At 51.8% G+C, this 123,126-nt stretch overlaps 20 protein-coding genes across 20 annotated transcripts; 11 read left to right on the forward strand and 9 right to left on the reverse strand.

Annotated features, from left to right (window-relative positions):
• Positions 1-11,187: 11,187 nt before the first annotated feature.
• On the reverse strand, positions 11,188-11,778 carry CGGC5_v017315 (uncharacterized protein; the record flags this gene model as incomplete). The annotated part of the gene is made up of 1 exon (XM_032026763.1): positions 11,188-11,448. One exon carries the CDS (start codon positions 11,446-11,448, stop codon positions 11,188-11,190), a length of 261 nt encoding a protein of 86 aa, XP_031876776.1.
• A 1,638-nt stretch (positions 11,779-13,416) lies between these two features.
• Positions 13,417-16,499, reverse strand: CGGC5_v017316 (uncharacterized protein; the record flags this gene model as incomplete). Its single annotated transcript, XM_032026765.1, has 3 exons — positions 13,417-13,982; positions 14,926-15,010; positions 15,153-16,499. 3 exons carry the CDS (start codon positions 16,497-16,499, stop codon positions 13,417-13,419), a joined length of 1,998 nt encoding a protein of 665 aa, XP_031876788.1.
• Positions 16,500-17,276: 777 nt separating this feature from the next.
• On the forward strand, positions 17,277-18,572 carry CGGC5_v017317 (uncharacterized protein; the record flags this gene model as incomplete). Its single annotated transcript, XM_032026766.1, has 2 exons — positions 17,277-17,361; positions 17,425-18,572. The coding sequence occupies 2 exons, from the start codon at positions 17,277-17,279 to the stop codon at positions 18,570-18,572; spliced, it is 1,233 nt and encodes a 410-aa protein (XP_031876789.1).
• A 546-nt stretch (positions 18,573-19,118) lies between these two features.
• CGGC5_v017318 (uncharacterized protein) lies at positions 19,119-21,521 on the forward strand (the record flags this gene model as incomplete). Its single annotated transcript, XM_032026767.2, has 1 exon — positions 19,119-21,521. One exon carries the CDS (start codon positions 19,119-19,121, stop codon positions 21,519-21,521), a length of 2,403 nt encoding a protein of 800 aa, XP_031876783.2.
• A 98-nt stretch (positions 21,522-21,619) lies between these two features.
• Positions 21,620-22,124, reverse strand: CGGC5_v017319 (uncharacterized protein; the record flags this gene model as incomplete). The annotated part of the gene is made up of 2 exons (XM_066153893.1): positions 21,620-22,045; positions 22,104-22,124. The coding sequence occupies 2 exons, from the start codon at positions 22,122-22,124 to the stop codon at positions 21,620-21,622; spliced, it is 447 nt and encodes a 148-aa protein (XP_066006739.1).
• Positions 22,125-22,231: 107 nt separating this feature from the next.
• Positions 22,232-22,930, reverse strand: CGGC5_v017320 (uncharacterized protein; the record flags this gene model as incomplete). The annotated part of the gene is made up of 1 exon (XM_032026768.1): positions 22,232-22,930. The coding sequence occupies one exon, from the start codon at positions 22,928-22,930 to the stop codon at positions 22,232-22,234; it is 699 nt and encodes a 232-aa protein (XP_031876784.1).
• A 208-nt stretch (positions 22,931-23,138) lies between these two features.
• CGGC5_v017321 (uncharacterized protein) lies at positions 23,139-23,992 on the reverse strand (the record flags this gene model as incomplete). The annotated part of the gene is made up of 2 exons (XM_032026770.1): positions 23,139-23,779; positions 23,857-23,992. 2 exons carry the CDS (start codon positions 23,990-23,992, stop codon positions 23,139-23,141), a joined length of 777 nt encoding a protein of 258 aa, XP_031876793.1.
• Positions 23,993-27,218: 3,226 nt separating this feature from the next.
• Positions 27,219-27,941, reverse strand: CGGC5_v017322 (uncharacterized protein; the record flags this gene model as incomplete). The annotated part of the gene is made up of 2 exons (XM_032026771.1): positions 27,219-27,857; positions 27,924-27,941. The coding sequence occupies 2 exons, from the start codon at positions 27,939-27,941 to the stop codon at positions 27,219-27,221; spliced, it is 657 nt and encodes a 218-aa protein (XP_031876780.1).
• Positions 27,942-47,786: 19,845 nt separating this feature from the next.
• On the forward strand, positions 47,787-50,348 carry CGGC5_v017323 (putative AC9 transposase; the record flags this gene model as incomplete). Its single annotated transcript, XM_066153894.1, has 4 exons — positions 47,787-47,807; positions 47,846-47,962; positions 48,016-50,296; positions 50,335-50,348. The coding sequence occupies 4 exons, from the start codon at positions 47,787-47,789 to the stop codon at positions 50,346-50,348; spliced, it is 2,433 nt and encodes an 810-aa protein (XP_066006725.1).
• A 4,253-nt stretch (positions 50,349-54,601) lies between these two features.
• CGGC5_v017324 (uncharacterized protein) lies at positions 54,602-56,573 on the reverse strand (the record flags this gene model as incomplete). The annotated part of the gene is made up of 2 exons (XM_032026773.1): positions 54,602-56,029; positions 56,094-56,573. 2 exons carry the CDS (start codon positions 56,571-56,573, stop codon positions 54,602-54,604), a joined length of 1,908 nt encoding a protein of 635 aa, XP_031876794.1.
• A 4,246-nt stretch (positions 56,574-60,819) lies between these two features.
• Positions 60,820-62,292, forward strand: CGGC5_v017325 (uncharacterized protein; the record flags this gene model as incomplete). The annotated part of the gene is made up of 2 exons (XM_032026774.1): positions 60,820-60,864; positions 60,937-62,292. 2 exons carry the CDS (start codon positions 60,820-60,822, stop codon positions 62,290-62,292), a joined length of 1,401 nt encoding a protein of 466 aa, XP_031876792.1.
• A 167-nt stretch (positions 62,293-62,459) lies between these two features.
• ULP1 (Ubiquitin-like-specific protease 1) lies at positions 62,460-64,319 on the reverse strand (the record flags this gene model as incomplete). The annotated part of the gene is made up of 1 exon (XM_032026775.2): positions 62,460-64,319. One exon carries the CDS (start codon positions 64,317-64,319, stop codon positions 62,460-62,462), a length of 1,860 nt encoding a protein of 619 aa, XP_031876791.2.
• A 6,983-nt stretch (positions 64,320-71,302) lies between these two features.
• On the forward strand, positions 71,303-72,645 carry CGGC5_v017327 (uncharacterized protein; the record flags this gene model as incomplete). The annotated part of the gene is made up of 3 exons (XM_032026776.1): positions 71,303-71,502; positions 71,557-71,628; positions 71,682-72,645. 3 exons carry the CDS (start codon positions 71,303-71,305, stop codon positions 72,643-72,645), a joined length of 1,236 nt encoding a protein of 411 aa, XP_031876782.1.
• A 1,523-nt stretch (positions 72,646-74,168) lies between these two features.
• CGGC5_v017328 (uncharacterized protein) lies at positions 74,169-75,323 on the forward strand (the record flags this gene model as incomplete). Its single annotated transcript, XM_032026777.2, has 1 exon — positions 74,169-75,323. The coding sequence occupies one exon, from the start codon at positions 74,169-74,171 to the stop codon at positions 75,321-75,323; it is 1,155 nt and encodes a 384-aa protein (XP_031876781.2).
• A 2,081-nt stretch (positions 75,324-77,404) lies between these two features.
• CGGC5_v017329 (uncharacterized protein) lies at positions 77,405-78,347 on the forward strand (the record flags this gene model as incomplete). The annotated part of the gene is made up of 3 exons (XM_032026778.2): positions 77,405-77,424; positions 77,649-77,715; positions 77,772-78,347. 3 exons carry the CDS (start codon positions 77,405-77,407, stop codon positions 78,345-78,347), a joined length of 663 nt encoding a protein of 220 aa, XP_031876790.2.
• A 1,335-nt stretch (positions 78,348-79,682) lies between these two features.
• On the forward strand, positions 79,683-80,294 carry CGGC5_v017330 (uncharacterized protein; the record flags this gene model as incomplete). The annotated part of the gene is made up of 1 exon (XM_032026779.1): positions 79,683-80,294. One exon carries the CDS (start codon positions 79,683-79,685, stop codon positions 80,292-80,294), a length of 612 nt encoding a protein of 203 aa, XP_031876786.1.
• Positions 80,295-88,837: 8,543 nt separating this feature from the next.
• On the reverse strand, positions 88,838-91,281 carry liz1-9 (Pantothenate transporter liz1; the record flags this gene model as incomplete). The annotated part of the gene is made up of 17 exons (XM_066153895.1): positions 88,838-89,006; positions 89,068-89,142; positions 89,199-89,391; positions 89,448-89,510; positions 89,564-89,661; positions 89,737-89,861; positions 89,942-90,049; positions 90,110-90,223; positions 90,281-90,327; positions 90,381-90,397; positions 90,456-90,530; positions 90,574-90,600; positions 90,660-90,721; positions 90,783-90,821; positions 90,878-90,938; positions 91,000-91,058; positions 91,123-91,281. 17 exons carry the CDS (start codon positions 91,279-91,281, stop codon positions 88,838-88,840), a joined length of 1,491 nt encoding a protein of 496 aa, XP_066006732.1.
• Positions 91,282-91,948: 667 nt separating this feature from the next.
• Positions 91,949-93,356, forward strand: CGGC5_v017332 (Clavaminate synthase-like protein; the record flags this gene model as incomplete). Its single annotated transcript, XM_032026782.1, has 6 exons — positions 91,949-92,168; positions 92,221-92,472; positions 92,532-92,621; positions 92,681-92,733; positions 92,809-93,213; positions 93,276-93,356. 6 exons carry the CDS (start codon positions 91,949-91,951, stop codon positions 93,354-93,356), a joined length of 1,101 nt encoding a protein of 366 aa, XP_031876779.1.
• Positions 93,357-108,369: 15,013 nt separating this feature from the next.
• Positions 108,370-108,826, forward strand: CGGC5_v017333 (uncharacterized protein; the record flags this gene model as incomplete). The annotated part of the gene is made up of 2 exons (XM_032026783.1): positions 108,370-108,711; positions 108,767-108,826. 2 exons carry the CDS (start codon positions 108,370-108,372, stop codon positions 108,824-108,826), a joined length of 402 nt encoding a protein of 133 aa, XP_031876796.1.
• Positions 108,827-114,515: 5,689 nt separating this feature from the next.
• Positions 114,516-115,686, forward strand: CGGC5_v017334 (uncharacterized protein; the record flags this gene model as incomplete). Its single annotated transcript, XM_032026784.2, has 3 exons — positions 114,516-114,626; positions 115,144-115,189; positions 115,238-115,686. 3 exons carry the CDS (start codon positions 114,516-114,518, stop codon positions 115,684-115,686), a joined length of 606 nt encoding a protein of 201 aa, XP_031876797.2.
• Positions 115,687-123,126: the final 7,440 nt, after the last annotated feature.

Below are 123,126 nucleotides of genomic sequence, written 5' to 3' on the forward strand. Positions count from 1 at the left end.
GCAAGAGTGTTAGAACAGACATGTGTCCGAGATGTCATGATCCGGCAACAGCTCGTAGTTCTTGAGCTGCCGGAATGATGAGATTGGGGGGGAAACGCTTGGCGCAGGTGTGAGACTGCCTGCAGAACGCGCGCCTGGCTTAGTGCCCAGTTGATGCCGCCCAAAGAAGTTTTGATCATCCTTTTCAAAAGTTTTCACGCAGTGACATTCGGAACGACAATTCTGACAGCTTGTGGTGCGTAATTTTCAATAGCATTGAGATATTGGTATTGTAAGACGCCGAGCCTTGATTCTTTTTGTGTGATGTTGGGGCATCTTTCTTCCCCTCTAAGTTTTCTTCTTCGCAGTTTGCCGCCTGGAGGCGCACCTTGCTGACCGCCGTATGATGTCGGGGCATCTTCGTGTAGCAGCATCCCACCGGCTTGTAAAATGACGGCTCATGCCACCTCGATGTATTCTCCCTCAGCTTTGCCGCTGCTTGTTCGAGTAGTGACGCGGAGTTCTGTCGGCAACTATGAAGTTGCGCTTGAAGACGAGCGTTACGATTCAGTCATTGTATCTTGGCAAAAGTCGAGAACAAAAAGTCGTGAATCGACTTGTCTCACTGAGGAAAACAGATTCATAGCCAGTAAATGGCGGCAAAAGGCATATCCATGGTCTAATTTCATCGTCATATACACGACCTTGGCCAATTTCTGAACCCCCGTTAGAAATACCGTTTCCACCCACCCCACTCATGTGCTCATCACTCTCCTGTGCTTTCGGCCAAGTAGATGGTGTTTAAGTCAGAATGGTTGGCATAAACAGGGTTGGAGCTTTCTGTATGTCTCCTGGTTAATAGTAAATACTGGTATTACTCCGATTCGGGCGTGAATGTTTCCTCCTGCGAAGCTGTCGATTATTTCATGAGATGCTCCTGGGATCAACACCTTTGCCAAATTACTGTCGTAATAGAGAGTCCAGAATAGGCTAGCTACTTTCTGCGCGATAAAACCAACATCTTGCTGCTCAAACTTCAAGACAAGGAGACGAAGGTGGCTGAAGAAACCATATCTGGCATGTAATTTGATCAGCAAGATTGGAAACCTGGCGCGATGCAGACTGGAATGGGACCTGCGCGGAGAGTGAGCATCTGAGCCGACTAGCAGTGATTCAACACCTTCTGGAAACTCGTATTGCAATGGAAGGGCTGTCGGACCACCCCATGAAATATTGGATAATCTAGGTACAGTTTTTGAAGTACACTTCCTTCCGTAAGATAATCCGCGTTTGGCTTGGTATGTTGTTCAAAGTTGATTGGTGTGCTACGGGCGGGGTCAGGCTTTGACCTGGCCTTCTTCGAAACGTGCCGCCGAGGCGCAGACAAGTGGGGGGGGCAACTTGTTGAGGACGGCTACATCTCTTTAGCTGACAATGATAGTTACTCGCTTCTTCGATTCCAGGCTGACAAGCTGACTCCGGCTCATTCAATCCATACCTAAAGTTCTTCAACTGCGTATCATGGGGTGTAATTCCTGTACTTTGGCCAACATCAGCTGCTCCACATGGGTCTCATTGCTATGCGTTGAGACGGAGATGACCGAAGCTAGCCTGAGTCAGACCTCTACATGTGAGTCTCAACGCCCTCACTTCTGTAGGTACCGGCGAAATGAATGACCTGGGCTGTTTAGAAGCGGGGCTAGGCGAATCAAGGCGGAGACGCCCAACAGGCATGACGTCTTCTTTGGTGAAGAAAGAAGCAATGTGAGCACTCGGGGACAGTAAATATCGGCAAGCCCCCGGATACCGGCACAGAAAACACAAACATCCAGTTCTCGCAAAAGGTTGATCTCCGAGCCAGCTTTCAAGCTCCTACCTCGTTATTGTGGTGAATACAGGGGGTTTGCGGCCTTTGAACGCGTCGAACCAGGCGAGCAACATGTCTGTGTGCACCCATCTAGACTTGATGGTCTCGAAGTTTCGGAAGATGCGGGCCAACATCGTTCAGGGGTCGGTGTCATCGTCGCGTGAGACAATCTTCTCATCTGAGATGGTTTCGAACAACCAAATTCATAGGGCTAGTGAGTGATGGTGACATAACTGAGACGAGAGGCAGAAATCCTCGTATTAATAAGTGGGTAGTCGTTTGGGAGACAAGAAGTGACGGCTCTGGCCTCTAAAAGTCTGAGAGTTCCATTTCTGTTAGTGCGATATGTTGTTCAGCTCGGCCAATCGATTCATCACCCGACATCAATGCAAGACCAAATTTTGAACATTGTCTGGTTTTCTCCAAGTCTCCGAGTTCGCACGGACATCGCATCAAGCCGGTTGCTGGGGCACTCCTGTGCCAGGAGTTTCGGGACTGAAGACGACATTTCAAATGGCCTTGTCCCTACCTTCGTATCCTGTCTTCGTTTCTAGCGTGACCACATCTGAGCAAGTAGCAAGCTTCCGAAAGATAAAGAGAAAGACGGCATTCACGATCTACGTTCTTAGCTGCTTGATGAGTCGCGACAGAATTTGAGTTGCAGGGGCTCCAGGGGAAGACAACGAGGTCCACAAGCGCGGAAATATATATCAGACAGGAGGTAAGTTTTGTTAGTCTAAAAGGCTTCCGGGTTGTCAAACACCATACGGTACAGTAAGGAGAGCAGTGTTGGGCCATGAAATGTGAGAAATGCAAGTCGCAGCCTGCTCAAAAGCCAAAGCAAGCTGCTCCAAAACTGAAGCCACACAAGCATGTCAACTTGCCTCACTTCCAATAACACCGGCAGCAAACCTGAATGATATGCGGAATATATCGCCGATTGGTCTTCAATCTCCAGCAGACGAAATGGTTGGCGGACTTGATATCATGTTGTAATTGAGTGTCAAGAAGTTCTTCTTCCCTCTGACTGCATTGCATGCTATTTGAAGTGAAAGTTCGATGGATGATGTATACGAACGCCTTATTATAAAACTATCTCAGAAACGCAGGTCATTGTCTGATGACACCTTGTCTCAACATATGGTCACAGGGAGCCTCCGATGCACATTTCGTTGTTTGTTAAGCCCGGAATCCAATTGCGAGAATGATGATCATTCAAAAGTCGTTTCCTAATGATCATGAGTATTCAATTGAACGAATGAATCGATGGAAGCAATGGCAGTGAGAAAAGGCCTCTTTTAGTTCATGAGAAGACGATGCATGAGGTTGAATGGAGCAAAGGAATGTGCCTGTGCCAGGGCAGAGACAGCTTCATTTTCCCTTTCAAACCTCGGCGCCTCTTTACTTGGCACACCGATGACAGTGGCCAAGTTTGCCGCCCGCACGGAAGAGAGGCTTGCTTTGGCCCCTCTCGTAACTTTACGTTGCCTTCGAATATTCGGGAAAGTCTTCATTTCTAGACGGACCTTGGATCAGATCTATTAAGCTTTGTGACTAGGGTCAAACTACTTTATCTCAGCATTGGTGTAGGCCTTCGGTTCATGCAGGATCAGTTCCGGTTCCTTAATTGATGCCAAACATGGTACGACATTTTGGCAGGCTCTCAAGCCCAGCGGTCAAAGCCACGCTTACGTTCGAGATGTTTATTCACTTACCCACATGACATCGCAACCTCTCCGGTGGCTACCAGGCCCACGCGTAGAGTTCGGTCGGAATTAGGGAGTTTATCACGGCTCGCGCCAATACGCTATGTGCTACTATTTGCAAGACTAAAAGTACCCCTCAATTGAAGCTCGACATCCAGTCTTGTTAGTATGCTTGGATTGGCAGGGGATGACGGCAGATGTACATCTGTTTGATGTAAGGTTCATGGTATTTGAAAGCCTTCAACCAAGCCGACTGAAGTCGCAACGTAAAACGGCCGGATGTCCTTTTCATCTAAAAAAAAGCTTACTCTTTGCGACCGTCCGCATTGTGGGTATTGAATCGAAAATAGCCTTGCTGCATCTGCTGGTCAATCGAGCATGACGTCTAACTTCTCAGGGGTCGGTCATTCCCAGTTAGGAGGCCAACTTTCTTCTCAATAATATCTCCAGCCCTGTGTCTCGCTTCTACAGCATGATAGTTTCTGCAGCATGATATGCATGCTAGCGGACAATGAAGCCGGCTTCACAGCGCATTCCCTCCGATAATTATTTTTGTCTCGCGAAGGTGGGCGAGTGCGATTGATCTGGCGTTCTCGTAGGGTGCATAGGGAATGCTTTCACTCAAACATTTAATACGCCAGAACATCTATTCCTAACGCGTTTGATGGACCCTTTAGAGGCACAAAAGCCGGCATTTCCTGGCAGAGGGCTCCAGCGTACACTCCAGCCCTACCCTACTTCGAGAACATTGGGTGATCTTTCGTGGCCTCATGGCTTGAAGCTCCCCTCGCTGTCAACTACGTCGACACTGGTCTTGGAACACACGTCACCATGTTGGCTTCATCCACTCCTGCATCAATAGGGATCTAAGTAGGAAATTGAGTCTTTCGGCTTATCTTCCGCGTCCGGGTTTCAGAGAAGCACTCGGGCAGGCTTGACTAGTGAAGTGTCGGATGTCTCATGCTTCCCGGCCCCTCTCAGTTTAGAGGACATTGAATAAAGTGAGCAATACGGGGCAGATAGCCGGTGTTGTGTTAACACCAAAGTTTTACGACTCATCTTATCCAAAATATGCATTAGAGAGGCTTCACCGAGCGCAGAGGCCCTTGGTAAGCATTCAGAAGCTTTCTATTTCGATTCCTGACCGTGAGGTGAACATACACAGAGACCGACAGAAGGCAATCCAACTCTTCTCCAAAAGAGGAAACATCAGACTTATGAATCTCGGATGAGACTTGTTAGCGAGCATCTTGTTTACAGATCTTTCGTTTAATGAGCTTGGGTATGAAAACTTGTGCCCACTCTCCCCATCAGAGGCAGGATTGGTGGCTACGTGTCCCACACTCTGAAAGCTGGTCAATAATCCAAAGCCGTGTTCATCAGCTCATTTGGGACCACTCACGGATGGCCAATCTGGCAGTGATAATAGCAATCCGTTCTGGGGCATATCAGCCCGTGAAAGATGTCCAGAATGGTCGCAGCGGCACCAGGTTGGTTGTTCCCTTGGAGGTAGATGTCGAGCCGCTGGCCGTCACGAACCTGAACGACTCCCGAGAAGACGAAAATGGCCAGGGGATTGGGTATCGACCAGCGATTATCGCCTATATTTGCCGGCATGAAAGCCTCCAACTTCAAAAGATTCTGGTATCGTTCCAAGGTCCTCTGTGTTACGGCATATGTCTCTAAGGTCAGCCGCGAAGGTGAAGATCTCGGGGCTGCCAGTTGAAGCTCTGCCACAACCCAAGCCTATGTTCTCTGCCGATCATTGCGGAGGATTTGGAGTGAATGATGATCCGTTAGACAGTGTACGGTTTGTCTGTTCTCTGACCACGATCAATGCTCTTCGGAATGGGACGTAGGTTCCAGCGGCCTTCCACGCTGTCGTCATGAAAGGCAGTCCTGGGATCTGAGTCAGTTTTCAAACACTGTAAGAGGGAGACTAGATAAGCAGTCATTTGGCACACAATGAACTTCTGGACATGACAGTTGCTTACATGATCCGTAGTGACCGCAATAAACGTTCATTGACAAGTCTTGCTGCCCCATTTTGCAATTTCACGGTCTGCTCCTGTCTGTAATATTTCGAAAACCCGGGTTCGTCGCATTTGCGGCCGTCAGCAGTGGCGCTCCTAGCCTCCCAGAACACAACAACCGTGGTCTCCAGCATCAGGCAGAACATGAAATAGATGCCAAGATCAGTGGAAAGAAACAAGAACATGAACAGGCATCCAACGGAAGCATGCTCCTTGGTGGAGACTTTGGTCGATGCGAGACATGGAAACCGCGGGATTTCGAAATCCTATAGTCGGCGTACCTCTCGAAGAAACCCCGCGATGATAGGCTTTCCAGATCCGCACGAGATGCCGTCTTCGGCGGAGGAGTCCAGCTTCGCGTCGGCTGATTTTCCATATGCTTTCATGCGACTATCGTCGAAGGGAACGTTGAGACACCGGTTACTTTCCGAGAGAGCGCTGGGTCGTGCGAGACGGAATGCATGAAAGGCGGCCGCGGAGGATCGAGTTACAGAATAAAAACGCCAGTGGACGATTGGAAGTGTCAACAATTGAAGTGCTCTGGCATTTGACTTTTTCCCATTGCGATCTCGCCGTTGTGCTAGTTGGCTGGCTGAATGTGCTACGATTCCCGATGACCAAAACGCACTGGAGGCCAGGTACTGGAAGACGCTTCATTCCTTTTCCATTTCTAAAGGACTTTGCAATCAGCCACTTGTGGTTACGACGGTAGCGATCGCATAAGACATGTGTCTCTCTGTGACGGCCTTGAATCGCCGACGACGGCATCCCCTGTACCTTTGGCCTTTCTCAAACGTGTTTGGGGATACTCTCGCGGTACTGGTCTACTTGAGAGAGAGCGACTGTGAGGCTTTGCTGATTTTATGCTGACGGTGATGAGCGCGCAAAACACCCCATGGAAAGCTTCCACTGACTTGGAGGCGTTGCAAGTTATCCTTGGAGCAGTGCACTGTTATTTGTAACACGATGCGGGATTCACACAGGGGATCTCCGGGATTGTTCAATGCAAGCTTCAGATCCATCCGTAGAAAATACCGCGCCTGATCACAAAGCTTGAACGGAACACTGCTACATGTGAACCAATATTCTACAGGTAAACCCAAGCGAGAACTTCAAGCTTTGCTATACTATCATATTATCATGTCCTTCCAGACCTCCCTTCATCTTCACAGCCCTGGCGTCCTCCCCTGATACTGTCCTCGTTCTACCGATCCCTGCACCCTTGGTAGCATTGCTTTTTTAGTGCCATCGACTTCGGACAGCAACTTTCAGCAGACCCGTCTCTTCAAGATATGGTGGGCAGCAGACTTGGCAAGTACAGGTTATCTTACGTCACCCTGCTGGCACACCTCTTTAGTATTAGAGATGGGTTTGACACTAGCATGGTCAAATCTTACTGAAGGTCGGGTTTGGGTATCCCACAAGTTACTATTCAATGAGCATTCGAAATCGTAAGTGAGACAGCACCTCAAAAAGCCAAACCACATCGGAGAAAGTTTGTGCGCTTGCCCAGTCTGACCTTCATCATTTCGGGCTTGTCGCATGCCTTGGTCAGAGTTTGGTATCACAGACAGCTTGCACATTTGTTTCGGCGACCTGAAACTCAAGAACTTTGGCAAACGTTGCAACATTTACAGCATAAGAGGACGCAATCAATTCTCTGCTCGCGAGAGATAGCGCCCTCAATCGTTCGTACCAAGCGCCATGTAGCACCTTCAATACAGCTGCAAGAGCCAGTTTTGAATATGGTCAAGAAGGTGATACACTTCTGGCTTTCTCGGCTTTCTCTCACTCCCTGATCAGACTTTCATATTGAGTCAGCGTGATTTAATTCATCAAGACTACTGCCATTTGGGTTGTTATGGAGATTGATCACATGAACGACTTGAATTCTCAAGATCTTGGGTATTGGCTGTTCCCGGATGACCACTCGTTCTCAGGAAGATAGCTGGAAACCTTCGTGAAATCAAATGACAGCTGTTCACACACCAACTTTGGACATCATCTTAATAATAACTCATTGGCAACAGTTCATCTTTGACCAACTTCATCCCAGAACGCCAGACTGCAAGAGTTAGCGCAGTTGTGAACTCAAGAACGATTAAAAAATGAACTTCTCACCTTCAAAAGCATCGCAATCAAATCTGCATTCCACTATTTCCTCTCCGTCACATATTCCGCGCGGCTGCAGGGCGATCTCCGCTCCGGATAGCCCTGAACATCGTCCGGACGCCCGGACGGTTGATCGAGCGCAAACATTTGTGAACCAGGACATATTACATATTATAGACTAATTCAAGCAGCCGTCGTGAGAAATGCGTTTCAATTAGGTGAGAAATTTTGAAGCCTTATCGCAGGCATTTTTGATGAGCCATGCAGCGAGTTGACTCATCTCGGCCGTGGCCTCACCCGCACAAATGACACCCTTCATCTTTCATCCACGATCTCTTCCGTCTTGTGAAGCCCATCCTGCTTTTACGAGTTATGAGGGCCAAGGTTAGACTCTTCGCCTGCCATACATGGAAGAGCATGAATATCTGCCTAATCCCGCCCCGAGTGATACCACCGTCCACTCTACCCTCGTGCTGGCGCCTTCAAGGGAAGCTTTTGAAGAATCGATCTCCTTCCCTTGCCCCCATACCTGAGATCCTCATGGCATTGTCCGGCTCTGTCCCCACAGGCTCTATTACGCTTCCAGTCTTGCGCAGAATCGTCCGAAGAACTGTGATGAAACGTCCAGCTCCAACCCCTAACATAATCCATGAGACGTCCTGACACATGACTTCATCCACATGTGTCCAGGCCCGACATTCTGGTGTGCAGTACAGCTTGAGCCTGAGAGAACACTGAGGCCAGCATACCACGGTGTGTGATTTCATGGTTGCCTGTCGATGCGTCAAGCGGCTCGAAAACTGATCATCAGAAAGGAAGATTGATCCCCCGGAGCATGCTCCGGACGCAGTCACATCATCCGCTGTCAAAAGTCTCTCCGGGGCGCAGAATCATATGGCAATAAAGCTAGAACGGGGGGTATTCCATAACGAAAACATGCCAGCAGCGTTCGGTTGAAATGGACCACCAGAGACTATTTTGTATCCATTCTCTAAGCAGTTTTTTTTGCTGTTCGATTCCGTCAGCTCATGTAATCTGGATCCAAGTGACAATCAGTCAAGCACGTTGCGCACCCTGATTAAGTTTCTCTTCTCCGCCATCATGTTTCGAACGGCACCGCGACGGCAGTGCCACAAAAAGCTGCCCCGTTCTTGACGCCGTATCTTCCACGTGCTCTAATACCAGGGCAGCAGGTTGATGAATGATGCCATCTTGCCTGACTTCTAGAACGCTAGAGTTCCGTGAAATTTTCACCCAAGTCTCGAACGCTGTGGCCTTCCAAGTCGCCGCGCCATGCAGGTCTCGGAACACCAAGGTAGCCAACATTATTAATGACAACTTTGCAGAACACTTCCTTTTTCCTAACGAGAGTCTCTGCAGCAGTATCTAGGGAGCGCTGGGGGTGGCTGGCTTCCTTCACTCGGCGGTCGTGCCATCATCCGCAATGCCAGTTCCGGCAACCAGGAGGGGCAGACTCAATGGGCTAGCGCCATTATTAACAACCCAGCGCGAGAGAATAGCAGTTCATCATCTTCCACCATGGGGTGTGCTTCATGTTAGCGATTGAACCGAAAGGCCCAACGCTCACGGCGATGCATTTGCGACTCTCCACGGTGACAAGCGACTGATTGAAGATTCAAGAGAAGGCGAAATCATCGAATCAATGGCCTTCATCAGGAACCCTCCTGTAACTTCACGTCTGTGCGACCGCAAGCCAGCAGGCACACTGCCGACTTTTCTTGCTATTCAGGCCAGGGAGAGGTGCCATCTTGGAGTCTGACGGGGAACTTTCATTTCTCCCATCTTTGGGTTTTGGGGTGTTCATTCGCAGCAGTTCCTCAAGCAGGGAAAGGTTTGGACTCATCCTGACGACAGCAACCCAAGCCATCAGTAGCTCTTCCGATTCAGTGATAGTGAAGCCCATGAGCACGCCAGCATCGTTATTATTAGCCCCTGCAGCTCCACAGGATCGCTCTTAAACTAGATATTAGAATCCTTCGCGCATTGAATCTTGATCCAGGCATACATCAGACTTCTTTGTTTCTCATGATTATCGCACAGCTCTTCCAGCTTAAATCTCTCATCCTATCTACTTTCAACGAGAGATCAGCATCGCCTTTGCATTTAGATAGACCATCTCTGAATACCCCGTTGGTGTAGGCGTCTACATCATTAACCAATGTTGCGTGGGCTGGCACCTTGGTCTATCTGTACTCGTGGATAGGAGTGATAATGCACTATCCTTTTTGGCCTGTTATTATTGGTCCATGGATGCATGCCCAGGCTCCTCGCATCCGTCTGGGTCTGCGCAATGTTCCCTAAATGGAGATACGTTCTTGCCGTCATCATCGATGGGGGCCTTCTTGGCTTGGCTGTGGCTGTGGCTCGGTCTGACTTCGTGGTCCTTCGCGATGGTTTGACAAGGTCTCGAGAAGGCAGGTATTGGATCTCGAGGGGTGCCTTGGGGCGGCGTGGCATCGTGGTGTGGTGCTCTTAGCTGGGCGAAGGCACGGGCCGACCCGCCGTCTGGGAAACTTTGACGAAAGTGACGGTTTTTTGGTGGTGGAGCACAGGCTTACACTGATTGGCCGCTGAAGGGACATGTGGGGCTTGGGTTCGGAAATTTCAACTGGATGCTTCGTGCTTACCACAGTCACTGCAGCATCGGCACTTGTGACCAGCCACGCACTGTGACCCGCGCCATCGCCTAAGAACTGGTCACCAGCCACATGCAGTCAAAACACTGCACATGGCATGCTCATCATCGCAAGGTCGCCTTCGAACCATCATGGCCCATCGTAGGAGTGAATATTGCATCTGCAATCCAACAAAACAAGACTTGTTTGCGCCGGACGCAATCATGCGGCGGGCTGTGGATGGTGAGTGGTCGGCGGCTCTTGTCGCAATTTCGGTGTGCATTGTGATGTGCATCGGTGTGTTCGGTGTGCTCGGTGTGCAAGCGAGCAAGATCCATGTGCTCTGAATAGATGCAGTCAAGAATGAATGAGATAATCCCCGCAGCCTGGGTACTCGACTGCAGCGCCCACCCTAAGGCAATCAACCAAGTTTGAACATGATGATTGACTTGTTTGATTGGTTGAACTTGGCAAGTTTACTTGCCTTCGCGTTGAATGCATTCCCAGGATGCGTACCATCCTGGACAGATGGTACGGGCTGGTGCCAGACAGCGGCATTCGCAGCGTTCCTCGCAGGGAAGCTCCTGCTTCAGGGAACTTCGCACTGCACAGCAGGTGGTCACAGTCACAATAATTGCGCGGTACCATATGGTTTGGATGGTATGGGCTGGGATGCCGGGCGGCGAACACACGTTTTCAGGGCTACATATCAACAGCGCTCTGCAGCTGCATGAGTCTGACCAGTCTGCCAAAATCCACAATTCCACGACTCCACAATTCAGTCCCCCACACCCAGAATCCATCATGTGTTGCGTTCCTCCGCTCGAACCCAAGCGCACGCCCAGGTATAGCGGTTAGGCGCCTGGTGGCTTGTAGTCGCTATCATCGTCATCGGCATTGCGGCGTTTGCGCTTCTTGCTTGGGCCGGCGGCGACGCTGCCCAACCGGAACTGGGCCAGCTGGACGCGGAATGTGAAGCGAAGTCGCGCCAACCAAGCGCGCTCAGTCAGGCCGATCCGGGCAGACATTTTCGCCCAGTAGGCAGCGACAACGTCCAGGTCGACTCGCTTTGAGAGCTTCCACTTCTCGACGGCACCAGCCCGCACCTTGTACATGACGATGAGGCCATTCTTGGGGTGCACGCCGGCGCGCGCGTTCGTGATCTCGGCGGCAAGGGCTCTGGGACTGGTGGCGACGACGGCGTGGCTGTCCTCGGTCGGCTTCTAGACGGCTGCGGCGGCGCTGGTCGTGCTGTTCGTGGTCGCAGCCCGGGTCTCGGTCGGGTGCGATTTGTTGCCGGCGGTGAACTTGAGGGTAGTCTGGTGGAGCTTGTTGCCCTCGTACGCTGTGGGATGGAAAAGAATGCGTCAGTTTTCGATCGGACAGGCATTGGGGATTCTGCGGACGGGCTGGTACTCACCGGCGGGCTCAGCGGCAGGAGCCATCGTGGCGATGCTGATGCGACAACGGGGGAAATCTCGACCTCTTGGTAGGTAGGCTCTTGGTAGATAGAGCGACCTGAAGACTCGTCACGTCTCAGAAAGAAGCGCCGACGCGGTTGATTGCTTGGTTGCGATCGGCAGAGACGTGAAAGTGGGAAGTGTGAAGGAAGTAAGGAAGTAAGGAAGGAAGTAAGGAGTGCGAGAATCGAAGTTGACGCGAAGACAAACGGAAAGGACGCAGTCAGCGCGGGTACATGTCCCGGGGACGTCAGGTACCTCACCGCAGGCACCTGCCCTGACCCAATGGATCAGTGTCGAGGGCCAACTGCCAGGTTGAGACCAATTGGGAACAACAGCCGAGTTCTTCAGGGACCACCTGCCAGTTTCTTCAGGGACCTACTGCCAGTTTCTGGACTGGAATCGGCAGTATGTCCCTGAGGAGGTGAGGTGGCTACGGTACGTACCTTATCTGCACAAGGCACCCAGACCAACCTTATCGGCTCGCTTATCTCGCACAGACAATTGCCACCATCTTTTTATTGGCCAAAGTCATTGATGTGGGTACGTGTACATCTCAGGGTGTACATTGGCCCACTTCTGTTTTTCAATCGGCTTTTTCCCATTCACATTGACCTAATCCCAAAAACACCATCGTCTCCACCTCCGTCTGTGAGATCGCCAACTCGACGGTAACTATGCGGCCAACCCTGCCTCTTACAGAATTGACGCCTCGTCGGGCGAGTGGGAGCTCCGATCCAATACTGTCGTTAACTTACCTTCCTACGCGACATCTCTGCGAGTCCAGGTAGACGCGGGATCGAAGTCAAGGAAGAGCTCCAGAAGGACGGACTCTGACTGTAAAACAGCAGCAATTAATTGAGTTCGCAAAGCACACGTAATGCTCAAAGAGCCGCATGTGGCCATATTGACCAAGAGAGCGTCATGGCGTGAGGAATTGCGACCGTCCTACGAGGTCTGGTGTCGCCCGTAATCTTGCTACTTCGCCAAAATCTTGAAAAGGAGTCGTGACTTTTGCTGGGCCTGCTCGCCATCGGGCACGCAAGTCACAACCCAACGACAGTGCGAACAAACTCATCGTCAATGTAACAGTGGGCTTGTCCAAGTAACTCTCCACCTTGGGCTCGGCAACGTTGGTGATCTCACTCTCAGATGACGAAGAAAAAGTCGACCAGGTTGAGGAACTCCGGTAATCGTGTGAGATGGGTTGAAGGGCATGTGGGTTGCCTGCTTGGCGTGAAGGAGTTGTTCGTCTTCGTCTGTATTGCTGATATGATGGCGGCAGATGAACTCGCAAGGCGCTTGGATTGCTGCCTGTACGTTGGCGCCGAGTCTTCAAGGTAGCCAGCGGCTGAGTTGACGTATTCTCAGGACTACAGTAGGTTCCACGCCTGATGAAGAGTCTTGCGCGGGAGAGAGTCCATCGTGGTGGAATGAATACACAGGCCAACCGTGGAGAGACGTGGGTAGCTGCAACGTTCTATCGGATATGCTGCAAAAAGCATAGAAACAAGGAAGAGGTAAAAAACAACCAAAAAATAACTAAAATAATTTCCCCATGAATGGCGCCTCCAGTTTCCACCACGCAACGCTCACTGCGTTATTGCTTCATGTCACCAAACTCTACTTTTGCCCGTCTCCCTCATCCCATCCGCAAACCTCACCCATCTTGGCTCTCCGGTTGTGCACCCATCCCTGCTGAAGGTCCTTCTTGATCTCAGACTTGTAGAGCTGCTCTCCAGGCATAAAATAATGCATGTACGTGCTGCGGAATCCGGGGTCCAGCAAAAGCTGAGCCACCTGGTTATAAAGTCTTCTCAGCGCTTCCGTGTCCGCCGAGAGACGTTCAAGCTTGACTTTCGAACGCACATCCTTGTAGCTGATGAATTGGGTAACTCCAGACTCGGTGCTCTCTCTCGCACCCCGCTCCCCGATGATCTCGACCGAGATGTACGTCTTGTCTACGTCCTCTACAAGTCGCAGCCAAGCCTCCTTGATGAGCTTTTCCGCAGCGGCAGCCTTTGCGGCCCCGGCGGCGCCCCGTTGTGTGCTGGACCCGGGCGGGCTGAAGGGTTGGTTGTAGGGGTCGAGGCCGAGGAGCTCAAAGAAGGTCGGTGGTTGTTCGTGTAAGGGCACGTGAGATACGAGGGCTGTCTCGATGGCGCAGATGTCGGCGATCTTCTTGGGCACTGTTCAGCATATGATTGGTTAGCTGCCGACCGTAGATGTCTGAGTAGACGGTGATCTGTCTTACTCTCCCCCTTGTCGTTCTTCGCAGGCACTGGCACTGGCTTGGGTGACGGAGTCCGAGGCCAGAAGGTAAACGCCAATAGGGCAACGACCACGGCGCCCACAGGGGTCCGCGATTTCTTCATCATTCTTTCCAGGAATGACCCTCCATCGCCAGCTGCACCAGCTCCTCCTAGTGCTGTTGGGTTATGTGCTGACGGTCTTGTTTTGTACCGAGTTCGTACGTCTGGGCCTGCAAAGCTGTCGTTCAAAGAAGGACGGAAAGGTCTCGACATAATCAACTTGTGGTGTGAGTAACCAGAGATAACACTGTCGATGCAGTACGATCAGGCAACTCCTATTCTTATAGACATATCACCTGCAGCTTCAAGTGACTTTTGAAACCAACAACACAATGAGCAAGTCAGATGTGCCCAGCGGTTTCGAGAACATGACAGAACGCACATCCAAATGTTGGAAACAAAGAGAGATTCCTGGACGAAGTGAGGGTGGCCCTGAAACGAAATGTCAGTCACAAGTATAACTACAAGATGACAAAGATGTGTGAAAGCATCAGCGGTTCACACCTAGCCACCCAAAAGTACTGCAGATTCGAACGCGCATCATTTTTTGACCATCCTGTGTGAACTCCATGTATCTAAAACAAAATAAGGAATGTTCCTATTGGGGAAAAGGCTTTAGAGATGACAAAATTTGAGAGATATGACCAATCTGAGTAGAAATGCGAACAAGAGAAGACACCAGAAAACCCCCAAGGAAATAAGCATACTGTATCGCAGCCACCATCGTCCACCGCTCACTTATCCGCGCATTCCCAGGCGGGCATGACTCTGAACCATGACTCCGTCTCTTCCTGAACTTGACGTAGCACAAGCAACATACCTTGTCGCTTTCCATATGCGTCTCGCCCTTTGCCCCGGAGTGTCGGTATTGTCATCTCAATGAGCTCTCCGAGGTGATGTATCTCCTGAGTTTTTCGTCAGTCGGGTCTGAAACCTCAAAGTTTTCTGTCCGAAGACATTGCGACGATAAAAGACCGACAGAAACAAGACAAAACAGAACCCCAGTGAGACAAGAATGAATCGATCGAGTAGAAGCGCCAGACTCACCCTGTCAAGGCTCACAAGAAAGGCCGAGTGCGCCGCGGAGACGTCCAGCATCACCTGACGCACCATGCCAACACCAGCCTCACTCGGATCAGCGGCGGCTCTTCTCTTCTCTACATCTTCATCATCACCATCGTGATCGCCATCCGCACCACCACGGACTGCAAGCGACTTCTTCTCGACAGCAATGTCAGTCGCAAAGCTGCGAAGATCCCCCACAACAGCGTCGAAGTCTCCAGCGTCGAAGTCTCCAGCGTCGAAGTCTCCAGCGCCGAGTCCGCTGGCATGGAGATCATCCCAGTGCGCCTTGCGCTGCGTCCGTGCATCCATCGCGAGGCTCTCAAGCTCGTCCAGGAGGTTCAAGGTCACAGCCTGGTCCCTGCGGCCGGTCCAAAGAACAGCCAGCCAGTCCGGAGTCCAAGCATACCAGCCGCTCACGGGTTCCTCCATCCTTGCAATCTCGATCTTGATTCGCCTGTTGAGACGGTGGAGCGCTCTGTAGGTTGTGGTCCGCTGCTTCTCGTAGGCCTCGTTGGTTCTCCTGAGGTTCCGGTCGATTCGGTGCGTGTCGGTGAAGACGTTCTTCCAGACACCGTCGCCCTTGGCCACGTCGGCGAGCTCCATGTCGCCCAAGACAACGATCTCTCGGGCGATGGCGGCCACGGAGGTTGAGACATGTGAGCCCTTGATGGCGGGGAATGTTCGACAAAAAGGCGGGAACGCGGCGTCTTCTAGAACCGCGGTCGAAGACGGAAGACCCGCGCAGAGGTCGGCGACGCGGGGGATGTTCCGGGCGATGAGGCGGTACTCCTCATTCAGGCACAGCTTGCGGTTGGCCGGAGACAGCAGGCAGAGGAGGACTGCTGAAATAGCCATCCGCCAATGGCGAAGAAGGAAGCCAGCAAAGTCGCCAAGTCTACCGAGCAGGCCGGGACGGCCGGTTGCATCGTCGGCATTGGTGGTGTTGTGTCTCTTACCATCGGCTTGGTAGTTGTGCTGATCTTGTTGGTGGATGTTCATATCTCCGTTTACGTAGTTGTTCGTCACAGCGACTGGCGTGGCAGCTGGGAGGGCACCGTAAGACGTCGGCGGGGAGTGCGCTTCGTGTGAGTAAGTTGGGACAGGCACTTCTGGTTGAGGCCTCCTGATCACAGCGGTATCTAAATCGGGACGTTCCTGAGACTGTGAATGCAGAAGTGGCTCCTTGGACTGAGGTCTCAGGGGAAAATCCGGGGACCGAGGTTGCTGGGGAGTCTCAGCTGCATTATCTTGTTGTGTGTCGCCCCCTGTACGCCTCTGCAGAGCTTTCATGTATCTCGCCATGAGATCTGGATCGGCCTGAAGTGCCATGGTTGCGGGGAATCTATGCCAGGGGCTTGAGAAGACTGGGAGACAAATTTGGAAAGGTTGATTGATAGACCAAGGCAGCGCGAATGTTCTCAAGTGCCCCCCAGAAGTTGCAAAGCACAACAAGTTCTTGGTTCATATAGATGAGCGGTGACCCATGACGCGAGCAAGCCAGAAGAGCTGCACACCCTCTGTCTGATTGTCGTCTGAGCTTCACCATCATTCTATCCCAAATGATGTTCTTCAGATTAGCAACTCCCATCTGGTCTACAAATTTTCAAAGACTGGTATCATGGTCATGGCTCGTGGCTTGCGATGCAATGGGACTTTGGTTTTCAGGGGTTTCCTGGGTAAGGTGACTGGCCCCGTCCTACATGACATGCAGGTGGGGCTGACAGTTTGTGACTGATATGAAATTGGTTCGTCAGGCGAGGGAAGTGAGGCGGGCGAGCAGTGGCTTCAGGCTCTTTCAGAGCAGTTATTGAATCCAAGACAACTTATGCACGGACAAAGGCGTCCCCATGCATCATGTCTCGCCGATTTTGATGCATCACATCTGCTTGGTGACCGTAGAAAATGACAAGGCACAAAGGACGAGACGGAAGACTGGAAGGCAGCACCCGAAGACGATAGAAGGCTCAAATGGATATTCCGCAGAAACCCCGCTCATAAGTCGTCTGTCAGTCCCTTTTCTTTCTTGCGCCTCAGTCTCTCTCTCAACACATCTGACGAACCATCCCACCGATCGCAAGCGCAGAGACAGCATCGCAACCGAGAATCATGGAAGGAAGCTCTCCGTCGCGCCAGACGGTCATCATCGACCGCTCGACCGACGCGAACGTCCAACGCTGCTACCAACTGCAGCGTTTCGCCGCCATCCTACAGCAAACCATCAAGGACAAGGGCGAGGACACGCCGCAGCACTAAGTCAAGACGGCCAACAGCGAATCTTTAAAATTGAACCTCGCCTTCGCCAAGAAGAACCACCTGATCAAGGACGTCAACGACGACAAAGTGCGCGTACCGCAGGAGTGGTTTGAGGAGGGCGATAGGAAGCTGGCCGCGCATCTCGGCCTACTCACCAAGTGGCGCAACTCCCTCGACAAGACGGTCGGAAATGGCGGAGCAGCCGCGGCCCCGGACGTTGAAGAGGTGGCTGATGCGGCGGTCGAGGATGCCTCTGTCCTTCCCGATGTTCACAGCTCTTCGCAGGCAGCTTCTGCGGGACAACAGTCAGGAGCACCAGCCATACCTCCAAGCCAAGAGGCACCTCTTACAACAACCAACTCTGTCTCTATTCTTCCCAATGATCCTGGCCGCTTCTCATCGGTATTAGCGGGACGACGCTCGGAAGCTCCAGCCACAGCTTCAAATCGTGATGCGACGGCCTCCATCGTCTCGGGTATTCGGAGTGTTTTCGGGGGTTATCACGTCGATGGTGGCTTTCCTCCGGCGTCGTCCTCATCTCCAAGCATGTGGCAGACTGGTGCAGCTGCTGGCAAGACCTCCGGTCTTTACACCGTTCCTGGCTATTCCTACTCCAATTTCGCGGGACAACACTCGGAAACGCCAGCCGCGACCGCAGACCGGGCAAAGTTCACTGGCGCGGGGGCTAGCAATACCTTTACCGGAGGTACTATTCCCGGCGGGTTCCCCGCAGAGGATGAGGTGTCGGCGCAACAGCCGGAGGAACTGACCCCGGAGGAGTTGGCTCAGGAGATGGCTGACAACAAGGAGATGAGACGGTGGTATCGACAGTGGTACGCGCGCCACAAACAGAACAAGGCTGCAGCACAACAGCAGAACCACGACAGCGCCATGGCTCAGTTCAACAACAGCGACGAGACACCGGTTACCCTGGCATCATCCGCCCTAGTTGACGACAGCCTCAACAGGCCAGCGACCCAGAAGCATGCCAGGCGCACAAACACCCCAGCGTCATCCGCCATCCCCGCCCAAGTGAACGACCGCCCGAACGAGCCAGAGACTCGGAAAGGGCCTATGTGGAAGAGTAAGCCGGCTCCGGGACCCACGCTTCAGGTGCGGTCGAAGGAAAAGCCGGCTTGGAAGGTGTGATGGGGATGTGAACGCGAGAACAGGGCCCGCGCGGAAGCTTGCACAGCGGAGGATGGCGACTTGGGCGGAAAAGCGGCGGCGCTGGGTTCACATGGTTTGGCGGATGTAAGGCCAAGAAGGCGAGCAAGTTAGATAGATGAGGATGGATTGGAGTGGGTCGTTGCGGTTGAAGTGGTGGTGGAGAGATGGTACGGTACCCGTAGCTGTGTGGCTGAAATTGAACAACGGTGCGCCTCATGTGTGGCTCTTGGCTTGTGGCTCCGGCCTTGTGGCTTCCTACCTGTGGCTTCCCATCTGTGGCTTGAATCGCGAGTGGGTCCGCTGCTGCAATCACAATGCGACCAACAATGACTTCGGATAATGATTGTCTTCTGCTTCTCGCCGCGACAATGAAGACCAACCCTCCCTCGCTCTCGCGTTACACCCCAGCCTCCCACTTAACATGGCACTCTCACCTCTCGTACTCATGGCATCCTCGGTCAACCTCGTCGTCTTCTCTGACCCGGAGGCACTCGACCAGACACCGAACATCTGCTGCTCCTGAAAATGACCACGAACAGCGCCCCAAGCAAACGCGGCAATAGCAACAGCAACAATGACTCTTTCGCCGCCCTTCAATTGTCCATCCAGCGACCAGGCCACGAGCCGCAGACCCTCCGACTCTGCTTCCACTCCGGCTGGCCTTCCCTCTCCGAGACGATCAGCCTACATTTCGACGGCCGAGACGATACCGTACTTCATCGCAATACCTCGCGAGAAGCGAACACAATTGTGAACATTGGACTCGGAGACGCCGCCGGGTGCCAAGGCTCCATCCGCTGCATGCTTCTGTCTCCAGATTCCGAATCTGTCCACAATGGGGGATGCTGCCTGCAAGACTCGCCACCAGCATCCTCGCCAAAAGAGGCGGAGACGCAACATCCCGAGTTGAAGAGACGCCGTCCGGGCACCAGCTATTCGAAAGGATACCAAGCCGATGACTCCCTTGACGATGATGACGATGGCGATGATGGCGAGACATCTGCTTTGCCAGTCAAGAGGCGGCGTTGTTCTTCAGGGTCCTTCGGGAGAAACATAGCCCCCATGTCGGCATCGACAGCTGCTCCAGAGTACAACTGCCTCGTTCACCTTGGTCTCGTCAAGCTTTACCCAACCGAACACGACGTCATTCTCAACCGCCTCCAACCATCCGTCATCCACCGAAGCCGAGCCCAAACCCGGCAGCAGCGCCTTCTCTGGCCTTTGACCTCTTACCTGCGCTGGTTCGGGAACTTGACCCGACTGCGCTCGATACCCCTGCGTGTCGCAGCATGCGCTGCCTTGGTAGTCGGTCTGGCTGCCCTACTTCGTGCTCTCCCACACCTACCACTCGCTCGAGAGCGCCCATCTCAAGGCGGCCACACACACGCCTCTTCACCTCCTCCTATTCGCCACCTCGATCTACTCGCCCTCTACTCCGCAAACCTCGTCCGCTACGCTTCTGTGCCGAGGATCCTGTCTCTCGGCTTTGCCGCCAGGTCGTTGCACGAGCTAGCAGGCCGATATGCCCCGGAACCCCCCGCCTTCGCGTGCAACTCGGCCGGCCACTTTGTACCTGAGGAGTACTTCCTGTCCGACCTGCGACTTGTTCTCCCTGACGTTATCTGGGACCTGAGACGCAACTCAGGTAGCACCGCCAACCCCCGCTCCAGCTCCGCCGATGACAATGTGGAAGATGGCGACAAGACCGCCCCATCCCTCGCCGCCCTTCAGGACCAGGTCTCCAGGGTCCTCTCCCGTCTCACGATTCTCAACGGCAAGATCCGAGCCTTTCCCAAGAACTGGTCTTCGGACGTGTTCCTCGCTTCGAGCTCGCGCCTGCTGGAGCTTGTCGAGGTCCGAAAACGCGAACCCGACGTCACAGTCTCGGCCAAGTACGAATCGCCGGTTACCACACCCGTCACCCTTGTCAGGCCTGACTGGTCCAGACTGGCCCAGGATGCTGACGTTCCGGAATCCTTCAGCTCAGTATGGGCGGCGTACATAATCGCACGAAGCGAGCGGCGGTCGCCTTTGCATACGCCTACACCGCCGCAGCCAAGCCTCTCTTCCTCTACCCCGCCAACCGACTCAAATGGACAAGACAGGATCAACAACACCCATCAGAGCCTCTTAAAAATGGCCAGGAGGCCACTTGTGACGGTCAATCTCGACATTCCCGGAGAGGCCGCGCCCGGCCATCACGACCACGGATACGCCAAGGTCCCTCGGGAACAAGTGCTGGTTCTTTACGCCGCCGTCCTCGACGAAGCTTACGCCCTGCTCTCAGACATCATCGCGCGTGTCAATCAAACCGTCGCCGTCGTGCCCGACCCGATACCCCCGACCGTGGCGCCCGACGAAGGGATGCGCTCACTCCTCGACAACCCCTCTCAATACGGCATCGCACGGATACATCGCGCCGCCCCGTTCCTACGCACCATCGCCCTCGCGCGTCTGGCTGACATGCGGGACCGGGCTCGCTCGGCAGTCCTCGTGCTCCGCGACGTGGTCGCACGCCAGTCGCCGCCCATTGACCTTAGCAGCGGCGGCGGCAGCAGCAGCAGCAGCACCAATAGCACCGTGTCTGGGCCTACAGCAATCTTTCCCGGGTGGCCAATCATCGCCGTCGACATGGAGTTCGTCCACCACTGGATCCGGACGGAGTATGAAGAATGCAACCTGGCGACCAAGATGAGGCAAGTCAACTTTATGGCCGGCATCGACGAAATCGAGAGCGAGGATGAGGGCGGCCGCACACCTGAGGGCCTGGTTTGGAGCAGGTGGAACATGGAAGACGATCGGGAGGATCCCTACATGCGTGAGAGGTTGTTCTGGTGGCAGCGGCGGCGGCGGGAGGTACCCGGGCGGCGGAGCGATGGCGGCGCGCTGGGTAAGGTGCCAGGTGTTACTAGAAACTGGTTTTCCTAGCCAACGAGACTTGTCACATTCCAACTACTTCCCTTCTAGCTTTACAAACACGTTCGGGTCCATCCACGCGCGGTGAAGCACGAGTCCACATACACAGGTCATCCAGCATACTCAACCCCAGAAACACGATACAGATTCCGGATCGCCGTGCTGCCATCCTGAGGCGAAGCAAGCACCAACGAGATGGCCGCCAACCGCCGCTCGATCCCAGCATTGGCCACCGCAAGCATTCTCATGCGCTGCCTGACCTCCTCCACCAGCTGCTCCCTCTTATCCTCGCTCATCCTGCTGCCCGCGACCCCAGCCATCAGCAGGAGCACGACCAGGGCACACCGGTGCATCTTGATGTAGATCTTGGCCTGATCACTGAAGAGGGTGAATGAGGCGGCGCCAACCATGCGCGGACGTGTTTGAGTTCGGGCTTGGTTTTGGGTTCTAGGGGGCGTGAGATCGTCTTGTTGTACTCGGGGCTCCTCGTCTTCTTCTTCGTGGCGGAGCAGCAATTGCTGCTGCTGCTGCTGCTGCTGTGGCGGCGGAGCAGCAGCAGCAGCAGCATCGCCAGCGCCGAGCACTACCACAGACTCCGCCGCGCTCGTCCGCCATCGTGGTGGTAGACAACTCCCCTCCTGCAGTCGTTGCCGCCACCCCCGTCGGCCCCGCCATCGCCCGCGCCGTCACCCCGGCCAGTCCGCTCAGTGACCGGTACGTGGCTATGGTGAGAGCAGCTGAGCAGCGTGAGCGTCACCGAACGCCGTCTCCCCGTCCTCCTCCTTCTCCTTCTCCTCCTCTTCCTCCTCCCAGGTTCGCGGCGGGAGCGGCGGCGGTGGCGAAGCGGGAAGACCGAAAAGAGCAGCGGCAGTCGATGAGGGCATCTCGAACGCGGTCAGGTTCTCCTCCAGCGTGGGCTGGGACCCGAAACCCGCGACGTCAAGCCAGGGCTCGCTGGCGGCTTGCTGGGGGCGGAGGCGCGGAGTCGCAGGCGGGGATGACAGTGTCTGGACAAGGGGCGCGACGACTTCTTCTGCGTCTTCGACAGGGGGGAACGGCATCGGCTCATCCTCATCCTCATCATCAACATCCCGCGGCGGCGTCGGGGGGAGTTGCAGCGGCGCCTGTTTGCAACCATTCCATCCCGGTTTGGCCCAGGAACTAGTGTACGCCTCCCAGCGCGCCGTATGCTGGTTCTGCAGACCGCGGGCGAGCTCCACGTGGCCCTCTTTGGCGAGCTTCTTGAGGCGGTACTGGAGGGAGGACTTCACCTTGGGAGAGATGATGAGGGTGGCCTCGGGGTCGGCTTCGTTGCTCAGGCCTTCGCGAGCGAGGAGCAGGTTGAGGATCTCGAAAAAGTAGAGCGTGCCGTAGTTGCCCAGATGGAGGCGGTGGCGGGCGAGGTGTGCCTCGATGGCCATGATGTCGTGGTGGTGGGAGAGACAAAGGACGGCAGACTGCATCATCACCTTGCATGCATGTCCAATATGGCAACGAACAGCTGGGCCTTGGGATTTCTGCAGCTAAGGTCTTCTCAAATCGCACTACTAACTAGCGCGATGCGATCAACGGCTGCACTATCTGCTGAACGACAACCACGCACACACAGGTCTCGTTCTCATTGTTGCTCTAGAACAGGTTCATCAGGTCATCAATGTCCCGCTCCCTGGTCGCCCGGGCTGTCATCTTGCCCTTGCCCTTGCCCTTGACTGTCTTCTTGGTTGTCTTGGGCTTGGCCTTGGTTGGTGTCGACTTGGCCGGTGAGGACTTGGCTGGTGTTGACTTGGCCGGTGTCGACTTGGTGGCCTGGGGTCGATGGCGGCTGGGGCCGGAGACCATCTCCGGCTCAGAATCAACGTCTTCGACGCCGTGCCGGAGCATTTCGTACAGAGCCAGGCGCATTTCCACCTCCGCACGAGCTGTGCTCTCGGAAGACACGACAAAGTTGCGAATGGCAACGCGCACTCTCTCCTTGTTAACCATGGTCTCGGGGACGTCTTGCTCCAGTTCCTCCTCCTCCTCTTCCTTCTCTTCCAGTATCTCCTCCTCCTGCTCTTCCTCCTGCTCCTCCTCTTCTTCTCCACCCTCTTCCTCCTCGTCAACCAAATCAACATATGTGGTATTTCGTCGTCCGGCGGTTCTCTTGCTCGCGGGGGCAGCGCCGACTGGTCGTCGCGTCGGCGCGGACCGTCTCACTTCTCGGAGGCTTGTCGCTGCGTTCAGGGGCTGACCCGGGAGACATCCACGAGGCTCCGACCGGGTGCTCCTCACTGTGGTATGTCAGCCATGGAAGAGGAAGGGCGAGAGTCGCAGGGGGAGAGGAAGAGGGAGAGGGGCTTGAACGTACAGTCGAAATCATCGCGCGTGAGCAAGAACTTGTTCGTGATAAGCTCCTTGTTTGCGTTGACGAATGATTGGTACTGTTCGTCGCTGATGTTGCTTGGCAGCGAGCTCAGGTGGGAGAGGTCCGTCTGTCGAGGCATTTCTGCGTGTCTCATCCGTCTGGATGAAGCATTGAGAGGCTTCGGTGGCTCTGGGGAGGGAGGAAGAGCGGAAGGTGAAGGCTGCTGGTGGTGGTGTTGTTGGGATTCATGGATGGATGGCGTCCGTTTGTCGTTGCCGCCTTTGACTGGCTGGAACCTTCTCCCGTCTGCTGGGTTCTGTCAGCCCTGCCCTGCGTGGCAGACGGCTCGCGAAGATGCCACAGCATTCGGCTGAGGGCTGCTAGAGGATACGTCAAGTGGTCTGGGCCCTACCCGTCAGTCGGCTTTGTTGTGATGTCTAGCGAAGTTCATCAACGGGACATCGTCGCTGGGCCCACGCAGATGAGAACCCCCACCCGGGCCATATCCTGCAGATCAGTGGGTGGCAGCCCGTATTTCAGGGGGCGGCAGCACTAACCTCAGGGCCTAGTGCTGTCGGGAGGGCCCAGGTCGGCAGCACTTCCCTAGCCAGGTCCCACTTCAGCGCTAAGCATTACTTTATCGCAGCGCCAGAAAACGTGCGTCTGCCCCTAAAGCCAGCCCCGCGGTCCCCTCCCCTGATCCTGCCTGGTGCTCCAACAAACAAAACGGATGCAGGGACTCAGGGAGGGTATTTGACCACAGCTAACCAGCCATCTGCATTTCCTCCCACCTTAGCATCTGAAAGGTCTTTATTCCTGTCGAATTTTCGTATTGAGTGTGTTACGAGCGTATGGGACCACCTGGAGGCGCGCGAGAGCAGTTGCTGGTGGTAGAAGTGCCCATTCGACCGTTCCACCCCCGCACCGCCACAGGGCCGCCTCATCATCCCAAACGCCACACTGTGACCTCATTGTCTGTACCTGCATGCTTCGGCCCAAGCTCCGGCCCATGCTCCGAAACTGCCAAAGAAAGAGGACCTCGAATGGCCACTGTGACCTTGCTGTCCTTGCCTGGGAAGCTGGCAGCCAATCAAAGGGCCGTACCATCCAGGGAAGATGGTACGGGCCCTGACGAGCCAGTCACGGTCAACCAGGGACTTCTGGGGAGACTTCGCTGCATATTCGCTGGTTGGTCCTTCGATCAATCCGGACGGGGGGCCCAAAGGTAGGCTCTTGTGACTTAGGGTCATCGTTGGCACAGGTGCAGTCTCCGTGTGGGGCTGGGATGCCGACGCGCCCGTCGACGCTGATCGAACCAGGCTAATCAGGTCTGGATTTCCCAAGGTGTCGATGGAAGATGTTTGATTGAGTGCTCGGTAGTCATTCAAGGTAGTGAGCACCTGAGGAGTTCATGACGAGATGACACGGCTGAAGGTCAGGCAGGTATAATTAACGGACGACCTTTTGGGCGGGAAGTGGAGGTTGGAGGGAGGGCCGTGGTGGGGGCGGGGTACCATCTTCTGAGGATGGTACAGCTCTCTGGTTGGCCGCAGCACCACAGGTCGGAAGGAACCATCACCGAAGGCTTTAGGTGGGTGCTTTCGCGCGCGGTGCTACAACCGTGGCAGGAATTGGATGACATCGAGGTTACAAAAGGTCCAGGGCAAGTGCAGAACCCTGATGTCTTCCAGACCATGACACGGATAGACTTGAAGGCGTGCACCCCGACCATCATGACTCCCCCCAAGGTGTCCTGGGCAGGCAGGTACCACCCACGCAGGAGTTTCCTATGCTACCTTACCTTAAAGTAAGGAAGTCCCCACGAAATTGGGGACTTTTTCTGTCAGCCACCATCCTCAGCCTCACTATGCACAGGTTTGTCACCAGGGGACTTGACGAGTCGCGCCGTCGAGTTGGCCGCACCATGTTTGCTGAGTCTTGTTGATGTCTCCTGCACAAGACGTTGCCCAGGCAGGCCAGGTTATTGGCTGCAAACTCACAATTTTGGGCCTCACGCGTTCTCGCCCGGTGCAGCGGGCCGTCAGAGCTTCTATCCCATCGCGTCGCGTCTTGGGCTGTCGTCATCATCAATTGGGAGGATGGCGACAAGTTCATGGCTACATAGCCTGCTTCCGGCTTCGATGCAAGCGCAACACAGAATGCCGTGCATCGTCAGATGGCAGCGGTCTTATAAGGTTGACTGCGATTGAGAACATGACATCGGATGCGCGTCAGGTCATGGGCAGCTGTGATTGGCGCTTGAGGGTCTGTACCATCTTCTGGGGATGGTACAGCTCTCTGATTGGGCACACCGCACAGCTGTGGATCCCGCTCAAAGTCTGAGCCAGGCGCATTGGGAAAGCAGACGCGACAGCAGCGGGTGCAGCTACTGCTGACATAAGACAATGACGAATCGGGTACTGTACCCCCTTGCAAGAGCATGGTTTTCGAGTCCTCTAGCTGTCTTTCTGCAGAGGCACTCGACCCTTTAACATTGCTGCCTCTATCACAGGTTGGTCAAACCTGGCATTCACCCATTCTTCCACCCCATCTACGCCCGGGAGTCCTTCCGGTCAGTTTATCTGCCTCGACAGCACATGCTGACTGCTACCCTCGTCTACGACGCTGCCCCCGGCGCCCCGGCGCCCTCTCTCCCCGACGACGATCACGACACCCTTCTGCCACGATACTCTCCTCTTAAAGCTCCAAAATTCATTGTCAATCCAGCACGAGACACCGCCCGGTCAACTCCAAACTCGAAACAAGGCTCATTGATCCCTCCCTCTCGCCAGCGCATCCGCTGCAGCTCAGGAGAATTTACAGCGAGCTGCGCCCTCGCTCGACCCCGATTGTGCGTCAGACCTCCATCACGTACCCTGGAAAACGAATGCATCCTCCACAGGCCCCAAAATGGATGTGCTCGCACTACGAGCCGCATCTCCAGACACATACCCTAGAGCGACGACACGGACCGGTATCTACTTTCGCCCTGGCCCATCATCCTTCGCTGCGGCAACACCGGCGTGTCACAATCCTACCTCCGCCCTGAAACTCCGACAATCCTTGCCATGATCGCACTCCATGTCCAGCCTCGGCCTTGTCGCCGCCTTCTGCTTCGAAACCGTTCTGCATCGGGTTCACGCTGGTCCCAGTTGAGGCTGACTCTAGTTTCAACGAGCCGATGGCTTAGCTGTCTGCCCCGCGAGCAATCATTGGATCCTGCTCTACATGGAACACGAGAACACTGCACAATGGAAGCTGGTGGACACAAGAACCGAGTTGATTAGGCATTGATCTCAGGCAAGGCGCATACATTGAGCGAATCGCCGCGCAGGCGAGACGGCCGAACTTGTCTAGGCTGACGGCTACAGACACATCTTCTCCCAAATGTCGTCAACGAGCGCATCAATCGCATCGTGACGTCCTCGTCTTGCGACCTTCTTCTTCTGCTTTCTCTTCTCCCGAACCTTCAAACCTGTCTCTTCTACCTGTTCGACAAAGCCCTCCTGCGAATCCGAGCTTCGATCCATCGTCATTGCATCAGCGTTGGTGCTCGCTTCGATACTGACGGTAACACTGGTGGCTGCGATGGTGCTGGGCTGGGGCTGCTCGACTGCGGTAGCAGGTCCAGATGGGTAGACGGCAGGAGGAGTGGTGATGCTGCCCTTCTTGACGGCAAGCTTGAGGATCGTCTCGACCTTATTCGCGAACTTGTCTTCGAGGACTTGGTCGATGTACGGAACGTGGACCTTGGTCGTGGGCTCGGCCCCGGCCCTGACCCCGCCACGGGGTTTGTCCTCCGCCGAGAACCGAATGCCGCAACTGGCCGCGAGCTGAAGAATCCAGCGGCGAGAAGGCGGCTCGAGCTTGCCGCGCTGGATGACGGCGTCGATGACTTCGCGCTCTGTCGCGGGGCAGAGTCGGAAGCGGAAGCGGCGGCGGTTCTTGAGGTTATCTTGGTAGTAGGAGATGGGCGTGCCGCAGATGGCGCGTGCGCCGGGACGCTGGCATCAATCAGTCAATCGTCGGTGCCATTTGGAGGATTTTCTTGCTACGTAGGTCATAGGTACCTGGGTATGTTTGCACATGGCACAACGCTTGCGCCTGGAGAGCTTGTGTTTGGAGACGACGGGCTTGCGTGCTCGTGTTTACGGGTGCGAGAGAAGGAGAGACGAGCGTCTCAAACAGTCCGACCTCTCTAGCTTTAAGGCAGACGGCTGTTTGCTCGATGCTTCCTGCGATGCCCTCAATCCAGGTCCCGACTTCCATGGAGCTGGAGCGGTGGGCACACCGCCGGAGGGTTCCTGCATACTGGTTCAAGCCGCATCCCGCGCGCGAACATGTTCGTCGCAAGCATCCATGGCATGAACATGTTCACCGCTGACGTCCGTCAACGGGAAGCTGCGGTAGTGTGATGCCGGCAGACAGCCCGTTCGTCGGGTCCCCACCCTCCCCCCTCCGCCCTTTGCCTTCACCAGATGGAAAACCCCGGATTGTCAGGTTCTGTCTGCACCACAGCTTGCATTGGTAAGGCGCTGGCTTCCACTCTCAATTTTTGTGTATAAGAAGAGTGGCTTGGCTGTCGATGGTCCGTCCTTTCTTTTCCTTTTTCTATCAAGCATCTGGATTCTCTGACTCTGGTGGATGGATTATTGGGTTTCGGTGTCACCGTGTGTAGCAAAGTCCTCTCGCTCTTGGAAGCATCCCTTGCTCCTAGAAGCAACTCGCTCTAGGAAGCATCTCGCTCTTGGAAGCATTTCTCGCTCTTGGAAGCATCTCTCGCTCTTGGAAGCATCTCTCGCTCTTGGAAGCACCCCATCGCTCTTGGAAGCACCGCTCCTAGTAGCATACCTTGCTCATGGTAGCAACTCGCTCTTGGAAGCACCCTCCCGCTCGTGGCAGCATCTCCTAATGGATGATTTGACTGCCGCTGATGCATGCGCATGCAGCAATACAGCGGGTAGGTCCCGATCGCGGGGCATCTTCAACCCCGCAAGTAGGTTCGTACCTCACAACAGGACCTGCGTTTGAGCGTGGATGACTAAGGTGAGTCAGTCTGCCGGGACACGATGCAACCAATCATGTAGAGTACTGAACCATTTACATGCATGAGCCTGCTGCAACATGCGTCCATGCAGCATATCGTGATAAAGAGTGTTAGTAGGCCGGCCCACCAGGACCGTCCTCGCCTGCTGTACATCGCCGACAAACATTACCTGTAAAGTGCATGCATAACGGCCTGTGTGTTAATTTGCAGGTGAAGGCACTCGATGCAACTTCGGCTGCGCGCACTTGCACACCGGCCTTGCATAATATGCACCGTCACGTCCTGCTCGCCTTTTGCTCATGGGACCAATGAGTATATCCTCGGGGAGAAGCCTCGGGGCGGAAGTGGTTGTGGTGACGGGGAGGCGGTAGAGGAACTTTGGACGGACAGGCGATGGTGCGGTCACAGCTCGCGGAGGTTGGCGTCGACTGACGGTGCATCGTGGCGTAGCCTCTTGAACGTGAAGGCAGCGTTTGCATCTGCTTGCACACGATGCACACGATTGCGGTCAGAGTCCACCATCAGAGGCTACGCAAAGGTTCTGGATCGTCGAAGCAATAAATTGGCCTAATGCCGCCGTCGCGGCCCACACGGCGTGTCCGCAGCGGCTCGCTGGTTGATGGAAGTACGATGGTGATCTCAGATGCCTGGCCTGGGCCTGGACCCTAAGCTTGACATCACGCTTGAAGACGGCATTCCTGCACCCTCTCGTCCCGACCTTACCATCTTCTCTAAGTGAATGCGCCGGTCATCGGTGCGTGTCTCGTGGAGCAGGCACCGGCTATGGCGCCGCCAGCTTTCAGTCAAGCTCGTTGGTTCAACTTGTTTTCCCCTGCAACTGCGCTGCTCAAGCCTGGTTGAAGTCACAGGATGTCACCCGTTATCTACGTTGCTGGACCCAATCATCGTCACATACGACCATACCCATTGGAAAACTCGGGATCCCGTCCGCTCTCCCATAGATAAGCCAATGAGGGCTGGAGTAGTAGTCGGGTCGGTGACGACCGGCGAATGCCCGGTGTTGTATGTTCTTTTTGCCGGCTATGGCATTGCTTACACCCAAGGCCAGCCAACTCAACTCAGGACCTTCCAGAGTGTCTGTGCATGGATGTCAGGGCTTGAGAAGACCTCGCGCCCAGCAGTATCTGACTTTGGTTGGGGGTGTTTGATGGAGAAAGAGGCGGGGAACTGTCTCGACCGGTATATGTAGTACAAGTGCATTTTTTCGCGCGCAAGGAGAATTCGTTGGTTCCTGACGAGGAAGGTTTCACGGAAGAGGGTACGTTGCCGACCTATTCTGGTTGAAAGTTAGCCCGTTTGTCCCTTCTCGCACCAGACTATGCTGCAATGGCTTGCTGAACAGAGGGAGCGACTCAGCTTCTTAGTGTTTGCGACGACATTGTTAGAGTTGGGCGGGTTGTTCGATATGAAGGAGACTGTGGCGGGGAAGGCCATCTTTCCAGCGCGGTCCCGCCCAGCGTTATCGGTCCAAGCATGTCAACTCCGGGATCGACATAGGCGGCTGCGCGATTGCGACCATCCCAGTTGCCCCGACAAGGTAGATGATGACTCCAACGTCAACACGGCCGACCGATTCCATCAACCCAGCAAAACGCAGCATCAATCAATTCTGATCAATCCGATTCGCAGTACTCGACAAACCTTCCGACCGTCCGACTCAATTGATCCCAAGGGAGAGGGGGTGCAACACCAACTTGGAGCGAGAGGTTCCTCGTCATGCTCGTCAAGTGGGTACCACAGCCTGCGTCGGAGCTCGGCTTCCAGGGGATCGGCACTCGTGTTGCGGCATGCTCATCAGCCTCGCCGGGTTCGCAATCGGTGGATTCGTGTATCCGGGCGCGATATATTGGGTTGGAGGGCTTTTTGAGCAGCACCAACCAGGAAAGCCGATTGCAAGTGCGTTTAAGTAGTTAAGATGTGGGCAGAAAAGATGCCAGAAGCGCCTCTGCTCCAGCACAGACCATTGCATCCTTGTAGTTTGACGGGAAGCTCATGATTGCCACTGGATGCCAGCTGCGGCACAAAATCTGGTGCGATGCTTCAATTTGACGGTCTGCAAGTGCACTACATGCGTGCAAGTTGATGTGTACGACTTTTCGTTGATCGCACTCATCATGATAACTGCGAGGGTCATCGACAACTTTTGCCTGGCCAAAGCGGCGCGATTGGCTTGGCCGAGCAGCACCGACCAACCATGTGGTAGCGATGACAGACAGTGAAAGCGTGTCCTGTGTGCCAGTGTGTTGTCCTGTGGCCAATCAGAGACCCGTACCATCCTGGGCAGATGGTGTGCCCCGCGACGCGCCAATCACACGCAGCCCGTAACAGTGCTAGCCCGTCCAGCGCATCTTCCCCCTTTGCCAAATCATTCGCACTTTCGCTAGGTACTTTTAGGGCATTGCTGGGGAAAATCCCAAAAGTGGCCTGGGCTTCAGTCTCGGCATTGCGGAGAAGGACTTGCATGAGGCTGAATAACGCCCATGTGTGTCAAAATGCACAGCAACAGCTCGTCTTTGGCACAGATTTTCAGTAGGTCTTTATGTAATATACCTTCTTCATAATAAGATCGCAGCATGCAGACGCGGAGCAACGGGATGGGGACCTGCGGCGCTGTCACCCAGCCACTCCACCCGGAACCGGGTCTCACGGCCAGCCCCAGGATCGGCGAGTAACTCTGAAATCCGCAGCGAGATTGCGTATTAGACCTGAGGTGACTGGCAAGAAGAACCTCTTGTTCTGAATCGCGGCAGTCTCTTCAACGCCAACTGGACGAATAAACCCATCTTCAGGACTGCGTTCGATCAAACAGGAGCTTCGGCCCTCGGACCTGTCTGTTCGACTCTCGAACGGCTTGCACTCGGCTAATTGGCTAGGTTTGATGTGATCTGGTGAATTTTATATGTGATGTATGAGTTGGCGGTATGGCTGCGGGCACCTACGTTTTGCTTGGAAACTTCTTAGGGGTCGAAGGTTCGAAGCTTGGGCTGAGCGCCCTTTTTTCTTGGCCGGGGGCCGGGATATTGTGGGGCATGCGGACCCGTGGCCGGCTTCCGTGTTGGTCCTATCGGCACCCGGCACCCGGCCTCTGGACTGATCTGGATACCCTCGTTCCGATCAACCTACTCAAATCGCGACCCTTGTGGATGTGACTATTTAATACTGGGGATAGTCTCAGTTTGATGGATTAATTATTCCGTTTCGTTGGGTCTATTCTGAGTGGATCGATGCCCATCACACGTCGTTCAGTATCCGCCAGCTTCGTTATAATCAGGGCTTCACATGCTGGTAATGTGACGCTTGACCACTTGTTCGATTCAGTTGAATGCATCAATCCTGCCCCGCCTCGGGTGTCCAAAACTGTCAGTCTCGCCAACCGTTCCGAATCTGGAGCCAACATTCATTCATTCGCCTCGTCATTTGCCAAAACGGCGGAATCGCTGTGTCAGACTACGACTGCCAAGAAGAACAAATCGTTCCGCGACAAGTTCTCAATCCACCAAGGCCACCAAAAGTCGAGACGCAAGCGTCCCTCGTTATGCATTGATAGCACCGATTGTTCGCGCCTTGCATTTGCTCTGACGACGTGTTCTAAGACTTATATTCTTTCAACAGATCTTGGGTGAAGCTGCCCCGACAGGCACCAAAGCCCCCTGAAGTATGTGAGAACGTGAAATCCATCAAAATCAAGAAGAATTACAACCACATATAAGCGGTCGGCGTGTGGTGTAAAATATTTTGGGTTCATATTGAAACCAGACTTTGTGATGGTGAATGGGATCACCACCTTGGGCGGATGTCTGGCACGGACAGGAACAACCCAGGCCGCGTTTGTTACGGGACTTTTGGCCACAATTCAAGCGCTGGCACGCCGTATACGCCATGAAAAAGCGTCATCAACTTGGCCTTTCCCCCACCGAACATGATGCTTCAAGACTCAGTACTGCGATGGCGAACCCTCCAAAAGCCTGCATAACGTCTGTTCTAGAGCCCGGTTTGGACGTTTTCTCGTGCGCTGATTCAGCTTGGTGATATCGGCTCCGTGGGTATTACGTATCAGGAAGTCCCATAGAAGATCCGCCCACCTCGAAGTTGTTGCGGTTGAGGATAACATCGCCTTCGTCAATGCCGTTTTTATGGTTGCGGTCATGCTTGAAGCCTGGACTGAACACTTGCGTGTTCAAAATTGCTCGACGAAAATATAGCATCATTTCGATAAATAACATCGGAATCTATGAGCATATCTAATGCATTGGATCAGCTTTTGGGCATTCACTCCTCCTTCTCGAGACTTTCCTCCTTGCTGGTTCGACAGTGCTCACTTTTCTTGCAAAGGTATGGGAGTCTGAGGGATGCGCCAACCCAAACCACTACTCTACCTTCCAAAATAGCCAACTTCGCTGTATTTGCCGCTGAAGCAGACGGTTCTTTGTCCATGAGGGTCAATGACGAATATCAGATTGCCCCAAATCACTCGTTCAAAGGCTATGTGGTCAAATTTTCCAAAAGCTGGCCATGTCGGTGTCTACTTGGTACACCTAAGTATGTCTGACAACATTGCCATTCGTTTCAAGTGCATCGTCCAATCATTGGCGTGTCACTTTCTTGGAGGTGTCACAGTGTGACTCTGGTTCGTCGCATTGGTCACTAGACTCTGACCATTGGAGCTTCAACCTGACTTTCTCAAATACCTCTTCCTTAGCCATCTTCGTTCTTCCGTTTGAACCACTGATTTCAGGAGATATCAGATTGAAAATAATCCAGACGAGTTTCAATTCTGGAAGTCTTTTCAAGAGTTGTTCCGGCGTCAATCGCGCTTGCGTCGACACACTGTATAAGACCTTGCTTCACCGTCTCTCCATACACATTTGGCTTCTTGATAACATGAATGCGTGCAGTCACCGGCTCAAGACGAGGAGCGAACAACATTGATCTGAGAGAACATCTTGATCATGCTGGTGTTCCTGCAATGGATGGGCTCCAGCGAACTCCTGTCAATCGTTCCTCAAATATGCATCAAATGATAGGCTGGCCAGACTTCGGCGCCCAGAAGCTATAACTACGGTGCGAACATATCGGATTATGTCTTTTAGACTTCTACTAGGTTTCGAGATGCGCGCCACATTATTTGTGCTATCTCATGAGAAAATGAAGAATATGATTTCAGTACAATATTTGTTTGTAGGACAACGCTGACCGTGGGACCACGGACGGGCGGGAAGCCTCATCACGAACGTTCCTCCCGCCAAGTTTACATGCTTATCGTCTTGCGATTTATTGTCAACAAGCAAGGCTGCCTCTGTAGATATTGTCTTTTGGCTTCATCACCCGTCACTTAGCTGCCTCGTGTCTCGGCCTGTGATTGCTGAAGATATCGCAAACTCTGTCATCATATATCACAGTAAAATGAGCAAACCCATAGCGGCTTTGATCTTGCTCCGCCAGGGGCAGTACAACAAGGTTTCCAAATGTCGTCAGCCGATTCTGACAGTTTAGACTTACCCTGGAAGCTCTTTCATGGAGTATCAGCGAATGTCAGTCGTTTCATGAGCTTTGCCAGGCTACAGATACGGGTCTCGTCTAATATAAGCCCTGTTACCTCAGTCTATACTCGTGGACGGTTCCAGTTTGCCTAGAAGTAAGAGAATCTTGCATGCTTGGATGTAGGAGCGAGTCTTTGGTGTTGCTTGTCACGCTTGAAATTGAGGCGTATACTTCAAACATCCTGTCTCCGGCAAAAATAAAAACAAGAAAGCTTCGTGAATGAATTTCCTCATATGAGATGCCGCAAGCACATTGTAAGCTTTGAGATTTTACAGCTCACGCTCTTCGAAATGATGTGAAACTCGACGTCATTTCTCGCCGAATGCTCAAAGTACACCGAGATGAGTTAGTGTCCCTTCCCGATTTACTTTATTTCTTTTTTATGAAAACATTCTCGAAGGCGCCCTTAATGCATATCTTGATGGACATTTGCGCAGCTCATAGTACTCATGGGGCGACTGAGAATCACTCTTCTACCCTGAATCAGTCGATGGACTGATTTTGGACTCTACACATAATTACACAATTATTCAAACAACTATTTTCAAAGGCGGAAAAGACTTGTGCATACGAAATCGGCACCTTTGAAACCATTAGTGAATTGAGGCGCCCTTTGCAGTAAAGGCTCTGATGGTTTCATATGCTCGCATTCCTCATGGGATTTTTGAAGATGTTGACGAGCTTAATGTGCGTTTTGGTGGGAATTGAAATTCAGGGTATGCCTTTGTCAACACTAGTGCCACATGCTTTACTTTGCAGCACCGTTCTCAGCTGTGCAAAGGTTCAGTCCATATCAGAAGCTTGCAACGGCACGGCTGATTCGCTGTCTGAATACAGACAGATCAATTGAGCATCGAAACCGAAAGCTCCGATGACAAAATCTGGCTATACTCGACGTAGGAATAGGCGGAAGTTTGTTGAGGGTCGACTGCGAAAGAAATCACTTCTCATTCGCAACAAAGACAAATGTTGAAATGTTTAGTAAGTTACAGGGGATTGAGCTGGGGAATTGAACACCATACATGTCAAGAAAAAGGCTCGAACAATATCCGCGCCAGCCTAAAGCAAGTACCAGAACCACTGGCTCTTAAGTCGAGTTAACAAAAAAGATGCGGAGTTCACGAGTAAAGCGCCTACTTAATGTCAAGAGAAGCTTCTCGGTTTATGTCAGGTAGAAATTTGAGGTGTGCAAAATCAAACGCAGGTAGAAAATGCTTAGATGGGTCAAGCAAGTTCTATGCGCGATCTCTGAACTGTTGTAGTAGTTTTCCTGGCTAAAGTTAAGATGGGAACCTTGGAAATCCGCGAGCCCTGAGCTTTGGGGACCCATTTCATTGAAGAAAAGGGAAGCATTGAACCGAAGACGCTTTCAGCTCAAGCTTTGTAGGCGTAACCATCGTCGGATGCGTTATTGTCCTATCTCTGCCCATCGTAGCATTCAGACAATTTTCGAGCGTCGGCTGACTATGCAATTCAGCCAAAGGAGGGACCAGCTACCTGCGTCACCACTGCTTCGTACCATTCATCACACCTAGTCATTCAGTCTTAGTTCTTCCGATAATTGAACTAGAATGCGACTTTTCTAGAATGCGCAGTTTGAAACAAACATCAACATGAAGACCAGGGCCACCATTCGTCTGGCGTTAACATCCACCGAACCAACTCACCGCCAGGAGCGTGGCTGGGGTCCAGAGTCAATGCAACATGACGATCGAGACCAAGACGCATGCATGGTATCCGTGGAATTCATGGGTCTGATGGTGTAGTTTTCGACAGAATCAACCATGCGACCTTCCGGGGCGAACTGTAAAACAGCCCACCGCCACCGAACCTTTCGTTATCGGTAGCCTTGATCTTGAGCAACCCCGGATATCAGGACCATGCATGCCCAGAAAGGGGACAAAACACCAGGCCACGCATGCGTATATTACAACATGCTGGGTCCTACATGTCATCTCCCAGCTGAATGCTCGGTTTAACATGCACAGATGATGGGAGAAGACGCTCTCCGTTGCGCAGAATCTGCACCACCACGGCGGGCTAATCCCGTCTCGCGGAAAACTTCATATCGGCCACTACGCTTTTTGCCATCCTTCTGAGGGAACGCTGCGATTTCCCATCATTCATATCGAAACTTTGAACTGACTCAGTTGTTCCTCAGCGTGATACTTTCTGATGCGAGCCGTAGTCATATCACAACAGTGCATCTTTATTCCACAAACCGAGTCGACGATGACAATTTTCTACAGACACGGTGAATTATTTCTACCCCACAGCGCAGGATTAACCGAATCAAACCATTACAACGACACTCCTCTTCAGTTGCTTTCAGTTGAAGTTTTGATTTGACTGCTTCTGGTACGTATTGTTCAAGTGCACCGAGCGAAAGAGAGAGTATGGAGACAATGTGGTAGGTGTCGTCAGGACGGCCTATGTCCAATATTCTACTTATGATATGTGTCTTTGGACAGAGAGAGTGGAATCATGATCAATCATGATGGGTTGGGAAATTTCCAGACAGTTTTTCCAAGCCTCAAGACCAAACTTAAATCGTCATCCCTCGGTTTGGTCGCAAGCTTCACATGTCAAATGACCGAACTCGCTAAAAGGCGGAAAACAATACGGTTGCTTAATCTCAGCACAAAGAATACAAGCACGCAAAGAACAGCCTTCAACTTAGGGTTGGACTGATGTGCCAGTCTAGGCAGATTTCTTTCCCTTAGTATAGTCAGCGATAGGCGCATGATTTAGCTTGAGCTTTGAGGATATTGAATGTCTAATAGTTTCCCTAGTAACAGAGGAAATTTTCTTACCGTCTGGCAAAAGCGATTTCGACAAAACTTCTCTTCATTTGGGTCTTAGTATATACCATAGAATGCCAAAAAGCTTTCTGCTCAAAAGCAACGGTCAAGCGGTCCAAAAGGGAGTACGATTTGCGGAGTTCTATTCAATTCAAAAGTTTAACATTAAGATGCTGCTTCTTATGTGGATTTCAGTCGCCTGGACACTTTCCAAGCATTCCTCGAATTGATTGGCCTTCCCATGACCAGGTTTGATGCCTCAGTCTCCCTACCTAGTATTTCTGAGGGCTTTTCGGGTGTTTCATCGCCATTGCCTGAATACACTGGCTTGGTTAGAAACTCGACATCCACGTCTCATCAACTCTGATTATATTTGCACGTTTGAATCCATCTTGATGTCCCCTTGGAGTTGCCTAAGGATATGGACCGGTATTTGACTAGTACCTCTTAGTATCAAATACAATCCGATCTTAATTTCATTTGAAGCTTTAGCGAGGTATCTTGCTCGTAACTTTACTTCCGTTTGCATCTTATAGTGACTCTGGCTTCAGAGTTCTTCGGAGTTCAATCTCATACTTTGGGTGGTATTCGGGAGCATTCAGACCGCATGAAATAATTCATTCAATAGCTTTCTTGCTTATTCAGATACAGGGGTTCGAATTCCAAGCATCAAGTTGAAACTTGCATCTTGGTAACTATGCGTGCGCAGGATAGCGTCTTGTTCCAGCACAGCTGACGTGTCCGCCGACGTTATACCAAAATCATGAAGTGGACGGACCTGAGTGCCATCAGAGATAACCATAGAAGCCCATTCAGAATCCGATGGTGACAGAAATTTGAGCGTAAAGTTGGCAAAACAGGGGACACGAAAATCATATGAAGATTTTATTTATGCGCGATGCGGAGGACCGAGGACCAAGCTGGACGAGCTGCTTGCTTTCGTGGCAATTGTGATGTGAACAAGTCTTAAAGTGATAGTATTTGATGCAATAGTGTTGTGGTCAGCCGTTTTAGAGCGCTTGCCGTGCATTGTCAACCGCGAGTACATTCCGTGCTATTCTGGCCACATTTCCATGGCTGTCTCGATCCCAGTGATTCGTCGACTGCCGAAGAACTGAAGACAACGAAAAGCGCACTCCTGTTTGCACCTATTGACGGCAACGGTTACTTGCAGGAACCATGAGCAGAAACTTCTCTTGCTTTTCGCCTCTCTCTTCCCCTGACTATGTTGCCAAGGACAGGCTACACGCTAAAGATAGCGACGACTTTAAGTTCTGCGTTGGAAATAACTTGAGTCTTATTCAGATTGATTCTAAAGGTTGAGAGACACCTCCTGCTTGACCCTGTGGCTGTCGCAATATCCCTCAATTCTTCGCCAGTGTCACCCACACAAGCTCTGGCTTTGCTGCTGTGTGTTGGATTTCGCATTTCAGCACCATGTCACCTCACTGACAGCGCACCCAATTCTACAAGTTCATGATTTGTGATGGCAAACACACCATTGATGCAGGATAGAGTGCGGGAACTTTGGATGCGGGCGTATAACTGCTTCACATAAAGCTACCACGGATCAAACAAGGCCATTCGGACATTTCTGGGAAAGGCTGGCCTTGTTGAACTTCAGTTTCTGGCCTGAAGGGCAGGGAAAGCTCTACTCATGACCCCGGGAGCAAAGTACCTTGCCAAAGCCACAAAATTTAGTCTATGTAAAGGTGTTCCCATGCGCGAGCATTGACTGGCTTCACTGATAGCTCTGGGTATCCCATCAAGCGAGAACATTTCCAAAGTAGCATGGCGTTTTCCTTCCATTGCCGTTGTGATGCGTCTGCTTGGTCTTTCAACTCTTGGGTCACATAGAAATTGCACACTGCCAAATCATACATCTGTGTGATTGCGTGCACAGAGAGGCGGAGCGGGATACACCGTTGATTCCAGGGGTCGTGAAATTCGACCAACGCGTTCAGGCAAACAACATCATGCCCAGTTGCGCGGGTTACGAGTCTATGCCAGATTTGAAAATAACTTCGAACAAGTGATAATGAAAACCAATGATTCGATGTCAGTCATTCGATTGGAAATTACCCGTCAGACTCACGGGAACATTCTGCACGTGGCAGAGACCTGGTCCATCGAAATGAACGTCGCAACTCCATGCCCACTGTGCTCACTGCTGACCTACTAGAACTGAAAAACTTGAATGGCATCGCCGCAATGTCGATTTCGAAGTATCGTAAAGACCAGCTTTATCAAATCTTAAGGCAGAAGTATTTCAGTGTCTTGGTTCAATTGGTCTGGTCCTTCTGTCACTATAAAGCTCCCACTGGTCTCTCAAGCCTTCATACAGACCGCTGTTGGTCGTAGTTTTGAGATACTTCTCTGAACATCCTACTGGTATCAGCACTGTAAAAACACTTTTACCCTATGAATCTCCCTTCATGCCCTCCCAATTCATATATATCGAAGCCTGCCAACAAGAAACATAACAGTTTATGCCCGATTCTTTTGCCCGTGATCACGAACTTGGCTGCTTTTTACGAGGTTTATTCCTGGTACAATTGAAGGAAGTGTACGGGGAAAGTATCATTCGGGCAGCACAATCAAGCTAAGCTGAGAGTGCCGAAACACCGCAAGTGATAAATGCGTTTCTCATGATCTACACATTCTAAGTAAAACGTCATCGATCTTGGTATCAGGGGACATGGGAGTCAACTGTCAGACATCGATCATTTGCGTCATTCGCGTCCCCAGATGCAATCAAAGATGCGCAAGTCGGTAGTTTGTGTGAAATCCCACCGTCTCTGTGCAGCGTATAGAGTTTTAGGCTCTTCCCTTCTGTCTGTTGCGGCGGCGGCGCGTGAAGAAGCCGTAGCCTTGGTCAGCGATGTTGAAACAGCACCGGCACGAACGCTTCTGAACGAGGAATGGCATTCGGGGGAGAATGAAGAGGGGAAACAGCACATGAACTTATTGTTCCAGTCTCGGAGACCGCGACTCCTAATTCACCTACATGATCGACGTGATTGTATCGGTTGATGCCGGGGGAGCTCTTCTGGCGGCGCTGGATGGGAAGGCTTGGGCCTAATAAGGGGCCGCGGTCTCATGCCTACAGCATGGATGCTTGTAGCACTTGAATTGGCTCGAATAGTTTCTTTTTATTCAATGCGGTGGATGAATACGGTCTTCTACGGCTATTGCGACTCGTAATTGCAACTTCGGACAACTACGGCCAACCAGGCGATATGACGCTGTCTTTCGGGCGAAGCATGTTTGTTCAAGCCACTGTCAAGCTATGAGGCATTCATTCCGGTCCCACAGTGTGCATTAGAACTCATACGTCACTTATAAGAGTGTAGATGGCATGGGGAAAGTGGGAACACGGCATGAACAAGGCGATATAATGTTACTGGGAAGGTAGGATGCCCGCAGCTGAGGTAGGCAAGGGCACATAGCTTCATCCATGGGCTGAACAGATGCGTCTGAAACCATGAATAATACATTTGCATCGAGGCAAGATCTGCACGTACTGGCTTGATGTCTGTATGTATGTTAGCGAACACCATTTCTGATTCAGAGCCAGATCACTTTGGAAGAAGTGGAGGTGCAGGTAGCTTGACCTTGCTGTGGCCAGCTTGGGCCTCTCTAGCTGCACTTCTGACATACAAGACAAGCGAGAACGCTGGGACGGAAGCGTGAAAGGAATCATTGAAGGAGTAACATGGTAATTTCAGAGAGCTCCGCATTTCTCTGCAGTTCCACGTATCTTTCAGCAAGTCGAACGGAGCTGCGACACACGTTATCGATTTAATCCGGTAACCTTATGTTCGCGTGCGCGTAACGTACGCATGTACCTTTCGATTGACTTTCTGGCCAGTCCTGGGTCTATTTGGGTCCTAGCAGACGTTGCATCATTGCCTAGGGGTGTTCTGGTCTGGACTTCTGGCGCCTGTCTCTGCTCAGCGTCAACCCAGAATGCCACTGGGCGCCAAATTTGCCAAGACGACATTGTGATATCAGTGCAATTAGCAGTTAGCAGTAAATAGAAGACAGACATGCAATTTTTGAGTCTGCAAGAGTAGTGAAATCGGTAGATACTAGCTTTTACCGAAAATTGAGAAACGTCTGTTGTTGAGAGGGTTGCACAATGCATCCATCGAGGCTACATTTGCCGATGATCGTCTCCAGAATGGGATTCGGAGAAATCCGACCGATAGTTTCGTCGAGTAGTGAGTAGAGACAAAGTATGATCCGTACATGTTACTCTGGCGAAAGCCAATGGTTCGAGCCTTCCGAGAGGAGACCAATAAGTACTCCAATTTCAGTGACCGGGCAGAGCGAACCTAGCGCTGGTGATACAGGCCTGCGGTGGGCGGGATCGCATAACGGTTGACTGGGCATTTTGTTGCGGCGACAACGGCAACGAGCGGCAGATCCAAGACTTCGAGGAGACAAAGGTCCGGAAAGAGGGGTGCGATGGACGCCGAACGCGATCCTCGTTGTAGGGGGTGATGTTTGGTGTGACTCCAGCCAGGTGAGCGTGAGTGTTCAGTTGACATGCCGGAACCGAGGTTCTCTATGAGGCTGGCGTCGACATTGTTGTCGGCTTTGGCATCAGAGAAATTGTAGACTGCGTCCATTTCATCGTCGTCAGAAGGCCTGTAGCACACAAAGGTGACTACTATTCGTGGGCGTACCGAGAATCTGAGGAGGGCAAAGTAGTGATGCGCAAAGCACTGCCTGGGTTTGTAGCGATGATGAGATTAATGGATGGCATTGGCGAACGGCGCAAGTTCGCAGGGTATTTATAGTGTAAGGATGATGTCCGGTCATATTGAAGAGACTGCAACTCAAGGAAGTTGGGATAACTGCAACGACAGCGAAAGACGGGAGAGTTGGCGGTATTTGGGGGTTAACAGTGACTGCTACGAAACATGGTCGCTGGCTCAAATTCAACATGAGCGTTGTTTTGGCTCGAACATATAGCACCAAATATCCACAACAACATCTCTTGACTACTTGAAACCTATCTTAAGCAGCACGTCTACTAGGTATGAATGCACGTGTCGTTCCGTTTGCGCCCGTGGGCAAATTGACGACAGTTCCCCGGAGTTGCATAAATCTTGTAGACATGTAACCTTACCTTTGCGACGCTGGTGCTGGTGACGAGCTCGGTTCCTTTCTCAACCCGGTTCATTTCAGATTCTCCACTATCTAAAGATAACCAGCTCTTTTCTCGTCAGCGTGTCGGAGGAAAAGACATGATTGAATAACTCTAGACTCAGACAGAGAAGGGGAATTCATTTCGAGTATACCGAGTCCTTTCCGAGCGACCTCGACCGCGTGAACCTGTCTGTTCAGAGTATGGCATTCCCGGGTGGTCTCTTTCACTGCATCACGCCGCCCCATCTATACGAAGAAATGGAACTGCATACCCGCTAACCAGAGACTTCAAGCATTGATATCTCCCATACGTACTCTGCCGAACTCTGTAAACAAGTTCCCGGTTCTTGACCTGCACAAGTACTGTGCACAGACTCTTCACGAATCCAATCATTGACTTCGGGTCTGACCAGTGATCAAGATCTCTTAGAGTACGTCTCATAGCAGAACCAGCAGGCGTAACTTGGCTATTGCTTCGTCCAACGCGGTTGGGGGGAACGATTGCCATACCCGTTCATGAACTGTCGCAGAGAGGCTGCAAAAAACCAGACAACAGTGCCCGCGTGTGGCGCTGGCGGTTGCTTCTGCGCAGAAATTCAGGTGGATCAGCGTTGATTGATGCCGTGCGGATATGTTGTATGTATTTGACGAGGATGCCGCTGAGATTCCAAGTCACCGACCACGTCCGACAGGAGAAGGCACGTTTCGCATGCGCGGTCTCAATCATAGAAAGCGGGGCACTGTTTACGTTGTCCGGGATCTCTGGTCTGGTGGTTCTTGTCCGAGCGAACAATGAGATTATCTGTCTGTGACTTCAATCTCGTCATTAATACCACTACTACCATTATCATGCATCTTTCCAAATGTATGCCCTCCTTAAACTCTTCTTCGCAGCCCCCAGGGGCTTAGAAATTGAAGCCTCCATCTCGGCCCCTACCGCCTCCGTCAGTTCAACTTCGCCAGCGGCGTACAATCATCAAATCCAATCTTCGGGCTGAATGCGCTCCTTCTTGCGGGGCACATCTCAGCGGTTTGCTAAGTATATTGTTGATATCTCCGCGCTCGTTTCCGAAGATGCAGACCCCTAGGGCGATGACAGAATCATAGCTGCTTCGCAACATTGGAGGGACTCCGAGCCCTATTGATAGTCTTCCCAAGTTGACATCAGACTGCCCGTCTATTACAACCACTGCAACATTCGCTATAGCCACTAGCAACAACGCATCACCGGCCTCATTTCCGAATCCCATAGTGCTTCAACGTCTGTTAGGCCCAGCTGGAAGAATTTTCTCGGCCTCTTCACGATCCTCTCTACATACCGCCGGGTCTATTCCACGTACACTACAAGACTATTTCAATTGCTCACCGTCTGAAATATCTCTCAGTTGCCTCTAAAACTGCTGCCAACGCTATATCTCCTCATTTCAGTACCACTAAACGTATCATGGCCCGCCAGGTCGTAGTCAAAAGACTCTGACATTACCATACCCAGTTCTGCCAGCAATGGCATATGAAAGATATGGTGGAGGTTTGGTGACCACCCCATCGCCATCACTTCAGGTAAATGTGCAGTCTCTATCCTATCTAAAAGCACGTTTTTATGCTATCAACGTGGAAAGTGCGAGGAAAGGACACGCTGTTCGCAATTACGCCCGTTTAACCTGCTGTGAATCCAAAGGTCTTCACATGCCGTCAGGCAAGCTTCTCTGGACCCAATATTTGTCTGTTAACCCCACGTCTTCACATTGATATATACGGACAAGCCCGCGCTTCACCACACGCATCTTCGGAGAGGCAGAAGTCTCTTGGGGAAGAGCGGCCAAATGCAGAGGTTGTTGGCGTTGAAGACGTTGGTGTAGGTTCGCCTGGCCCTGGCAAAGATCCCAATTCAGGAGCGAATACTGCCCTGGGCCCACGCATCTTTGATGGCAGAGGCGAAAGAGAATAGACAGGTTGGGGGAAAGCCTGTAAACGTGCAAATTAGCTACGCGCAGGTTCTGTGCTCAGAAGGCGGCTATGGGCCAACTAGCATACCCATCTCACTCGGAGGTACAGACCTAATGCCGCGGACAATGTGATGGGTCTAGTGATGGATTGCTGCTCCGTGTTGAAGAAACTGGCCCTGTGCAATGCACGTAACACTTGCTCAAACAGATCTGGAGCTCAATTCATATTTGCTGATACTTTTTGAACCATAACAGCAATTCTATTGACGTCAGCGAAATACACGTGTGGCTGGTAGGCTACATACACACTCTACCAACGTGGAAAAAAGGTCCCACCCTGCCGGGAGTGCCTGGCAAAACTGCTGATGCTACAGCAGGACTCAATTCATGTCCCTAGTATAGAAATAGCTCAGTATATGTAGAAACAATTGGTATTACCCAAAATGGCTCCTAAATCCAGTCAAACAGCCATCATCATCTGGGGATGCGCAAGATCCAGCGCGGGCAAAGTCAGTGCGAAATACAGTAGGGCTCGTAAGAAGCTGTTAAGACCTCGACTAGCAATGGCAACAGCAGCACTTCGAAGGGAAAAACAAACGACGCGGAACTCAAGCTATGCAAAAAAGTTGTCTTGAAGTCGTCGGCAGCAACACAAGCCACGTCAAGGTGGACGGCCATCGCAGGTGAACAAAGCTGGACTCGGCGGCCGAAATGATACTGCGAGGTTCAGTCAGGGACTATCTGCATTTTCAACAAGTTAACCACGTCCAAGTGAATTAAAATATGCAGCACTTGCTGGAGGCTCTCAACGGCCTAATATAAGAGGTCCCCGTGGTTCTCGCTGCGAATGGGACACAGAGTACAATTCGCGGGAAAGCATTTCGAGCAACGGCGGCCACAGCCAGCAAAGAACATCTTCGACGCACGTGGCGAGATTCGCACAGAGAAAATTTGGCGTAGCCGCATGGTAATTTCTCAAAGTGTGAATCGTCTCATATTAGTAGTACTGCCGTGCAGCTGGTACAGTCCTCATTGTTTTCAGGGAAAGGCAAAAGAAACAGCAGACACACGCTCAAACAAGCGACCAATTTATGGCTTTTCAGGGAGGGGATAGCTCCGTAGGTCCTACCAATGGTTTCTTTGGAGCTCGGGGGGCTTGAACAAAGCTTCACGAGCGTGGAATTGGTTGAGTTGAAGAGGAGTGTGCTGGTCCTTCGACACGCCTTCTCAGACTATCTACTGACCATCTGTCAAAACCAAGACGCTTCGATCTTCTCAATATGTTCCAACGAAAAGCTCAACCGCCAGTTCCACGAGCCACTTGTAGACCGTTCCTCCCCTCTTACGGTTTTGAAATTGCTCGCCCACGCACAGCACAGCTTCATCCGACTTGGGCCGAGGGCAATGTACACGGATGGAGCATCTGCAGCCTCTCAACATAAGCAGCCTGTCTGCTTAGAAAGACATGTATCAGAGCCTGGCAGTACTTAGCCTTTAATACATTTTCATCTTCACTGTGCATAGGATATTCCAGCTACAAATCTGCTGAATAAAAGCCCATAAGAGACTTCACTACCCAGACCTTGTTCGATTCCAACTCCTATCTCTTTTCAGTCGTCATTCCACACGAATTATGACACTCCTTCTATTAAAAACAGCGCATGTATAACATTCATGCCAACCGACGTCCAGAGGGCAGGCTCCTGCATTGTCCCTGAGTTATCATCTGGGGCGACCGCCAGCCACGCAGATAGCCTTCTCTCACAACTATAAGCAATAGCAAAACTCGCAGCTTGCGATTTGGGGCCTTATGAACATATTATTAGACCAGCGTAATATGCTCGTCTGCGGGTGCTCATGAGACACTAGCACCTGCTCAATACAGACACGACCTAGGTTCCTGGGTTGGTCGGAGGCAGTAGCTGAACGAACGTGCTGAAGAGCCACCAGGAGTAAATTCAAAAGAGTAAAAGAGCTTCTGACAGGCCGCAATTAACTATGGAAGTTGTATATCAAGCTCCATGCCTGTGGCAGGGGTTGAGTGATTCGTTGAAAGAACGACTTTTGCCGCTGAGATGGCAAAGCTCAGTGGGTGACATGCAATTTCGTCTTCATTCCATGTCCTCGACTTTGGAGGTGCAATTGGATTTGAAAAGATTTGTTGAGCGGTAGGGACAGGCATTTGAACAGGCTCTATAGGAGTAAGCAAATAAGACGGCTTTTCTGAGTCACAATAAGGAAACTTCCTGAATCTAGATCCCATTATGACCATTTGGGACTTCTTCCATGCTATCTGGGACCCTCGACCCAAGTCGGAAGTGAACCCGCAAAGGACCCATTATTGATTCTACATCCATGCTATTGACATTGTCCTTACGCCTGAAACAAAAGCCAGCTGGATCAGGGCCAGGTTTGGTAATGCTTTTCCATCCCCACGGCCAGACGATCAGACTTAGGTCCGATCTTAGTCCTGGGGAGTGCAGGACGAGTCTGTGAGAATGGAAGGTTATAGCTCTCAGGTTTACAGAGGTGATTATTGTCGCATTGTTGTCTGTTTGGCAATGACGAGACACGTAGACGTTGATGTGAACGATGTCTTCTACTTGATGCTATGGGGATATTTCGAGATATTCAGCTTCATAAAGAATAACCCAATTTTGGAAGTACTGAGAATGAGAAGTAGGCTTATGAAAGATTTCAGGAAGCATCGAAGGTAAAAAGAGCGTTTACACTCACGTCAACAAGGGATGTTTCTTCCAGAGTAAGGCAGGTAACAACTGGTAAGATATATCTCAGGGGAACATAAGTACCGTCAAGAGGTTTCAGGTGGAACGGTGATCCAATTTATATGGCATATATCCTTGTCTGTGAGAGATGAGAGATTGTGACCAGGGCTCGTGATGAGTGATGAGTTTTGCTTGTCATACGACGTCGAAAGACAAACTGTTTCGCATAAATTGGCGCTTCTCTTCCTCAAGTCAAGTGAAAGACCTTGGTCGACTACTTACGTCTTAGTTGAGACTGCATAACTGATAGATTGGGGAACTGAGAAAGCAGAAAGGATTGGCATACTTCTTCTTGCCGCCTCGTCAACTTTTGCATTCTTTCATTTCCAGCATCTCGATTCCAAGGCCAGCGCCCCCCGTAAGGCAAGTAAACTTGTCAAGTTCAATCAATCAATCAATCAAGTATGAAGCCATCACCAGTCAATCAAGTCAAGTTTGAGCCTCAAACTTGATTGATTGCCTTGACTCTTTTGACAGGGATCATGATACGGATTAAATGAATATTCCACTGCCGAATATCCCTGCCCTCCCCTGCCCTTCCTCATCTGCCCTCCACTTCTGATGGAACCCCCCTGGCAGGGTATAAATTGCCTCCTTTTGCCCATCTAGCTTCTTTGTATTTCTTCCCAAGCCAATGATTGACGTGATGGTCCTCGTGAATGTTCGCGATCTTCTCCAGGCTCTGTGGTATAGTCAAACCCCTTGAGGACTTTGAAGGCCAGCCCTCAAGATCTCACGGAGATTTGCATCCAAATCGTTGTTTCACTGCTGTTGTCCTCTATCTCTGTCGTCCGTTGGCGTCCTTTGAATGTGAGGGTATCACCAGCCCTACCTTGGTTTCTGCCTTGCTCATCCTGTGCCAGATGTCTACCACACCAGCAATCCTCCATTCAACCCCAACCCCTCCTTCGAATGCCTTCAGCCAACTCTCAAGGCATAGATCCATCTCATCACAGCTTGAGCAAAGCAAAAACCACCCCCTACCCGACCGTCCGTCGTTCGAAGACCTCTTCAGGGTCATGATAAATAATAAGGCATATGTACAAGAGTCGGAACTTTGGAGAAAGGGTGCCAGGGAGAGGACAAGCTGGATTGGAAGCCATGGCTGGTTTTTTGTTCTCTGCCAGTCAGATGGTCAACCAGGGGCCAGTTACTGGGCCTGCCGTTACTGTGATCTCAAGGGCAAGCAGATCATTCTTGATATCAAAGCAACTTCGTCTGCTTCAGAGCACCTCAAAAAGAACCATGCCAGAGAGATTGAAGCAGTATCTGTTGGCTCAGAAGGCTCTGAAGGGCCTGATGATGTTCCATACAAGAGACGGCGTTTGGATTTCACTGGTATGACGAAACATCATGCAAAGAGTGTCCAGAATGCTGCTATCTGCCTCATTATAGATGCCAACCTTCCCTTCAGCTTCTATGAGAACCCTGCTTTTCAGAGTATGATCTCTGGTATCAGTATGAAGCTGGAAACGTTGCCATGGTCTGCCACTTCAATGGTTCATGCACTTGAGGGTATTTGGAGGCATCAGAAGGAGGTTATACGGCAAGAACTTCTGCATGCTGACTCTGAAATCCATCTTGCCTTTGATCTATGGACTTCTCCAGGCCGGCAAGCTATTATGGGTGTCACTGCACACTTCATTACCAGAGAGAAGGGTCCCCAAGTGCGTTTGATTGCTATGAGGAAGCAACTTGGGGCTCATGATGGTGTCAACCTTGCAAATACTCTTGAGGAGGTTATTCGAGACTGGGGCATCACAAACCAAGTGAGAACTTTCGTCTCTGATAACGCAAGCTCAAATGACACTTGTATAGCAAGTCTGATCCCTCGACTTGAACCCTCTGCCAAGAAGAAGCAAGATGCCCAGGCTAGAAGGATTCGTTGCTTTGGGCACATCCTTAACCTTGTATCGAAGGCCTTGTTTGGCAAGGACTCTGAGAGCTTTGAGAGACAGTCAGATGCATATGTTCTTCTACAGCAAGATGAGGCTGACCTTAAGCATTGGCGGAAGGCTGGACCTATTGGCAAGCTTCACAACATTGTGAAGTTCGTGAGAGCTTCGCCGCAACGTACACAGAGGTTCAAGAATCTATCCCGTGAGATATCAGAAGGATCTGGGCAATCTAGTGATATTCTTCTCTCTCAGCAGACATTCAGAGAAGTTGAACTAATCCAGGACAATGCCACGAGATGGAACTCTACATACCTTATGATTGAGCGTGCGATTCGCCTCAAGGATGAAGTAGATGGCTTCTGTTCTTCTCAGAGTGTCAAAGATCCTGTGCCAGCCCAAGATATCTTGACTTCTGATGACTGGCTGCAGTTGACAGAGATCATGACAATCTTGAGGCCCATCTGGAAGATCACACTTCGAACGCAGGGTTTTGGACAAGATGGCTCGTATGGTAGACTTTGGGAGGTAATCACTGCAATGGAGTATCTTCTGAGTCACTTTGAGGGTTGGAAGACCTTCTACAATGATACCAGCAGTGGGGATTCGCAAGATCTTGAATCAGAAGAGTTACAAGCCTTCTCACAGGAAACATCTCAAAGATCTACTCGATCGGGATATCGGCAGGTTCCATCATATGCTCAAGGATCACAAGCATCTCAGAGACGGTTTAACGAGAGCCTTTTACCTGCCCATACTCGCCAAGAGTACATCAACAGCATCTCTAACCTGGAAGAGATGGGCAGCAGTGGCCAGCAGTACTTAAGGACTTCTATCAATAATGGATGGAAGAAGCTGGATGAGTACTATGCCCTGACAGAGGAGTCACCCCTGTATGCTGCTGCATTACTCCTCCACCCTGGTTTTAATATGAAGTACCTGGAAAAGAACTGGCGATCCCCTCGCCAGCAGGAATGGGTATCCAATGCCAAGTTGGCTCTGAAGAGATATTTCAACCGATGGTATCCTTCTGAAGAAGGGGAGGGTATGAGAAATACACGCCAACGCCCAGAACCTCATGATCCAGATGACTTTGAGCAATGGGTTCAAGCAGAAGCTACTGTACTTGAGGGAGAAGAGGATGATGAGGAGGTGGATGAATTGGAGAATTACTTGGGCCTACAGAGGCAGGCTAACTGCAATCCTGTTGAGTGGTGGTTTGCCCATGAAGAAGAATATCCTCGCCTGAGTAAGCTGGCATTGAGCATACTGGCGATACCCTCACAGTCATCAGACTGTGAGAGGGCATTCAGTGCTGCATCTCTTGCCCAGACCTCACAGAGGCTAGCGATGAAGGTAGAAAGGCTAGAAATGCTGCAATGTATGAGGCAATGGCACAAGAGGGGTGCAATCTCACTGCTTGGTGGGTCTGAATAGCTTCACTTGGCAATTACTTGCAATTAATTGGCAATCAATCAAGTATGGCCTCGCGATGTGTCAATCAAGTCAATTATGAGCCTCAAACTTGATTGATTGCCTTGCGGGGGGCGCTGTCCAAGGCTAACAAAATCCTCGAATCATGTCATTCATCATCTAGCTAAGTTTCTGAGCTGAAGATTACGCACACAATGATCATATTAACTCAACGGACTTGTACTTCGTTCCTTCGGACCTCTACACGGCCGAGTCCTTCGGTGCTTGAGTGCGCCTCAAGCTGGTCAAAGATTTTGGAGTCTGAAGGCATGCTAAGCCTCCTCTTCTTTTCTACAGCCCGTTTGTCCAACGCTTGAAGTTCCCTAAAGCCTCCCAATGCACGCGTAACATGGTTTTCCACTTGCTGTCGCCCTCCTCACTACACGAGTCTCGTATTATCAGCCTCAAGCTGCCGCCGACACATCTCAGCCGTTATGCTCGTGAGATTCATAGCTAATTATATTCACGTAGTGTAAATGATTCTCTCGTTGACAGCATATGCCAAGCGTTCTTCTATCGCAATCTGAGATGCGTCTACAGACTCAACTATGATCATCGGGGAGATTCGCCATGGCATCAATAAGCTGGGCAGACAAACGCTGAAAACCAGCTTTCGTTGATCGATGGGCAGCCCGGAAATGATTCCAATCGAAGGTAAACGATGTTCAACGGTCCTACCAAGACCGTCAATCTTTTTGCGTTTGGGTTGGTTTTCATAATGGACTCTTTCCGCTGTATCTCTAAAAATCAGGCAAGTCTCAACAGCCCAAAAGCCTCACAAAGTCTTCTTCCTAAGCCAGGGGCCCGTTTCCGGTAACATTCTGGCCAACTGGTGGCTGCAGGAGCGCCAAAGCCCGATTTCATGTCTGACGCAATGCCTCTAGCCAGTACGGGGCAACTACTTCCGTTCACTTGCAGTCTCCGATTTCCATCCTCGGGCGAGCGATGGACCCACATCTGCCTCCCAGTTGCTGTGATTTCAACAGCTTTCTGTTCGTCTATTTGCTTCTCAATGGCTGCTCCAATCCTTCCGCTTTTGAGTCCAGATCAAGTTGTCTCCGAGACTCATAATTTCGTTGATCAACACCTCTTCCGCGGAGACATTTCTAGGTGCTCTCGTCACTTGGATGTCAAAGGCAAATACTGTGCTGTGAATACCCGTTGTGCTTTGAAAGCAGTTCCAGAGGATAGATACAGATAAGGGGCTTATAAGCTCTTGTGAAACTGCGCAACAGTCTGGAACCGCTACTCATAGGGCTCCTTATCGCCAGCCCATGACCTCTCATGGCTAGCGATGACCGAGATCACCGAGATTTTGATTACAAGGACCATATGAGGTCATACGAGACGGATTCCTAGGTTTGCTCCGGGAGATGTGCCTTGCAGACCAGATAACTAGAATACACACCACCATCAACAGCAACGTTACTGAGAGCTCGGTTACCGTAAAGCCGGGGTAAAAGACACCTAGGCTTTGATGAACGTGGCTGATTTCCAGGGTCCGTAAATTTGAAGCATCTGAGGCTTGCTAAGAAGTCCGACATAATGCCGTGCAGTGTTCGAAGCTTCTACTCAGGCAACTGCAAGGTCTTCATCATCCCTGGCTCCGCTAATAATAGCCTGCTTACTTGACTGCTTTCTACGGGAAGGCTTGAGAGATTACGAAGGGAATGGGACTTGCATGAACTTGTAGGCCCCCGTAATCCTCTAATAAGTACTGCACGGTCGAGTCAGGACAGCGTTCAAGCTTTCAAAGCCAGACGGCTGTTGCATTCGGCTGGGACTCCAGCTAAGTGGCAACAGCAGTAGTCACCGCGACGTATTGCGGTGGAATCAGGGCCGGAACTGTATGAATGGGGAACAAAGTCCGATTGCTCAAGACTGAGTTGGGGACATTCGCTTGATCGCTGGGTAATGCTGCACAAAGAGGGTGTAGTGAGCCCTCCCCACGTTTTGTCTCTTCTTGAGAATTCTTGAGACCTGCGGCTGGGCCCGGTGTCGCATGAAGACAGGGTTGCTGATGTTGGACAAATATCGGCAGCGCTTGGTGATGGGTATTAGTACAGAGTTGGATACTCGGCGCTGCTCCCAATGAAGGCTCTTCGCAGTGTCCGATCATCATCGGGAGCGAAGCCCGTCAGGCGTAAGCGACGGTAACGTATGCCATGTTGCGGCATCATCGTCAAGCCATCGATACAGCACACATCCCGTGACACATGCGTCTCCCAGATGCAAAGCTTCTGCCATGGGTCGTCTATCGAGGCGGTCACGACGGGGAGTGGTTGAGAGGCGTCCAGCAGGGAATCAGACTGGAGAAGTCATGGTATGAAGACGCCGCTCTTGGGATAGTCTGAGTGGTTGGCAGCGTGGGCAGCATTGGTTGAGTTGAGTTGGAACGTGATGATGCTGTGACGAAGCAAGAGTAAGAGCAGATGTGCAATCAGAGGAGTCAAAGGTGACCGTCTTGGAGACAGAAGTGGAGGTTGAGGTGCTTGGGCTTTCCAAGTACCTACCGGGTGGGAAGGTGACCTTGATGGTGCGTCAAGATTGAGGTCTGTTTTGGAAGTCGGAAAACACCTTGGTGGCTTCTCCTCCTCTAGCGTCAGAGCCCTGCGAGTTCGAATTGGTGAGAAGTGACGCGGACGATTTCCCAAGTCAGGTCTGAAGGGTAGCGAGTAGCATCTTCACCGATTCGCCCACGGACACATGTTGGACGCTGGGGAGAATGTTGGGCGAAAATGGAAAAAAATATTCTGCGACGGCATAAATTGGCAGGAGCGATTCTGGTGGTAGTGGAAGACAGAGGAGTCTGTGAACAATTGGGTGAATTGAATGCATCTCCGTCTTTTGTGGAGTCTGGACAGTTTGGTGGTGGGAAAATGGGGAGCCGCCTACGGTGGTGGCCGTCGCAAAAGGCAGAACTCAAGCTCAGCCAGCAAGAAATTTGGAACTGGGCAGTGGGAAGGGAAAGACACATGAGATGTGGAGGGACCCGGGCAATGCGCGTCGTTGCCAGTCGTCGCGCGTTGTTGGCAGACAATCTGCTCGAGTGGGATGGAAGAGGGTGCGATTGAGCAGCCCGGGTCCGACGCGGTTCAGTGTTGCGCTCACAGGTGCTGGCCCACTAAAGAATCACGATGACGGTGCAGCGGAACAGGTTCCGCGATCTGACCCGTGCACTGGACGCGTCTTTTTTTTTTTTTTTTTTTTTTTTTTCTCCAGACGGTCTGATTCCTACGAAACCCCACGCGCAGGTCGAAAAATAAGTGGTGCGACCCGGGAAATGGCTTCGCTACCCACTAGGGATGTGCAGCCTGGACGGTAATGTAGGTTTCAGCGGCGCGGGTGAGAAAAGTCGCCAATCCGGCCAAGCACTGTCTGGCGCCGACGCGTCGCGAATTGTTTCCGAACATCTCCACGGTCGAGTGGAGTGCAGTCCCTCCGTCCGTTGACCGTTGACCGTGGCCTGTTTCTGCGCAATTTGCTTCCATCGTCGCCATATTTACTGATGTGCAATTGCTGACATGGCCGACGCCCCAACCACTACCTTACCCTTGGCTGCAGTGGAGTACATGCTGCTACGTAGTGGGCTTCGTGGACGAATATGTCCCAGGGGTCTGTAAGTCGATAAACCATCGCCAAGTCATTTGCCCAGGTTCTTCGTCCGCCCTCTCGCCGACCACCATGCATTCACAGTCATATTCCCCGTCGCATTGTCCCTTACCCTACCCAACTTCAGTCAGCACACAGCCACATCCCAGCACATACGACCATACCCACTGGAGAACTCGGGATCCCGTCCGCTCTCCCATAGATAAGCCAGTGAGGGCTGGATTAGTAGTTGGGTCGGTGACGACCAGCGAATACCCGGTGTTGTATGTTTTTGGTTCTCCATTACATTTTTATCAGTGCCCCCCTCCCTTTGCGTCTTAGAAAACCAATAGCTAGAAGAGCCTGTATGAAGACAGCATCTTAACCCGCTCAGACAGAGGCGCTTACAGTTTTAGTGATTACTATACTGTTGTTTTCTTTTAGCTTCTATTATTAAGGCCTTTCCTCTCCTTCATCCGCGACTCATATTTCAATCTTCTCTATGGCCCATGCCAAACGTGTGCTGTAAATACGACCAGCACGAATCCCGTGCCTTAGCCTGTGGCCACGCAACCTTACGCGTCGTCTGCCCGTCCCACACCCCATCCTCATAGACCGGCCCACCAAAGAACTTCATCGGCCATTCGCCGCAGTAGACCCATTCCAGCGTCGGAATCACCTCGGCGTACTTCTCGGCTTGCTTGAACATCTTGTAGCGGTGTGCGTACTCCCAAATTTCATCCGCCGGATCCATGATTCCGTCGTCAGAATCCTCAATCGGCTCGAGCTCATTCATCCAGTCTCGCTTGTTGGCAAGCTTGCGGTCCTCCGGATCGACGACTTTGATCTCGTAATAGTACTCCGGCTCTTCCAAGTTGTATGGAACCGGGTACGTATCCCGGGATATGGCGAGTCTTTTCAATCGCGTGAGGCCTTTGAGAGACTCTCGAACAGCATCGTGGTCAATCAACCATTGGCGACGCCAGCCACAATTTACTCCTGCGGTCAAACTGAGCTGCTCGAGGGTATCCAAGGACCCAATTGCGGCTAGTGCAGACTCGGACACCCGGGCAATGTGCGGCCGAGTTGATTCCTCCATGCCTGGCCCCTTCCATGTCAACGATAGCGAGTTCAAGTTGGCCCAACTACCGTTGGACAAGCAGGGCATGAGGTGATTGTCAATGAAGGCGTCTGGACCATGGCCGAGACACAATTTCTTGATATGCGGGTGGCGATTGAGGAACTTCATCAACGGGCTAGTAGTATAGGGCTTCCCCGGGGTTTCCCTTACGAATGGAACAACTAAGGTCTCGAGGTCTCGAAGTGTCTCGCAAGACAAGAAGGACTCGTCCCATTCCCATGGCATGGAGAGATGGCGAAGCGATGGGCAGACCATGACACACAAAGCTGTCGAGTCCACCTGGCAGTGGGACAAGTTGAGAGTTCGTAGACTGCGGAGGTTGATATCTCGGCTTGACAATGATAGTCTCTTTTCAGTCGTGCCCATCGGGAACATTCTGTGCACGACTAGTGTCTCAAGACTCTGCTCGCACCGCTTGATAAGCGCCGCGATGACATGGCAATCGCTTTGAGGCTTCCATTTTGCGAATGAATCTCCGTTGTCGGGTGCTTTAGCGGTGTCTGTATCGCAGTCTGTAATTGTGACCTCCTCAACCTTGTGTTGGCTATCTCCGCAAAGGGTAAAATTGAGGTCCAAACACCGAACTTGTTGAAATGAGTGTGCAGGAAGCTGGTCTAGTATTCCGAGAAGTCCCTCGCTTACTGTGCCGTGAAATTTGATATGTTGAACGGAAGATCCAGCGAGAGTCGTAAATAAATAGGGACTCTGGCACAGTCCGTCGAGCCAGGAAATAGCCTCCAAATTTGGCATCGCTCCGATGCCAAAAAGAATGGGCATCTGGTGATTGGCCACGTACTCCAACTCTGCCTTTTTTTTGTAGTGAACCAATGTGCTCTCTTACAGCATCGGTTATTTCGCCTCTGTCGGCTCCCCAAATCGAGTCATGGAGCTCTTTATGGAAACCGCTGAGCCAGCCAGGGTCTGACGCCACTTTCACATGTCGGATGCATGGTCCAATTCGACCGCGCGACTGAGGACCTCGAGAGGCGGCCTCTGTTGAGAGGAGTTGGGCAAGTTGACGAGATGCTGGGCTGTAGTCGAAGGTGACCACCGCGAATTGGCAGGATCGAGCGAGCTGCCTGCAGTCACTGTTGACAAGAGCGAGAGACGCCAGAGAGGGCTTTTCATCTGCAATCAAGTCCATTATGTCGCCGAGGATCTCTGGTGGAAGACGGAAGAGTAAACTCTGTGATGCGGCTGGCCGAGCCTCCATCACCTTGGTAAAGAGGAGGGGGAGGCGCGCTCCAGGCTCCTTGCCAAAGAGGTCCGGGCCGCCGCTTAACTTCCCCATCATCATAGACGAGACATCATGGGAGAACATGTTGCCAACCGTAAAAATGGATGGCGAAGTGTCCTGGTAGACCAAGGGTGAAGTTTGGTGTTTTGCCTGGGAGTCTGTGGCGTCAGAATCCCGCAGAGCCCCGCCCGCCTGTAACCTAGGTAGATTGGGCCGGAAGGATGAAGTTAGGCAATGCTATGGGCTATTTGCATGAGTATGGCTTACAGCACACCCGGCTTACTGAGCAACAGCAATATTCCTATATACGCTATTCCGCCGCTCTTTAGTCAGCAGCTATGCCCGGACAGCAAGGTTTAGCCGATAGCCGACCACGACAAGTCGCGACGCCCCACTTCGCCCTGCTGTTGAATCAAGGCCTGCTGGATTTCCTGTCGTGAAGTCATTCTGAGTTGGGAAATTGGTGCCTCTTCGCGGTATTCTCGCAGCAGGAGACCAGAGAAGCGCATGGATGAAAATGCTGCTTGGAATGCCATACGAGGTCGTGTTTTTGATTGATCCCTTGAAGTTCTCCTCGTTGAGAACCGCAAAGATGCCTGCGAAGCCATTCAAAACGTCAGGTTCAAAGGTAAATTGCCGTTTGCTGTAGTTGCACACAAGCTCCATGTACGTGCCGAGCGCCTTCCAAAGTTTAGGGCCAGCCTCGAGGTTGTTCATCTGCGTTGTTTCAGGACAAGGCCACAATCGTCGCAGAAGCTCTCCCATAAATGATATCTATGTTTAGGATATCTCTCGCCTTGCCTGCTGCGTCGTCTTGCATAATATAAACAGCGTTAATCCGGAGCAAGCAGAAGGCAAGGGAGCTAACTAGCGTTATTACGTCTCTAATACTCTTTAGAAATAGTACTATAGCTAGAGCCTAGAGGTGTTGTTGTAAGGGTCTAGGACAAGGTCGATGCCATTGGTCTAGCCTACTACTACGAGTACAATAAATCTTCTTGAAGAACAGGAAACAGAACCGTATCCTCCCTATTTCCTGGGCATTCTTATAACCTTGCCATTGACCTTGTCGATATTCCTGGAACCTTCTAGCGAATGCGCCATTGGATTTGGTGGGTCCAATGAGTCGTGGCTGAGGGTCTTGCCGAAGGCCGAACACCGGTCCATAGACCGTGACAGTTGTCTCCCTTCTAAGTTTTCTTCTAGTATTATATATATATCTACTTAGCCTTAGTGTTATAGTTAGCTATCTGATAGTAAAGTCTGCTAATAGAAGCTGAGGATTAATATATTATAATAGTATATAGAGGTTATAGTTAAGGTTATAGGTTATAAACTAGTAATAGATTAGTCTTTAGAGGCTAAAGTAATTAGTTTTAGCTTTAATAAGGAATTTATAGTAAAAGTAAGTTAAAAATATTCTAAAGATAAATATAAAGTTAATTACTAAAAAGCTATAGAAGTTTAATTATAAGCTAAGTTTAAGCTATATTATATATAAGTCTAAATAGTACTTTTTTTTATTACTATTTCTAATTTTAATAGGGTTTATTCTTTAATTATATAGAACCTATATATATTAAGAATAGCTTCTATATTCTTAGTATATAGATCTAATCTTTTATTTTATTATTATATAACTTATATTATAGTTCTTTTATTTCTAAGTAAGTTTCTATTATTCTTAGTTATATTTAATTTAAATACTAAATTTAGTGTTAATAGGTTTAAAAGATTAAATAAGTTATAGGGGATATATAGATATTGTTTATAGTAATATATATACTATTACTAATATTAATATATTTAGTAAAAGCTTTTTATAATTTAAACTAACTTTAAGTTATCCCTCTATATATATAAGCTTTAACTTAAGTATAGTTACTACTAAGAGATAGCTTAAAATATAGTATATTTAGTTTTAAGCTAAGCTTAATATATATAATATATTAGTAGAGGATATATTTACTTTAATATAGCTTAAAGTAGAAGCTAATTTTAACTAATAGTAAAGTTATTTTAAGTATAGCTTAACTCTATGAAGTTAATATACTTCCATATAAATATTTATTATTAAGCTAGTATTTTACTAAAGAGTTAGATAAAAACAGCTATAACTTATCCTTTTTTCTTTTTAGTAAACTAAAATTTAACATTAAGCTAAGTTTTATATATACTCTATATATATTAAAGATATTTTTATTTATCTTTTGCTTCTTAAAGCCTAAAAGGCTCTAAAATAGTAGAGTAGTTTAATTACTTCTTTTATTAGTTTTGGAGAATATATATTTCATAGAATATAAGTAAATAATATAAATACTCTTCAGTAGTTTATAATAGGTTTTACTTATATAAGTAATTACTAAAACTTAATATTAATATAATATTAGTATACATAGTATATCTATAAAGTATATACTTACTATAACTATATCTACTTTATATCTATATTAGTTATAATAATATATACTATATTATAACTTATAAAATATATATATATTTATTAAACTAAAAAGCTAGAAACTATTTTAATTTAAGTAAATATATACTTAAACAGAATAATATAGCTTTTTTATAAGTCTATATTTATCTAGATATAAGTATATAACTTAAGATCTATAAAGTATGAAATTAGTAAGTATATTATATATATAGTAGATATATTAACTATATATAGAGACTAAACTTACTTTAGAATTAAATATAACTTTTTTATAATCTTAAAGTTCTTATAGTTTAAGTATTAAATGATTTAAGTAATATCTAAAAAAAAGCTTCTATATATAAGAATATAAAAAGTTTTTATTTTAGATATTATAGAACTTATAGTAAAAAACTCTATTAAAATAAATCTTAAGATATACTAAAGTAGTAAGATAGTTATATATAATATATAAAGTAACTTAATAGCTTCTACTTTAAGTAATAAAAATACTTTAAGTTCTAACTATATTTTATGTATATATATAGTATATATAGAGTAAATAAGTAGTCTAAATTAAAAAGAAGCTTATTTTAGTTAAGTTCATTTTATAAAGTATACTCTTTTTACTTTATATATTATCTTTAAATAAATTATTATATTAGTAAGTTTAAATATTAAGTTAGTAAGTAATATAATAAGTTAAGTTTATAATTAAATTATTATCTTTAAGTTATCTTTATTCTTTTTCTTATTATTCAATATTATCTAAAGTAGAGAAAGTATTAAGGTTAAAAATAGATTATTATCTATAAATATAGCTAAAAAGCTAGTAAAGTTAATTAAAGTTGAAAAAGAGTTTATTATAAATTAAGATATTAGGGATATTTAGTTTAAGAATAATATACTTTAAGAATAAGTTCTATAACTATATATAATATATCTCTCTTAAATAGAAAAAAAATAGGAAGTATTTTCTTATAAGTTATTAATTATAGTATATATTATAACATATACTATAAATAATATAACTTTATTATTAATATTTATTATAATTATATCTTACTATAATATAGTTTTTATTTTATTTAGATGTAAGTATAGTTTAGGGATAGCTAAGATATAGTAGAGTAGAGTATAAGGGGAAAGTTATACTTATATAGCCCGGAAGATCTATTCTTCTAGCACTGCCACAGCCCCCTGCCTGCTTTTTAGATCCCCCTGCGAGGTGTACACCCGACTTTTCCCAGGGAAGCGGTCTGCAAGCCGGTGTTATCCCGACGCACAGACCAGATCATGCTGACTCAGGAGGGAGGCAATCTAACCAATCATGTATGCCCCCGCCGTGACCTGACTGGGTCTGGCCGCGGAACAATGTCTTGCCGAGCCGAAATCGCCCAGCCACCCAGCCACTCGTGAGGCGGTCCGTCCCAACATCTCCGCTCCATCACGTATTCACGTGGTGTCGCTTCGTACCATCATCTCCATCTTCAACCCCATCCACTCCAGCGTCATTTCCATCCCCGCCCTCGTCTCTCGTGCCGGCGCTTTCATTGAGCAGACCTGTTCCAGCTGTCCCAACCATTCGACTGCCCCCGGCTGCTTGCTTGACTCCTTGCGCGAGTAGGACCGGAATCCCGACGGAACCCATCCACCCCGTGAACTTCACAGCTTCACGCCTGGATCTTGTCAACCGTCGCTCCGGTCATTCTACTGCTTGCGCAAGAGCCCCCAATGCGCCCTGGGCAGGGTCGGTGTCACGCTGGAACCCTCTGCTCCTGAGAACCCTGCGAAGGACTTGCGGCGAAAGGGAGAGGACTATGACATGACCGCGGTAAGTATTCACCCAGCTGGTTCCTGTCCGCTACGTTGTGCACATCTAGCAGATTGAATCCAAGCGATTACGAGATGTCGTCCGCCGAAGACGCACGATTTGTCCACACTGTCTTTGCGGTGCGTGAAGACCAAGACGGAGGACAGCCCGAATTCATTGACCAGCCCTTCAAACTCAACGTTGTGTATCAGTCGTCAGCTTCAGCCCTCTTCCGTCTCAGCACAACCATCACCGACAGTGCCTCCATCAAAACCACCATTTATCTGCAAATCACACCCGACCGTATCGCTTCGCTGCAAAACACGACTTGCGACACGAGCGACGCAAATGACCGAAGCCCATTACACCTCGAACGCGTCCGCCAGCGACTGGGCGGCAAGCGCCTTTTGACTCGCCTCCAGTTCCACCTGCACAGCGGCCTCTATGCCCAGCTCATCGTGCCGACCGATTTCGCACGCGACGAGGCCCCCGACAGCCCCGCGTGGCATGCCTTTCGCTCCACTGCCTCGCTCGCGACGGTTCCGACGTTCTCCATCTACATGCCGCACAACGTCTTGCCGATGACGAAGTTTGAGACTTTTTTCCAGGCTGTGCGGCAGTTTCCGACTCTGACGGCAACCCAGCGTCAGTCATACGAGCGTATGGTGGATCTACGCAGGCTGTACAGTGGCAAAGGTGGCGTCGTGTTCACACCCGAGGAGGACCAAAATGATGGCCCTCTGAGAGATGGTGAACGCAACGGATGTGCGACACCCTCGACCGAGTCGTGTGCTTCCACAGTTCCCTTCGATACTGTTCCGCGTCATCAAGATTCACCCCCGCAGTATGACGAATGCGTGGTTGAGGGACCGCAGCCGAGGGCCAGCATGACCGCTGCCGCGGCAGCTGCCTTCGTCAAAAGTGCCCGCGGTGACGATGCCCTGCCTGAGTACGGCGGCAGCGAAAGGCAGCACCGAAGGCTGCAGACTTCTAAACGAGTGCTGCACTGCGGGAGCGAAGAGATCGACTTGCACCCATCTTCGAAAAGGGCGCATTTCCAACGTTCATTCGCCAGCGTTCACGCAACTACAGCAAACGCCCAACGTCCCGAAGAAAGGTCGGAATCTCAATTTGCAGATGCCGGATGTGTACAGGGCAGGTTGGCGGTTCTACTCGAACAGCAACGTCAGCAGATCCAACGGCTGCAAGAGGATGTCGAAGAACTTCGGAGGCGGAACAAGGAGCTTGAGGGACGGCACGATGAGGTAGAGGACAACTGCGGTGATCTAGAGAACCGTCAGACCGAGACCGAGGAGACTGTCGAGTCTCTCCTCATTCACACCGGCGAGCTTGACGAAGAATGCGAGAAGCTCGGGAAGCAGATGCCAGACCTGTGTGACGAGATGGAGGACTGGGTGAAGGATAACTTGGGTGACGCGATGAAAGAGCATATGAGTAAATGGCTTGAAGAGAACATGGCGGAAACTATCAATGGATATATTAATGAGAAAGTTGCGGCCCAAATAGCCCAAATGAAAGCGAAGATGCGCAAAGCCCTGTCGAATTAGGGACTATTGCCATTACTTGGATACCCATACAACACTTGCCCTGCATGCCCTGGGGACGGGAGAGATGCTGTGGCAAAGGAGAACAAAATCAAATGGTCTGCACTCGACTGTCGTCGAGTCTCATATGTTGCCAGTGATCATTCTGCAAGCCATTGAGCATCCATGGGTCAAGCATCCAAGCTCAACTTCAACCCATCTAGTTCCTTCTTGCTCACAGTCAGATGGTCAAGCTGAGCCTGCAAGTATCTCACAGCGTGCTCCAAGCGTGGCAGGGCGTTCAAGACCCTCTGTTTTGCCCGCCGAAGGTGCCTTCTTTCTGCGCGGCCCTGGCCATGCATCCATCCGCCATCGTCGTCTTCTTGCCGACTTTCACGATCCCACTGCTCCAAGAGCCTCTTCTGTTCGTCTCCCGTAAGCTTTTTGGATGCCTTTTCCAGCATCTCGAGAAATTGCTGAACCTCTGGCGTGAGCCTTCTCACTTTGGCTTGGTGCTCCTCAACTGCGGCTTTGAATTGATTTTGCTTCTCAGCCCAAAGAGCATTGAGTTCATCGATAGTGAAGCTGCCACTGCTGAACTCGAGATGGATCTTGAAGCTTTCTCTGGAATACGGTATCCCGGGCAGGAGGCTTGGAGTGGCTGTCGAGTCACCGAGTGCCCTGAAACAATTCCTCCACACACTTGTGTTGACTTCGGTAGGCGGATTAAGGTCGGCCATGACATGGACAGCGTTCACTAACAGGCATATGCCGCAGTCGTATCCATTTATCTGCTGGTAGCACGGGCGAGGAGTGATGCGGTAATCCTCGAAGTAGAGGTTTTGCAGCGCATAAAGTAGGTGGTGAACTTCATCGTTGTCCCCGGCGAGGGAGTCGTAGACTTGGATCTCCTTCTCATTCTTCAAAACGCAGCATAGAACCCAATGGTGGCTGTCCGGAAGGTGGAGGGGGACGAGAATCTTGGTTGTCTCGCTCCTTGCAATGGCCACTTGCACGCTCGCATATCTCGTCGTGCTGCCAGCCTTGAAAAGGTGAGGGTTGATGATGGAGCAACCTAAGCCCGTGGTGCTAGAGAACACATCCAAACAGGTTGTGATGACACCATCGTCCAACTCCGCTCCAGGGGCGAGTCTCGCATGGAAGTTCGGGGGGATTTCGAAGTCGACACTTTCCAGTGCATCATCCAGCCCCCTTTCCGCGACAACCGGTCGCTCGTCTCCGGTATTTGACGATAAAACTGACCTTTTCCTTAGTATGATGGAAGGCTTCGCCCCGGTTGAATCAGGGGTTGGGAGACCCGTCACGGCTGTTGTCTTTGGTGGCAGAGACGGCGTAAAGGGACTTTTCAAGCCTCGCGACGCCTCGTTGCTTGTTCTCGCTTTCTTTGACGGGGTAGAGTCGGAACCTCTTACTGGGAGATCATGTGTGGATGAGCTTCCTTGTCCAACGTCGGAGACCTGATCCTCGGGTAGCCTCTTACGAGTTTGCCCTCTGGACGAAGTTGGGTCAGTGACATTATTCTCGAGTTGAAGTTTGATGTCATGTTCCAGTTCTGTAACGTCATGGGGCCCTGCCTTTCCATCGTCGTCCTTGGTGAGATCTCCTGCCGTGCGTCTTGTCGGGACACGAGCAGCAGGGTTTGATGCGGTGGAGCTTGCACCTTCCCTGGACAGCCGTCTCTCAACTCGCAATGAAGCTTTTGCGATAGAAGTCAGTTTCCCGGTGGCCTTAACTTCTTCAACGGCATTGTCTGACGATGGTTCCGATTCGTCTGGCGAATTTCGTCGCCGCGACGCAGTCTCTCGACGTGGATTACTCCCGCTGGTGTCTGGCGTTGGCGTTGGACTGGATATCTCCTCGCTTGAGACCGATTCGTGGGTGGCTCTGTTTTCCTCTGACAGTTGCAAGCGGCCATCGGCAGGAGACTTGCTATCTTGGCGTCGCTCTGATTGATCTTCCGAAAGATACCGATCCTTGTCCTGGTTCTTGAGATGTTCCAACGCCCTCTTGACTTCCCACGGCTTCCACATCACACTTCGATTGGAACCGCGTACTCCAACCTGCCGTTCCCCTTGATAGCGCCGTAAAATCGGCAAAGCCTGCTCCGGGGTGGACTGGCGAACCAGCTTGGCTAGCTCTTCCCAAAATGCACGGCTGTCGACATCCTGAAAAGTTTCGACCAAGTCATCCTCGCTCCAATTCCACTCGCGCAGGATCAATGCCTTCTTCGACCGAATCCGCCGTCCTTGCTCCCTGATATAATGAAGGCTCTCTTGGTCGTCACGGGAGAGTCTTTCAAGCAAGGAATCTACGGATGCGAATCGAGCATACCTGCTACATATCGCCTCCCATTTGGCTACAACATCTTCTCCTGCTGCGAGATGGTCGCGAAGAATTATGCGAAAGTTTTCAAGCTCGTTTTCCAAGTTTTTCTCTTCAAAATCAGCCTCACGGGAGTCTTGAATCACAAAGGTATCCGTTAGCGCTTTGCCGCTCATGACGCACATCTAGTATGAAGACGACCTGTATGAAGACGACCTGTATGAAGACGACCTGTATGAAGACGACCTGTATGAAGACGACCTGTATGAAGACGACCTGTATGAAGACGACCCGCATGAAGCATACCTGTCTCTTGAGTTGTCCGCAAATTATCGGTGCCATTCTGCCCAGACCGTGTTTGGATGTTCGGTCGAATGGCACGTAGTTTCGGCGCCGTCGGTGCCTTGTTCGAACTTCGCGTTTGAGGCATCTTGAGAGGCTGCGTGGTGAATGAATGATGGGCGGGGTTGATGAACCAGAGTCGCAGTCGTTTGAGTTTCAGCGAATAAATCCTTCCTAATTATGGGATGAAACAAGCGAATCCCGTTGGGAGAGCCTCTGTGAAGCCCACGGCAAAGATGATGACTGAAAGTCAAACCTTAGCTGTGAAGGTTGGTGTGAATGGTCTGAGATTGGAAGGATGCACGGACTGCCCTCAGCTGGTGATGACGAGCACCGTTCCGGCTCTTGCATCACGTGAGTCTGGTGTGCCACCTTAGTGAGCAGCTTTCTCTCATGTGCCACAGCCATCTGGTCCACGTCGGAGCCGAAGAGTTTTTAGCTCAGATGAAACTTTCGACGGGCCAGAGTACCATGATTGGGCGGGCACTTGGGAAAATGAGAAGCGAAATGAGATGATGAAGCCTTAGGTACTGGAATATTGTCGCACACTGGTCGGAGGTGGTGTTGGTGGATGTGTCCAGATCGACGGTTTCTAGGAATTGGCCTTGACGGCGAGCCAATGCGGGAACGAAGATTGACGCAGTGTTCTTCGCTGCACAGCTTTCGCGAACTACCTACCAATCGGACATTGTGCAGACTATCGCGTCAAGACACTCAGTGCAGCTTAGTCCTTCGCCCTGGTCTGGTCTACCTACTCACCGAGACACCTCTCTGGTTAGGTAAGGTAGGTAGGCATCATGAGATTCCTCCCGATATCAGCGCCAAAATCGGGAGGGATCTATTGCACATCGCTATATCTACAGAAGGTACCTCCCGATTTTAGCGCTGAGATCGGGGGGTATCCACTAACCCCACTGGGGTGGCCCATGCACATGCACCTGGCCATCCGGGAAAAAGCTGCCGTCTCCGCCCTTCCCCAACTTCCCGTCCTCAACCTCTCCCCGAGAAGCAGCTGTCAAGGTCTCCGACATCAAGGTGTGCGACATCAAGGTCTCTAGAACCACGGCCATCCATTCACATAGTGGTCTGCTTCACTGATACCAGTGATGTGACTGGCCAGCCTTAGGATACCGTCGGTATCATAAGGGCAGGCCAGTCAGAGGGTAGTGCACCAGCGGAAAGTGCGAGCCTGGAACCGAAACGTCGACATGATGGAAGCGGACTGGCCACCAGAAGCACAACCCTTGGCCGTCTCTGCAGGCAGCCGCACGGGAATGATGCGCGGTCGGGACCCTGTTGTCGGTTGCCGCGGCGGTCATCCATCGTCTCCATTTCCTTTGAGCGAGACTGAGGGCCTTAGGGGTCGTCACCTCTGGGATTCCCAACATGGCGCAAGATATGGTGCAGGCCTGCGTCAATGCACCACACGATGCGCTGAATGCCAAACCGCCATGGTGCTGCTGAACGCCGGCGTGACCGCTGCGGCTCTCACATAATGTCTCCCTGTCAGGCAGAGAAGCAATGGGCCAGTGTCGTTGCTTTTTTTGGGCTCCGTGGTGCCTGTCTCGTCACATCCCCAGGAAATAGTGTGCCTCCGGACATAGTGAGTCGGGTGGCGTTATCCTTGCACATACGACCATACCCACTGGAGAACTCGGGATCCCGTCCGCTCTCCCATAGATAAGCCAGTGAGGGCTGGATTAGTAGTTGGGTCGGTGACGACCAGCGAATACCCGGTGTTGTATGTTTTTGCCTGATGAATCTTTTTGCTGTGCTGTATGAGTAGCGCTTCCTCCCCGGCCCACGGCGAAGGAGTTCAGACTTGGGGCTTTTTTTGTCTTGGGGCGCAACACATCTTGGCTGCAATGCTTGTCGGCGACAAGGACGTGCTTGAAGAAGCGTCTTGTCGTCGTCACTAGCGTCTGCTGGCGAGTCACACAGATGGTGATGAAGGCAGATCTGTCCCCACCCCTGGTGGACATCACATTGCCATTTGACTGCTACAATGAACATCAACGGAAGATGTGGCAGAAGGCGTGATGCAGTACTAAAAGCACGGTTGGCGGACAACGCCCCGACGGATGGCCAGTGAATTGGAGGATGGAGACGATGAAGCAACCACTCAGCTAATCTAAAGCTGTACCGTTCGTCGAGGGACTCCTATTTCCGCATGACTCATGGTTGTGAGCTACTTCAAGTACGCCCAGGGGCATACTTCGTCATGTCCAGTCCTCCCGAGGAGCGACGCTGGGGTGCTATTCGCGGGCGGATTCGGGCGACCTCGTGTATAAGCGTGGACCTAAAAAGCTGGTAATGCCGACGACGACAGTGAAGACGGGCAGGAAGAGTCAGGTACGGGTGAAAGACGACGTAAACAGTACTTGGCTTCCATGGCTAGCTCGGATTCCACGACGGCCAGACGCGGCAGCAATTGGATTGGACGGGGAATTGAATGCAGTGTTTCCGGGAGCTGGTCGCCATTGATGGCGCAGGTACAAAAGTCGAGGCTTGAGCTGGCTAGCTGGACAGCCGGGTATACGGGTAGATGGGTTGGAAGGAGGGTTGGAAGGATGACGCAGCCGCACCGAGGTGGCGATATCCGAGCGGCACCGGGGGTCAGAGGATGACCGGGGGGGAAGGGAGGAGGAGGTTCGCGTTCTTCACGAAGGAGACGGATGCAAGATGTGGATGAAGCATAGTCGGAAAAGAGTATGCCAGCATCGACCAAGGTATCGGAGGCAGCTACAGGTTTGCAAGTCGTGTGCATGACAGCGAAGTGGTCCAGGAGAAGACGTCAAGACTTGGGGGTCTGGTACTGTCCAAAACCCAGCATTTCCAGACCTGAGCACTTGATCATGGTAAAGAAACGTGAAACGAATAGATAAATACGCGTGACCCCTCTGTGACGGACTGTCCTGATGATACCGCTGATGAAATTGATGCCGACCCTCCTCGATACATCCATCCGCTAGCTCCCAACATTTCCAAGCTCCAGGCACTGTCTGCACAGTCTGCCTCTTATCAAGTCTCCAACAAACTTAGCGTGCTTGTCGAGGCAGCAGGATAGGCCGGATTGCGAGGTTCGGAGTCTTGCAGGCTACGGTCTCGGTGGGGTAACGGCAGCTTTGGCCAGGTTGTGCACTGCGCCGATAGTGAGGAGGTCGGCGGGAGAGGATGGAGCATGCCGGTTTTCGCGCTCGAGGTAGTCGGTTTCTTGGTTGTTGGGGCACCGAGGGCCATGATCTGTCGGTATCTGTTGAGCACCCGTCACCCGATGGTCTCGCTGAAGCAACGCTATGGTCGATGGTGTGTTGACTACCGGGCCGCTTTTGGGGCTTGCAGTGGAGTCTTCGAGTGTTTTGTCGTTCCGAGAGAAGTTTCGTGGGTTGATGATGAATGCGGCGCCTGTCTGTGGATGACTCTTGCGGGTTCACGTTGCGCGGGAAAAAGAATATCAGCGAAGGAGAAGTCGCAAAGCACTCACTGGGAGGCTTCAGCAGGTGGAAGGGCATTGTAAGCGGGCAGGAGCCGCTCTCCCCTTCAAAGCAGGCACCACCAGCACCAGACGGAAACCACTTTACAAACGGCAGGAGCGAAGCTTTCCCGGCATCACCCAGACAGAGGTGGCCCCCCGACATTTCTCCCAGGTGTCGCCGGAGGTGCCACCAAGATTGACAGGACACATTGCCTTTGTCGCTATCTCGCATCGGATCAACTCGTCTTGCCTTGTCCTGCGTTGAGCTTCTTGTTCTGCTGTCCTCCTCCCTGTTGGCCTTTGCGTTCTCGAATTTCGACCTACCAGAGAGTTCAGCGACCACCAACATCACCAACATCGCCCGCCGTCCCACGCAAAAGGATAGGGACCAAAGCAAATGGAGACGCCAAGTTTCCCAGCTTCGAGAATTCGCCAACCCCAGAGGACTGGTTCCGATCGATCGACTCCAGTGCAGGCCGCAAGCACGTCGGCACCGTCAAGGCCAGTCCTGGCTACTGTTCCATCAAGTTCACATTCTCCTTTTGGGTCTGGGAACCGCCAAATTGCCGCCTGCAGGGGTACTAACACCCTCGCCGGATCCAAATCGAAGGCCAAGCGCAAGACCGACTGCCAAATCTGCATTGCCATGAACGCTGCGGCTGCTACGAGTCACACAAGCTTCGACGATACCGAGAACGTTGCAGTCAATAGTCGATTCCCGCACTCGTCTCTCATCATAGCACACCTTTCAAACTCCCTTCTCTTCGACCTGTCGACGACGTACCCTTCAGATTGCTCACAGGGTCTTCGCCTTTCTCTACGTCGTGTCAAGCTCTGCTCAGGCCTCTCCACCACCACGAGCGTCTCCGCGAGGACCTCAGCTACAACCCCCCTATTTCCAAGCGCGCCCACTTCGTAACCTCTGCCGTTGATGATGATGATGAAGAGGGAGAGGATAAGCAGCCCGAGTCTGGCCGTGACCGAGACGATGATAAGTAGAGGGCTGGAGTCCCGCTTTCCGACGAGGGGACTGTCGCCAGCAGCCGTTACATGGACGATAAAAAGGACAAGCAAGTCTCTGCGGTCTTCGTCAGCTTCAATCAAGAGGACGCTCGGCACCGCAAGGTAAGCGCTGATGATAAAACACAGCTGGATGAGGCGTAAGTTAAGTGAGCCGAGAGGATCATCACTCTACCGGTGCCTATTCGCTGGGTTAGCAACGGCGATCTCTAGCCCATCGCATTGGAGCAGTGTCACATCGAGGTCTTGGTGGGCAGGCAATGCAAGAGGCATCAAAGTTGAAGGGTTTTTGAGTAGCAAGGAGACAGTCAAGTAGCCCGTCGATTACCCCGCAACTTCATCGAATGCCGTGCGTCTCCTTTAAAGGTCACAGGTGAAGCCCTGGCATCTCGATCTTGCGGAACCGAGAGTGTGGGACGGAACTGTTGCCATTGTTTGAACATTTTTTGGCGGCTTTACTTCGTCGTCCCCTCCAAGTTCCCTGCAGGCTATAATGCTGGGCGGAGTTCGAAAACCACGATGCAGCGAGTAGTAAACTATTGTATCCCATTGAGGAGACTGTTCCCCCCTGTTTCTCGTACTCTTGGATCCTCCTCAAAGGCAATTTGCAGGCCGAAGGCCCTTTCATGGATCTATGTCTCTTTGGCGGATTGCCCGGTCACCTTCGAATGCGGAAGATTGGGTGCGCTCGTTGAGTGGTGAGACGAGGATGTGGGCCGAAGTCCCCCAGAGGGTTGGGAATTTGGACAAGGCATGAGCTGGATTCGTAGTTTCGTAGGCAATTTCCCGTGGAAGCATCGTCAACGCTGTCTTTCAGTTTGCAATTATCGCAGATTCCGGCCATTCGTGACTGTCGTCAAAGCGGAGCGTAGGTCAGGTCGGGTTTCTGGCCTCAGGGGGTTAAGTTGGTGAGCAGGTACTGCCTCAGCGCAGAGGCAACTTTGCCAGGGGGGCTTCCAGCAGATGGCCCACTGAAAGGATTGGTACCTACCGATTTCGCACCGGGAAATCGGGAGGTATGGACTTGTTTCAGGGGCCCGGGCAGTTTTTCGCCGTGCACTGAGTACCTACCTACCTAGGTAAGGTACCTCTGCGGGGCTCACGGATAACCAACGTGACGCGTCGCGTTGGAGCGCTGAATAACCCAGTAGAACACCACTTCCGCCCATGCTGGCCAATGTGCTGCTCTAGCAATTGACAGGGCCTTGGGCGCCCCCAAAGCCCATCGCCCGTCTTGTTTGTCGGTCGATGATGGCTCACACACCGCGACTGAGCGCGGTCGATGCTCCCGAAGGGAAAATGATTTAGGTGGGGAAGGTGGAGTGACGTCACGCAAGTACGTTGGGCAGGCACCTGCAGTGTCCTTCCATTTACCGTCGCGACCGCTGAATCTCATCTCCACTGGAAGGTGCCGAGAGCGCATCTGCCTCGCCAAAAAACAAGTCAGGCGCGTGTTCGGACAAAGTCATCCATTTTGGTTCATTGCCCAATCGGCCGATCTCACCAACCCCAGCTAGTGTTCTGGCGCACCATTGCCTACCGGTTCTGGAGAACGATCGCCCCGAGAGTCGCTGAGTGGCATCCCTGTCTCACAGTCGGGCCGGGCCGCTGTCATCTGCAGGCGCCAAAAAAAAAACAAAAAAAAAACCACTACACGCTGGGTACTGCACACCTTAGTTCAACTCCCACGCCTCCTGACAACATCTTCCCGAGGCATCCCGATCGCTGACCACCCCGGAGAGAGCACCTGCTGCCACCCGAAACACCAAGAAACGTCCTCAAAAATCCACTACCATCTGCATTCATTCCACAAAGAAACAAAGCCAATTCAAAATTGCCTGCCTGAGCACTACGATGGATCGCCTCTCGAATCTCCCTCCTGAGATACTCTCCGGCATCGCCGAAGCCCTTGCGATTCCTGATCACAACGCCAATCTCGACTTACGAAGCCTGGCCCACCTGACTCTAGTGTCGCGCATACTGCATAGCGTCGCGAACCCCGTTCTCTACAAGCATGCCATCCTGTGGGACTGGTATATGCTCTGTCCCGGCAGGTCCTGGATGTCGGTTTCCATCCACCCTGCAAACTCCGTTGCTAACGGCGCCAGGCGGTTTCTGCATGGCAGTCGGGCCATAAGCCCCCCAGACTATCGACGGCTCTTTGGGCCTCCAATGCCAAAGTGAGCAACCTTCTCGCTCCTCAATCTTTCCCGCGCGTTTCTGACGATGGCAGAAAACTTCCCGCCAATCGGGTAGGTGTTCTCATGGCCGCTGCGCTCTCCGGCGATCTCGTTCTCCTGTCTCGTCTGGTTGCCTACATTCCGCGCGTCCTCCGACCTCTTGACACCGCACCAGTCTTGTCCGCTGCATTCTACGTCCCCTGGCGGTGCCCGACCAAACGCCACATGGACCCTGAAGATGGCCAGCCATATGCCACTCTCCTCCATGCAGCTGCAATGCGAGGCGACAAGGACATGGCCCGCTGGCTTCTCAGACGTGGAGTCTCGATTGACCCCAGCGCGTTGCTGGATTGTCTCTGCCCGTCGCCCTACATGAATGCTATTTGCACGACAGGCATGTGGTCTGCCGGAGGTGGCGTCGAGCCAACATCCCTACACTTGGCGCTCGCACACGGGAACGAGGCCATAGCGAAACTTCTGATCAGCAAGGGAGCTGTATGGGACCGGCCGCATAGCAGCTGTGGAGGTCTCACGGGGCTGCATGTTATGGCTGCGGGCCGTATGGTGGAAATGATGGAGTGGACCATCGACCAGTGCCACGGCCCACTCCGAGATACGATTCTACGCAATGGACCAGTTCACGACTGGCCAGACGAGGCTGGGTGTTGGAGCCTTCACTACGCTTGTTTCTCCGAGGATGTCAAGGGGAGAAGTCAGGACGGAGAGGAAGGCGAACTTTCAGCTGTGCACATGGTTTCCAGACTCGTGAGGCTGGGCGCGTTGGTCGATACGACAGACCGCGCTCAAATAGCACAGCGCGTGTCGGACGAGAGAAAACGGATCGAGGAAGGCCCCAAGCCGCACTGGAAGTTTGACAACAGCGCTGACATTGAGTGGGCGCAGCGCATTGAAGATTGGAAGCATCACGAGATTCCGATGCCCAAGCCGGCAGTGTTTGCAGCACAGCGCAATCAATGGCGACTTGCATGGATAATCTATAGGGCGGGGTCCGTCTGAAAAAGGCATCTGGATAGGATGGCTTATGGCGCCGGCAGCAGCGTATCCTCTCGCTCAGTGGTGTCGCCAGATGCCCCGGAGGACACCTCACGAACGGGCAAAAAGCTTCGTCGGGATACATGTTAGCGGAAACACGGACGGCGCGTGGTTGGGACACACAGAACGGAAGGAAAAGGGAGCTGACACTCGTGGAAGACTGCAGTGTGCTTTGGTGGGCTCCACTTTTGGGCATTTGGCAGAGACGAAAGTGGAGCACTCCCAATGACGACGTCCGATACTGAGAGCGAGGCCAAGTGGCCGGGGGACGCTCAGGGGAGCAGGCGCATTGTTGTGTCTTCTCTTTGGGGCAGTCAAGGTAGTCAAGGTAGGCGCGACAGGCAATTGTCAGTGTTGCAGAATACTGAACGGCCGGGTGATGGGGGTGGGAGGAAGCAGAGACGCACTGGACAAACAGGGACTTTTCGGTATGCGAAGTAGGCACTCATGTATAGCAAGATCGACAAATAGGAGAATCACCATCTTTCCTTTACCTTTTGCTTCGGCGTCGGCTCTCGTGTCTTTCTCTCTTGTCTTGCCGTCGCTGCGTTCTTTCCCTTCACACAGAGGGTCCGTCCACAGCGCCTCTCAGTGATATGCGAGTGTGTGCAGACGCGACGTGGACATGGCAAGTGCGATGTCCATCGAAAGGTGCCAATTGACATGGAAGCCACATTGGAGGAGAGCACCTGCATCTCAGGTGCCTGCAGGCAGAGTCTGCAAGGCCATACCACCGCCTCATGCCCTACCCCTCTTTTCCCTTCCCCTTCTACAGCCATCATCATCCTCACGTCTCGGTGTTGTCTGTTTGTCGTTCGTTTGTTCGGTTTCTCGGCCTCGGCCAATGTTGAATTCTGTTCTGTGTGGTCTTTTCTTGTCTGGTGTCTGACTTTCGCCTCGCCTCGCCTCGCCTCGCCTCACCTCACCTCCCCTTACCTCTCTCGACCTCAACCACCATGGCGAACCGCGACAACCAGTCTGGCGCGAACCGCGGACAACTCGTATGTGTTTCTGTATTATCCAACCCCTTTCTACAGAAAAGCCTCCTATGATTTTCATTTTCACTCCAAATATAATGCGGAGCCTGGCTAGACCAACGTGTCTTACATCAATCAACTCTAGATCATTTGTCGTCTCACATAAGTCCGACACTAATATTGCCAACAATATCGAACTTCATTGATGCATATCCCCATACCGCCGCCCCCACCGCCAATGTCGTGTCTGCCTTCATCAACGACACCATCACGCCCGCCGCCGCTGTTCGCCCACAAGCTGCCTCGCGCGCTGCGGCTTCCTTGCTCGCCTCTGTCGAAGGCCATGGACGACAGCTTCACCAACACCTCCGCGAGAATCCATCCGTTGCCGCCAAAGACATCAGCACAGAGAGAGGCCTTGCGACTCTCCAGCACCGTTGGGGAGCTCACCCCTGGGTTCCGGCTGCCTATGCTCCTAGACCGCCCATCGCCCCCCTCATCATCCGCAAGATGGTCTGGATCACCGACAAAGTGCTTTCCCGCCCTGGCGCCACCACCAACGACTTGGCCGCTCTCTGGGCTGGCTCCCCACGAGACCCTGAGAATGCCGGGCTGCTGCTTCGGGCTGTCATCACCTCCGGGGCCTCTAACCTCACCAAGGCCGTAGCTACACAAGCCGCCAAGATGCTCGCTGCTGAGCTTGCCGTCGCCGATGCTGAGGTTGTGAGGGTCCAGCGCCTGCACGAACAAGCTGCCGAAGAACGAGACTGGGCCGAGCTGGAGCTCCTCCACCAGGAAGAAGCCGCCGCACAGCGCATGCTCGCTCTCCACGAGGCTGAGATGGAGGAGGCCGCAGCAGAAGCAGAAGCCATGGGCCTGATGCAGGATGCGGAGGAGCGCCATCAGCAACAGCAGCAGCAACATAGGGATGAGGAAGAGGAAGAGACTGAAGCTTCTCGTCGCAACAATGACGCTTTTCTCGACTTCCGCTACGACGACGCGCGCGACTACAATCCGCTTTTCGGCGATGACAATGATATCCCCTTGCGCGACCACAACATCCCCCTCGTTGGTAACGAGCCCCATGGCCCCCCTGCCCCGAGTTCCGACGATGACCCTTTCAGGAGCTCGCCCGCCCGCCCTGCTGTCCGGTCTGCTCCCGGCGCCGTCCGATCCCGGCCCGAATCCGACTCAGAGTCCGATGCGCCCCCCCGCCAACGCCGCCGCACCATTTCCGTCTCTTCTGACCGCGACTCCGACTCCGACTCCGACTCCGACTCCGACTCCGAAGAGGTCCCCCAACCGCCGCCCGCACGCCGTGTTCGCCGCCCTAGGGCACCCCCTGCGAGCCAGGAGGAGGAGCTTGACAGGATTGCCCAGCGCGTGTACGACACCACCATGTCCCAGCTTAGGCAAGGCACTTTCACATCCCGTATGCGGCTTGCCGATCGTCAGGACATCGCATGGCACGCACGAGCTGCTGTTCTCGACACCGCTGTCGCCCAAGAGGAGGGCATTGCCGAGCCCAACAACGAACCTCGCGCCGGCCGGGCCTTTGAGGACGAGTTGAGCTCAGAGTACGATGAGGAGTTGATGCCAACGCCGCCGGTGCGTCGGGCTGGAACCATGTTCACCCGCTTAGTCTTCGATTCAGACGACGAGTAAGGGTGTTTGGTGTGTTTCGTGTTCTGTTTGCTTGTGTTTACTGGCGCCATTGAGGCCGTTTATCGTTTTCGTTTTGTTGTTCGTCTTTGCTTTCGAGCTCGTTTGAGATTTGCTGTTGTTGCGGTGGTGCTTTGCTGTCGGTTCGTGTGTTGTTGTCTGTTTGGTCGCCTTTGTTTTTTATTTCTTTTCAAATGGGAGTCTTGAGCTTTCCTGGTCGTCACTCTAGCGCTGCGCTGCATTTTACTCGTTATCCGCATTGATTTTCCCGTCATCTGCGTGCTGATTTGCTCATGACTCCCGATGATTTACTGAAGCTTGAGACCAAGGTGGTTTTATAGCATCAGCAGCGCTTACTGACTCATCCAAGAGGACTGACTACCTCATTCACTGACTTGAAGTAGAATACCAGACGAAAGAATATCATATATGTCTCGCAGAAACTTAAAACAATCCCATATCAAGTTAATTAACGCAATCATAGTGAACAGAATGCGTCATAAAATGGGCCAGAACAACAAAACCTCGTCTAAAAACTTACCCAAATGATTCACGTCGTACTGAGAAAATATTCTGCCGCACCACTAAACCCCAAGTGAACCGACCAGACGCCAAAGGATTCATTTTTTCGACACTCAATTGGCTGCCATCATGTCCTGCCCTCATTCAAGGGAGAAATGAAAAGAGGGAAATATCCATCATGGTCCGTATCATGAAGCTGGCATTCCAAAGGTCTCCAATTAGCTCGCGAAAAGTCCTCATGTATTATTCTTTCTCCAAGCACTCGATCCTGACACTAAATGCGTTTCGGCAAAACACAATCCTCCAAGCTGCTCACCTGGTGTGCCCGAATGAGCCTTTTAATATGGCGGCTGGCGGCGGTCTTACTTCTTGGGTAAATCATGAAAGCTAGCTATATTGTTGTCTTGGAGACGCGGAGGCATTTGAGTAGTTTTGATGCAAAGTCGACAATCTCAATCACAGCAATGCAATTTACATCATAACGCCTACTTATTCTGATAGTGGTGGCAGGTTCATTTCTCTTTGATAGCCCTGTACCTTCTCAAAGATCTTCATCGCAGGTTTGAGCTTGTGCGGGAGCCAACCTGTCCAGGAATTTTGCGCAGCAGTTAGTGGTGGTTCTTCTCCCTCAGTGCCCAGAGAGGAGCAAAACCCTTCCTTTCTCTTATGAGGCTGGGGACGAATATGAAATTGTTGCATAGAGATCATCTGCAAGGCAGAGTGCAGCGGTGCCATAGAGACCGAGAGCCTGAGTGTTGACGGCGAGCGAATTCTCGAAGGGACTATAGTATGTGACCAGGCTTGTGGTTGAACATGTTAATGGCCCGTAAAAAATTTAAGGTCTTCTGGAGCACACTTACGAGAGATAATCAAACATTAACTGAACATAACTGGCTTTAATATTCTACTTAGGAGGTTATCGTAAGGATGATCAAAGTAAATGGCCATGTTGATCGCGAAGGCCAGGTTCAATACATCTCACAAATCTCACACTTGAGTAAGATATCTCAATCATGTCCAATAGTGCACTTTGCGGGCTTCAATGAAGCAGAGCCATGTCTTCCTTGAACTCACTCCTCCGTGTCGCAGTGACCGGGATCGGTGCACCGCCCGCATGCCGAGTGGGTATTCCGGGGCCGGATAAATGGGCCCAGGCGCCGTCAGTTCGGTGGTTGGCCGGATGTAATTACACAGACAGCTGCGGCAAGACATGTCGGCCGCTGGTATGAGTGGCCAAATGGGCGGAGGATACCAACAGGAACAACAATCACATGGGGACCCCACCAAGCGCCAAGGGTACACCCCTTGCTCAATCACATCCTTCATTTCACACATGCAGGGATCTTCGATGTACCCCAACAAGCCAGTCATCTCAAGCGGCTAAGCTGAGCGCCCAAGCTCAGTCAAATTCAGAATATGATACCCGAACTCTGGGATCTGACTGTTGCAAGCATCTTCGCATTGGCTCCTTTGTGCTGAATGGGTCAGAAAAGAAACAGACAAAAGAAAAAAAGGTCCAGTATGTACACCACGACGGGTCCGGAGTGGGCCCCGAACCAACAATGAGATCCCCACCTCTGAGGTCATCATGAGGACCAACAACACAACGAAACCACCCTCCAACAATCCTTTTGTCAGCAAAGAACCGGGATCTTGCCTTTTTGAGAAAGCAAACACTACAAGCAATCATTCCGCTCCCTGAAAGGTCTCCAACACACCCGAAACGACTCCAACCCTGGAAATAGAAGAGTGGCGACTCTAACAAGCCGGTCACAATGTCCACAAGATATTGCGACTTCGATACAGTCGTCCCTACATATCCCGTGCGTTGAGTGACTGGGAGAAGGTCTCACGAAATCCCCTTCGCTCAGAGGTTGGCTCCAACCACCACTTCATTCTTCGACTTCGGCTGACGCGTAAATATTCCAGATGCCGACCGCAGAGCCCCTTCCCCAGACGGCCGTGACCCCCTCCGCCGCGATCTCGAAGGCGGAATTGCTTTGCAAGAAATGCAACCAAGTATTCACAGTCTGGCGAAACGCGCACGACGCCAAAGTCGACGACAGTATGGACTGCATCCATGCATCCAGCGATACGGACTCTGTGTCGGGCAACGCACAGAAGGGCACAGAGAGCGACGCTGCATTCGACCCCGTCTCCGTCGACTGGGAAACAAAGCTGGTGCCACGCGACAATAATGAGGACGACCTGTGGAGTCCAACCACGGAGCTTCACTACCGGCGCGCTTCAGAGATACACAAAGTCCGAAAAGTAGAAGCAGGCGCAAGTAGAAGGCATCGCAAGCCCCAGGCAGAGGACAGGCCCCATATATGGAGGCCGGCACGCATCTCGCAAGGGGCAAGGAGGCGAATGCGCCGTGAGAAGGAAGAAGAGCTGGTCTCTAGAGCCCAGGCTGAGGGTGCCAACAGTCGCGAATGGAATGTCGTGGTCTCGCAATCTTGCACCGGGATGGTGATGGACTTTATGGTTGGCCATGACGGCTGACTTTGGCTCGCCAGCTTGCGCTTCATGCTGGAAGCGTTGAATGCTGTGGAGACGTTTGAATTTCCCTGGATTATCTGTGTATTATTTCGTTACATACTTGGGGCTGGATGAGTATCGATACCGGACTCCTTGCTTGTATTGTGTTTTCAATGCGTCCAGCGAAGTCTGTAATACTACCCTTGACACTTTGATTAATCATTGTACCAATTGCCTCCACATTTTTATATTCTTCATGCTAGCTCTCACAGCGAGACAAGTGCCCGAGACAATCGTGGCCTTTCATACTCATGGGAATGGTCGGGGTCAAGCGATAGGTTCAGCTGCGTCGCCTCCCACAGGTGACTCAATACCAGTGTAGAGGTCTATGAAAGACTCAACAAGAGCCCCCATTAACTAATCTCTGCTCGCATTCTTTGATGATAGTTGGCTGCGTACTCTTGGAATCAACATTGCCAAAAGCAGCTGTTGTACACAACTGATGAATGAAGCCATCATGCCGATGAATGAAAAGCATGCGACAATGGTTACTTCACCTATCTTCCAAAGATTGATCATTAGCACTTGCATTTGCGGCCAGTCAGTCGAGTCATCTCTTGCGCGCAGCAACATTCTTAAAGGTAGCTTGAGTCGGAGAGGTTGGCAAAAGAAGGCAACTGGCTACATGACTTGAACAAGAGAAATATGTTTCTAATGAGCGAAAATACGTAGCGAACGCTCAAAAGTTCTGCTCGATACCTATAGCAACATCTCACAACTACTCAGGTTCTCCTGGTGATGTTGTCTGGGATGCTGGTGGTAAACACTGGCAGATCAATTTCTGTAATGACGTACAAGAATGAAAGAGGCAGGGAGAATGAGAAGATGGGGGCCAAAGACCATATATTTGTGATTGATAGCCAGAATGAAAAGCAGGATCAAACGAAAACAGGCGGCAGTCATCGTCCATGTCCGCCCATAACGCCGCCTGCCTCTTTGATGGAGAGGTTGCTTGAACGTAGCCTTAGTCGCACCTTCCTTGGAGGATTGTTGTTCTTTCGCGGAGTCGCGTCGCGTAAATCTCTGCGCCAGGCCATTGACTTGCTGGTTTTCGAATCGCGCTCAACTTCTAAACCCCCACTCTTCCACCACCGCACTTGGGGTTTGACGCCATCCCGAATATCTCCATCATCTCCTCCGCGTCATTCAGAACGAAGAAGGGTAGGCTCAGATATCTCGATCTATTTCCGAGCGAGTCTATCAATCGATTTTGACTTTGACGTGCAGATGGCAGGCGCCAAACGAAGCCGAAAATCGGCCAAATGGACCGCCGACAAAAAGAAGGCCTTTCGAGCCAGGATGGCCGAGGCGAAAGCCAACAAGAAGGCAGAGCAAACCAGGCCGACCAGGGAGAAGGCTTCCAGACATGGAACGCACATGAAGGACACCCAAGGTGAAGTCGAGCATGGTAGAAAGACTCGATCTGCTTCTCACGCAGAACAAGTCCAGGTGAGGCAGCAAATGCTTTCCAACGTTGCCACTGAAGCTGAAAATCGCATGAAGCATGTTGCATCAGACGCTACTACCGTCGACGAGCTCGCCGAGCTCACCGAGCTGGAGCGTAAGCATGATATATGCGCTCGATCGATGCAGTCGCTCGACCTGTTCCACCGTGAACGCGTGGAGCGTATTCGTCGATTCATCTCTGTGGTCCAGCGAGACAAACATCTGTCGGCAACTCGGTACGAAGACCCTCTCAGCCTCAGAGAGGAGCCGGCTGCCGTCACAGTTCAGCGTGATCTAGAGGAGGCCAGGTACAACGACGCGCTTGGGATGATCAAGGAATATGCGGAGGAGGTTTTGGAGGATTACAAGTCGACTGCTTGGGGAGACACAGCGAATGAGCATTTTCAGGAGCTGCGGAGGACTCGAGAACGCCTGCAGGCTCTTCGTGGACGGGGTTCAGAATGATTATTCTCTGTTTTGCCCTTAATATGTCAGAACGTCTTCCCTCTTCATTATACGGGGATTCTTTGGTCTTGGCGTCTTTCCTGCTCCGCAGGTTTCCCCTGCGCGTCTGCCAAGGTTTTATTCTATCTCCATATTTGTACCAAGTCAACCCTGCCTGGGGAACTATTTCCCTACTCAAGACATGTTTGATCCGTCTGTACGGCCTCGAGCCCCCAAGAGGGCTCATTGATGAGCCATCACGACCACTGAGTTCATGCACTTCTGTGAAATGTCTAAACATACTTTTGAATGCCTCTATTTGCGATGGAGCGAAGGTGTTGAAGAAGGTGGGAAGGGCTCTCGCAAGAAGGATCAGACCATTCCATCAGCTTCCCCAGCCGCCCATGATGTGTAATGCCTCTAAATTCTCAATGATGTAAGACTGAGAAGACCTTTGCATAGAGGTCGCGAGGCCGTTGATGGCCTGAAATTATTGACGGCGATCGCATATTAGCATCGGAGTGATTTCGGCACGCCTCGACTTCGGAGCAGGTGGATTCAACACTTTCCTCCTTACTTGCCAGACAGAATGCTCTCTTTGAGAACCACTGGTTGTATTCCATTGTCCATCGTTAATCTCACTTAGGCACTTGGGTAATCCGTACATCTGCGACGGATTGCATCGACTGTCTTCATATTGATCGATGCTCTTCTTTTGGTATGCCCGTCATCTCAATACGGATCGCCAGACGTACTTCGCCAGCACCAAGCGCACCAAGTGGCTTCACCAGAGATTGGGTCATTTTCCATTGCAGAAATGACCGGAGGATTATTGACGGCTAGTGCCAGCTATTGACAACTTCTTGCCGTTGGGAGATTGGATGCTAATGTGCTCTTAGTGCCACACGTTGTGACCTACGAGGGCATTCCCGTTTGCGATTGTCAATTCCATCGTGATTGAGGGTACCTGATGAATCAAGATGGCTAACAGTATTCAGCTTGTCGCGCACGCTTCGCAGTGTCTGAATTGTTCATAGAAGAACGGATGGGCGCTCGTAGACGTCATTGCTTACTTCTGCCACACATGAGACCCTGAAGAAGACGAGGCCAAGGTTTATATGGCAATTGAAGACGACCAAGCGTATTCCTACCTGCCCCAACAAGGTGCGCCTCCAGGCGGCAAACTACGAACAAAAAGTGAGAAGGAAAGAAAGATGGATAGTGCCTTGGTTGGTTACCGTTGGACACTCAATATTCTTCTTGTCCGTCTTAGAGGTTGCAAGTTCGAACCCCTTCAAAGGCGATTTTTCTTCTTTGGCACTGTCCCTGTTTTGCTGCTCGTGTTAGTTTGCAGGTGACTGCTACAAAAAGTCCTTTTCTCAGCATTCTCACTATTCTCAATTTGACGGCGCCCTCGTTTTGTTCAGCTGACACCATCTCATTCGTCAAAACTTCTCTAAATGTCGAGTTTCGCCCTGCTTACCGCTACACTAGAACAATAAGGAATCCCGTCCTTGGTTTCTCGGGATCAGCTTTTCTCACATCCGTGTACTGTCTGGGCCAACCACGGGATTCCTTCCAGTATTCGAAGGGAAAGCATTGCGTGAACCGTCGCCAAAACCGGAGTGATGTGCACGATGCTCACCGCAAGTTCTAAGCCCTGTTCATCGACAGGATTGGTGAACATTTGCGGTTCGACCCCCGGAACTCTGTTAAAGGATTGGCATTTGTGTGGTCCCTGTTCTGTTTGGTGATTTCAGCACTCACCTTCAACTTTGACCTTCTCGACGTCATGAGAATGGGGGACTGTCTGCCTCAAGTCGGCTATTGAGGGGCAACTGGGGAAATACATCCGCTCACTCCCTCTCTTCTGCACCGCATCCCGACAGCTGCTTGTCCGTGGAAAACATCTTTGGCAAGTCGGGAGTTCAGTTTCTCATGAGCGAATCACTCGAAGAAAAGTAAACACTCACCGACTTGTGAATGCCCACTAATTTCGACCGACCAAATTTCTTTCGTTCCCGGAAACTGGAACATTCTCTTACTCTGCTTCGGATCGCCCCCCGGCCATACCAATCGCCGCCAGGCACCGCTAGGCAGCTTTCTTTGTCAAAGGTTCGCCATTCTCAAGACCTACTCAGGATGGTGAACACGGCTATCCCGTCTTTGCCGCCCAGCAGCCACAATTCGATGCGAACCACCCTCGCACCCTCTGCGTAGAGGGCACATCTGATCTGCGGTCATCGTGGTAATATGAACGGTAGCCAAGTCACCGCGGAAGACAGCCGAAACAATCAAATTTATCCCGTGGATCTGGCCGGGTGAAATCGCCACCCAGACACTCACCTAGAACCCGCAAATGCGATTTGCCGCCTGCGATCTAGATTCCCCCATACCCGATCTCTCTTGCTGATGAAAGCGTTCTCAAAGTTCCAAGCCAAATGATTTCATTTCTCCAATCAAGAAGCGGGAAGATCATTTCCTGACGGTCGCAAGGTTGCGAAGATTGGGGGGGAGTGGGGGAAAAAGCTAACGCCATCTTTTTTATCTGGCCTCACTTCGCCTCACCATCTGACGCAGTCTTTATGTATCCTTTCGTTTCGTTCTCAAAAGTCGCCACTGACGTTTTCCACTAATGTTGAGACAGGCTCCGCCGCTCCTTTGACCCGCCGGCCGTCCTTGGGCACACCGAGCACACGAGTTGCTTGGGAATGCCCCAGACTGACCCCTGCGAGAGATAAAGACAACATGACGGATGATGCGATAATCAACCTCTAGCGGCTATCTCAGAGTGCTTTACTGGCAGTGCCTTGATTTCAATACTCACCTTGCGGCCTTGATGATCAACCAAGTCTTTGGAGCTTTGAGATTGCCCAGGGGCGACCTCGAGAACTTTAGCTTGCGTGCCAGGAAAGTTGACTGAACACTTCGAACCCCGTAGGAGCAGCAGCTAAACTACCGTCAATTCTGTTTGCGGGAGAGTGTTGAGTTGTTTCCATTTGCCAAATGCGGTTGTGCCAGAGACCCCTTTCCAACACCGCACCATCCGCTTGGTGACTGTGCAAACGACCACCACTCCGTGAAGGCTTGCTTAATACAGTCAGGCTGGGGCTGTGAGCTAAAAGTTCAAAGCTTTCTTTGAGGTGTCGACAAGTTTCCTATTAGCACAGCGCGACTGCAAATATTCCGACTTCAGCTTGCTGTACGTGTAGCGAACGTGCTTTGCAGTCTGCAGGTCAATGTGACCGACCGTTCTGTTCGCAGAATCATCTAGCGCCTACGAAGCCCGTCGCTTGCTTCGCAACATATCGCTCGTTCCGCATTTCCACAAGGTACGGCGAGGGCTCTGAGTACATACTATTGGATCGTCATGGCCACTTGGCTATCAGCGGCGCCAGAACTGCCGTGTTACCCACTTCGACAAGAAAATTACAAGCCATTAGAGCTAGACACAGGGAAAATACTGCCTAGATAGACGGTTGGGCTAGCTTACACCAGTGTTGTACATCTTCCTGAAGAAAACACCGAACAGGTCCAAGTCCTATAGCATGAACGGATTCTGGTCGTGTGTTGCAATCCATGGATCTTTGTTCTCGGCATTCCTTGTTCAGGAGGTGTCAAAAGACACATGCAGAGGTTCGGGTCATCCGCTTAATCAACCAGACCCAAGCCCTTCCTCAAACACGTTATGGTCCTGCTTCCGTCATGCGCTTGATCTATATAAGTGTGTTGTCGACAGGCTTGAACAGTCATCACACCAGGACTATGCAGCGTAGCAGCTGGTCAGATTTGACTCAGCCAAGTACCTATTTTTTGAGCACGTCGTTCGGTAGCGTTTAAGGAATGACGAGCACCTCGGCGTCTCCGTGTGGACGTTGAAGTGGATGTTCTAGTATGTCATGTCCCAGCCTGTATCAAGCTTCCTCCCTGGCTTCCTAGAAAGCCACTGACCCAGGAAATCATAGCGCGGTTCACGAAGCCCCATGTTGAGTCAAAGAAGGGCCAACGGACTCCGCAAGATTAGCTTGGCCCGAGGCATAAGTAGTCGCTGTCCAGTGCCAAAGCCAAGGAGCGGCTCACAATTTCCACGAAGTTCGGCGACATGACCGCACACGACGAAGAGCAAATTGCATGATTTATATCAGAGAAGAAGACTGCTAGTAAGAGGGATAGTCCCTGTAACGAGGACGCCAGGTTGATCTGTCTGTCCTTTGCCGCGCCGTCCACAGTTGAAAGCAAACCACACGCTGGTCCAAAACATGTCCGTCAACCTACAGATCCGCGCTCGTACTTTCTCCAGAGCATAGCTAATTCCGACCCCCTTTTGATGATTTTTCAATACGGGCACGCGCACCCGGGCGAGGGTATTATGTCGGGGGGCTTCGACAAGTTGTGCGCGTCCGTGGTGAGCAGTATGTGCGACTGCCTATGTGCTGCTCCCTCTGCGGCAGGGAACTCGTTGAAGCGGACTGACCTTTTGTTGGGCCCCCCATGATAGATAGCGGCGTTCTACAAAAGCTTTCATAGTGCTGTGGTAAGCCAAGAGCGTTCAAAAGACTGTTTTCGGGCCCCCAAGGCGACATCCTGCCCTCGCCCTCAAACCCCTATCCCAGGAACCCAGACTTCTGGTCAATGTGCGCAGCAATTCAAAGCCGTGACTGTCAGCTGCGACTCATTTTTCTCCGATATCTACATGGTGTGCTCAAAGTAGTGACGCGGACCGACGCAACACATGCTGCTGCTAGTCATTCCGGACGGCTCAGTACTCCTCTGAAAGCGCTCTGACGATGCAGAGACTGAGAAATATGATGGGCATGACTATGTACAGCCTGTACCGAGCCCCTTTGGTTTGCCCCTTTCCAATTCGCAAACGACATTGTGGCTTATTTTGACAAGACAGGCGTCAGGACCATCGCGAAGATTCCCTCAAGAACACGCATCACCAGGACAACAACTGATACCCACAGTCTTCATGTCGGTATAGTCAACACGCAAAGTCCATGCCCACATCCCCCAGAGCCAGGGCGGAGGTTACCTGCCACGTCTCTCTGATGCGCATGATGCCCATCAATACAGCCGGCATGATCCAGGTAGGTCATGCTGAGAAGGAACAGACGAGGGATACTGGGCTGCTTGTTGCCAACGGAAGATCACCTCTCGTGAGACAAACGCATGCCGAAATGCTGACCCACATCATCACGTTCGATGATAAACCGTCATCCCTGAGACTGTTTATCTCCCCGTCCCGGGTGATGCGACAGTACAGTCATCTTTTGGAGTCTTCCGATCTCTTGGCCGACAGTCACAGAGATTGTCTGCCGCTCAAAGTAGCCAATGCTCTGTCAAAGCCATTTCCGAGACATTGCTCGGGACCCAGACATAGGGCCACCGTTGTTTCCTCTCACGATAAACATGCACCCAATCTAAGAAACGATGCTGGGTTGCCTGCAGCATATGCGTGCTCGATGGTCTTGAAAGAGAGACATACGGGATGCCGGTTGCCCTGAAGCTGAGTCCTAAGCCGCACATAGATCTTTACTTGCTTATGAACATCGCGATCAGACTCAGGCTCAAGAAGAGACATTTCAAATCATTGGAATCGTGCGCTCGAAAGTCCATGCCCTGAAAGAAACGCTCTGTAGTGAAAGATTTCTCACTTCGCTTTCCGTGTCTGGCATGTCTTTTGTCGCACTGCCCGATGGAATTTGAGAGCGAGATCGCTTGACGACACTTTGACTCTGTCCAAATAGACCATTTCAGCCATCAGGTATTTCGAAGCGTATTTGTCTCGGCCCTTTTGAGTTGGAAGGGCTCCTGATGAGAAGGAGATGATGCTCTGACGCTTGGACATTCACGTCTGAATGCCACCATCCGAGAAATATTTCAATGCCTCGACAACTGGCGCACAGCAGACAACCTTGGGAAGCAAGAACACCTGGGGATGGTATGTAATACGGTGAGAAGGGGACATGACGACATTGATGGAATATGTTCCTACGGAATGGTTGATGCATTGGCTTCGTCGATGGTACGGAAATCTTGGTGTTGCACGAATTACACCGTTCCGTTAGGTTGTTAGGGATGGAGGGGGCCGGGCACTGGAGGCTGCCCGCTGTATCCACAGAGGGTACCTCCCGATATTCAGCGCCGAAATCGGGAGTCATCTCGTGGTACCTACCTAGCCAGAGAGGTGTCTCGGTGAATTGCAAAGTCGGCATTGCGAATGTGACGCGGAGTGCATCGGAATATTACAGCAAGCATCATCGCGACGGCGGAAGGAGTGTTGTGAGCCAAGGGGGTGGGTGCAAGGCTGATGTGCTTGAAGATGGTTGTTTGCCGCGAAGTTCTCGGCAAAGAGTGCACGGGTTTTGCGAGCTGTCTTCAAAAAATGACCGGAGACTGCCCACCGCGTCGGAATATCCAGCCGCAGCAGCAATCCGAAAGCTTGGGTCTCGATCCCTCCGAACGGCAATGGCTGGGGCCAGCGAGATTTCTAAACATGTCCTTTGATTCGCCGACCGCGCGCAAGGGTTCCTCGGATAGTTTCGAGACTTGGGCTGCCGTCTTAGTGGCACGGGGGTCCGCGGGAGAGGGGGCGAAAATGATTCTACCAAAGTCAAGGCCAAGGGGGCGGCGAGGAACTCAAGTGCCAAAACCAAGGCACTATTGCAAGGATCCAGCAAAGATGAACTCGAAGAGCTTTTGAGGGGGCTGAACGGTGTAATCGGGTTTGCCGACAGCCTCGAGTGCTTCAAAAGACGTCCAGTGGATGAGGTTGACTCGTCCGCCCCGCGAAGCTCCAGTACATTGTGATTTTGGCCATCGTGCCTGCCGATACTGCACCTGTCCCCCCCTCCCCCACCTTCCTTCCTGTTGATCTTGGGTTGAGGACCTACTTGCCTAAGTCACCATTCCCCTCTTTGGGCCTTCCCAGAAACTCTTTTTGCATGCAGCCCACTCGGCCCCGTTCGATGCGCTCCTACTTTTGGACCATGCTTGACAGGTAAGTGACATGGCAGGCGCCTTGCCCATGTACCTGCCCGGGCCTCTCCATCGAATTCCAACCTCCACCGGGGCGAACCTCAGCGTCGTCCGAGTCCCTCTCATCCCATCAATCTTTCAAATCGTTCCCTCTTCTTTCCGTGCGAAACAACTACATCAGCCCCGTCACTCCGGGAGGCACAAATGCAGATGCCGACCATGTTCGCTGCACCCCCCGCCGCGACTTTTCCCCCTTTATTGCCGCTGTCTCGTGCCATCAACAAGGAGCCTTGACCAAAGTACCTTTCCTTTGTTTTATTTGCTTCTTCTGTCTCCTACTGACCTTCCCGCCATCGGGAACACTCATCATGCAGGCATCTTGTCAACTCGAATCAATACTCCCGACAATCCGAGACGACACCCTCTAATATCAACCCCCGGCGAGAACCGACCGATAACCAGTGCCCCTCTTTCCTGAGCATCGACGAACTCAACCAATCCACCCGAGAAACCCTCCTGGCCCTCGACGAGCCAGACTAGGTTGAGAGCTGCCGTCTCCCCACGAAGATCATCAGGAATGCGAATCAATGCCCTTAGTAAAGCGTTTCAAGACTCCCGACGTCTCGTGTATCCACCTTCGACAGCTCTGCTTCTTTGCGCCACGATAGCAGGGCGAGAACCCAGCTCTTCTGGCTGAGGGCATCAATCATTTGGATCGTACACTCGACGAAACCCGTGTCTCCCATACAAACTTGAGTTGCGGAACGATGTGCTCCCGTCAAGACACCATCATCACTTGACTGTAATCTCCTCCATCTTCGTCCTTGCCTCCTATCGTTGCGTTTGGCGGCCCAAGTAGACAAAGTATGGACTTGTTTGTCAAGCGTGTGCTCTGCATATCCCGCGCTCATTGCCTTTCTCCATCACAGATGTTTTCAGACGAAGCTGCCCATGCAACCTTCGCAGCTGATAGTCAAGCTCAAACGACTCGCAAATACCTGTCTCTGCGTGAGCACCAACACTCGAATTACACATTCCAGGCGCTTCACTGTCTTCCTTGCACGAGCAGACGTTCCCAACACTTTTGATAAGGAGTTCTGCATTTCCTCGCATACCTCCACATCGTAAGCCAATTCCCAAAGACAGCTGACAACCAGACGACCAATAAATCCGTCCGTCAATCTCTCTCATCATTCTTTCTTCAGTCTACCTAGCCTGCACTAAACACCTACAATAGCCCTGTCTCCAAGACCCCGCAAAGCCATGGTCGCTGTATCCGCCGTCGCAAGAACAGACGAACGGTGGCCAGTGTATGTGCACCAACCTGTGGAGACGAGATTTTCCATTCGTTGCCGTTACCTTGTGCCCTCGAGACCGATCTATGGGCTAAGGAAACCTTCCTTGGTTTGCCTCTGGATCTCTTCTGTAGCAACAGCCGCATTTGCAGTGTGGTCCAAGTATGGAGGCTCTACCCAAAATGACTAAATAAGCCTACCAGGTCTCAAAACCTAGGATTCAGGTCAATCCCACTCAGCAACTACTTGAGAAGACATGGACAGCATTAAGCAGTGTCAACCACTGTGTTACGTGCTGCTCGTCTCCACCTCGGCCTCCAGACTCTTGTTCTCCCGCTTGTACTGAATGTGAGCAAGCGTGAGGGCGGCGATCGCATAGAGAAACGCCATCCCCGCCGTGCCCCAGTTGCCGCCGACAACCGCAGGTTGATCGATCGTCTTAAAAGCGAACAGGGGTCTGTAGGCGTCTTGTCAGTAGTGTACTCACGCGCCATGAATGACAGGATGGGGGCACCTACACCACGGCTATAGTCGTCCAACTGCATACATTCAGCCCGGCGCTTGCAAAAGATCTAGTCAAGGGATCCCCGGAGCTATTTTCCCCATCATGATCAGCTCAGACCGCTTCGTCGGCTTCAGAGGTGCTCACAGTGTGTCTTGTGTCCAGGACCAAAACATGGTGTTGGCAGCGAATGCCCAGTTTGTGTTGTAGTAGAGAAACCATCTGAAGGCTTTGTTTTGGGGGAAGACGGGCGTGGCGGCCAGTAGAATGCAAACTATGCCGGTGACCACACCGCCGACCACCAACATTGGCCAGCGACGGCCCTTCAACCAAGTGTCACCTGGAAGAACAATAATGAGTCGTGAGAACTAGTAGAGTGATCTATGTTAAACTTACTGGACCAGGCAAACACGAGCGTGAGGATCACGGTCACGCCTCCGAGAGGAGTGGTGTAGTTGTCTGCTTTCGTCAGGTACTTGACTTGAGATTTCCTCGTGGAGAAAATAGCTTACTTATCTGTGGGACGGTATAGGAGCCCGGTTTGATGGTGTTCCAGGCCTTGAACCAGAACGCCATGGAGTCGGAGGGCAAATGAGCGACGGAGTTGCAACTAGGAAGGATATTCGGTTAGCCATGCAACCCTTCCATTGGTTGTCGTGCCAAGCAAGGGAAACCTGAAACTCACACGGAAATCAGCCACAAAAGGAAAATATCCGGGGTCGTGACACAGCGCTTGGCTTGGGCCCAGGTAAAGGCTCCCTGTTTGACGCGGCCTTCCTTTGGGTTGCGGTCTCGAGCGAGCTCTATCTCCTGTCAAAGACGCTCGTCAGCATCTTCTTAAAAGGTAGACTTAGAAGTAAAGAGGACGTGCAAAAGAATCGCTGGCTTACGGCTTCGCTGAAGACAATGCTTGGCTGCTGTCTCGCCGGGACATCCGGGTAGAAGAAGAATTGTGGGATGATGATTCCGACGGAAATGACAGTGTCAATGATAAAAAGCTGAGACCCGAGTTAGCATCCATTCTGAGTTTTGTCCGCCTTGTCTTCTATAGCGCTAACCCATCTCCAGCCTGAGAGGCCGTGAACACCATTCAGTCCCGTGTATGCCGCCGCTTGGAGGTACGAACTAAACATGGGGCCGATTGATGTGGCACAGTTCATGATTGCGATTCTCTAGCCTCGGTGTCAGTTCAGACCGTCGGGTGCTGTTACACTGGCAGTTCGACGTACGCGGGATAGTTCTCGTTTCTGATACCATGCACCGCATAGGTAGATAACTATGTAGCAGGTCAGACCTACTGCCACGTCCATGGCCAAAGGCTTTACTTACTTGAGGACCAATGACCACTTGCCCCAGTCAGCAGTGTTGAAAATATCTTGCCGTCGATTGAGGAGTGGGACTCACGTTTCAAAAAGACCCAACAAGAATCTCATGACGTACATTTGCAGCGGAGTACGCATGAAGGCTTGACCCAGAGTGCTGCTCATTGTTAGAGCCTGCCAGGCTGTGGTGGAATACCTACCATATGGTCCATCCTGTTTCCATGAGTCTGATTGAACGCCGTATTAGTACTGGGCAGAGAGGAAAATATGTCGAGTGCATACCTACGGTATGAAGTATCTCGGGGTCGAACGAGTCAGGGCAATGCTGACAGGCCACAGTCCTATGATCTTCGAAATGTCAGTGACTTCTTTCCTTGAAAATATTTCCTCCCAATGGATCTATTCCTACGTTCGCAACACTGTACGCGGTGTTGGCGTAATTGAGTTCCTGTTTCTTATCAGAACAGTGATCATCTCGGCTTCCTGCGTGTGAGAAGTTCGTACATTCCCGTAAAGTGACATTTCCTCTTTCATTCCAGACACAAACGCCGTGTTCAAGTTGGATCTAGAGGGTTCATCAATCATCAGTCAATAATTGGGAGAAAAGGGCGGATGGTTCACCTTACCTATCGATATACTTGATGAATGTTCCAAGACATCCAAAGGTCATTAGAGTGATGTCCATCTGCAAAGTCAGCAAGCCTATCAGGGGTAAAAGCAAAGTCTAGAATCAAATAACTTCAGAATACCTTGAAAATCAGCCTTCTCTCGTCGGGCGTCTTGTCCCACGCATCCCAGAAGAAATGCCGCCACGTCGTTTTCCGCTCTTCCTCGATGGCGGGAAAGATACGAGTTGTCAACTCGCTGGCCTTTGAAGGCACATTGTCTTCTAGCGACACGGGCGCCATTGCAGCAGATTTTTATTTCAAATGAAAACCTTGCACAGTAATGGTATTGAGCTGTCCTGGACAGGAAAACCTCTACAATGAGTTCCTGGCATTTAACGTCCATCAGAGCCTCCGTACTTCGGCGTCGCTTGCTTTCGAAGAATCAACCCATGTCACGGAAAATGCCCGTCTCGCACTCTCGCACTCATGACCCGAATATGCGAGCTAACAAGTCGGGGAATGAAACGGGTCCTGTGAGGGTGACGTCTAATCAGACGCCAGAATACTTCCGTGATACTTCCGTGTATGGCAAAATGAGAAGCCATGTCACAACTCGACTGGAGAATTGCGTCACCGGTGGTGTATGACTTCTGAGTGGCTAGGGTAAGAATTTAGCCGGTCGGGATTCCATCGGGCCCTGCTTATCTCTGCGACGTCATATTTTCTGGCAATGATGCCATGAGGGATGCAATGTCGTTTTATCCCGTCGGCTTGTGATGGATCGAAGCTGTGTTAGTATTGTGCAGCCTGTCTTTCCGTTGAGGCAAAAGGCAAGATGAAAAGTCAGGTCTAATCTTCGCTGGAAGTGATTAAATCTCGTTGTCCTGAATTTCGCTAACAACACGGCAACTTCTGTCTCTGTCTCTCTCTTTGCTCTTGCCGGAGTCCGTGATTGCAAGATTTGAACATGCCTACGACAGCCCCCGACGCGACCGGCCCAGAACTTCCGGGCACGGAATACCGGGTGGAGATCTTCAGCATTCCCGGAAGCCGCACAGTACACAGCCAGGATTTTCCCCTTGGGATTCGGGTCAAGAAAGGGCAGTCGTTCATTGACATTGATGACGTACTCTCCCACTTGAAGGCTTTGGCGGACAAGAACGTCTTCAACAAACTCCTAACAGACCGTTGGTCTCCCCAGTGCTCGAGTCAATCATACATATGAGCTGATACCCGTAGACGGCGCGATTCTCTTCCGCGGCTTTCTGTTGAAAGACGCGGGCGACTTTTCAAAGTTCGTGCACGCCTTCGGCCTGCCCAACCTTCACCGGGAAATCGGCCTCTCTGGGAAGCGAACCACCATCTCAGAGACGGTCAAGACGGCCAACGAAGAGCCCCCAACCGTCCGGTTCTATTTCCACAATAAGTATGGCCGGTCTGCAAACTTCCCGGGTGTGCTTTTCTTCTTCTCAGAGAAGGTCCCTCGACAAGGTATGTGTCAATCCCCTACATACAATATGCTGCTTCTCGGGATCTAACAAGGTTATTAGGCGGCCAGACTCCATTATTGTCTTCACTGGAGTTGTATGACATACTTGAGAAAGAGTTGCCAGACTTTATCAGAGACTTGGAGGAAAAAGGTGAAAACAGAACATACAAGGGCATTCCATGACTTGGCGCGGCTAATACTCTCGCCCAGGTGTCATCGGGCGTCAATACTACCCATCGAAAGATGACCCTGACTGGAAGAGAGTCGGCTGGAACTGGAAGGCAAGTCGCACCTGTTCAAACGTGATCTACAGCTGAACAACTCACACAAATTCATAGGATTCGTATGGCCACGAAATCAAAGAGGGCGACACGCTCGAGGTCCAACGCGCCAAAGTCGAAAGGTTCCTCGCCGACCGTCTCCATGTCGAGGGCGAGTGGCAACGCGACGGCTCGCTCGTCGTTCTCTCCAGGGTGCCCGCCATCCGCAGGGTCGCCTCGACGGGCAAGCTCACATTCTTCAACGGCCTGGCGGGCGTCTTTGGCCGCATGCGCGACCAGCAGGCTCTCGATCCGCCGCATCGCGGGCCCGATGGGCGATATCACCTGCCGACGACGTACGGCGACGACAGCGAGATTCCGCCCAAGTATCTGGAGCGACTACTCGAGATTGGCGACGAGATTCAGTTTTTGGTTCCGTGGGAAAAAGGCGATGTCGCGCTGCTGGATAATTACACGGTTCAGGTAGCGTTCCGCAAGACTGATGTTTCTTAGATCGGCTTCAATCGGCTGACAACTGAGAGCAGCACGCGCGTTCGCCGTGGGTTGGCGAGAGATCGCTCCTCATCAGCCTCTGGGACGGACACGAGAAGTTCGCGCCGCTGTAAGGGCAACGGCCGAGTACTGAAACGGCCTTTCTATCAACAGTCCCCCAAAATGCGTCCCTTCCAGTTGAATCTCCTTGGTTCGGCTTCAAACAGAGATGGTAAGCGAACCTCTGTCTCTGGTCGAACGGGAACACATTCCTCATCCGTAAAGCTTCTCATTAGAAACTGAGGAGGCCGAGTAGCTGGAGTGATAGATTCAGATGCACCACTTCAGCGTTTCTTTCTCCCTGCTGCGGCTTACTGGCTTCGATCTCTGATCCCCTCCTTTTACCTTCAACCACTCCGTCTTGTAAGGGGCTGGCCCCTAGGCTTGTTCAACGTAGAGGTGCCGTCGATTGACTATTCTAAGCTGAAGAAGGAGGAAAGGACTTTACAGGGATAGGCGCCTAGCAGCAGTGATGCAGACCGGGGCTAGGCGGTGTGCTACAGCAGAATAGTGGATCCGGCGGAGCCGGATCTCGGTAGCTGCTCCGGCAAAGCCGGAGATCTCGGCCGGGCTCTAGCCCGTTACACGTCTGGATCCATTTACCAAAATTCCTCTGAGCCTTCTGTGCTCCAAGTACTCGATGAATTGTCTGGTATAAAAGCTGTGTCTGTGAGGTTCCAAGCGTTCTGTTTCCCATCTTTCTAACTGCTGCAGGCCGCCGCTTTCTTTAATGATACCGGCAACACCGCGGATTGGCCCTGGCTGCCCGAGGAATGAGCTTGAGCCCGCGTTATAGAAGCTTCGCACACACGGAACCGACGCCTCTCCTTATGGACTCGCAGAAAAAAAAAAGTCGGCTGGCTTTTCGTCTGTCTCTCTGGGCTCGCTATTCTCTGGAACTTGTTCGTGGATCTGGAGCTGACCCCGCCGATCTTGAACTTCCACTTGGAGCTGGTTGTGGATGTTGCCCCTGACCTGCGTCTGGACTTCATTTTGGGAGGAGTTGGAGAATCATGGAGGGCAACTAGAGCTTCGTTCTAGAAAGGGGAGGTGGGACAAGGGCCAAGGCTTATGAATAGAGAAGAGAAAAAGGCGAAAGAAGGTGGTTCGCTGTGGACTTCCAACTCTGGATTTTGAAACATCTTTCCATACCAAACGTCTGTTGACGCTACGTATTCGGCCGCAATCATGTTCAACTCAAGCCCCCTTCGCTTGTATCAATCATCGACCGCGACAAACATGGGTTGTCGAAACGTTGCGTTCTTTCTTTGACTTTGAGGTGGTCAGCGACGACTTCGAATCAATCAGAAGATCTGCAAGTCAACGTAATGCTGCCTTGGAAAAAACGTTGCCGCTTACCTGTCTAGAACACACAATCAAAGAAACCCGACTAGGAGTCCAGGACCCTGTCCGATCAGCTCTCGTTCGGAAATCGCCTTCACGTCTCGCCAATCTCCCTAAAGCTCTTAGGAGGATCAGGCCCATCGGCAGCCCCGACCTCGACGTCGCTCAAAGCGACTTGTTCTATCGCGGTTGCTGTGCCCTCTCCAAGCAAAGGTCAGTCTTCGGCATTTACAAGGACATTACCTGACGGTGTTAAATGTGTCCGCGCTGCATCTCGAGTTCGCACGTCGACAATCCGTGTCGTCGTTCATCCACGACCACGCCGCAAGTCTCCATCGCGCCGGACCCTTCCCAACCACTGACACAGACCTCGACTTCCCATTAGCTCCCTGTCACATCGTCGCCGAGGCAGGCTGCGATGCGTGATGAATACTCGCAGACCCCCAGATCCCAACACGAGGCCATGTCGTGATCCCGCTTTCGGCAATGATCGTGGTGGTTCCCTGGATGCAGCAAGAGGTGAAGGTACGCAGACCCTTGATCGAGTTTGTCTGGGTGCCCAGCGATGCGGGCACGATTCTGTCGGTCGATCGGAATACACAAGGGATTCGTCCTCACGCCACCGGGTCCATAGAGGCCGGGGGGCCGACACGTTGATGCGCGTCTTCAATGCTGTCTCGCGCGGGCTTGATTCGAGAGATGTCGAAGACGCGGGCACCAAGGTCGACTGGTGGCCGGGGCAGACCTGCCGACGTAGGCAACGTAGTGGAGTGTGCACGACGCCAACCTCCTGTCTCGCGCGGACGGCGAGTCGGGCAATTGGGAAATCAAGTCAGAGAGGGCGCCAGGATTGAACGAGTTGGACGGAATGCCGCGCGCTGACAGTGATGGTGGCGGGGGGCCGAAAGAGATCCGAAGGAGATGTGAATGGGAGAAAGACGGGATGCGGGGCGTAGGCAGAACGAAAGCTTGCGGAGGAAATCATCTGTGTGACTTGGCAGCCGCTCGCGCTGGCGTAAGAAGTAATGATGATTGGCCGCAGACCACTGCTCGCTGTGTCATGGGCTGTGATGGTGTTTCCTGAAATCAGGTGTCTGCTCATGATGTTTCGTGCCGGGAATAATTTGCGAGCATGTTCCGCGCCTGGAGTAGTGAGTTAGCCAATGATTCGGTCGACATTCTGCAGTTGTCCGTACCACGGCCTCGAGGTATGGAGCCCTAACTAAATCGGGAGCTGACGCCTTCTGCAAGCCACGTCGGCAGGGGAGTGTGTGGTTCCTGCGATGATTTTTTTTGGACTTCCAAATTGCAGCAGGAAGGTATGCGTTCGTAAGTGCTTTCTGACTTTTGCCAAGCGGTGCCGTGGATGGCAGGTGAGATGATTGATCCGACGAGGTTGGCTGGCCCTGGAGCAAGCTTCTCTCTGGCTGGATGGCCTCACCGAGAAGGCTCCACTTTCGGGCATTTGCCAGCGACGAAAGTGGATCCCTCCACACACCTCATCGGGGTCGCCCAGTGTGAGTCACACATACCACTTGAGCAGACCACTGAAGATCGTCGTCCCACTAGATCAATCCACCCACACACGCCTTGCCCGACGGGATGCATCGACAACATTTTTGAAGTGTCCGCTGTGCAATATTCCAGCCTGCATCGAGATAGCGCAGCACATCGTGGCTTGGCTGGACACCTGCCGGGCAGCAACGCAAGTGACAAGGGAGTCGCATCGCAGTGACTGACTGGATGACCTACCTGGCCGCACTGCGACATCTGCGTCAATGTTGTCGCGTGTGGTAACGACGTCGGTAGAAGACGGGGGCAGTACAACTTCAAGACGCCATTGAATGAATGATGTAGCCTGACAGTCCGGAAGTACCAGATTGGTAACAAATGTCATCAAACGCGACGAGCCATTCCGAAGGACCCCAGGTCCCCGATGCCATGGCTCTCTCTGGGTGACGACGACAAGCTTGTGGTATATCTCCAGCAAACGTGAAGAACATTCATTCATCACAGCTTCCCAAAAAGCGCAAAAGACATACAACACCGGGCATTCGCCGGTCGTCACCGACCCGACTACTACTCCAGCCCTCACTGGCTTATCTATGGGAGAGCGGACGGGATCCCGAGTTTTCCAGTGGGTATGGTCGTATGTGGCAAAACCAACGCTTGATTTACACCAAGTAGCCAAGCTGGTAAATCCGTTTCCGAAATTCCGTCGGGCTTGGAAGCGCACCTTCGCGGGATTGCACCTCAAAGCTCCTTGCTCCGGAAATCTCAAGGAGCGGGAGCGAGACCCGATACAGCTAGCCGGGTGGGTCAAGACAAGGATGCCACTTCGCCGTGAAGTGGAGGCATTTGACAGGTCAGAGAGCCATGGAGTCCAAGCCTGAAGTCCATGACACGCCGGAAGTCGAGAAAGGCATCACCCAAGCCTCTAGCTGAGTCTAACATCTACACTGACCCAGATGGTCTGGTCAAGGAAACGGCCCGCAGCCTATTGACCACAGAGTTCAAACAAACGGCTGCTCTCCTGATTGATGTAGCGCATATCTGTTGGCGGGATGGCGGCCTCGAAGATGTCTGTTAGATGTTTTCATGAGAAGAGCACTGATTAAGCCATCTCTGAGGTGTTATTTATTGACTTGAAATGATATTTGCGCAAGTGGAAACAATTATTTAATGTCAATTTCGTCAGCATGTCCAACATATCGGGTTGATGTTGGGAAAACGCTGTTTTGAGCGTGTCAGTCGGCAGTCAAGAATAAGTGCTCCGGGACTTAGGACTAGCCTTGGAATGGAAAAGATCTGCCATGTGGGCAGGGTAAGTAATGTGTTACTGGGTGAGATCAAATGAGGGGCACAGCTCGGGTGGCAATCTATGTACCCATTATCGTTCGCTGCAAGAGCGAGCTGGGCCGTCCGAGGTGTGTTCATCATGCGAGTCATGCCCCTGACGGTGCAGTCTGTCGATGTTGTGCAATCATGAATAGATGAAGACCAGAAAGTCAAGTTTGGCGCTCTCCTCTGTGTTACGACGAACAAGTCCATCGTGGCAGCCCTGGCTGGCTGTCAAGATTATGTATTGTCTCAAAGCCGGAGCTGAATCTTGCATTGCTACCTCTTTCGCGCAAAAAATAGTTTGTGCTTGCTCGTATGACCCGCGCGGCTTTGACGGCTGTTGACACCATTTGCTTTTGTGTACCGACGACGTTTGTGGTCCTCCAGGACTTGCGAGAGCAGCATAAACAAGATTCGAAGTACCCATCACTTGAAGATCGATTATCTTCCCAATTGCGAAGAACACGATGCACGTAGGGGCTGGGGAGGTCTGTGAGGAATCAGCAAGCCTGTCATGGGACGTGGCAGGGATATTTGGGGGGTATACATGGAGGCGCGTGTCGTCTGTGACATATCCAACGAGCAAGTGAACCTGTTCTGGAGTTAGTCTTGTGCGGCGGGGGCTGATTCCGGTTCAAATTTCGTACGCACCCGGAAACTCCACATCTTTCGGCAGCAAGGCCGCCTGCACGCATGAGCTTTCGTCGCTGCGGCCGGGCGAGGGCCATCAGAAGGGCGAAGACGCAGGGATCGCAGATATTGGCTGGGGTGATACGAACGAGATGAGCGTAACGACAAGCCCTTGGTCTACTAGGACACCTGGTTGAGCGTGGAATGCGCCTGTGGCCGTCGGAGGCTTTGCAATCGTAATTCAGGCTGTCTTGGCCCAGCTAGGAAATTGTGCGAACGGAAGGAGAAGCAGGAGAGAAAGTTGGTTAGCTGAAAATGATGTCGCAAGGCATGTGGTCCCTTGTCCATGGTGGAGTCTTTGGCTGGGCTGGAATTGAGATGGATGAGTGTGTGGCGTTGACTGATGTAGAGGACAGGAAAACAAAGGAATTGGATTTCCGAACCAACCCCCGTCTGCATTGTTAGATACGTCGACATGATACGACGAAGACGGAAAGACACAAGATATGGGAATCTGCACCACAACCATTTCTGGGAGGCGTCAGTCAGTGGCAAGGGGGTCGGCTTTGACCCAACTGCTCTCTTGCTTTCTTGTTACTTTCACTCACTGGTTCTCCCAACCCGATTACCCCTTTCCTCCTCGTCCACATCATACCTGGAAGGCCTTTGCCGTGATCATCGCCATCACCATCACAATGCCGCCTACAACGGAATCAACACCTCAGTTATTCGCAGCCGTCACAGTCAACTACAACGAAAGCACGTTGTACCATCTCGGGTGCAAGGTGGGAAGAGGCGACTACTAGAGCTTCCCGTCACATTGTTGACCAGCTTCCCTGCAGACAGACAAAGTCATACGGGAGGTCAATGAGTGCTGCCGATCGCCAACCAATACCGCCACATCATCTCCAGCGGCGAATTGCACAGCCCACGCAAAGACCCTGACACCTAGAACCTCTCGTCTTGCAAGCCAATCCAGGCGCTCGCTCGGCATTGTCTGGGCTGCCGTCCGTCGGGTCAAGAACATCACCCCTGTAGCGGACACTCCAAGTGTCAGTCCCCCACCAGAGAATCTAGGATTCATACGGCGACCAACACGGCCTCCCATGCCGCAAACGTCTCGGGCATCTCGGTTGCTGCAGACACCTATCACCGCCATCACCACGAAACAGTAAATTTTGCTGCTCCATCTCACTGGCACGCCACTATCAGGCTTCTTAAGGAATCCGACATCGGACCGCGCGTTCAATCTACCCTCGAAACCTGGGTACATCTCCTCCGCCGTCCAGCAAATTCACATATTGAGTGTTACGAGCGGGTCAGGGCAACCAACTGTGGCACAAAGCAAAAGCTTCGATAATGACAAATCCGTTGTCATTGTCCCCTGTTCTGCACTATATAGTTACGAGCCTACAGTGACCAACTGTAGCGGTCGTAACATTGAGCTTCAACCGCCGATCGTTCGTTTCACCTTTTTCCCTGTCTTCTCTGCAAATCGCAAGCCGGAAAGTCTCGATCAATCCGGGTAGCTTGCCCGGGCAGCTGGATATCCAACTGATTCATCGATGTTTGGGTTAGGGTTACCTAGGGTTAGGGTTAGGGTTAGCCGCCCGTGGTAACGACGCGGGGGACTGACCGTCCACAAAATCTTTGTATTGCAGATCACGCGGACAAGACCACCAATTTGACACCGAGGTACGAAGATTCTCGCGTCGGATGATACTCGCTGCCGACGTCGTTCAACTTTGATCGGGTTCGTGGTGGTCCGTCCTGTGCTCTGCGTTTGGGCGCGCAATCTCGCATCGACTGGTTGAATAATTTGTGCTTGTTCTCTTGGTGTGGAGGCAGCGGTCAGCCGGGCGACCTTGCTGGACCGCGAGGTGGTGCAGGAGATGCTGGGGTGTGGGTCCCTTGAGGAGGCTCCAATCCACGTCGTTGCCTGCAGGTGCCTGCCTGCCTTAAGTAATCAGCAGCAAAATGTACCACAAATGTGGTACATTTAGAGGTGGGGCCAAGACTTGGGGTCCCGTCCATTCACAGCCACGCAGCACAGTGCGCCGTTGTCAATCGGTGGGTCAGAGACCCTTTGCGTTCCATGCCTCGAGCCGATCGGCGCAGGGATCTGCAAGTGTCGATGGTCCTCCGCAGGCTGCTTAATCTGACGACCATCAATTACACAGGAATGTTACCTTTGGCCTTCGCTGGTCGACTGCGAGCAGCCATGTTCCTAAAGTTGGGGAGATGAGTAAGGCTTCGTGGCCAACGCCGGTGATTGAAGCCGATACCTCCCGAATCCGCAGCTGCAAATCGGTAGATTGGACCAGTGGAACCTACCTGCCTTGTCGAGTGCACTTCGCTGGTCGATTGACCGACTGCCTGATGGCGCCACCAGATCTTTGCTGACCGGTAGGCACCACCAATCCCAAGTGTTACCTACCTCCTCTAAGCCAGTTGGGCACCGCACCCCGCACCACACACAAGCCTCCACTTCAGTGAGTGTCCTTCCCATTGCTGGTGTCACTGCAACACAGTGCCGTGCGCAAACACAACGAGGACGACAGACTATCGCCCCGCCTGAACTCTTCTCCAAGATGTCTGCATCTCTGCCTGATCCCGTGTTTGACTTTGAAGAATCTGACTACAGGCGTTTCCGTGGTTCCTCGTGCGTCTACTCTGGGGCTTCAAGCAAGCTTTGGAGGCCCGCTCTGGCCAGTGGGCCGCTCGCAAGGTCACCGTTGAGGGGTCAGTCATGATCCACGCGTCCGCTACCTTGGCACGCGTCCTTCCGCCGACCGTATCGTCGCCACGAGTCCCTTTCTTGAGGTATACAGATGCATGTCACCAGTCATTGAGCTATCCACCGAACTAATGTCCAACCCTGATGGACACTTGAGCATTGCAATCTGAAGAAACGGCTTTCCCACTTTGAGTGCCAAAGATCGGGAGGTATCCACTGCACTGCCGCCCGAGCTGCACTCACAGAAGGTACCTCCCGATTTTAGCGCTAAAATCGGGAGGTATCTACTGTACTGCCGCTGTACTCAGAGGGCACCTCCCGATTTCAGCCCTGAAATCGGGAGGTAGCAACATCACAACGGTAACGGTAACTGTGCAACCCAAGCCTTTTCGTACCTAAAGGTAAGGTAAATGGAGTGTGGTCGATGGTAATTTGCAGCTTGTCGCATCTCCCGGTATGATCCCACACCCATAGCATGGAGTGTTGCGAAAGCGTTTTCCGCACATCACAACGTGTCTAGAGGCAACAAGGTGGTTTCACCTCCATTCCTCGCAGCTCTGAATAAGCGTAGTTTTTGACTGAACCCAACTGCCAATCTCTCATCGTCTTCTGTTGACTTCTGCCGGCAGCGGGCGGCCTTTGGACCTTGCCCTCGCGTTCAACTACATGGAATGCGTTCGCGGCCCGAGCACCGTTGCCGTCACAGTCCGATATCCCCGTCCTGCTCTTCTATTGCCGAGCTCGCCGTCGAAAGACCGCCGGCGATGTTGTGCGCCGCTCGATCTTTATCGTGTCAGAACCGCCCAAATCTCCGAGCACAGAACTTCGCGAGTCGCGCGGTCAAAATCAAGTTCGATCTCGACTGCAAACCTCAACCCGATCGAAGCCTTGATGAGCTTATCTACCAATTATCACCCCACCGCCACCTGAGGCATGAAGAATCACAGAACGACAGCTCCGTGATTTGTGCGACACGACTCTCAATCGATCCCACACCTTCAGTCTCCCAATGCTCGGCTGCCGTCGCTTCACCAGTCATCATTGAGATTCCAGCTCGCGGTCGCTCATTTTGCCACCGTACATATTCTTTCGGCCCGCCATCTCGACCCAAAAAGCCATGAAGACAGCATCGAAAACCGCACCACAGCTTCTTAGTTACACCTCGCCATCATTTGTGTTGGAAAGGTGATTGTACCTCTCGAGTTGCCAGATGATGACTAGCATGGACTTTAGCACTAGATTAGTGCTTTGATTTGGTCAGTCTGAACGGACGGCCCAGTAAGAAGTTGGCATCCAATGTTGTGGCCCGAGAGACACGCACACCAAGGCGGGAGTCGGGTAGTGGTCTGTGCGGACATCCTTGGGGACTCTGCCGCACCCATCATCAAACCACGCATGCTTTTTAGAGGGAAACACCAGGAAGAACGGCGGCGGCAAAAGTTCGAGGTCATGGGGTCCAAAATTTAGATTCACATATTGGGGCGGGCATTCGGTAGCTTGATGGTCCGCCGCGATAGTGAATGGTCGAGTAACACCTTTTTTGCCGGCGTGCATCTTCTCCACGCATGGCCAACCAGAATGCCCAAACCGTCCGAGACACCTCGCAAGCGCCACTGTTCAACTCATGACGGTCGCACATTTGCTCCGCTGCTGGAGATCTGGACGAATTCAGGGCTCGATTGCTTTGCTTTGATGCTACGTGCAGGTATAAGTACACGCGGATTGAAGCGACTGCCGTGATGCAGCATGCGGCTGGCGGATGGGCGGGTCTCCATCACCATCAATCGCCACAAGCCCCCAAGACCTTCCCTCAGCACTACCACAACATGCGCAAGCGACTGTCCACGCCACCAAGGTCAGTTGCGTCTGCATGAAGCTTGTAAGTTCAAAGTTGCGGCAACCAGTGGTTTTGGAGGATGGTGCACTCAAACTCAAAACGGACCTGGTGGTTGACGCTGAGGGTGTACTACGGTGGGCACCGAGATACATACCGATTTCGCGCCTGGAAATCGGTATGTATTCGTACCATCCATCACCGTATTTGAGCAGGGGGGGCAGTTGGTCAGTCAGCGGCAACACCGCCCCTTGGAGTTCGTGCGCGCGTAGATTAGCTACCAAATGAGAATATCGTTCTCTCCATTGAAAGATACTTTGCATCTCGTCCAATTCATGAACGACCTTGTTGTTAATCGCATATTGCCTCTCATGGGTCCGTTGGTCTGGATCGCTTCTTGCATCGAGTGACGAACGGGCCAATGAGTGGCGTGGGGCCCCGGTCTGGGTAGCTGACTTTCAGCTACCCACAGGCTGTGGGTAGTACACTACCCAGTAAAGCCCCGAACAGGCACGTACCTGGCCGGGCGTGCATCACTTTTGGCAGATCAGGTACACCGCGTGTTCTCGGAAGCGACAAGTCGCCCAATTGAACTGCCTTGACAAATGTCATTGCGCCCTGGGGATTGGCTTTGTCTGGAAAATGCTGAATGTGATTGAACAAGACAAATGAACTAGCTCGCCGGCCTTGCAAATCGTCTCGTTCACAGGCGCGCACCTCCGTCTGCAGGTTTTCGTTTGCCGCCCACAATCAATTCAGCTTTGGGGCAAATGTCACCGGGCGTTGCTGATTGGCTCGTGAGGTGCGAGCAGAACCAACAGTCCCAGACTCCTGGCGTAAGGTACCTAGATTCCAGCATGTACGCAGGAGTACTACGAGACAGCGCACCATACACGAGTGTGGACTGGACTCATAATCTTGCAAGATCGTGACAAACTCGGAAGATGGAAATCTGCTCCAGGGACAGGACCGGAAGCATTTCCCGCTGCTGCATCCCCTCCACAGTCGGGAGCCAGGGCATCCATCCACTGGACCCCTACAAATGGAAAGATACCTCCCGATTTTAGCGCCAAAATCGGGAGGTACCCTCTGTAAGCCCAGCGATAGTGCAGGGGATACCTCCCGATTTCGCACCAAGAAATCGGGAGGTACCTGGTAGCCCTGTAGCGGGTGGTCCCCGCAAGGTACGTACTGGGTTAGGTGTGCACTCGGACTTTGACACCGTCGGCACCTCGCGATGCCAACCTGGCCTCAGGCGACGCTGACGAACACAGCGAAAGAGGCTGTCTCTCGGTGAGACCATCGGGCGAAAGCTTCTCAATTCAGCGGCTCTGTCGACGGTCACCGGTTGAACGGTCACCGGTTGAACGAGCGCATGCACCTTACTTCGCTTCAGATCGATCCACAACCCGACTGACACGTTCAGAGCCGGGTGCCTTACGGATACCTGGATGGATTGCAAGCGCCAGGCAGTGGCCACCGAGCTGCGAGCACCCGAATCAACATTCCCCCTGTCAATCCCTCAGTCATCCCAGTTCAAGTTTTCGTCACACAGCCAAGAGCAAGGACTGGCGACGCACCAGACCGCACTGTCGTCCAACCCGGAAAAAACAAGACAAGCTTTAGTCTTCAGCAGTACTGTGGCCTAAGAGCTCCCTTGGGGCTGCATTGGTGCTGCCTGGGTTGAAGAGCGTCGTGGATGTGCATGTCCAAGTGCTGTTCTTGAATCTGCGGTTGTCTTGATCGCACCATTGGTCCACAAAACCACCCAGCCAAGGTTCACCTTGACGATGATCCCGTTCTGAGTATCCCAAAGGTCTGTGTCCTTTCCTGAGCTTGCTCTCCAAGCCCCAGACGAAAGGCAGCACCAACTCACCTCAGTTCGCAACAGACGGACGGCGATTCTTTCCAGCGCACTTCATCGGCTATTACCTCGTCCATCCATCCCTTCCACCGTCACGACCGATCCTTGTCGCGTCCTCGTCGCCGCATTCCAGCCACAGAACCCCACGCGATCATCCCGACGGAAAGCTTACGAGTCCCAATTCGCAAACAATGGCAGCTCTGCCGATGATATTCAAATCTTCTGGCACTGCATGCACGACCGCAGGTCCGCTGGCGGCAAAGGCACGGAATTCCGACAAGCAGCGTCTCGGTCAACACAAAGTCCCTGGCATTGCACACCTGCGAGCCAATATGGATCAATCACGCCGAACCGTTCAGCCCGAACGGCAGCCCTCTTTCACAAGGAAAGCAAAGCAGCGTTGTTTGCGACGTCGGTCAACGCACACCATGGGCTGGCATTGCGTAGAGATCCAGCTAGAGCTACCCACAAACCCGATGGATTATTGGCGTATGCTATTCCAGATACCTTTCCCGCAAAGTGGGAGCGCTCTCTGAAGACCGTGATAGAAGAATTTGCTGGCCAGACCAAACTCGGCTGCAGATTCAACACGCTCCACCAACTTGAGGTCAGATCGATCTATGCCCATGATTTCGCACCGTCATTGCGTCTACCCATGTTCGTGAAGCTTTCTATGGCTGCCAAGATCCATGGTGTCGGCAGAGAAAGTGCAAAGTTCGACATCAAGGAGGTCGGGCGCAATTGCAGGGAGGTTACACATACGTATAGTGAAGGCTTTATTCGTTCCACCCACAGTTTATGAAGAATTCTTTTGTGAATTTTTATATAACTAAAGGGAATATAAGAACCCTTTTTTCCTCTACTCTAACCTAAGTTAGTCTCTTTAACTACTATATCTTTAAATAAAAGTAATAATAGTAATTAGTTCTTAAAACTATTTACTATACTTCTTATTAAATATCTTATTAATATTTTTTATATTATTTTTATTTTCTAAGTTCTTAGTAATCTTTTTAAATTTATATATAACTTAATAGAAAGCTTAGTTCTAAAGGTTTTCTAAAAACTTAATATATATTATAAAGAAGTATAGAGATATTATATTGTTATTCTTAGTTATAAAGATATAACTAAGCTATTATTAAATATATATGTTACGACCGCTACAGTTGGTCACTGTAGGCTCGTAACTATATAGTGCAGAACAGGGGACAATGACAACGGATTTGTCATTATCGAAGGTTTTGCTTTGTGCCACGGTTGGTTGCCCTTGTTACGAGCGGGTCAGGGCAACCAACTGTGGCACAAAGCAAAAGCTTCGATAATGACAAATCCGTTGTCATTGTCCCCTGTTCTGCACTATATAGTTACGAGCCTACAGTGACCAACTGTAGCGGTCGTAACAGCCCTGACCTGCTCGTAACAATATAGTAAATTATTTTTATTTAAATATCTAATATTACTAATAGTAAAAGCTATATTAATTAAGTAAGAGGTATATATGAAATATATCTTAAAAAGTTTTAAATTTAAACTATAATATAATAAAGAGCTATTTCTACTTAGCTAAGTAGCTTAAAAATCCCCTTTATATACTTTATAAATTAGCTATAGAAACTACGCTATAACCCTCTATATATTTCCCCGTTAGAGTTATATAGTAGTTAATAAAGTGCGCCTCTAGGCGGCAAACTACGAAGAAGAAAAGTTAGAAGGGAAGAAAGATTCGTTCCGCCCATCCCTCGCTGTCTTAGATGCAATCGTGACACCCATCACGGCAGCCTCGCACATTGAAGTTGAAGTAGTTTGGCTATCTGGTGCTCATCCCGCGATCCTTTCATCTAGAGACACCATCATGTCCACTCCTTCGTTTTTTTCCCCAAGCCCCTGATCTAGCTGTCCGGGTTGCTTCCAGTGAGCCCGTTCTTGCCCCGCGGCCCTTGGGCGACGAGCGCACCTCTCACTGATCCAGCGCAGAGGCTTCATACTTTGAAGGCTGTCTGATGGCTGCCAGCGGCACGTCGTAGTGCGAATGCTCAATGGCAAACCCTGCTGCCCGAATTTACATCAATCGAACGGTTGGTTTCCGAGTCTCGCACAACACTGAACAGGGCTTTCCAAGTTGCCTGCCAAACCGAGTTCTTCCCACCAGCCCAGCCGACAAGGCCTGCAATATAGAGCATGTAAAAAGCCTTCCAAGCAAAAGCCCGCTGTCTCGGAAATCTCGCAGCAAGCACTTTATCCATCTCCCATGGTGCCTACTCCCACGTCTTCCTTCTCGAACGGGTTCCCGCCGCTCGCCGCAGCCATCACAAACAAAGACTTTCCTACCTCTCCCCAGCGGAACGACCAAGGCGGCGGGCTTCCAGACCTTCACGAAAGCGAGTTTCTGTGCAGCTACCCACATTTTCCTGGGTATGCTGAAGATCAAGGCATGCCGTGGCGGGCCGCGGGCGGCAAGGCATGACTCTGGTGGTCAACAGTGTCATGGTCCAGCATGCGTGGCGGCCAAGTTCTCAATGGCCTTTTGGGGACTTCTTGACTCGACGTACTGCGAAGAGGACAGCTAAGAGGGGTCCGTTTGTTAAGAAAACCTATTGGGTGGCGATGGGACATGAGGAAGGGGTGGGTGCAGCATCAATAATCGGGCCAAAGACTGCAAGGTTCGTAGCTGGTCGGTAAGATGTGTGCCCCTGAAATCTCCCCATTTTTCGGTGTAGGATCGGGAGGTACCTAAGGTATCTACCGATTTTGAGGTGTGGGATCGGGAGGTACCAAAAGGTTCCAGCAAGCAGTCGGCCTTACTTACTGGGAATTGGTAGACTTTTTGCAAGCGTTCGCCACCCACCTTACACTTCCTGCAGTTCCGTGTCGTGCTGGGACGTTTCCCATGAACCTGGAAGGCGTCAGCAATGTCCTTCCTCCCGATTCACCGCTAAGAATCGGGAGGTTTCCACTGTATTTACAGAAGGTACCTCCCGATTTCACCGCTGTAAATCGGGATGTATGTCGAATGTCCCCGACTGAGCAATGCCATGCCGCATACCGGTCCCGTAATAACTACCGATTTCTGGTTGTGAAATCGGAAGGTACGAACTTCATTCATCGCCACTTCAACTGCACTGCTGGGTCCGACATTGCAACACATCTGACTGCCCTCTAAGTACTTCTGGTTCTTCACTTGCCTGACGAGAAAAAATGCATGACTCGTCTCGGAGAGAACCATCGCATCCTTTCCGCCAAATGCTTCGGTCGCCCGCCCATACAAACGCAATTGAATGTGGCCGTCTGGCATCGGGTTTCTGCTTCATCACGGGCATGTCATGGGGTGAAGCCCGTGCGATGGAGGAGAAAGGGCGCTTTCCCTGCGGTTCACAGTGGTTGCCGGCTGCAGAAGGGTCTCAGGAGGTTTGGGCAGGCACAACCCAGGTGCACCCAGTCTCGATAATCTTGGAGTAAGTGTGCCGTCCAAAACGGCAAGCATCGTCACTGCAGTCGGGCAACCACCCACCTGCCACTTCCGTTGCTTCTGCTTTTGACTTTGGAGGTTTCTTCGGGCAGCGGCTTCAGGAATTTCGCAGCAACAGCTCGACTATCCGCAAAAACGAGCCACCCAAACTCGTTTCGTACGTCGCTATTTCTTTCGAGCAACTTCTTTTCTCCTCCTCCTTCCACAAGCCGGTCTCCATTCCAACCTCTTTCAGCGTCCTTGGTCGGCGGCTATTCTACCGCTCGGTATCCCGTCAACCGATCTCTGGCCATCGAGACCGTCAATTGCGCCAATCCCATCCACGATATCGACATCTTCCGTCCCGACAAAACCGAGCCACAACGATCATGGATGATTGTCGCCCAACCAAGCGCCGGCGGGAGAGTGTTCCCGATGCCGGCCATGAGAAACCCGAGGCCACCGCGTCCAATTCCAAGGGTTGCTCGAAGAAGCTCGCCAGCCAGATTGACGACTACCATCGCGCGCACGACAACGTCCTGCGCAAGGTCACGTTGCTTCAACGTAACATCACCACGACCACCGGCAAGATCCGCTCATCCTTCGTGCGTGCCGTCGATTTGCATAACCAATTGGTCGAATGGCTGCAGTCACATGGCGAGCTCCTCAGCTCCCGATGCTGCAAGTGCGATGACCCCCAGTTCCGGTATCTGTTTGCCGACTGCAAGCATGTACGTTTTCCTCACACTGCTTCGTTGGCTTTACTAATACGCCATTTCAAGAAAGCTTGCGAAGCCTGCGTATCGGTCTCCGGCCGCTGCTGCGACACGAGCCAACACATTCTAAGGGTTTTCTTCGAGCCGTGTCCCATTTGCTTGAGCTCAGGGCTCCAGTGGACCGTCCCCTGTAAGGTACCTGTGGGGACTTTGGCAGGTGGAATTACTGCCATCCATCCCACGCCAGACTCAGTCACTGCCAGACGACCGATTCAGTCGTTGCCTTGCGCTCTCGATCCTCTCTGGGGGTTGTGCGCCGTCGGGAATCTTTTCTTGGATTTGGAGACGTCTCCAGATCGAACGTGGAGATGCTGTGCACGTAGCAGGTCAAGCACTCGTTTGTTGCACCACCGATCACGGGCTTGCGGAAGAGTGACCATTCATCGGGGTCCCCTGCCTGCTCCCAGTGGCGCATCCCCTGTGGGTAGCGAACGCCCCGCTACCCAGAGGACAGTGGGTAGCCGAAAGTCAGCTACCCACACCGGGATCCCACACCACGACCTCTGATTGACTCCCCGCTGACAGATAGGAGACGCAAAGGTGCCTCCCGCTGTCACTGCGCATGCGCTGTCACAGTCACATTCCACCGACACCTCCATCCAGAGTACCTTTCCAGCCTTCGTGCGCCGCCTGCACCATGCAGCCTGGCCCGAACCGGCTCAACCCCCTAGGGACCCAAGGTGTGCCATCCGAAGCCATACCAGCCGGGGCAAAGGCCGTGCTCAGCTCGGACAAGGTGGATGCATGTGCCCGGACGAGTCGGTCTGAGCCTCCAGCCACCACTGCGAGCGCGGGTCGGGCCGGCCCGCGAAGGCGTCATATTCCCCATCTCTCATTTCCCTCCTACCTTAGCAGGATACCACCTGCAGCCACACCTTGTTGACTGCTGTAATTACTCACCGAACGCGCAATCCAATACGTGCCACCTTTTAGGGATCCTGCGACCAATCAAGGTTTCACCTTGACGGACTGGCACCCAAGGAACGGCGAAAGCTTGCCACACCCTGTCATTCTCGGAATTATCGCAGCAGCGACAGGCTGGGGCATGTCTCAAGAACCTTCCAGGTCAATCTCAGACGAACCTTCACCCATCACCTTTGGAGCGTCGCACTCCGGTATAAGTTGTCAAAATCTTTCCAGGCGTTGAATGCTTTTCCATTACTTAGCATCTCACAATTCATCACAAAATCGGGCAGCGGTAATTGTCAACTACACACAGACATGACGAAGATTCTCAGAAAGCAACACGAGTCAGAAGGCAGTGGCAATGGGTCCTCTCCCCCAAAGCGCTCCCGTTCGTCTCCAAATGCAACCGCGCCGCCAACCTTGTCCCTCGCCAGTGATACTCCTCACCTTGCGAGTCGCAATCAGACGCTTATGCAGCGACCACCCACGGCCAACTGGGACATGTCCATGACGCCTCATCCCTAGGGGGGGACAGGGTCTGCATCACTCGGTCGGCCGCAGCAGCCATCAACACCCTCTAATGAGAATGGCCATTCGGCTGGGCAGCTCGAAGCGTCCCTGCCCTTCAGTGGCGACTATCCCGGCTACAGAAATATCTTCCCACCACGGGATCACAGGTATACTCAGACGGCTGCGCAACCCCAGGGGTCAGCGCCCTCTAATGGGAATGGCCATTCGCCTGTGCAACCACCAGCCACAGCCGACTGGGACATGCCCCGGACGCCTCGGCAAGGTCCGCATCGCCATAACGTGAGGACGTATAGGCAAAGGCAAAGGCAACAATCATTCTCATCGTCCTCCACTGGTACGTTGTTTCCAGAGATCGCTGAAGGGCTTGGAGGAGGGTCTCCAGCCCCTTCTCATGGGAGCAGTCATTTGAGTTTTCAGGATGAATATCCGCAGGGAAATAGGACATCTCTGTCGCTCAGCCATCCTCAACAGACGTTCCGAACCTCGAATAACGACAATCTCAGCTATGGGAGCACGTCTTTGCCGCAGGCTCATCCCAATACTCGTACGGCTGGGCAGCCCGAGGCGTCTCTACCCGACTATGGTGGCATCTCTTCACCACAGGGTCAAAGATACACTCACACGGCTGCGCAACCCCAGGCGTCAGCCGCGCCAGTTCCCGCTCCAGCAGGACCGTGGAACTCCAGCCAGAACATCGGCCCATCTCAGGTACCGTCAACCGTGGTCCCGACCCATCCTCCGACCATTATTCCGACCCAGCTTCAAACCCAGCTTCAAACCCATTTTTCGCCCCAGTTCTCACCCCAGTTTCCACCCCAGTTTCCACCCCGGTTTGTACCCCAGCTTCCGACCAATATTCCAAATGCCGGCTTGGGTCATCCTTACTATTACAATACATCTTCGCAAAATACCCAAGCCATACCTCCACCACCACGCCCTTTCGTTTGTCCCCATTGCAATGCAGCCTTCAAAAGAAAGCACGATCTAACCCGGCATAAGAGATTGCACCTAGCAGTCAAACCGTTCCCATGTGAAAGCTGCGATAAGCAGTTTTCTCGGAAAGATGCTCTGAAGGTACGAAACGTTTCCCCTTGTCCCCGCTGCTTGCCGAGAAGGGACCTAGCTTACAAACGCCGCAGAGACATCGTTTAGTCAAAGGCTGTGGGTTGGAACAGAAAAAGAGCGAGGGAGAGGGGGATGAGGACGGTGAGGGAGAGGGGGATGAGGACGGTGAGGGAGAGGTGGATGAGAATGAGGAGGGAAGGATGGATGAGGACAATGAGGCTTAGGTGGAGGTTCAGAGGAGTATCACACAGCCCGTTTCCTTCTAACAAAGCATGAGGGGCATGGTGTTTCGAAGAAAGGGAAGAAACGACCGTTCGTTGAAGTTTATCATTAGCAGTTTGGAGGCTCCAACACTTGTATACGAGGAAAGGAGGAAGCAAAGGTCGCAATGAGTGTATCGTTAGGTTTGCTCTGAAATCAAAATGAGGCGTTATGCGCCCTTCGGTGTCCATAAGTCAAGCTTACGATCAATCTATTGAAGATGTATCGAACGATGAACCGAGTAACGACATCGGCAAGCCGTCGCCTAGCTTCGTAGTATCCTCTCGAGTGAGTGTCAATGTCATGAAAGACACCAACGTGTCTGCAGATCCAACCACATCCCACGCCAGGCTCCAGGCTTTGGGGCCCTTTCGCAGCCCCAGGAATGCTCATCCTCAAGAGACAAATACCTGGTGAGCCGCATCATCCTTTGGCATTGCAATTGGCGAATGGATGGCAAAAACAGAAGCATGAGCCCTCGGTATCAATATCGGGACGTCTGACCCCGGCTGAAATGCCATTGGAGCCTCAAGTCCGCCAGAGTATCTTGCATGGGATCAGGATGTCTTGTTTGGGCGCGGCAAAGCGGGCGGGAGGTAGAGCCGGCCGTGGAAAAGACTGACGCCGATATATGTAAGCGATACTCGTCATTTATAGAAACAATTTGGTGAATCGCATGGGCTTCCTCTGACGATGGGCCAGCGCAAGCAGGCAGTTATGTACGAATTGGAAGAAACGACAACTGAGCTGAGAAGGGTGAGATGAATGCCAACAATATGCCAGCATGCTTTGCTGCACCATTCCAAGAAAAGACGCCTTAGTAAACGGCACTCTCGAAGGGTACTGATTCCGAGAGAATCTATCAAAGAGCCAGCTCATGGGGAAGAGTTCATGACACGGAACGAAACAGCTCTTGGACAGCTTTTGGAGGCAGAGTGACAGCAGCCTGGTACAAAGACAACTTCCACCCGAGGCCACGAGGACGAAGTGTTTGGCATGGCACTTAGCCCCATTTGGTGCAGTCACATTGGGGGTTTGCATAAGCATTTGGGGCCTTGGAGGATGTGAAATGGCGTCCGTCGACGGCTAGTAGTGTTCGGAAAGTCCGGAAATCCATTTCTACAAGCATGGCCTTTGACGACGGTTCTGGCATAATACCTTGGGAATGAAGCCCACCGAGCATGGTGATAGTGGTTGTGGCGACGACGGAGTGCTGTTGGTGGAGTTGGAAGAAGATGATGCAGAGATCTGGTGACGCGAAGTTTGAGGCAGACTTGGCGGAAGAAGCCTAGTCTGTCATGAAGTCGACCACAGCATCAGAAATGCAGCCGAATTATTTTGTTCTTGTGCGTCTCTTGAGAGTCCTCGCCACCATTCTCGGTTGCAACTATTGGGCCTCGTGGCACCCACCGAATGACGCAACACCTGGTGTCCGTTGGACGTACCTGCTCAGTCCTCCGCATCTTCATCGACAACGAGTCGGAAATTAGACGGAAGGAGTTCCCGCTGTTCTTTCCTTCCCTCACCTTCTGGAAGACAGGCACTTGCCTTGTCAATAAGAGCCGGTCACAGGCACGGGCCTAACGCAGGCAGATTCCTTCCAAGTTGGGACGAAGAAGAATTTCACCAAACATCTTCACGATTCCTTTCGCGTCGCGGCAACCAGCAAACAGGTAGCAAGGGCTGGTTGGCTGCGGCAACTTCGTCCAGCATCGACCGCGATTCATCCGGCAAGTCGACTTCTCGATAGAATCCTCGACCTGAAATCGATTCAATCACAACGCGACATCCGCCCGACGGCCCCTGTTGCAGCGTCCGACTGGCTGATTTTCAAGATCGAAATTCCTACAACTCCGTGCCTGTGCGAGCGTCCCCTTCGGCCGACGAAGCATGCGTCAAGCTCAACGAGGTTCTCGAGAACGAGAAAAGACAGCAGCAACTTCAACTGGCCAGGCGCAAGGTCCACCTCTCCGTGTAGTTTCTGTTTCGAACCGCGCCCGATCTCTACAATCCCAGGCCACTGGCGGCGAAAACCAATGAATTGGAGGCCATGATTGCCCACGCAATGGCTCGGCATGATTGGGTCCGCTTTGGAAAATCGTGCCTTCGTACTGCTATCTCTCGGTCGAGACCGAAGTTGAACCATCCGAAATCCAATTGACAGGACGTCAGCAACACAGAATGTTCGAGGAATGTTCTACGATGTCTACAAGGAAGCAGATGGAAGGCAGGTATGGAAGGATGTCGCGAAATCAATCAAGAAGGTCATGGACGTGGACAATACCCAAGATGCCCAGCTAATCAACCTTGACGACGAGGCCCTGGCCAATACGGTTATTCAAAGGTCCGTCGATTTTCCTTGCGGATTTCAGGAAGATGGCGCATCCCCCGGAGGCAGCAATTCAGCACCATGGTCAGCAGTCGAGGGGGGTGCGCCGAGACTTGGTAAACAACGAACTGCATAAGAACGCGTGTGGGCGGCCTGTGACGCACAAAGTGGCCAACCTCTTCTTGACGAAGCAATCGCGATCCACTTTGAGACAATCGAGCAGCTAATCGATGAAACGCGGTAGGAATCGCGGACTGGCAACCCGGAGGAGTGAATTTGATCCACACATCGTGACTTCCGCCATCCGGGCCGCTTGGCTGGTGACTGGCAGAGAACCCATCCATGCAGAAGGTTTTCGAGCCTCACGGCCGGTCTGCGGTGTTGCTCGGGGGTCCAGTCACTTGTTCATCGAGTCCCACGCGAGGGTTGCATCCGATCGAGCCCTTGGGCACTCTGCTGCCCACTGCCTGTTCTTCCCAAGAGAGACCTACTCAATCTCAGCCGATAGGGATGTAAACGGCGGCGTCGCCGGCCCGGCAAGTCGCAGGACGCACGTTTTGTTAGAAAGTAATGGCACTCAATGACTCAGAACGAAGCGCTTGCTGAAATATTCCAGATGCCAATGCTTGATAAGAATGGGCCTTGCAAGGTGCATTGTGATTTTCTCATGATCGCGGCGGCTCCTATAATCCATTCGAAGGACCTATCGCAGTACGTACCCTACAGGGGATCACCCACTGAAACATTTGGTACCTACCGATCTCACACCGAGAAATCGGTAGGTACCGATCGGATTTAGTGGGCACGTACCTGAGGCAGGTCATAAAGGTTGCCTGTCCGTGCTGCGCTCCAAGTCCACCCCTAAATCCAGGCCCCTCTACTTGATCATCAATGACAAGACTTAATTTGCTTTTTGCAAGGTAGACGTGTTCCCGACTGCGGGAGCGACTTAAAAGTGCAGGTGTACTTGCATGGGAGCTTTGCTCAAAGTTATCACTACCCCGGGAGCAAGCCACGGCGACAAACCCCACCATCACCCCACGCCACGGTGCCCTCCACGTCCCCACCAACCCAACGACACACTACCTACGAGTCTGGCGACTTTGGGGTGCATCCCTCCCGTTTCACAACACTGTTCCTCCGCCCCTTCTCGAGACCAATCCGGTTCGCCAGCAAAGGACAGAACCTGTTGCGCTGGCAGCCGCAGGTTCTCTCCCGGACACATCGCCAACGCATGATTTATCCCTCGGCTCGATCCATCTGTAACTTTGCGCGTCCACTGCCTGTCGTCGAAGCGAATTCCCAAAATTGCTACTGGTGTGTACTATCCAAACACAAGACGTCTGCTACATGTTCTGCAACTTGGCTGGCCATTGCTGACCCCTTTAGTTCCCGACTTTGTGTGGATTCGGGGTACCTCGCATGGTTTGCCCGACCTCCAGGTAGTTCTCGACATCAACACTCCAACCGTGCGTGGTCTCATCTCGAAAGCGGTCCGTCCTGGCTTACTCGATTTTCACCGAGACATTGATAACGCGAACGGCGACAGGTACGCGGAGATGAAGACCGTATGCGACGATCCCGAAGACCATACAATCCGCGGTTGGTACAACGGCTCGGAGAAGGTCAAAGCTAGGATTTTGGACCTCAAAAAGCTCACGCAAGACCAATTCAATGATACTCTTGACGCCGAGGAGGAGGATGGATACCACGAGCATGGACAGGAGGCAGGGCAAGATGGAGGGAATTTCCAAGAATACAGGGACTCGAGTTTGGACTTCAACAAGAAAAGCTCTGCGTTTGTTCCGCTTGAGGAGGCGCCTGCCCATGGATGGTGAGGTCAACGAGTCGTCCTTGTCAATGGCAGACAAAAATACATCATTGCTACCTAGGTTCAATGCCAGCAAGTCGGCAGCATGAACGACGGAATTCAATGTGTCCGCAGGCTTGCAACCCAGCCGATGAGGAGGAGGACGGTGATTCCGATTTTGACCAGGTCGAGACCGACTACGACGATCTATGTGCAAGAGTGGAGTGCAGGTCCGGACGGTTGTCAAATTGTCAACATTCCCGGCCTTTGGGCAGTGTTGTGTGCACAACACACCCTGCCTTTTGGAACTCGGCGAGCTATACTCAGACCGTCGATGGCAAACCGTGTTCTTTTCCCCATTTTCTCTTCCCATCTTCTCTTCCCATCATTCGTCCCCCTCAACTTCTCTTTTCCTCTGCCGTACTTGGGTCCTTCATCGTGTCACCAGTCCATGCAAAAGCGACCACGCCTGCTCCCCGAAGTTTGTCGCTGATACCATGCTCCCAAGTGCAAATGCAAACAGCGTCTTTGGTTCCTCGTCTACGGAAATGCGCTTCTAGCTTGCCTTCACGCGACGCGTGGCTGCCGCCACGCCCTGTGTCTTTTCTCTGGTGCATGTTGAAGTCAACATGCACCCCAACGGCCGACGACACGCTCCAGCAGAGACGTACTCGTGATTTCCATTCTCTGTTTCCCTGTTTACGACCATCTTAGCCGATGCGCTTCCGAATATGAGCCTGCTGCAAGTTCTTGTGGTTTCGCATGTCTTCATCTCCTCATCTTCGTTCTCCAATGGACGTCCTCCGTCAGTGCGAGCTGCTGCCTGACGCTTGCCATGGGATGGCAATCTCATGGCATAGAGTACACACTTTGATGCAGATAGAAAGTCGGCAAGACTTTGCTGCTCACACGGTTTGCGTTTGGCTCCGGCCTTTCGACCTTGCGCGTGCCAACAGAGCCTGCTAACAAGAGCCTTCTTCACTCACAGACCCTATTCTTGGATATCTTCAGAAAGTACCAAATCCCAAGGGAACATGAGGATTGGTTTGGAGGAGTCTTCTCCGGCATTCTGGTGGTACTCTTGGTGGGCCAAAGAATGGTGAGGGCCCTCATCTCTTCAAAGGACCCTTTCGCGCCAGCACGAACCATCCGGCGGGCTATTTGGCAGGTCACGGCTCTGGTTAGCAGCCAAACTACAACGCTACTCGAAGCCCAAATTCGACGGTAATGGAGGCCTGAGGGTTGGTAGCCTATAGGGGAAGACAGGTTTGCTCCTGCGCTGCTCATTCTCCAGGCCCTTGGCACCAGCGAGCACCCAGAGCATAGATACGTAGCATCAATCTCATGTTCATGCTGTCTAGTTCGTCAGACGCTGATTTCCAAACAGCTTATAGCATTCAGTGAGAAAGACACCTGCTTGGCATCGTTCAATCGGCACGCTTGTTTGTTCTCAGCGATGTTTCTTGGTCCTATTTTGCTTAATGGTGACGGTCTACTTGACATTGTACGCGAATAGCTTCGGGCTGAGCTCACGGCCACCAAAGCTCTTTGCTTCGGACGGGACTTGAACAGCATGAATCGCAAAGCGGATTTCTTTGTCTTTCTCATAATCTTTCTCAAGAATGTGTTTTTCCTGAAATATGAAGCTTTTCCTTTGAACTATTCTTCAACCCCATCACCTCGCAAGGGACGAAAGCATCAAGTCCTACTTTCTATCATATTCTAAGCGACTGCCAGAACTACCAGAGCGTCTCATAGCCCATATGACATCTCTCCATCAAGCTTCAAATGTTCTTATCCTTTTACAGACGCGATCCCTTTCAGCGTCATGTGGGTCTCTGTTTCCGCAGCTCAGTAGGTATCATGTGACTCCAATCCCCAGCGATCAATCCAATATGCCGTGTCTCCCAAGTCTGCCAAAGCTTTTTCAGCAATGAGCAAGCACCAAGCCGGTGGAACTAACTGTTCCGCGAGCCTCCACTCGCGAACAGATTGGGCTCATGCGGAAGGGCGTGGCCTTGGACACATCGACAGGAGCTGGAGCTCATCATGCCACAGGCCACCTCAGCCGTCAAGGTTGCGCAAGTCAGACGGAGTCATTGTATGCGAGTCTCATTATACAAGGCTGTTGCTGCGCATTTGAGGCCTCGAGACTTATAGCCTGAAACTGAACAGCTACGAGGCGGCTTCAGAGTCATGTACTGCATGCATAGCACTCACCCCATCATCTCTTCACACAATCGGCTTATTCACCGAATCCACTGGCGACTTACTCGCCAAAATCAGGATCGCGCTTTCGCATTTAGCCCAGCGTAACCATTGGAGCCCGGCTCTCAAATTCCGGACTTCCTGAAGCTGAAGTCGCGCACACTTGCCGTTCGACTTCCTTCTCGCCTTTGAGAGCTGAGACTTACCTCACGCCTTATCCACATCTCGACTACTGTCTGCACAGACTCCAAGACGTTACGAGCTCCCATCTGTCCTTTCATTGCCAACGACAGTACCACTCGCTTGCAGCAAAAGGCAGGTACTCGCTATTAAGTCAAAATTGCGACTCATCATTTCCTTCCTTTTCTGTCTTCCAAGTTCAACTCGTCAGAGACCAAACGACTTGCGAATTCTCACAGGCAACGAATTTGAGCCACACTCACATTGCGACCCGTAACCCGACCGCGGCAAAATCTGGGTACCCCAAGCCTATTGTTTGGAAGTTGCCTGCTTCCGCCCGACCATCGCGATACAGTTTTTCACTTGCCCCGGACAACTCCGACACCATGACCAAAGCAGAAGTTCCAAGCCGCCAATGTGAGTTCTCAGTCTCACGCAAACGATATGAGACTTTCTGACAAGGGCTAACCGCGACTGCCACTTTCCAGTGCAGCCCGACGGAGGCGCAACTCTTGGGACGATCATCCGACACGAAGCTTTGGGCCCCCGGAGTCGATTTTTCAAGTTTCGAGTTTCTCGCCCTAACGGCAAAATTGCCTGGCTTCAAGAGCGCGAAGCGCAGATCATTGACGCGGAAGCCGTCTTCACGTTTTGGGAGAACGTCAGCTCTAGAGAGCGATAGGCCATTTCGACCGACAACCCTCCACCTTGCAAGATTCTGTCTCTCAGAATTGATCTGCATCTCACCGCTGGCTTACCAGTCTCATACAACGTTCAGCTGCTCGGTCAACAGCAAGCCGTCGTCTGCAAGGAGTCTGCACTTCCAGTCTGCGTTGTGAAGAAGTACTGGTCGAGTGTGAAGGCCCACACAAACATGACCAAGGAGCGCTTTCTTCGAGAAAGGTTGCCCGCTCTGATTGAGAGGCGTCTTGAGCTGGCTGCTCTGTCCCAAAGCCCTGTCCAAAGACTTGCCCCATATCTTCCATCAGTCGTCAACTCCTCTATCTCAGATCTTACAGCCCCATTTGAGTCGAGAGAGCTCGATGAAGTTGGAGTTTCTATGCCCATCGCTAAGCCAGATCGGGAGGTGAATGGAAGGTCCGTTGACGGGCAACCCGAGCAGAAGCATTGATGTCGGGTCTAGAGGTGGTGTCTTGCAGAGAGCATTTTCTTTTTCCATCCAGCTACTCAGACTGATTTGAACTTCCAAAGGTCCGTGGGATGATCTAATTCGCTCGTTGAATTTGGTTCTTCGCTGACAATGTGGACTCGCAGGCTATCTCGCTACCTAACAGTCTTGACCGCCAGCACAACTTTCTATTGGGCCTTGATGATCCGGACGTCAGCCTGAGCACCTTGCTCTATAACCATTACGTCGACAGGAAACAACCTAAATATCATGCTTCTGTTATAACAAGACGTGGAACCTCCAGGGGCTTCACTATAATAGTAACTTTTATATTCCACCGGATTGCCCTGGTTCCAAGATTTGCAGAAAGAGATTAAATGGGTCTATGTGGAGGGCAAATGGGCCATAACATAGGCACGATTGCGTCAGCAAAGCCTTGAGGGTTGTTCAGATGGGCCGTCCCGGGGACTGAAATCGTATGGCACCGTCGGAACGCGGTCGAGAATGGCACTGTTTGGAAGATTTCATTGACATATTGACTTGCGCTGGAGCAAGCCCAAGCTGTGAACTCGGCATTGTCTGAGGTAGCTACGCAGCATAGGTGATAATTACATCGGTTTCTGAGCCGCTAGTTGCGTCAGTTTGATGACAGGAATCAGCAGCAAATCATGCAAGAACATGTGAGATTTAGAGCGACGGCGACCAGTGGAAGACAGCGGTAGAGATACATGTGGATGGCATGAGAAACAGCAATACCCTCATTTCTATTCCCCTGGTATTACCTATCTCTTCTCCAATAAACGGGTACACCTGTGACGACGAGCTATGACGAGTTGAGGAGGAAACGAATGCTGCGTGATCAGGAGCATAACCGTCTATCGAGGAGTCGCAAAGAGGCACAGTATGTCAGCTATGCCATGGCAAAAGCCCTAGTGGTCGCATGCTGGAAATGCTCTTGGCAGAGAGCTCGCTTGATGTCAATCAGAGCACTAGGGAGGAATTTCCAACTCATCACCAGAGGCCACTTTCTCCAAGCGTCTGCAGGGGCGTCGGGATTTCGTTCGAAGTCAGAACGGTTCTGGGAGCGTGTCAGCAGGTGAGCTGTTATGATAATAGTGTCTAGCAATTGTTGCGGGCGGCGCCAAGAATTCAGGCTTCCGAGACGTTTCAGAGTTGGATGAGTTAACTATTCAAGTCACAGCCACGAATTTGGCCTTTAAAGGCCCTGAAGAAAAGTTAGAAGGGAAGAAGGCTTCTCCCGAATCAACCTGCTCCACCGGTGGGCGGTCAGGCATTCAGTCAAGACGCTGCCTCTAGACTCCAATGTGTGGCTCGGAGAGGCAGAAGTGAGCGAGGAACGACTTCTTCTGGCTCGAGTTCGAATGTTCATCAGTTAGACGGCTGAGGTTGGCGAGAAGGGCATGTGTCTGGCAGTCAGATGTCTGCTCACCAAACACTCAAGGCGCAAATGAATTGACGAAACCACAACCGCCGCTGGGTGGTAAGGACTGATCCCAGTGATCGGCCAAAGCAGATGTGTTTTTCTGCTGGCTCTTCTCTTCTGGCAAAGACATCTTGGTCATCTCGAATGATTTTCCTTCCCGCCCGGCAAACTGCCAATCACCAAAACAAAGGGAGAGATGTTCCAATGAGGCAACAGAGATAAGAATCTCAAGAGATTATGTCTCGCCACACCTTGGCAGTCTTTGTAGTGAAGTTTGGAACGTCGGTTTCAAAGATGACGGCGAAAAGTCCATGGCAGCTGGATCTCGCTCCTCTTCAAAGCCAGAACATGCTGTTATAGCACGCGTTGGCGTTACAGGTGCGGGAATAGCAGCGGTTTTGAATTACCGAGCGAGAGTGCAGCCATTCCAGATCTGACTCGATGCAAGACGGAGAAAGAGGGGATTATTGTGCGGCCGGCTTCGCGATGGTATGGCCGTGGCCGCAGTCGGAACGTGTGTGTGAGCAAGCTTAGACGTGGTCGCGCTTCCGTTCGGCCTTGCGAAGAAAGCCGAATTGGATATCTGAGCACAGAGAAAGTTGGACAAAGGACAGCTATAGTACCTTAGAAGGAGATGTGCCGGAGCCAAGACATCCTTGGGGCTGGTGGTATGCATTCCGCAGGCGCTGCGTCATGATATCGGTGAGCGGATGCCGAAGATATCAGGCTGTATGGGAGATTATCAGCGGCAGCAGATGTCCCTTCAAGATATCTCGGATGTTTCTTGAGCTTTGAGCATCGGCAGATTCTTCGCAACTTGGATCGCGGTTCGTCCCCCACGTCCGCAGGTCTCTTCCTCGAGTGCAGCATCTCGAGGCCGACAAATAGGTAGAGCCTGACCGCTAGTGCCTTGACTTGCCGATTTTCGCTGACGGTATTTGATTTCTGTGATATTCAGCTTCTGTCCAGAGGCGTTGGCTGTTCTAATTGCCTTCTAGCGTTGTCGGCTTTTTGGTAGCCCGGTTGGATGATATCGCCATCTCCGACGACGACATGGGATCCTGCATGTAATTTAAACGGCCAACTGCATCAGCAAATCCCAACTGCAGCTATAGATGGTGCCGAGCGTTGAAAGCATTCAACTTGAGAAATGTGTGAGAAATCTCGGGCTTGCAGTTGTAGACGCCCTTCGCACGTTATTGGGGAGTTGGTGCATTGCAAACGGTCTTGTAGGGCGCCGGAGGAGTGGCAGGCGGAGTCCACATGACCTGATTCAGTGTAACGGAAGAAGATGGTGGGCTTTTGATCAATTGTTTTGTGGATTCAAAGTCATTGTCTCTCGTGGTGCGCGTGTTCCCATACTGTTCTCCGGTCACAGCGGATTTCCTCCCGCCTGGACTCTGTCAAGTGTACATGCAGTAGAGAGAAGGCGGTAGTAGAAAAGCTGGCCTGCGAATAGCTTTGGGAGCATGCTGACTTTGAAAAGGCTGAAGTCGGCACAGTTTGCTCCAAAATTAAACATGTCGCGGCTAGATACTTGGGCACCTAACAGACCGCCTCGCCATTTCAGCATAGCCGAACGGCGGAAACCAGCGTGATCTGCGCCTGGTTTCTTGTGAGCGACATAGCAAATTGTATCCGGACTTGCACTGGTCAAAGCAATACGCATGGCCTCTGAAAAGGGGGGACAACGTCTCACGGCGACCGCAACAAAGACTTCAGTCTACGGACACAGCTGTCTAACATTGATATTTTCAGGACGTTATTACTGATACCGCTAAGGCGTGGGAACATCCTTTGTCCCTCTGATGCAGAGGTTTGGTGTGGCTTCTGACGGAGAAGAGTGATAAACATCCAATGTGTGCGACATGATGCCCGCCTTTCATTTTTGTTTCGGTTCAAAGGCTGTGAGAGGCTCGGCCATATAGGTATTCGTCTCGGCATACTGTACTCGTACCAAGGTGTGGAAATGTCTACTCCCATGCTCCTTGAGAACATGGGATGTCGAGACCGAAGTCGTCGAACGCCAGATTCATTGCGCGATTCATGCGTTCTAATTTAGGCACACCTGCAAAAGGTGATTGGCCAGGGATTTCAACCTGAACTTGAGCCCTCTCGGAGCTGCACGTGTGGTCTGTCAAATCCCTAGTGGCTAATTCCACGTTTGGTTATGCACCTATGTACATCTCTTGGAAAGCAGTTTGCATCTCCTTCAGCCCTTCAGCTTCTCCTCATGGTTCCCATCATGGTCCCTATTCATGGCTTCTTACCAGAGCTCAGAGTACTACCACTTCCAAGTCAATCTTTGCGACATTCACAGATGCACACGACCCATATGTCTGATTAATTCCATTCGGATAAGTCTTCTAGGTTCTTCAGAGCACCCCGATTACAAACATCAATACCTGCCGCGCAAGCATGCTGTCACAGTTACCGCAAGTCCAACGGACTGCAACTGTATCAGACCGGAGCCCGAACCGTTCTTGTTCTTCTGCGTCTCGACCGGC

Source organism: Colletotrichum fructicola (genome assembly GCF_000319635.2).
Source record: "Colletotrichum fructicola Nara gc5 chromosome Unknown KSG_Nara_v1_contig12, whole genome shotgun sequence".
Taxonomy (NCBI): domain Eukaryota; kingdom Fungi; phylum Ascomycota; class Sordariomycetes; order Glomerellales; family Glomerellaceae; genus Colletotrichum; species Colletotrichum fructicola.